We start from the raw sequence: 144,179 nt of genomic DNA, 5'->3' as shown, positions 1-144,179 counted from the left end.
AAAAAATACATCTAATATTAGAATGTTAGCTGTAGAGATGAAAGTTGAATTCTGACCCTTGTACCCGAAGTCTTGCAGGACCAGCCTGACTGTTGCACCACTTCCTTGAGTTAATCTTTAGTAGGGAGTTGACTTGTCATCATCAAAGTGGAGACGATGGAAACCAAAGCTGCCGGAGGGAGACAGAGCCTGATAAATCTGAGTCAAAGCTGTTAGGCACGGAGACTTGGTTTCAATCCAGTATGTAATAAATTAGAAATTCCTTCCAAAGGCCTACATGGCTCTAAATGATATGACACCTTGCTACTTTCCAAGTCAATTTTTGTCACTTTTGGCTAGCGCAGTCCTCTCCATCCACAGTCTCCACTGTCATTCTGTCTTAAGAGTTTTTGTGCTCTCTCCTCCCCGATTCCCTTCATATCTCTGTTCCAACATTGTCTTCCCATCAAAGCATCCAGAAGAAACCTCTCTAAAATAACACATCTTTTTATTGTTGTCCTGTTTCTTTGATAACTGTCACCACCTGACTTGCATTATGATTGGCTTACTACTTAATGTCTCCTCAGACTGGAACGTGTACCGCAGGGATTTGTCTCCCTGTTTCACAGTCACAATAGTGTCCAAATAATAAGCTCTTGTGGACTGAATGAATGAAATGTCACACTAGCAAAATGTGCATTGTCTGATCAAGTCCCCTTCCTGTGGGGTTTATGTCTTCTAAAGCCATTCCTCATAGGATAGAAAGCAGTATTGGAATGCTGAGGTCCTGGTTAGGAGCAAGCTCGTTTCACCTTAATGGAAACTCAGTAAATCTGAAAGCCTGGCTGCTTTCTTATCCTTATCTGTCAGGTCAGAAAGAACCTGACCTTTCATGTACCTGACCTTTCACGTACCTGACCTAAGCATTTCTCAATGGCAACGGTGTGCGCCTTCCATTTCCTAATATCCCATTGCCAGGGACTGAACCTGTTGATTGTACTTTCAGTTCTTTTACACAGTCATTGTTCCACCTCACCTAGTACTTTCATGCCTGGGCAGTTGTGGGAACTATAATTCAGCCTTGACTTCTTGGAAACTGATCAGCAGGGGAGGGGGTAGGGTGGGTGGACAAAGCCTTTCCCAAGATGATTTGATGTGCTAATCTGTCACTCCTCAACCCTTCCCAGAATCTTGGAGTAATAGATTGGGAAACAATTTTGGAAAACATTGACATTTAATCATTTAGGAAAACAAACAGTAATATCTTTCTTCAAACATACCCTTCTTGATGTTTGGAAGAAAGACAGAAACCAGGGTCTCTTTAGTTCCTGGGGGACTGAACTGGGAAATTTTGCAGAGCCAATAGTTTCTACAGGAAATTGTGGAAACCCCAGGTGTTGTGCAACACCATTGCTTTCTAGGTGAGAAAAACAAGTTTGAGAGAAGTGAACGGATTTCCTTAAGGAAATTCAGCAACAGTCATAGCTGGAATGAACTCCGGTTTTCTAATTCCCAATTTATACCCGTCTCACCACCATATATCGTGCTGTTAACTTCACTTTTCAAAACAGAGACTATGAAGAGGCACACTAGAAATGAACAGTGGGAGCATGGCTTTGAACCCATGTGTATCTCATTATAAAACCTATGTATTTCATTACATTAAATCTCATTTAAAACAAAACAAAAACAAGCTAAACGTTATTAGCAACCAATGTACTTAGTAATGCATGTGCCCAGACAAAAACTATTTTTTGTTCAGGTAAGATCGCGGGACAGGAAACTACACTGGCAAAATATCATCCTCATAATTATTTAGAGGCCTAGTTATCACAGACTCTGCCAATAATTTTCCAATATCACCTTAGAAGTTGCCCATTCTGGACAGCCAGAGAATAAAACAGTATGGAGGAGCACTGCGTGGAAAATTCTCATAAGACAAACCTGCAAGTGAGAATGAATTACTTTTGTATTCCATTATCTACAAACCAGTCACCTGGTTGCACTTCACTGGGAATAATGCAGAGAAATGAAACATGGTCTATCCCTTGAAAGACACTTTCCTTTGACAACGTATACTCTGAAAGAAAAAGAGCAAGATTTGTTGAACACAGGAACATCTAGATATGGTTGGGGTGCTTTCTCTAAAGGGGATCTGGGCACTCAGGAATGGCAGGCATTGCTGTGTGGCATCTCCCCTAAGATCATATGTTGAGTTCTCATATCCAGCATCTTTGAATATAACTCTATTCATATAATTTCATATTCATTTAAAGAGATGATTAAATTAAACTGAGTCTGTGATTCTGATCCAATCTGACTTGTGCCCCTTATGAGGAGAAACCATCTCAGCACTTAAAGATACCATGCATGTACATGCACAAAGAAAAGACCACATGAGGCCCAAGCAAGGAGGTGGCCATGCGCAAGTCAAAGGGAGAGATCTCACAAAGAAGCCAACCTTAACTAACCCTTACTCTTCGACTTCCAGCTTCTATCACAGTTGTTTAAGCCACACAGGCTACAGTATTCTGTAATAGTAGCTCTAGTATAGTCCCTGATTCTAACTGTGAATGCTGAGATCTTTCTGACGTTTTGACATTTAGAGCTTTAATTATCCTGGAGGAACCGGCCCTCCCAAGGCTGGCCAATTCCCAAAGCTAGTAAAGTGTTCATCAACAAAGATACCATTCAGAGACAGGTGTTGGGAACAGCATGTAAGACACCTCTTGAGGTGGTCACATCCCATATGAGAGTGCCTGGATGTGTGAGTCCCAGTTCCCGATTTCTGCCTCCTGTTAAGCTACATCTTGTGGGACAACATGTACAGGAGACCTAGAGTGGATTCTGGAATCCTGCCTTTAGCCTGGCACAGCTATCTGTGTCTATCTGCCTTTGAAATAAAATGAAAATAAATATTTTTAAAAAGTTGCAGAGAGGGAAACATGGGGAGAGGGAGATCTTCTAGTTACTGCTTCACTCCCCAGGTAGTACAGTAGCCAGGACTAGGCCAAACTGGGAGCTAGGAGCTTCTGGGCTCCCATGTGTGTGACAGGGGTGCACGACACCTGTGCCTTACGCCAGCTCTCTTACGCCAGCAGGGAGGTGAATGAAAACTGGAGCAGCCAGGATATGAACTGGAACCCATGTGAGAGGCTAGTGTCAGAGGGCACAGCTTTGCCCACTATGCCACAATGCCCACCCCAAAGATAAATATTTTGAAAAGATATTATTATTACAATATAAGAAAAATCGGTGGGGAGGAGGATGGGGAAATCCCTCGGCCTAAGGAAATGTGTCCTGAATAATACATTTTTTTAAATTAACAATCAAAATATATACATATGTACTATTCACACATAAACCAATCAACCCAGGGCACATAGGCCAGCCACCTCCATTAAGCCTCTTACCCTGCGTCTCAATGACCCAGGAGTAAGCACCAGGCAAGGAGACAGTCATAATCCACCAGAGTCAGCCAACATTGTTCAAAATAGCACAACTCCAAGCCTGCTTGTTCTGCCTCACCCACTGCTTCCTGGGGAAACCACAGCAAAGACTCTTACACATGTTCCTCCTTGTCCACTTCTGCCTCCAGATGGACCCTGCGGCTTGCCCAAGCAGCTCCATATGGCCCTGCACGCTTGACTTCCTCTGGGAACTGTGACATATGATCTTTCTGATGTGAATCTGATCTACTGCCCTCGTCACGCCTAAGTAATAAGAAGCCTGTGTTTTAAAGCTGACCACTGGGCTGTGATGCTGTCTACCACCTCTCCCAAGCCCTGAAAAGGTGGCAAAGCGATGCCATATACCTTCAGCCATCTCTATAATCATAGGACGTTCTTATGAACATGGAGAGAACTCAATGTCTATGCAGTCCATCACTGGGCTCCACAGCAGGTGCCAAGTACTCCGGAATCTGCTGCTGCTGCTGCTTTTGTAACAGCTGTAGCTGCAACCCCTCCCTGTCCTGCTCCCAACCTCCATCCCAGGTGAAGTCTCCAGACCCAACCTTCATGGAGATCATTTTGTCACCCTCTCAATCTGTCTTTGTTTTTAAAGTATCACGCATGTCTAAAGTCATCATTTGTGCTTTTCAATGTTTTTGTATATTTGAGAAATGACAGAAAGAGTGAATCCCATCTATGGAGTCACTACTCACAGGCCTCCAATGGCCTGGGTGGGGCCTAGCTGAAGCCAGAAATGGGAAACAGATCCCCAGTCTCCTGTGTTGGCGACAGGAACCCTATCATTTGAGGTATTCCCACTGCCTTTGGGAGGTCTGCTTTGAGCACAAAGCTGGAGTCAGGATCTATCTAGCCGCTGCGGTGCCTGGGAAAAACAGGAGAGGATAGCCCTGGTGAATAGATCCCTGCCCAACCATGATATAAAGCATTCATCAACCATTTTTCATTTAAGATCAGAAAACAAGCAATGTTGGCTTGCAGTCATGCGGTCTTGGCCATTGCTATCGTCAGAAGTCATTTACAAAAAAAGCAATTGTGGGCCAGACTCGGCCTTCAGGCTTCAGTTTGCAAATCCCTGGTCAGGGCTTCATTTTAAGGCGTTTGTTGTCCAGAGTCAGGAGTCCCTGCTTGGACCTCAGGGAGAAAAATACCTTCTGACAGGTGACTGCTCTAAAGACAAAATGTACCAGGGTGCATGAACAAACAATATCTAGAAAGCAGGAGCACCACCTCTTCAGAAGACAGACCTTCCTCATCAAATGCAAACTTTGAATTTCCCCAGGATGCTTAAACCCTGGAAAATACGAAAAGTAAACATAATCAACTGCCCTTAGCTGTGGAGTGTTTTTATGATCTGCAGGGAATAATCCCTCAGTTACCTCCAATCCCCTGCTCTCTTCCTCTTTGGAACCTACACATACTGAGGGCTTTCAATGCGCCAGGTGTTATGCTGATGTACTCCAAGGCCCTAAGCTCCTGTTCCCCCAGGCACACACATACACACTCTCATACCATGCTAGGTTCAGCTGTAAGGACTCAGACTGGCACAAAAGGAGATTTAGATCGTATTTCCAAGTTTCACCCCACTAATCATCCATTCTCATGTTAACCCTGTGAAGCCAGGACTACCACTATTAATTCCAATTTAATGTGTGAGAAATCCGAGGTTCAAAAAGGCTCAGTACTTGCTCACATATGTAGAGTAAGTTGATGAAGTCAATGGTAAACTGGAATTAGAATTTGGAAGCATTCAGTTTTAAAACTTCTGAACATAGGTCTCATCTGTTCTGTAGCTTGGAATTCCAACTCGGCAACCACTGCTTCCCTGGAATAAGACTGTTCATTGTCCATGGTTTGGTTTTGGTTTTTTGGTGATGTTTTTTGTTTTGTTTTTGTCAGGACCTGGGTAGGTACCAGGAACTTCAGCGAGTCAGGGAAAGAATCCAAATTCTCCACTCACAGACAAAATCCACAAGACAATATTGGTACCAAAGAAGAGATTACTGGTCACTTCCAGAGAAGCTATTCCAGTCAGATGGAAGAAGAAAAGTGCGTCTACACATGGAATGATTCACAATTTTCAGGGCCCTAGAAATCCAAAACAAGTTACACATGTAAGAAAAAAAAAGACAGAAAGAGGTAAAATTCTCCAAAAAAATAAAGGCCAGACAAGACTGGGGCACAGGAAGTTTGAATTGAATGCTGGCAATGAAGGAAGAAGTAGGGCAGCTTTCCATTGCAGGCTGTGGTTAGAGGGATGTAATTGGTATTGTCTTGGTGGAAGGGGTGATGACAGGGCTAAGGAATTGACAGGATTGGCTTAGAACAGCAAGTTATTTTGAGAGACTTGAGGAACAAGTCTACATCTGTGCTGGTCAGGGAATGGCAAACAGTATTGTGATTATCCAGAATTTAACAAGAGTTATTGCTTTGCGACTAACTATTCCATGAGTAATCTTAGCCTTTATTTCCTTGGGGGTTTAAAAATTAGCATCTGGTGATCACATCAAAGAATTCTACAGCTGACCAGAGGATCCAGAGCTTAAATATAGAGCAGGGCTTCTAAGGACGAATGCCATGACAGAAATATACTTGTAGAAATAATACCACACAGCTGGTTTTGCAGCGCAGAGGGTTAAGCTGCCACTTCGTGCACCCATATCGCAAGTCAGAGAATCAAATCTTGTGTCCATTTCTGATCGAGCTTCCTGCTAATGTGCCTTGGAAACAGCAGATAATGATGGAAGCAGTTGAGTTTCTGCCACTCATTTGAGAGCCCCAGACCTGTCCCTCTTGTGTGTGTGTGTGTGTGTCTTTCAAATACATAAATTAATAAAAATTTTAAAGAGAAAATTACTCCCAGTGTTTTACATCTTACAAATTTTGGAGGCTTTTTGACAGCCTATGTAGCATGGAATCCAGTTAGGAGATCTGTCACTGTTCACGATGTGTGAACATGTATGTGCTGCTCAAGATATGGAACTCTACTTAGTTTCTGTCTGAAGGAGCTTAGGCATTGGTAAATAACCCAATCTGGAAGCTCCTGAACCCTAAGAATGACATCAAGTGCCTCTCAACCTACCTACAGAAGTCGGTGCCTTAACTTGAAGTTTTGCCATTATTGCTTGGTTGAGTTTGGGAATATGCCTTGCTTTCAGAGTTCTACCAGCTAAGCTGAATTCTGAATAGAAACAACTGCTGTGATACTGGAAGATGACCATGTGACTGTAAATTGCAGATTTTGCAATCATCAGACAGGGTTCGGGACTAGAGCTAACTTGTCAGCCACAACGCTCCCTGACCCCTGCGGAGCCTGGACCAAGGAGTGGGCTCTGCACGGGGCAGTGCAGGACCTTGTAAGCAAGGCTCTTTAGTTGATAACAAGCCTGTCTCTTTCACAAGCCACTTGATCATGGGTCACTGGCAAGAGTTGCAATGGGAATCACCTAACTCCAGCAAGGCACGTCGTCCATGTGTGTATCCTGTGCCTTTTTGGGATCATTCAAAGAATGAATGAAAGGAACTTCAAAAAATAAACGAAGGCCGTTGAAGAACTAACACAGAAGTACTCTAAGTGGGTACTAAATCCTCATGAACGCATCAGTGTGTTGTCACTCTGCTAAGCTCCCCGAGTTCTAGAGAAGGCCGCAGCTGGAGGAGCACATGTGACCCCAGCACAGTTCCTGGACTTGGTGCCCACCCTAGGAGCTGGGGGAGGCAGGCCACTCGACTGCCCTCCCCCCAAACTGACTCAGAGCTGGTACAGGCACATCTCCTCCCGGTCACCTTGGCAGAGAAAATGCAGCCACACAGAGCTGGCTTTATTTTATTTTGTTTGAGAAGTGAAAAGCAAAGATGATTACAGCATATGACACTTTTGTTCTAAACAACAGTAGAACAGATGGGGTACAGGACAGCCACACAACCATTTATGACTCTTGGATTGCTTCCAATGTTTGCTCCTTCTCAGAACAGCAACACCAGAAAGTTCAATAACGTCAAGCAGGTGTGTGTGTGTGGGTGTGTGTGTGTGTGTGGGTGTGTGTGTGTGTGTGCATTCTCACTTGACCAGAATCTTTTTGACTAATGCCACATTTGCTTGGTAGTCCATGGTTATGAAAACTAGGTTGAGATCACCAAAATGCAAGCTTTGGATGGGTCTCCTTTAGGAACTAAAGTTGCCAGCTCTCTCATTTTGTTGATAAGAATTAAAGCCCAGAGAGGCCAATTTGCTTGGATGTTAACACAGCTTGCTGACCAAAGTGTGACAAACCTGGGAATCTAGCAACGGAAAGAATCAAGGCCTCAGATGGAGGTCTGGCCCCTGATTCCATGTCTGCCAAACTCCAACTAGCTGCGTGATTCTTGGAGAAGTTATTTAGCCTCCTGGAGTTCCAGCTTCCTGGCCCATGAAAACCACAATGGCACTTTAATTCTGGCTTCTCTCACTGCCTAGGGCGAGCCAAAGGGTCTGAAAGCACTGTACAAAAATCAATTATTTTGTAACTTTGTGTGTGTGTGAGTGCTAAATGCAGCATCATGGGAAGAGTTTGGAGGAGGAGTCCTTATTTTTAGGATCCATGGGATAGTTTTATTGCAAATAATAAAGCCCTACTCATACTCATTAAGAGCAAGGGGTGGGAAGGAAGGGATGGATGTTGACTTTTGGATCCAGTAACTGAGGGATCCAGAGATTGCAGGCTTCCGCTTCCGGTCAGTGATGCCTTTCAGGCTCACTGTCCTCTTCATCTCACTGGCCCCTTCAATGACCCCATGATCAAGTGACTGATAGACTCAGGTTCAAATTTTTCCTGCAACAGCCAATGAAAAGAGGAAGCTCCTACTTTGCTTCATTCAATGTGAGTACAGAACTGACTTGGGTCATATATTCATCTTTTTTTTTTCCCCCCAAGATTTATTTTTATTATAATGTCAGATTTACAGAGGGGAGGAGAGACACAGAGAAAGATCTTCCAGCAACTGATTCGCTCCTCAAATGACCACAACGGCCAGAGCTGAGCTGATCTGAAGCCAGGAGCCGGGAGTCTCTCCAGGTCTCCCACATGTTGCAGGGTCCCAAGGCTTCAAGCCATCCTTTGTTGCTTTCCCACGCCACAAGCAGGGACCTTGATCTGAATTGGAGCAGCTGGGACATGATCCCACATCTGTATGAGATGTTGGCACTGGCAGGTAGAGAATTAGCCATTTGAGCCATGTGCCATCCCCCCAGTATATTTATCTTTGAACCAAAGATGGCTTATTCACTGATTGACTTACGTACCAATAAAAGGGCCTTTTCTGAAACTGGGATCAGAGACATTTTCAGTCAAACAATACAGATTACTGGGAGAGAAATAGTTCACAAAAAATAAATATGCCAGGGTTGGCTTTGTGGCATATCCGAAACAGCCACCACCTGTGACAGAAACATCTCATAGTGTCATCTCACGGCCTGGGTGTTCCACTTCTGATTCATCTCCCTGCTAACGGCCTAGAAAAAGAAGCAAAAGACAGCCTGAGGACTTGGGCTCCTGCAGCCACATGGGAAGCTCAGCTGAAGCCCCTGCACCTGGCTATAGCTTGACCCAGCCCCAGCTGTTGCAGCCATCTAGAAAGTGAGCCAGAGAATGGAAGATCTCTTTTTCTCTGTCTTCCTTCTTCTCAGTGACTCTGACTTCTAAACAAATACATCTTGTTTTTAAAGATTTACTTATTTTTATTGGAAAGGCGGATATACAGAGAGGAGGAGAGACGGAGAGCAAGATCTTCCGTCCGATGAATCATTCCCCAAGCAGCTGCAACAGCTGGAGCTGAACCAATGCGAAGCCAGGAGCCTCTTTCGGCTCTCCACGTGGGTGCAGGGTCCCAAAGCTTTGGGCCGTCCTCGACTGCTTTCCCAGGCCACAAGCAGGGAGCTGGATGGGAAGTGGAACTGCCGGGATTAGAACCGGCGCCCATATGGGATCGCCTTGAACGGTGCGTTCAAGGCGAGGACTGTAGCTGCTAGGCCATGCCGCTGGGCCCAACCACAGAGATTTTTGTGGAGCTGTTAAAGGCCACCCTTGTCCTCCTGTGTACAGCAGGGTTGAAGAACTGAGACGTTACTAGACTCCCAGAAGAAACCCTTCACCAATGTCTCTCTGGATATGGAGTAAAAATATCCTAGCCACAGCCCCGTGGTGGGATAATTCTGAAGACGTGTTTTGCATCATTTCCAAGAGTTTCCCTGGGAGATTATACTACAGCTGCCCACAGAGAAAACTTGCTTAAAAATACACCCACAGAATTGGGCTCCTTCCTTCCCCATTCCCATCTCACTTTCTCTCTTATTGTGGTCCCTGGAATCACCTCCTCAACAAACTACTTGCACTAGAAACCTAGCCTCAGGTACATTTCTGTCACATTGCAAGTTAAGAGCAAGATCTTCTCAGCCCATTCATTTAGTCATCCAACAGTTGCTCCAAGCAGTGGATTCTCCGAGAGAAATTAAGGTAGCTAAGATTTTTTTTCATTCATTTATTTTGTGTTTGTTTGAAAGAGAAAGAGATCGAGACACAGAGTCTACCCATAGACTGATTTGTTTCTCAAATGTCTGTAACAGCTGGAGCCAGGCCAGGTGGACGCCAGGAACCAGGACTTCAATTCTGGCCTCCCGTGTGGATGGCAGGGAGCCAAGAGCTGGAGCCATTACCTGCTACCTCCCAGGGTGTACATTAGCAATAAGAAGAAATGGAGAACAAAGCTGAGACTCAAACCGGGCACTCTGAGAAAGGACTCGGATGTAACCTAGCAGGGTTTTAACTGAGGCAGCAGATGCCCACGTCAGGATATGTTTCTTGAATATGAGAACACTCAGTGCAGGTGGGGAAGCTGGAATGGACCTCTGTGTTTTCTGTATCCAAAAATGGTAGGAAATATTACAAGAGACAGCCCCAGCAGCAGTCACGATATCAGTCCCTGAGTCGGTTGGTAGGTATCTGATTTCCACAAGCAAAGAAAGTCTTTGGAAGGAGTCAAGAGGTCAGGCTTCCCTGCCTGTGTTGGCCAGGGTCTGCCAGGGACCCTGCCACATGCCCACCCATTCATGTTCTCAGGAAGCCCTATGGAATCATCAGCCTGTCCTTCCCTCACATGCTCCCCAGGCAGGAGCTGGGCAGATGGAAAATTCTTGGAATGTCTGGGTGGTCTTTTTCCAAGGTACCTTGAGCGGTTGAACAACCAAGGCAGTATCAGCAGCTGAGGTTGCTTCTTTAATTTAGAAATGGAAAGCATCCAGGCCAAGTCCTGCTAATCCCTACCCACTCTTTCTAGGAAACCTTTGCTGTTTCTGGAAGCACTTCCAGGTCACCATCTGCCTTGCCAAGGCTCCCTCCACCTCGAAGCATCTTGGCCATCCCTTAAAGGACCCTCCCCTTTTCCTGTTATGATTTATCCCAACCTTTTCTTACGCAAATAGATCTTCTTTGTGGAAGGAAATCGTATCTTTACTGTATTAGCTGTTCAAAAGCTAGGGAGTTTAGTAGAAGTGAAAGATGCAAACAACTGCTAAAAAAAAACTAACTCGACTATTAGGAAATAAAAGATAAAGAAATTGGATGAAAAAACTATGAAATACCTGTGCAGCCAGAGAAAAAGAAAAAAGGAAAAAAGGATATGGGAAAATATAGAAGACAATTTAAAAATGATCCCCATGGTGCTAACACTGAGGTGTCATGAGTTAAACCACCACCTTCAATGCTGACATTCCATATGGGCACCCATTTGTTCTACTTCTGACCCAGCTCCCCACTAACACCCCTGAGAAAGCAGCAGTGTATGGTCCAAATGCCTGGGTTCCAGGACCCATGTGGGAGACTCTGAGGAAGCTCCTGCCTCCTGGCTTCGGACTGGGCCAGTCCCAACCACTGTGCCCATTTAGGGAGTGAACCAGAGGATGGAGGCACTGTGTGTGTGTATGTGTGTGTGTGTTACTATCATTCTCGCTCTCTCTCCCTGTATTAGTAGCTCTGCTTTTCAAATAAGTAAAATAGTTGCTGAAAACAAAAAACATGATTTCCATGAAAGAAACAAAAGGGAAGGAGAATGTGAGGGAGACAGGGAGAGAGGGAGAGAAAAGGAGAAAGAAGGAATATAAACATCTCTTAGAATTGTTAACTATGAACTGTATTGAATCTATTAAAAACTAACTAGAAATCAAAATGAAAGAAAAATAGGATTTCTCTGAAAATACATGGAGAAGCTAACAGTGAAAGCAGCCCGTCTGGAAAGGCCACTTCCTAAGTGACTTCAACTACAGGATATTCTGGAAAAGGCCAAAGACAGCAACAGGAAAAAAAAAAAAAGATGAGTGGTTGCTAGAGTTTGAGGTGGGAAGGGGGATGAAGAGGCAAAGCACAGGGAATTTTTAGCATCGTGATGCTGTTGGATGTGCTGATGTAGTGGTAGTGCAGAGCAGGCAGAGCGAAATGTAACGGAAACCATGGGCTTCAGTTCATAGGGTAACAGTGTTAACTCACCAGCTATTACCGTTATACCCCACCAGGGCAAAATGTTAATGAGGGGAAACTGCTGGATTAAATGGGGACCTGGGTTTCCTGCTCAATATTCCTCCAAACTTCAAACAGTTCTAAAAGGCAAAGTCCATTCATTGGTGTATGTATATATACAGCAAGTACAACATGGCTCTGTTTGCACAAGATTAGTTACATGTGTATTTGGCTGTGGGTATATGTTTGGAAACATGACAAAAGATCTAAAAAAAAAATGAGTTCACAATAACTATTAGTGATTTCTCAGGAAAACAGGATGAGTGGTAAGGAAAGAGAAAGGCTGTTGCTTTTACATGAAGTGGTTCAGCTATAAAAACACCGTGGAATTGTATGATGCACGCTGGCACACCTCTCTCAGCCACCCACAGCCAAAGCACAGGTGAAGATGTTAGTACTTGCCACATTCTCTCGGGCTTCCCTTGTACGTCAGCCTTCAGTCACACTGTATGTTTTGAAAATAAAGGAAAACAATAACCATCAGGTACTGCCCAGAAACAAAAAGCAATGAATGACGCTTGCAGCTGGGCTTTGAGGGCGAGTGCAAGGCTGCTGGACAGCCTTGTGGAAGCTGGGCAGACAGAACAACACAAAAAGAAGTCGTCCAGAAGGATCCAGCTCCTCTAGGAAATAGGAAATGATTCCAAAACAGCAGTCAGGAAGGAGGGAGAAAAATGTCCTAAGAGCTCACAGTGAAATGTGGAGTGTCTGGTTGTGGTTTCATTGTGAAAGACAGTGGATACGCTGGGGAGAAAATCAAGCCTGATGTTATCAACCCCCAGCAACCAGATGCAGCCTCCCACACAGGCTGAACCCTGCAGACATCTGCAGGAGCGGAGAGCGGTACCAGGCACTGGAGGATGCTGGGTCCATCTTCCCTATGTCTCACACTTCCAGTGACATCAGGAAGCCATGTGTTTTACTTGGTAGTCTTTACATGTGTGTGTGTGTTTATCTATATAAGAAAAATAGACTCGAGAGGCCAGCATAGTAGCATAGTAGGCTAAGCCTCTGTCTGAGCCTGCAGCAACCCATATATGAGTGCCGGTTCATGTCCTGGCTGCTCCACTTTCCACCCAGATCCCTGCTTTTGGCCTGGGAAAGCAGTGGAAGATGGACTAAGGTCTTGGGCTCTTGTACCCATGAGAAAAACCTGGAAGAAACTCTTGGCTCCAGGCTCTGTGCTCTTGGTTTTGAAATGGCCCAGCTCTGGCCATTGTAACCATTTAGGGAATGAATCAGCAGATGGAAGATCTCCCTTCCTCTCTCTGTAAATCTGCCTTTCACATAAATAAATCTTTTGAGAGAGAGAGAAAGAAGCAGACTAAATATTTCTCCTGAAATGTAGAAACAACACAGTAAACATAAAAGGACTGACGGGGTGGGGAGGGGGAAGAAGAAGGCAAGGAATACTGTGTTGTTGTAGCAAGCTCAGCTTCTGCCTGCAGTGCTTGCATCCCATATGGAAGTCAGTCTGTGTTCTGGTTGCTCCAGCAGCAATCCAGCTCCCTGCTTATGGCCCAGGAATGCAGCTGAGGGTGGCTCTTGTCCTTGGGCCCCGACACCCATTTAGGGACAGGCTCTTGGCTCCTGTCTTCGGATGGGTCTGGTTCTTGCTCTCAGATGGGTCCAGTTCTGCCTGTTGCAGCCATTTCTGGGGTGAACCCGTGGGTGGATGATGTCTTTCTCTTTGTCTGTTTTCCCTGCAACTCGGCCTTTCAAACAAAAATAAATATTTTCTTTTAAGATATAAGTGGGTCTGATGTGTGGCATAGCAAATCAAACTGCTCCCTATCACACTTGTATCCTATGTTTGAGTCTGCCTGATCCACTTCTGATCCAGTGTGCTGCTAGCGCACCTGTGAAAGCAATGGAAGACATCCAAATACATGAACCCCTGCCACCCGCACTGGAAATCTGGATAGAGTTCCAGACCCCTGGATTAAGCCTGGCCCAGTCCTGGACATCGCCGACATTTGGAGAACGAGAAGAGGATGGAAGATCTCTCTGTGTCTTTCCTTTTTTCTCTGTCACTTTGTCCTTCAAACAGAGTTTTTTAATGTAGTATAGCCTCCCCAGTTCACTGCTTCCTACTCAAACCTTCCCCAAATTAGATTCCATTAACCCTGATTGTTTTGGGATACCAAGATCTGGAGAAGGGTACAGCTTTTCCAGCATTCTCAGAAAGGGTCATGAACTATCTTCTAGAGGCCCCAGTTAAAAGCATACACATTTCCTGGTCATGGCACTAAGATTCCCCAGGTCCCAGGGCTAGTAACCTTTGGCTTTAGAACTGCTCAGATACGCTCTCTATTTGCTTGATAATGGCATGCCATTGATCTTGAGTTCCAAGGGGATGGCCTTTTGCTCCTGATGAAGCCAATCTTTTTTTTTAGAAGAAGGTCCATCCTTTCCTGCTCTGAGAAAAGAGTCACTATTTGCATATCAGAACAGAAATGCATTTGATTTCTTGGATTGCTACAGGCTGAGTCCCTTACACAGCAGGCCCCGAGAGGGAGTGTGAACACCCTAAGTTTCACCAGGGAGTAAATCCTCTTTAATTCATGTCTGTGACTGTCCAGGAAATGAAGCCCAGTTGAGCAGAGCAAGAGGAGGAGCAGTCAGCCAGTCCCCAAGGGGACATCTGCCAACATGGGTGTTCTGAAGATGGGAGGATCCTGTATACTGTCCCTGATGGAGAACAAGAGGGAAGGGCCCCTGTATGCCACTTCAGCAGCCACTGGGCTTGTGCTGTCCCGGGAGAGAAGGGTGTATGTTGGACAAGGCAGCTGTCTTTATCCAAAATCATTCTCAAAAAGGACTGACAGCTGAGGAATAGGAGCTTCACCCCTAAAGGAAGCTACACATCAACATGTCCACCCCACATATAATTTATACCTTTTACTGTAATCTAGGTTGATATTCAGTGACCTGGCCTTCCAAGACCTTGTGTCCTGAGTTTAGGGAGCAGCCATGTGTCTTGCAAAACTAAAGTTCAAAGCAAAACATTCATTAACTGGGGCTGGTGCCGTGGCATGAGGAGTTAAGCTACTGCCTCCAAGGCCAGAAGCCCACATAGGCCTCTGTTTAAGTCCCTGCTGCTCCATTTGGGATCCAGCTCCTTGCTAATGTGCCTGGGAGGGTAGTGGGAAATGGCCTGGGTGCTTAGGCCCCTGTAACCACATGGGAGATCCAGAAAAAGCTTTGGCCACTTGACTTCAGCCTGGCACAACCCTAGCCATTGGGGATGGTGAGAGATAAAGATTTCTCCCACTGTCTCTTCTTCTTTCTCTCTGTAACTGCCTTTCAAATAAATATATAAATCTTTTTCTTTTATTTTTTTTTTTTGAAAAAGGGGGGGCTTTAGCTAGATTATTAATCACCACACAGCAGATTTGGTTTTGGGTGCAACTGTCAGAACAGTGAATGTCATAGGGCTTGCGTGAGCAGAGGGGTACAAGGATCATAAACAGAGCTAGCCACATTTGAAAGTGTTACAGGAGCAAGCATTGGGCTCAGTGGTTAAGACGCCCACACTCCAGCTACAAGGACTGAATTCAAATCTTGCCTTTGCTTATGCAGACCCTCGGAAGCAGCTGACAATGGCTCCAGTGTTTGGTCCCTACCAGCCACAAGGGTCATCTAGCTAGCTTTCCGCCTCCTGCCTTTAGCCTGGCCCCGTGCCAGCTGTTGCAGGCAACTGGGGAATAAACCACTAGATGACAACTCTCACTCTTTTTCCAAGACAAAATGATTTTTTTTTTTTACAAAATGCAAAAGAAAGTGAATGTTCTCATTCATGCGCATTGTTGCCCTGAAATCCCAACCCCCGAGGTGAGATGGGACTTGAGCAGCTAGGCTCTGTAGATGAGAGTAGAGCTCTCACAAACGGGACTCACGGGCCACAGGGGCATGCATGCCTCTCGATTATGTAAACAATATGAAAAATAAAATTAAAATTTTTAAAGATTTATTTATTCTTATTGGAAAGTCAGATATATAGAGTGAAGGAGAGACAGACAGGAAGATCCTCCAACCACTGACTCACTCCCCAAGTGGCCACAATGGCCAGAGCTAAGCTGATCCAAAGCCAGAAGCCAGGAGCCTCTTCCATGTCCCCCAGGTGATTCAGGGTCCAAAGACCATGGGCCATCCTTGACTGCTTTCCTAGGCCACAAGCAGGGAGCTGGATGGGAAGCAGGGCCACCAGGATTAGAACCAGCACTCATATGGGATCTCAGCAGTATAAGGCAAGGACTTCAGCCACCAGGCTATCGTGCCAGGCCCAAATTTTTTAAATTTCAAAAATGGGATTCATGTCCTTGAAAAGAAATTCCAGGAAGCCCTCTCACCCCTTGCACCATGGGAAGAGGCAGGAAAAAGACAATTGGATACGAAGTAGGAAGCGACCCATCACTAGATAGATAGTCTACCCAAGCAATGATCTGGGAATAATTTTTTTTCAAGTCTTGATCGCTAAGTCCTACATTTAGCCTTCTTTTATAGGGTTTATAAGACCTAAACCAAAAGTGTTTTCACTTTTCCCAGTAGTAACAAGCATAGCACCCTGTACATAAAAAGGTCCCATCAAGGTAGACGAGAATGAGTTCATCTGATGAAAGTGGAGATGTGCTGAAAGATGCCGGAAGGAATATGCCTCATGCTATTGCAACTCCCTGAAAGACTCATACTTCCCTTAACGACTTTTATTTCCCAACAAAGAAGAGAAATACACAGATAACTAAAGAAGGGAAGAAGACACTCTCACACAGCTCAGAACAGCTTCTGAGCAAAGATGAAACGTAAGGGAACGTGAAAGAAAGCTGGAGGGAATGGAAAACCAAGAGCTTCCAGAGATTGTTCCACATGGCATTCCCGGCAGATATGGCACTTCCTGGAGGCCTGCTACACCCGAGCACAGAGCTGCAAAGCTCTCACACCCACATTCCCCAGGCCAGGGAGAAAGCTGCTGAATGACGTCACAACCCCCTGCTGAGATGCTGTTAGGTCTCCTCCGGGCTTGGCCCCTAAAGATCACCACGGACTGTTTCTGCTCTCCACTCTCTAGTAACTTTGTGGACACATGGGGAAGATGTTGCTGTACAGCCGGCAGGACCCTGAATCCCGGTGTGATCACATGAACAGACTCCCCAGCTCCACAAACCCACACTGCTGTGACGCGAACAAGGAATACGTTTTTCAAGCCACACTCCTGACACATGAAGGCTTTTCTTTGCAAGAGTTTCCACACTTTCCTCCTACAGTATACAGTTAAAACTGAAGGCTGGATTGAGTTTTGTGTGTGTGCACGTCAGCCTCTTAGCTATGGGTACACCATAGAAAATCACTTCATCTGGAAACGGCTGTAAGGATTAAGCATGAAAAAAGGTCTGTAAACTGAACATATTACAAATGATACATGCCGTGAGCATTAGGCCATTCTTCCTAAATGGGCCAAAATGAAAATTTCCAAGGGTTAGTCATTCTTTCCGAGCTAACAATAAGAACGTGATCTTCAATCTCACAGACTGTGGCGTTGGAAAGGTCCTTGAGTGGGTCTACAGACAGCTGGTGGTTCAAGGCAGAACTCCTGGGGAGTTTACAGTTATGGGACTATATTTTTATACATATTTCATTGTTTGTAGGTAACTTTGGGATCTCCCAACGTTTTCTTCAGGCAGGACAGCAACATATAATAATAAGGGCTTTCAAGATGAATTTTACTAATCATTCTCTTTAGAGTACCATGCATTCAAGGCATTCTTTTCGGCTACTTCCTCTCTGACTTTTTTTTAAATTTGTCACAAATATTAATAACTTTCTGGAGCTGACATTGCTGCACAGAGAGTTAAGCCGCTGCTTGCAACGCTGGCAGCACATATGAGAGCACCAGTTTGAGTCCCAGCTTTTCTGCTTCCCATGCTGATCGCTGCCAGTGCACCCCAGGTACTTGAGTCACTCTTGCCCACATATGAGCCCTGGAGGGAGCTTCTGGCTCTTGGCTGCAAAACCTGGGTCTCCGCCAGCTGCTGGAGCCATTCATGAGTGAACTAAGGGATGCAGGAGCGATCTCTCTCCCTCTCTCCACACTCTGTTTTGCTGTCTCAAACAATAAATAAATACAAATAATTCTTTGCTTTATTGAGAACATTGACACAGTTCAGAAATCACATCCCGCCATGAGCTTCATTTGAATGAAGGATGTTGAAATGAAGGATGTTACTATACTTCCAATGTCTCAGGTTAGTCACTGTTTAACTCCAACATAGTGCTAAACATGGTACCAACCCAGAGTGCAGAAACAGCCTTCCTGGACTAAGAAACGGCGAGTGGCAGGGTAGCCAGGCTCAGTGAGAACCCTCCAAGGCACAGGTGGGAGCCCATGTGGTAGGCTACCCTCAAGATATGGCCCCTCAATTGTGGTTGTATCTGCTGGCCTCAGATGAAATGCATGAGACAGAGTATGGTTGCTGGTTTTTTTTTTTTTAAGATTTATTTCTTTTTATTGGAAAGTCAGATGTACAGAGAAGAGGAGAGACAGAGAGAAAGATCCTCCATCCGGTGATTTGCTCCCCAAGTGGCTGCAACAGCTGGAGCTGAGCTGATCCGAAGCCAGGAGCCAGGAGTCTCTTGCAGGTCTCTCAGAAAGTTGGGGGAAGGTTCCTAAGGCTTTGGGCCGTCCTTGACTGCTTTCCCAGACCACAAGCAGCAAGCTGGAGCAGCCGGGATACAATCCAACACCCATATGGGATCCTGAAACGTGCAAGGTGAGGACATTAGCCACTAGGTTACTGCACTGGGCCCAGATCTGTTTATTTTTACTTGAAAGATGCCCTGTCAGTGAATAAGAAGATCCTTAGAATTACCTTGCTAGGGCCCGGCTCAGTAGCCTAGCAGCTCAAGTCCTCGCCTTGAATGTGCCAGGATCCCATAAGGGAGCTAGTTCATATCCTGGCAGCCCTGCTTGTTAATGTCTAAGAACTACAGTGCAACACACGTTCCTTGTATTCGAAGAAACAAATTAAAATCATGGAACACAAATAAGTAAGAAGTCGTGAGACATGAAGCTAGAAAAGTCATATCAAACTTTCTGGGGAAGGATATTGAATTATATGTTAGGTTTGGGAGATTTTAGAATTAGGACTAGATTTGTGCTTTAGGAACCTTGTTCTGATGGTAAGACGAGTGCTTGCTTCGGCAGCACATATACTGATGGCAACATGAAAGGTAGTGAAAAAACAGACAATGCCATACAGTGAACACCAACAGCAATTGCTCAGGCAACACATGGGAGGATCTGAAGTAGGGACGTGGGATTTAGTTGGAAAAAAATAGGACGGGATCCATTTAATAGATTGGGATGGGACTTGTGGTTGACTGGCAAAGGCAGCCAAAAAGGGAGTCTATATCAGTCTCACTCACGTGAGCAGATGGGTTGCTTTTTTTTTTTTTTTTTAAGTTTTGCTTATTTTTATTTGAAAGGTAGGTTTCTACAAAAAGAGAAGGAAAGACACACACACACACGTCTTCCATAATGGCCAGAGGTAAGCTGATCTGAAGCCAGGAGCTTCCTCCCAATCTTCCACATGGTCGCAGGCTCTCTAGGACCTGGGCCTTCCTCTGCTGCTTTCCCAGGCCACAAGCAGAGAGCTGGATCAGAAGTGAAGCAGAACTTGAACCAGCACCCATGTGGATGCTGGCACTGAAGACCAGAAGGATTAGCCTGATGTAACACTGCACCAGCTCCTGAATATGGCTTTATATTATCATTAATATAGTGGATGCCACGGTATTGCCTAGCTAACATAAGCCTGTATTTGTCTACTGAAAAAAGAAATCAAACTTTCCCTTCTGGAAACTGCCCAATAATTTATTCAAGGGAGCTGTTTGTGTCATAGCTTTGACCCTGTGGTCCTAACTGATTTGTGTAAGAAGACATTTCTGACTAATCCACTGACTGCAGGTGATGGAGACTGGGGAAGGCAGCTGATTCAATTCAAGCTAATTAGAATCCTCCAACATACTGGAACCAAAGCAAGCTTTGACCAATCTCTTTGAGGATAGAAGTTGCACAATATAAAATAAGGGGGTTTGTAGCCTTCTTTTTTCCCTTCTGTAGAATCAATGAAAAGCAATGAAACCCTGGCTCCTATTGCTCCTGGGGGGCGGTCTGCATTCCTGACCCTCCTACAACTGGGTTGTACAACATTTTCTTGGATTTCTTGAGACAATACACTCCCTTTGTTGCCTAAGCTAGTCATGCTGAGTTCAGGCCTTGGTAGCTAAGAGTTTGGAAGAGGCATGTTTGAGAAAGAAGATAATGAGCTCAGTTTGGGTCTGGGTTATCTGTTTGAGACATGCTAGGTAAAGTAGCTTTGGGAATTTAGCTGAAGAATTTTCTAGCAATCATTTCATTATACATCTGAAGCTCAGAAAATACAGTATATTTTCCAAGTCTTCAGAAAGTGTATTTAAAAAAGACAAATTTAAACATGATGCCTTGGGGTCAGTACTGTGGAATAGTGCGTAAAGCCACTGCCGGAGTTGTTGCCATCCCATTTGGGCTCAGTTTTGTGTTCTGGATTCTCCACTTCTGACACAATTCCTTGCTAACAGCCTGGGAAAACAAGCAGAAAGTAGCCCCCAAGTCCTTGGGCCCTTCCATCTGAGAAACCCAAATAAATCCCCTTGTTTCTGGCTTTAGCCTGGCTGGTGCTGACTGTTGCAATCATCTAAAGAGTGTACCAGCAGATGAAAAAACGTGTGTGTGTGTGTGTGTGTGTGTGTGTGTGTGTGTATGTCTGTAATTCTTTCAAATAAATAAAATAAATCTTAAAAGAAAAACACATGAAGTTTTATAGGATATCACTGGAGGAGCCAATGCCATAGCATAATAGACTAATCCTCCACCCTGTGGCACCAGCAAGCTCTATGGAAGCTTGCTGTGTCCCAGTTGCTCTATTCCCAATCCAGTTCTCTGTTGATGACCTGGGAAAGCAATGGAGGCTGGTGCAAGACATTCTCTCTCTGTATTTCTTTCTCTCTATAAACTTACCTATCAAATCAAATTAAATCAGTATTTTTTTAAAAGCAAGAATATTACTACAGGTAGCCAAATAGATACTGATCCTTCCTGGACTTTATTGTTTAAGTCACTGTTGTTCTATTCGATTAAATTAGTATTCACCTTGCCACACTCATACTCATTCAATGACACTACCAAGCATTTTTTTTTTCTAAGAACTTCAATGAAACCAAATGGAGTATGCTTATGGCTTGCATGGATGAAAATGAGGTTAGTCCAACATGACTTGCTATTGGAAACATAACTCCTAGTACTGACTCCATGTGAATGCTGATGTTTGCTAAACAGCAATAAGGGTGGGCATGGATGTGGTAGCCAAGATGCCACAGTAACGGGACTGGAGTTCTGGCTCTGCTTCCCGTTCCATTCCCTGATAACATTTATCCTAGGAGGTGGCAGGTGATGGATTAAGTGTCCGGATCCCTGCCACTCATGTGAGACAAAGGTCTTCTATTCACCTTTACCAGACAGAGCACCATGCAAGCTAAGTGATCTCAAGAGGGTTAACATGCTGAGCCATCATCTCCCTCCTCTACAAAATAGGAGTAGTTGTTCATTCCTAAGTACATGCATGAGAATTAAATGAGACCAAGTAGATCCCTTACAAAACAGCATGGCACCTATTCAGTGTTCAACGAATAGCAGTTGTGACTGCATTTGCCTCTCCTTGTTGACGACACCCTGCACATCTTTCCCTTTCCCATCTGCCAATGTTTAGCACGGCCCTTGATTCCTTTGTATAGCATGGACTTCTCTTTCACAGCTGGGCAGAGTTCGTTTTCATGAAAAGCTAGGACATATTCCTTTTTCCACAAGAATTTCTCATGTAAAGTCCATGATCATTTCAATATACAGCCCTGATGAAGAACATATTTCCAGTTTGCTTTTCCAGCAGTTGCCAACCAAAACCTCACCCTGAGTATATTATGGATGCTTTATTCAACACATTCATACGAGGAATTGCACAGGTTTAATACAAAACATCTCTGGGGCCACGGCATATCTTTAGTTGGTTCTTTTTGCCACTTCCCCTTTGTAATCTATGATTCAACCATACTCTATTGAGTTCTCAATTACTCAACACTCCATGATATCCTTGTTTTCCAGGTTATTTCTTCACAGCAGATATTCTCTAGTTAGAATCTTCTATTTCAGGTCCAGCATGATCACTCAACTGGCTAAATCCTCCCCTTGCTAGTGTTAAGATCCTATATGTGTGCCAGTTCATATCCTGGCTGCTACACGTTTGATTCAGCTTCCTATTTGTGGCCTGGAAAAGCAATGGAAGATGGCTTGGGCTCCATTTGGGTGCCTGGCTCCAAACTACCTCAGTTCCAGCCATCTGGAGAGTGAACCAGTAGATGGAAGATTTTCTCTCTATCTCTCTGTAATTCTGCCTATCTAATAAAAAAAACAACAAATCTTAAGAAAAAAAAAAACCCATAGCGGAGTTACAAAGAAAAGAGACAGAAAGAAAGAGATAGAGTCATCCATTCACTGATTCACTCCCCAAATGTGCACAGTGGCCAAAACTGAACTGATCCAAAACCAGGAGCCTGGAACTTCTTCCAGGTATCCCACATGGATGCAGGGTTCCAAGCTCTTGTGCCATCTTCTCCTGCTTTCCCAAGCCGTAGGCAGGGAGATGGATAAGAAATGGAACAGCTGGGACTCAAATTGATGACCACATGGGATGCCCACATAGTATGTGGAACTTTAGCCTACTGTGCCACAGGACCTGCCCCAGGATACCTTCTTACAACCCAAGCATTGGGTTAACTACCCCTCTAATGAATAAAAATTGAATCATGGTATTTAGCACTCCATAGAGTTCTTGGCTTATTGTTTGTCTAGATCAGCCTCCTAAGCTATAAGGGCTATGGGAAAAGATCACGTCGATTTTGCTCAACACTTTGTGGTCAGTACTGCACAAGTAATGAATGAGTCATGGTATCAAAGGGTGGTCAAGAAATAGAAGCAGGTTAACAATTCATGAAATATTTGCTAGAAATGTATGTGTTGTCTGAGATCCAAATTCAACTGGAGGAGCAGGTGTGTGGCCCAGCAGTTGACACAGCTGTGGCCCACTGGAGTTCCTGACCAAGTTCCTACCACGAAAGACCCTGCAAAGTCACAGTGATGGCTGATATAACTGGATTCCTGTGGCATGTGGGAGTCCTGGATTGCATTCACGGTTCTTGGTTCTGGTCCTGGCAAATCCCCAGCCATTTTAGGCACTTGACAAATGAATCAGCAAATGGGAGCTCTCAATCTATTGATACTTGTGTGTGTGTGTGTGTGTGTGTGTGTGTGTGTGTGTTGTGTGTAAGTGTTTGTGTGTTTCTCCATCACAAATAAGTACAAAATGTTGAGTGCACATTGTGGCACAGTGGATCTAGCCCAGCCTCTGTTTCTGATCCAGCTTTCTGCGAATGCACATCCCGGAAGGCAGGTCATGTTGGCTCAAGTACTTGGAGTCCTGCCAGTCAAGTGAAGAACCTGCATTGAGTTCTTGGCTCCTGGTATTGGCCTGGCAAAGCCCGTGCTAAACTGTAGGCATTTGGGAAGTAAACTGGCTGACAGGAGCTTTTTTCTCCCTCTCTCTCTCGCTCTCATTCGCAGTCTCTCTGTATCTCTTTCACTGTCTCACTGTCTCTGTGTCTTCCTCCCCACGCCTTCCTTCTCTGCCCTTCAAAGTGAAGAAATAACATCTTTTTTAAAAGATTCATTATTTTATTTATTTATTTATTTATTTACTTATTTTTGCAAAGTCAGATATACAGAGAGGAGGAAAGACAGAGGGGAAGATCTTCCGTCCAATGATTCACTCCCCAAGTGACCGCAATGGCCGGATCTGCGCCAAGCCAAAGCCAGGAACCAGGAATTTCCTCCAGGTCTCCCGTGTGGGTGCAGGGTCCCAAGGCCTTGTGCAGTCCTTGACTGCTTTCCTAAGCCACAGGCAGGAAGCTGGAGTAGCTAGGATAAGAACTGGCGCTCATATGGGATCCCGGTGTGCTCAAGGCGAGGACTTTAGCTGCTAAGCCACCACACCAGGCCCAAGACATAATGTTTTTAAAAGACTTATCCTTTTTAAAAAGCAGGCAATACTTTTAATAAACACTGAAAAAAACCCCTGAGAATTCTGAATTTTAGCTGGTAAGTCTTCTTGCTTATTCAATACTTCTGAGAAAATTATTTCAACAAGCACAAACCTAAAATTAGTAGCCTCCTAAGCATTTCAATGTACCGAAGAATCATTTTACTGGACATGACTACATCGCCTCGCTCACTCTCCCTCTCGCTTTTTCTCTAACAACACAAAGTGTGAAGGTCCCATGCTTGAATTTCAGGGTTTCAGTGCCTTGGTTTCATGTATTTCAATCGAACAGGCATTTCTTCACATAGGCTATTGTCTTGAACACTGGTTTAGTAAGTTCCTAGGGACAGCTGTAACCTTTCAAACTGCTAAATTCTGCTCTTATACATGTTCCATTCATAGTCTAATTTGCTGACTACTTTAGGAGTTTCCTGCTTTAAAATTTCACTTTCATTATTACATAATTGGCAATGACTGTTGTTGAGTAATTAATGAGTAATCTGATTTGCCTTTTGAAAATATCACATATCTTTCATCAACAACTTATTGGAGAAACTTTTAAAGGTAAGCTTCATTTTCTCAGTGAATAAGGAAACAAATACTATAACAACAACAACAACAACAACAACAACAAAAAACCACCTTAGCTGATGTTCGTATCAATGAACTGTAATTATAACAAAATAATTAGTAACAAAAAATCTGTAGTGCACAAGTGGCTACGCAATCTACTATATATTTGTCCAGGATCTGCTAGAAAACATCAAATTATTAAGTCACTAAGAATTTTTAAACCATATTTCCACAAAGAAAATCAGTAAGCCCAAATATATCTATCTGCTCATTAAGAATGTTAGTGAATATCTATCTCTTTCTAAGGTTTTAGCCTGGGCAAAGTTACAGATGTAAAAATAAATTACTTCCCCAAAGAACAGTCCTATTTGGGGATACGACATGGTTGGGCAAGTCAGTGCCATGTCAGGGGCACAGAAAAACTCAGTGGACATAGGAGAGTACCCTGCCAACTGATGAATCAATTCGAATGTTGTTTCTGGCTTGTGCAGAGGAAGTGGCACAGGCTCTGGGCCTCTCACGATAGCAATGATTCCAGGTAGGTGAGCATGCGCCACCCTACAGAAGGATCCCTGTGGCACCCTGTCCTCCTTTACCCTTAATGGGAACCACCTTTAGGCACTCGAAAATCAAATCCCCTAAAGAGGACTACAAGCAGTAACTAGACAGTGGCCAGTGAGAATTCCCAGGACAGTGTCACAAAATGCCAACAAAGCCTTCAGCTATTTTAAAAGCAAAACTGAAGTTACACTTGAAAAATAGGGATCAAGAGTCACCAGCAGATGGGATAGTTACAAATTAAGTACATTGACACACGTACTTAAAAGATGAAGACCTCAGATTATTTTCTGTGTGATTGAATATTCTTTTTTTAAATTGTTTTGATGATTCTCCAGGATACATTTTGTAGATATAGGGATTTTCTACTCCCCCTTCTCATTTCTCCTTCCACCATTCTCCCATATATTATCACAAGAGTATCGTCCTTTAGTAACAGCTGTAAGTATTACATTCTGCTCTTTAAGCATATCGTGGCACTGCAGGTCTTGGCAAAGGCAGAACTAGCATCACAGGGTCAGGTATATTTAATTGTAACCAATCTCCTGCGGCTCTTTCCCTTAGGGTAATGACAACCAGCCCGGACAAGCAGGAGCATCCCTTAGAGTTCAAGAGCTTTCCCCAGTCCAGAGCCTAAAGTGATGGCAATTGTGGCCGGGTGACTTGGGAGGAAGTTTCTGTGGGTGTGCTGCAGTACATGAAGGAACAACTCTGGGAGATGGCTGCGGGAATTTCTGTCTCCTGCATATTCATTCTGATTCATGTTCTGGGCTCTCAGGGTTCTCAGTTGTCTGGGCCAAAGGGTGTGGGAGGCAATTCCAAGCTTAAACTCTAAACCTTCCTGCTGGCCCTTCCAGCATATTCTATCTCTATCCTAGGACTAAGTTCCTGTCACCCCCACCTGGGGGTCCTGCATGGGAGTTCAGGCTCTTGGCTTCAGCCTGGCCCAGGTCCTGCCATTGTGGCCATTTGAGGAGTGAACCAGCAGCAGATAAAGATTTCTCTCTCTGTTTCTTCCCCTATCTCTTTAAATCTCTTTAAAATGTATATATCCATTATCTGTCAGCAAGAGATTATTGATAGCTTTTAAAGCCAAATTAATTTGTTCTCTACTCTAACCTGTGTGTGTGTGTGTGTGTGTGTAAATAAAGATATTTCTTATGAGAGTGAGGAGTGGCTGATGTTGGATTAGCCAACTGCAGACCCCGGATGGTTGGTGCTGGTAGTCCACTGTAAAGGCCAGTGGACTCAAACCTGAGAGATGAGATTTCAGCTTGAATCTGAAATCAGGAGTGGACACCATCTTGTCCTTTGAAATACTCTCATCTTTTTTTATTCTTACAATCCAAGGGGACAGTAGAATAGGTTCTGCTGGATCCTTGGTGTCTTGGGTCACCTATGATCCCACCTCCCAACACCCCAATGCTCCCAGAGTCAGGTCTTAGTTACCTGTTCCTCCACCCCTACTGCCTCTTTCCAGCATGGGTATAGGACAAATCCAAGATGCACACATATGCCCTGTGGGCGAAGGTACAGGGCTATGCCCTGGGCACCTGGAGGGTTTGTGCTTGCCCTGTGAGCATCCCTTTACCAAAGTAGCACATCAGAAAACAAATTTTAGATTGCACCATGTCCAACCAAAAAATAGACCATGGAAGAAGTAAATCTGTCTGGCATTTAAGAATCAACACTCCCTTCCTTGAACCCATCCTGCAATCCCTTGGTGGCACCAGCTTAGCTTTTAGGATCATGTCTGTGGTCCAAAAGGTGCTAGATTATTCTCTTTTGCTTCAAGTGACTTCTTTCTGGAGCCAAGAAACCTAAAGTTGGCACCAAGGCAGTAATCTCCCTTCTGCGAACACTCAAAGCTTCCTCTCCGCTGTCATGCTGTTGCAACTTAGGACAGTCTTATTGGACATCTTTATAAGTTAAAATTGACCAATTACCATGATGTGCAGACAACAAAAATGATAACAGTAATTTGTGGTAGTATGTACGCCCCAGATAAATGACATAGATAACAATAATTATAGAGATTGAGAGTATTTATGGAGCACTTAATAATTGCTCATGCCTGTGCTAAGCACTGCCTGGGTGGAGTTTGAAAATATACATAAAGAGGACCCTTTCCTGCAGGCAAGTATCATCCTGCTGCAGAGACCAAACCCTCCAGAAATAGAGATTGCTGATGATGTACTGCAGGCTGCCGATTCTTGGGATCCTTGGACATTAGGGCACAGGTGTGTAGGAGCCAGGCCGTCAGTCCTCATGCGGTTTGGGAATCCACAACAGAGGCATGAATTCACAAGGACACATGCCGCACATGTGAATGAGAAAAACAGTGGTCTCCATCAAAGTTATCAAAACCTTCAGGGAGGAACTGACATTGTGGCTCAATCGGTTAGATATATCTAATATCAGAGTACCAGTTTGGGCCCCAGCTGCTACATTTCTAATCCAGTTGCCCACCGATATGCCTGGGAAAGTAGCCAAGATGGCTCAATGCATTGAACCCCTTCACCACAGATGCTCTGTCCCAATCCTTACTGTTGCAAATATCTAAGGAATAAGCCAAGGAATGGAGGATCTCTCCCCCTCTCTCTCCTCTTCCTTTAAAAAACCAAACCCTCGAGGGACATGAACATAATTGGACAAATTGGAGACAGGAAATGTCCCAGTAAAAATTGTGAATTTAGCTATCATACAAATAATCCAGAATAACTGTGTGTTAAGTAAGAAAGAAGGTAGCTTTGCTTCATGTCAACCATCTAAATGGGAACTATCCAGGATTAATGATCATATGGCATCTCCACTGTACTACCAAACTTGACTCTGATCTTATTCCATCTTTGGCATGCAGCTCCCAATTCACTGTCTAAGAGAGCCAACCCAAATTCTACCCGCATGTTTGCATTAGAGTTAATACCAAGAAAGAAAGAGGCACTGAGTCGGAGCAGTCTCATTTCCTTTAAAAGTGTGCTTCAAAGTGAAACAAACCACTTTTGCTAGTATCCTATTGGTCAACATTCAATCATGTCATCTTAGCTAGCTGCAAGGGCGGCTGAGCTGTCATTTTCTTAGCTAAAGTTGGAGGAGTGGTACTAACACAAAGGAAAGGAAAAAAACATGTGGTGAATTATAAGTGGCACCAGTAAAACAGAAAATACCAAGAGAAGCCCAGGCTGAAACCAGGAGTTTCTTTCAGGTCTCCACATGGGTGGCAGGACCCCAAGCACGTGAGCCAAATCTTCCACTGCTATCCCAGGCACAACCAAGAGTTAGATTGAAAATGGAGTAGTAGGTGTTTACCTTGTGGCAGATCAGGCTAATCCTCTGCCTGTAGCACCAGCATCCCACCAGTACAGCTTTTACTCCTGGCTGCTCCACTTCCGGTACCCTGTTAATAGTCTGGAAAAGCAGCTAAGATAGCCCAAGTCCTTGGGTTATGCACCCATGTGTGGGAAACCTAGAAGAAGCTCCTGGCTCTTAACTTCAGACCAACAAAACTCTGACCATTGCAACCATTTGGAAAGTGAATCAGTGAATGGAAGATATCTCTCTCTCCCACTCCCTCTTTCTGTAACTCTTTCAAGAAAACTAAATAAATCTTTTTCTAAAAAAGATTTATTTTATTTTTTATTACAAAGTCAGATATACAGAGAGGAAGAGAAACAGAGAGGAAGATCTTCCGTCCCATGATTCACTCCCAAAGTGACCGCCAATCTGAAGCCAAGAGCCAGGAATCAGGAGCCTCCTCCAGGTCTCCCACGTGGGTGCAGGGTCCCAAGGCTTTGGGCCATCCTCTAATACTTTCCCAGGCCACAAGCAGGGAGCTGGATGGGGAGTAGAGCTGCTGGGATTAGAACCGGCACCCATATGAGATCCCAGTGCATTCAAGGAGAGGACTTTAGCCCTTAGACCTCAGCGCCAGACCCAAGAAAAATAAATAAATTTTAAGAAAAAAAAAAAAAAGGAAAAGGAAAGAAAAGCAGTGGAACAGCCAGGCCTGGAACCAGTGCCCCTACAGGATGCTGGCACTGCAGATGATAACTTTAGTCACAGTGCCACAATGCTGGTCGCCTATTTAATCATTATTTTAGGACATGCTTTATGTGTTTCCTAAAAGAAAGCTAACTATAAAAACAGTCTTGGGGATTTCAGAAGGTATTATTGTCAAAAGAAACAGGTGTAGTGATGCCAGTTATCTTTAGTCAATGTATGGGGTTGTGTCCTCGTTTTTAACAAAAACCTTAGAAAGGAAAAGTGTATATGTATATGTATATATGTTAGAAAAATTTTTGAAGACTTTGTTTTATTTTTATTGAAAAGTCAATTTTATGGAGAAAGATCTTCCAGTTGCTGGTTTACTCCCCAAATGGCCACAGTGGCAGAGCTGAGCTGATCCAAAACCAGGAGCCTGGAGCCTCTTCCAGATCTCCCACCCAGGTGCAGTGTCCCAAGGATTTATGCCATCCATCCTCTACTGCTTTCTCAGATCACAATCAGTGACCTGGGTGGGAAGTGGAGCTGTCTAGACACTAGCCGGTGCCCATATGGGGTGCTGACACTTACAGGTGGAAGATTAACCTGGTGAGCCATGTTACCGGCCCTGAAATCATAAGAATCTTATAAATAATAAGGATGTGAGGAAAGAAAATAGTTGTGTAATGCTACATACTGTATTTCTGTTTTATTGTTATTAAAGATTCAAAACATTTAAAAATTAAATATATATAACGTAAAAACAAGTTAGAGTAAGTTAAATTGGCTGTATTATTAAAAAAGAAAAAAGTTGCTATAAACTTACTGTGTGGCCTCACGGTACAGTGCTCAAGAAGCCTAAGCTATGCACAGTAAGGATCCGGCCTTCACCTTCGTTCCCTCACTGATTCCTCCACCACAGCCTCCTGTCCTGCAAGCTCCATGCTCGCAAATGCCTTATACAACTGTGCCCTTCTTATCTTTCACACCCTATTTTTACTGTATTTGTTTTATGTTTAGATTCACAAACATTTACCATTGTGTTTAACTGCCAACAGTATTCAGTACAGTGACCTACTGTACAGTTTATAGCCGAGTAGCAGTAGGCTGTAATACATGGCATAGGTGTGTGGCAGGGGAGAGCATCTATGTATCATCGCACTCTGGGGAGTTCACACAACCACGACATTGCCTGATGTTACCTCTCACACTATATCCGTGTCATGTGGCAAGTCACAACTGTATTTTTGCTTCTGCTATTGATCAGTTACTGAAACCAAAGTGTTAGCAAGATTTCCCAGACTGTTAAATTTAGAGGTGCTCTACTTTTGACCCTTTGGGTTGCTTTCGTCTCGAGATCTTAGTGTCCATCTTCTTTTCTTTCAATTTTGTTGTTCCTCTTATCTGCACTTTAACATTCACACAAGGGCTAGCACAGCTCGCAGGAAGCCTACGCAGACTAATGTTCAGTCAACCACTTAGTATGGTTTTCCTATGGGCCTACTGCATGCAAAGCACTGTTCTGGAGGCTTGGATACATCAATGAGCAAGTCAATATCCTGTGTGGCTCACATTCCAGTGTCAGAGGGAATCACAGTGAACACAATGCATTAGTTCCCATGGAAACAAGGCTAATTATATCCCCAACCAAGATCTAAATCTCCTAGAAAACCAGGGACGACATTCCTTGGTCTTAGGACATTATGGTAACGCTTGATGATACAATGAGCGCTCCAGACATTTGTGCAAAGGTTGTAAATAAGTGTCTCTTCATAACCTGTTGGGTCACATGTTCTCTTTTAAGGAAATTATGAAACTTTGACATATTTGACTCACTATCAACAGTATTAGTGTGTTAAACCACTAAATCACTTTTTAAATTTGTTCCCGTGCAAGAGGAAGAAAACCTGAAGTAATTTAAGCAAACAAAAACTGGAGGGAGTTCAAGGTGGAGAATCCTGGATTATCTTCTGCATTATTGGGGCAAATGGAACAAAAGCCTTCACTTCCTCTGTCTTATCTCATTAGGAGTGAGTTTGTGCTTTTTCTCCCTAAGGATTGGTCTTCCCTACATGCAAAGGAATACCACACCTCCAAATCTTAACTTTCCTTGCTTTTGCACAGAGAATGGGAAATTCTTTGCCAAGCACTTCCTTGAAAAATTCCAAAGCAGCACCCTAGCTGGTCTGGCTTGTGTTAGGAGTCTTATCATTTCTTGATAATCTGTAGCTGAAGAAACAGTAAGAGCAAAGGCAGAATTCCTGGGAACCCAGCACTTCACTATCTCACTCTGGGCAAGGAAGCAACTTGATGGGCTTCCATAAGATTTGAGAGGGGCTGACACAGTGACACTACAAGCTAATTCTCCACTCTGTGGCATAGGCATCCCAAATGGGCTCCAGTTCATGTCCTGGATGCTCCATGGCCTGGAAAGCAGGGAAGGATGACCCAACTCCTTGAGTTAGTTTTGATTATTGCAACCATATGGGGAGTGAATCAGCAGATCTTCTCTATCTCTCTGAGTATAAAATCTGCCTTTCAAATAAAAATAAATAAATCTCTAATTAAAAAAAAAATAAGATCTGAGAGCATCTTGTCAACCTAAATATCAAAACCACCAACAGTCAGCCAACAGAACGAAATGCTCTCCAGAGTTCAGTGTCATTTATTTGATAGACTGAAGATACGCATGCTAGGCAGACTCCAGGAGGTTGAGGCAAGGGGAATTTTTTTTAAAAAAGCAAGAAAGGATTCTATCGATTATTTTGAAACAATCATGTGCTGTCACAATGAGTACTATTAAGGATGATGTTAGTCCCAGTTGCTAAGCAGATGTCCTTGGAGAAGTACATTTTTGCATACAGCTGCAGGGACCCTTGAGAAATGTATTGTGGCGGTCTTGTGATCACTACGGTGAGGCAATTAGGGTTCATGACTTGTTCTTTGTAACCTTCTGGCTTTACTTATTTTATCTTTTAGTTAGGCTTGACACAGGCAGCTCCATCTTGACTCTGACAACTTCCCTTACTTTTTACAATCTCATCAGCCCCTTTTCTGGGAAGACATGTCAAAGATTAAGTGAGCTAAGAGTGATATTACTCTCCAAAAGTGTACTGTTACAGTGTGTCAACACCTGATGGCAGGTTGTCATTTTTCTGAGAGAACTGTCTTCACAGTGGCATGAACAGCAGGTAAAGTGTGACGTCACAATCACCCCGGGGTATTACATTTGTTTCTTTTGGAAAGAAACAACATCTTTCACAACAAGAGCTCCAACATCTTTCACATGTACCTTCGTACAGGCAAATGCGTAGTCCAGGAAGGAAGTTCTCTTGTAATATTCACAGATAACAATCTTTAAAAGCAAGAAACTGAAACATTAATTTAAAAAAATTTAAAAGCCCACAAACGGTGGAGTCTTTTCTTTTAAAATGTTAAGGCCCCAGGAAGACAGAGCCAAGTTTATCATCGTTTTGTTCCCTTTAATGAAGGTGTGTATTGTAACTTCTCCACAAATGAGAGTCTTGAATTAAATGGCATTTCTTTCTTTGTCACCAGGCTGAGGGTGACAGCAGAGTCCGTTTTCATTATCTTAATATGACTGCCAAGGCTTGGCAGGGTTGCCTGGTATTTGAAATGCCAAACCCAGGATCTGTTTCTCTGAGCTTGATATGGTGATATGGTGACTCTGTGTGAGCACACAGACACCTTTTAATTATATACAGTAGAAATGATATCCAACAGCCTCTTGCAGACAGAAGATAAAGCTTGATTTCCAAAAGCAACTCTGTTCTGCTTGTTGGAACGTAGGTTGGAAGGCTTGTGGTCAGTGCCCTGCTAGGCCAATCTTGTATGAGTTCTTGGACCTTCCAGAACATCTCCCCATGTGGAATTTCAAGTAGTCCTGAGGTCCTTTGCCTGGAACAATCTGTGTCAGATGTGGCACTGACAAAGGGGCATCAGGAAGATGCCCTTTTGAAGCCAAGGCATTTTGGTACAGTGACAGTGAGAGCCCCAGGCTGCCCAGGACAAGTACTAGAGAACCACTTTAGACGAGCACTCACGCATAACAGTTGACCACCGCCATCAGCATCTTCTCTCTCTAGCTGACAAAGATTCTTATTTATTTTTGGTTTGACTCTACTTCCCTTTATTCAGTCACATCCTTTATACATGTAGTCTCTTTCTTCCCCCTCCTTCCTCTTTCCCACTGTTATTTATGAATGTTACATGCTTGTTTACAAAGAACAGAACATGTTTTAAAATGAACCACCAATGCAATTGCCAGCTGATACACTGCCAGGTGCCCACCTTCACACATCGCCGCCATTTCTGTGCCTTTCTTTTCAGTTGTTGCCCCTGGATGGAGAGGGCCAACAGCAGGAAGGGTGGTGACTCAAGCGCAGAACCCAAAAAAGCAGACACACACCAGTGACTCACACACTGGAGCAGGGAGATTCTGAGACTTTCCCTTGCTGAAAAAACACACATGCGAGCCTCACTCCCATCCACAGGAGTGCAGCCGACTCTGCCCGCCCTGGGCTCCGTGCAGGTGCCCGAGCCTCTGGGAATGTCACTAACTCAGAGAGAGAGTTTACTGGGTCAGTAGAAGGTAAGAGGCTGGGACTTGGATTTCTTTGCTTTTTCCCCAAGGTCTGTTGGAGAAAATCCGCCATGTCCTGTATGAGTCAGCCGTGAGTGTGTCTGCTTCTGGAGTAAGGGTATCTGAGTCACCACCGCCCTCCAACACACTAGGCTGGTTTTAATGAGCCAGCAGGTCATCTGAGCAGAGGCGTGGCCTTCACTGTGAACAGGAGTTTGCTAGTTGTGTGGTCCTTTCTTGGCCACATGATTCTTAAAATTATAAAAGCCTGTTTTATTTTTTCAGTAACTTTCTCAATCAGAGGTTTAAAGGACTTGGCTCAACATTGAACCGGTAGGGCCGGCTGTTTATATGAAGACAGAAAACAGGCAGTAATGGTGGGGATCTTGTGTGGCAAAGTGCTTTGAAACCTGAGATGAAAGGGAACCTGTGATGAGAAATTAGCCTCCTCTGTTTTTTAAGCAGCATTTTGCATGCATGTGTGGACAAATACAACATGAGGTGGCTTGAGTTTAGAGCCTCTGCTTCACTCTGCTCTAGACCCTCCCTGTCTCCAGCTGAATCAAAGGATCTTTTTTTTTTTTTTCTTTTCACTTCTCTTTTTCCCAAGCCACAGCTTGTCAGGTAGGAAAGACAGATTCAGTCTTGTCACCGCTACCCTCTGCCTCCCAACCCGGTCCCTCGGAATGGTTCTGCTCCCTGCTGGCCTCTCCCGAATGGATTCTGTCCAGTTTAGAGAGGGATCCGACATGCAACACAGAAAGGGGAATCAGAGTTCTTTGCCTCCATGCCATTTGAGTACTCTCATTACATCCTGTAGCCGTGAAAGAACACGGGCAAGGACTCCTTTGCTTTGAGCGAGGGCTGATATTTAGCGGGAACTGCTACCACTCCCATGCATGACACACACTGTGACCGTGGCTAGCCTTCTCCAATGCCACCTGCATTGTTCAGTCGCTTTAATGTCACCTCTCTCTTGTAAGTTAGCAGAGGGTCTTCCTTCTTAGCAGATCCTGCAACTATCAATAATGCATATTATACATAGCAGTGTGAAAGGCATTGGCAAGTACAAGTTGACGGCAGGGAGAGAATGGAAAACTCCAGTTGCTTTCTTAAGCTGTCAGAAGAGTGAGAAATCAGGTTGGGGTTTCCCTACCAATTGGGTTTGAATGCTTTTAGAAGAAAATTCAGAGCTCAGATGCTCCCATTTAGTTGCTTTGAGCCCCTGAGCCTCAGGATGACACATAGAAAATCCTGACTGGTGGAGAACAACATACCCTCCCATTTATAGAGCCAGGAAAGGCCTGACAGAAGGCTAGAGTGTGAGAAAAGGCCAATTCTACGCTTCTGCCAGAGTCTCCCCCTTGGAGTTCCCAGTCTCAGACCCAGAAGAGAAGGGTCAAGTGGTCTAGGAGAAGAAAATAGCCCACACTATTTTGCCCTTGAGTTCTGGCATTCAACTGGAGGAAGCTGGATTCTACTTTAGCTGTACACTTCCCAAACATGGCTACATCAATATCTCCTCTAATAATACAATTTAATCAATGCATTCACTAAATTCAAATAATCTAATTTTAAAATTAACCACTAGACTACATAGACATTTCTTGAAGGAAGACATACAAATGGCCAACAGATACATTAAAAAATTCTCATCATTAAGAACCTAGTAGTGAAGGTCCACATCCTTTACTGGAATACCTGGGTTCAAATCCTGCCTCCAGCTCCTGACGCCACCTTGCATAGAATCTAGAAAGCAGAAGTAATGGCTCATTGTGGTTGGCTTGCCACCACTCATACGAGAGGCCCGGTTCCCTACTTCAACTTCAAGTCTAGTCCTGGATGTTGTGGACATTTGAGAAGTAAAGCAAAGAGTAGGAGTTCTCTCTGCCCCTCAAATAAGTAAACAAACACAAATGCAGTTACACTGCTCAACATCCCTAATGGTCAGGGAATGTAAATCAAAACTACAATGAGATATCAGCTCAGTGCAGTTAGATTGGCTATGAATTTTCTTCAAAAGTAGTAAGTGTTGGACACTGTGGGTGAGATTGTAAATTAGCATAACCATTATGGGAAACAACGTAGACATTCCTCAAAATACTGCATATGGAACTACCACATGATTTAGCAATCTCACTAACAAAATAAAATCAGCCTATCAAAAGGCATGCTCAAGGGTAGGCGCTGGGGTGTAGATTTAGCTGCTACTCACAATACTTGCATCCGGGATCAGAATGTCATCTCTGCTTTCAATTCAGCTTCCTGTTAACTTACTGGGGTGGGAGGAGGAGACGACCCATACAGTTGGAGTCCTCTCACCTACGTGGGAGATCCTCATAGAGCTCCTGGGCCCTAGAGTCAACATGACCCATCCCTGGCTGTTGTAGGAATTTCAACAGTGTCAGAGGGTGGAAGCTCTCCATCTCTCTCTTCATTCCTCCCTCTCTGTCATCTTGTCTTAGGAATAAACAAATCATGTTTTCAAAGACATCTGTACTCTCATATTTATTGAAGCAGCATTTATAATAACTGACAAATGTAAATAGCCTAAGTTACAACCTACAGATGAATACTATGATACATGTATACAATGGAATATTATTTGGCCATACAAAAGGATGAAATCTTATTGTTTGAGACAAAATAGATTAAATTGGAGTCTTTAATCACTATAATCATTTTAATCACTATGGATTAAAGTGAAATAAGCCAGGCACAGGAAAATAAGTATTGCATTCCTCTATGGAACTAAAAAAAATTTGACCTTAGAGAAATTAACAATAAAATGGTGGTCCAAGAGAAGAGTGAGGGGTCGGGGTGAGATTGACTGGCAGGTACTAAGATAGCTTTGAAAATAGGAGTTCTGGTGTTTTGTTGCACAATGGACTAGCTATGAATAACTGTATTTTGTACAAACTGGAGGAAAGGATTTAAAATATTTTTATCATAAAAAAATGTTCTTTAAAAGATAGCTATGTTTGGCTTGATTTAAACATTATACAATGTATATTTAGTATTATGTGTCATAACATGATACTCCATAGATATGTACAATTTTTACACATTCATTAACCTTTTTTTCTTTAAAAAATAAAATTCCCTAACCAGCCTTGACTGACTGTAGGTCATGAGCCCATCATTCGTAAGGTGTTAGGGACTGCGTTCCCCATGGGTGGGATCTGTCATAGTGTCCGGGTAGAAGGTATCAGCACTGAGTTGGATTAGAGGAACAGCTGGCCTCTGTTGCAGAATGGCTTGTCTACTTTGTGTGTGGTAAGCTCCTCCCGCCAACATCACCTTCATCTAGTGTCAGAAAGCTGTATGTTATGACAGTGCAGTAAGAGAAACCAAAACGGAGTCTGTTTTTTCTTAAAATGATCAAAAGTGGACCTAGCGGGGTAGCCTAGCAGTTAAAGTCCTCGCCTTGCACGCACCGGGATCCCTGCTTTGCATCTAGCTCCCTGCTCATGGCCTGGGAAAGCAATCGAGGACAGCCCAAAGCCTTGGGACTCTGCACCTATATGGGAGACCAGGAAGAAGCTCCAGGCTCCTGGTTTCAGATCAGCACAGCTCTGGCAGTTGCGTCCACTTGGGGAGTGAATCAATGGACGGAAGATCTTCCTCTCTCTCTCTTCCTCCTCTCTGTATATCTGACTTTCCAATAAAAATAAAATAAATCTTTTTAAAAGTCTATCAAAAGCATATCCGTTGAAAGCCAGATTGTGATTTAATCGGCCTGTAATGTGGCCTGGACATTAGCCTTTATAAGGCTTCCTGCATGAATCTATAGTGGACTCGGTGCAAGAGTCTGATCTGTGCCCCCTGTACAATGCCGGCCTGTCTCCTCCACCCCTCCTGCAAGAGAGAACTATTTCTTTCATCTTTTCCCACAGTTCCAATTTGTTCTCATATTTCTCATCTTCCTCTTTGGGCCAAGTAAATATGATTGCAAAATTTGTGTTGCACATAAGGTCTGTGCTGACATTGTTCCACTGAGCTGTCTTGCCATGTGCTTGCTGGGCCAAGAAGGACAAACACATATGGCTCTTCTGCTATCCCTGTGTTACTACCCTAACGGTGCACAGAATTCCAACTGATGTGCTTCGGTACGCTCTCCTGGACAATGTCCTCTGAGGCTTCCCATTCCAGGTCATTGCTCTCCTCTCAAACAGAAAGGTCATAGCCTGGGTTGTTGTTTTTGTTGCTGTGGTTTTGCTTTGTTGTGTTTTGTTGCTATTCTTCTGTCAGATATAATCAAAAATAAAGTCCCCTGTTGGCTATCTGATACAACCAGGTATGCTTTGAAAAATTACTCCCATATTTCTTTACAAATCTTAATTTTCATAAGCATTGTAGATGCAGACGATTTTAAAAGTTAAGTAAGCTGGGCCCAGCCTAAGGACTATATTGGCTAATCTGCCACCTCCAAATGTCAGATCCCGTATGGGCACAAATTTGTGTCCTGGCTGCTCCACTTCCCATTCGGCTACCTGCTTATGACCTGGGAAAGCAGTAGAAGATGGACCAAAACCTTGGTACCCTGCACACATGTGGGAGACCCGGAAGAAGCTCCTGGATCCTGTGTTTGGGTTGGCTCTACTCTGGCCGTTGTGGCCACCTAGGAGGTGAACTAGTGGATGGAAGATCTTTCTGTCTCTCCTCTCCATGAATCTGTCTTTCCAATAAAAATAAGTAAATCTTTTTAAAAAGAGTTAAAGGAAGTATACTATAGAAAATAGCCATCCTCTGCATTTATTCTTCCTCTTTCCAACTTCTGTTCCCCAAGGCAACTGCATTTACCCTCTCAGCTCTTCTAGTGTTTCCCACTATGTGTCTAAGCAATAGACTTACTCGGCCATTTCTTGACTTTTTACTTTTAGGGACAATTTATTGAATTCCAAACTCGAAAGACAGAACTGGAATCCTTTACTTTACCTCTACAACATGCACAAATACTTCTCTGAAATCTTAACTAAGGCATACTTTTCATTAGAACAATATTTAGTCCATTATAATTCACATCTGGACCATGTAGTGTGTTCGTTGCATTTTGCTTCTTTTTTTAATAATAAATTTATTTTATTTCTGATGATGTTTGCAATTAAGATGGATGCATGTCTGTGTGGACCATTGGATAGGGTGGGGAGGGTCGGGGAATGGAAGAAAGTAAATGAGACAACTCTTTCCAGCCTCCTTTTTTCTACCTGTACCTGGGGACAGTGGGAAGAGAAGGAGAGAGAGTCACTCCCATCTTGGCTCCCACACATGCCAGTGTACTATGGTTTGGCCTAGCTCTGCCTGTTCCAGAATCAACCCACACCTGCCAACAAGTGAAGCAGCCCTTGTCTTGTCCAACACCCAGCCTTCTAACATGCTCAACAGCTGGAGCTACCACTCCCCAAGGGAGTTCTCCAAGTACCCCACCAGGCCCACTCCCAGACCCAGATCTCACATGTGCCAGGATGTATTAAGCTCTTACCCAACACAGTCTACCCTTCCTCAGTCTCAGTCTTTGTGTGTGCTGATGGATGTTGAGGCCTGTCCCGCCCCATGTCCATTTCTTGGATGACCCTGCGGGTGCTTCAGCCTGAACCAGCCTGATCTGTTAACAACCCCAGAACCCATGAGTGTTGGTGAGTTCAATGGTCATACCTAGCTCAGCCCATCACCGCTCATAGCCCTGGAGCAAACCAGCTGGTACGGTAGTCCCCCAAAGAATCTGCTCCCAAACCCCCACACAATCTGCTCCCAGACCCAGTCCTCTCACATGCTGATTAGTGTTATGGCTCAGCCGGATGTGGTCCAACCCCTACCCCAACACTCACTGGCTGGTACTGTGGTCGAGTCAGCAAGCCAGGCCACCAGGCTTGAACTGGCACCCATATGTGATGTTGATGATACAGGCTGGATTGTAGCTTGCTACACCATGGTACCAGCTCTGCACCGCCCTCCACACCCCCAAATTCTTCTAAAGATTGATTGTATTTTCAGAGAGCTTGGTTGGAAGTACAGCAACTGGGACTCAAACCAGAGCCTATATGGCAGGCAGCATCTCAAGTAGCCACTTAACACTCTATGGCATAACACTGGCCCCATGAGCATGTGTTTTTTAAATGGCATTCTTGATGACTTTATTTGTCTTCCTTAACAGTGATCTATGAGAGGCTTAGTGAGCATAATAACTATATGTCCTAAAGTTAGATTCTGGGCCAATGTTACAGTGTACCAGATTAAGCTGCTGCCCCTACACCAGCATTCTCATGTGGGAGCAGTTTGAGCACCAGCTGCAATACTTCTGATCCAGCTTCCTGCTGATGTACCTGGAAAAGCAATTGAAGCACAGTCCAAGTGTTGGGGCCCCTGCAAACATGTAGGAGACCTGGAGGAAGCTTCTGGCCCCTGGCTTTGGCCTGGTCCAGCTCTAGTTGTTGTGGCCATCTCAGCAGTGAGCCAGTGATAGAAGACCTTCTGTGTGTAATTCAGCCCTCAAGGTAAATAATTCCTGAAAAAAAATTAAAATAATTTAATATAAACAAAATATTTTAAAATAAAATTCTAATTCTAATCCATTTTCAGCAATAGCAGTTCCTTGATTGTTTAAACTTTGATGAGGGCAAATTCTGGGATTTACCATTTGGTTGTTTCTTGGATGGGTTTAATACAGACTGGTAAAGGCATATCAGTCATTATTGACTAGTATTCCACCCTTGTTGGTGAAGTTTTGATAGAGTAAACTTTTAAGCAGCCTAGAGTTGCTCTTTTGTTACGTCCATGGAGAATACTTTCAGTTGTTTTAAGGTCTGGTTTTCCTCTAGGCTTGGCATTTCCAATTCGATTCTAAGCAGCAAATGACTCTAGCCAAAGTAATGGGCTGCCTTGGAGCATCCTTTTGACCAAAAAGACAGAAACACTGCCATGGTGCAGATCACATGCTTTGATGCCGAAAAGTTTCCTAGAAACACCGTTGATCCATTTACGATTATGGAAGAGTTTGGGTGTCCTTAAGAATGATACAAATGGGGAAATGAACACTCCGAAGCGAGTGTTAAACTGATACTCCTGCAGTTTGTTCAAGGGACTTGCCTTCACAACAGAAGAGAAAGAGAAACAAAGAGAGCCCATCTTCTGGAATTAGGGAAACATTAGTTGGTGGTCTGTTAAGTTCAATATTAAATAGAAACTCTGGTCACAAAATTAAATGGCCCACGTTACCACGCCAAGGACAGTTAAAATTCATACATAATTTATAAAATCTCTCATCTGAGACATTTTTATGAGTAGGCACAGAGCTTCTGAACACATCATACAATTGGACTGAAGCCTGGAAAGTCACCCCAGAGTGTTTGAACAAACCGTAGCCCACGGATGCCATATATTTTATATTGGGACATTCTTTTCCCTTTTTTAAAGGGACCCAGCATGTATCTTCTGCATTGTTCACATTCTGGAGTGGTTGAAGTATCCGTCCCAAAGCCCTTTACAAGGCTACAAAGAAATACACCAAGATAAGTAAGAGGTCTACAATGAAAATTATTTTTTTCATTTCAGCTCAGAGAGTTTTCTTTTTCTCTCTCTCTCACACACACATAGTGTGTGTATTCTGTATTGTCCTTTCTGCAGTTCACACTGCCCACTGAGTGTGCTGCAGGCCACTAATCACAGAAACATGCTACACCTCGCTCATCTGCCGTAGTTATTCAGATAGTCAGGGGAGCTGTGTGGACAGGACAGGACAGGATCTGGTAAATGCAGTTAAACATTAGATGATTTTAAATGTTTTTGTAATGACGGCAAAACGCAAGCATCAAATATTTGATGTTCCAAGCCCTAAGAATGCAAGGATGAAAGGTACGGTTTACCTTTCTTGTGTGGGACATGGCACATGAGTTACAGTTCACGAGACAAAGGTTATAAGAAGTTTCTGAACAGTGTGCTGGGGGAGCAAAGAGTTTAGTGACTGTTCCGTACAGGTCAGGCCTCAGAAATGGAAATCATAGGTGGGACATTAACATGTTAATATGAATCGGCCTGGCTGAGACAAGAGGCGAGGGCATTCCTGGCACAGGTGCCACTGCACCTCAGCAGACATTGGCTCTATTTGATTTTCAAGATGGGCAAAACATTCATATAAATCAAATAAAAATGTGTAAGTTGGGCCTTTATATTTATGTAGCCATTTTTGGAGTTATCTTGGATGCCTCTTCCTCACATATGCTGTACCCACGCTTTTGGCAGAAGTTATTGGCAAAAGCTGTCAATTTTGTGTTCAAAACACATCCAAATCAGATCACTTCTCCCATCTCCATGACTACGGGGCTGATCCAAGTCACCATCCGTTCTTGCCAGGATGCCCACAAAAACATTTTAATTGGTTGTATTGGTTTTCTGTTGCTGTGTAACATATCACCACAAACTTCAGCCTTTAAAACCACTCAAATGATTATTTCACAGTTTCCATGGGTCAGAAGCCTGGAAATGGCTTAACCAGACACCCAGCTCAGAGTCTCACAGCCATAATGAAGGTGTTGGCAAGGCATTGTTCTCAGCTGGGCGTTATGATGGAGAAGGATGCACCTTCAGGAGCTTTCAGACTATGCTTGTATAACTGAGGACCTGGCTTCTTATGGCCTCTGGATGAAGGGTTGTCTGTAGACTGAGACGGCCTCATTGTCTTCTTACCAGTGGTCCTTTCCACAAACACTTCATCCCAAAGTGGTATGCTTCATCAACGGAACCAATAGACTCACACGCAAGGAGAGAGCCTTACATTATGTAACTGAACTGTGAAAATGACATTCTGTTATCTTTGCCACGTTCTGCTCATTAAAGGCAAGGTGCAGTTCCTACCTACACACCCGGGAAAGCAAAATATGACAGCATGTCTCCCTGAGTGTTGGGGGTAGAGTTGGGAGCGAGTCATCACAGCATATGTCTACCACATTCACACACACCCTTCTATAATTTATTCTCCATACAGTTTCCAGAATGATCCTTTAACGTTTAAATCTGGGGCTATCATTTATGGCATGGAAGGCTAAGCTGCTGCCGGCAGTACCAGCATCCCATATGGATGCCAGGTCATGTCCTGGCTGCTCCACTTCTAATCTTGCTCTCTGTTGGTGGCCTACCAAAAGCAACAGAAGATGACCCAACTGAGAGATTCAGATGAAGCTGCTGACTCCCAAATATAGCTCCTTGTACCTGATTTCAGCCTGGCCCAGACTGGCCCTCCAGAAGGGAGTGAACCAGCAGATGGAAGATCGCTTTCTTTCTATAACTGTTTCAAAATAAATAAATGAATCATTTTTTAAAAATATGTAAGCCTATGTTATTCATTTATTTATAGTCCTCTAATGCTTACCATGAAATTTATAAAGGCATAAAAGATCATATGTAGATAATCACTGGCTATTTGACCTGATTCACTTTTACTACCCTCCCCACTGGCCGGGGCCTATGCTTGCTGCTCTGTTGACATGCAGCGTCACTTTTGATTGAGGGGCATTTGCTATTTTCCCTGCCTCAAGCAACTCTACCCCAGTTACCCCTTCTGCTTTGACCCCTCTGTTTAAGTGTCTGTGCAAATATCACTTCTTCAGTGAGCACTTCTTTAAACTCTCCAATATAAATTGCTCTTCCAGTAGATTATGTACCTTTTCCCACCTTATTTGTACCTGAGCCCCTGTTTTTCTACATATTTCAGAATATAACTTTTAATTACTCATTGACTGTCTCTCCCATTACACCTCAAGCAGGTACCTGGACTGTCTTATTCAGTATTGCTTTCCCAGTGCCTGTATCATTTTCTGATGTATAGGAGATAACATAATAATGAGAGAATTTAAGATACAAATTTTTGGGCCCAGCATGGCAGTCTAGTGGTTAAAGTCGTTGCCTTGCATGCACCGGGATCCCATATGGGCACTGGTTCTAATCCTGGTTGCCCCAATTCCCATCCAGCTCCCTGCTTGTGAGTCTGGGAAAGCAGTCAAGGACAACCCAAAAGCCTGGGTCCCTGCACCCGCATAGGAGACCAGGAAGAGACTCTGGGCTCTGGCTTTGTATCGATGCAACTCCAGCCATTGTGGCTACTTGGGGAGTGAATCAGCAGATGGATCTTCCTCTCTCCTCCTCTTTGTATATCTGACTTTCCAATAAAAATAAAATAAATCTTAAGAAGAATATACTAATTTTTTTCAAACTATTTTTTATTATTACTGATGGTATGATTGATTTTTCTTATGAACAACAACTAAAACTAGACCCTTCGAAAATCTTTCTCATGATTTTTTACTAGAATAGTGAAACAGAATAAAAAATCTCAAATGAGATTTAAATTCATCTCGATAACCTCAGAGTGATTACTCATTCCTACTGTTACAATCGGTTGACCCCCAAAACTAGATTTGTCTGAATTTGCTGGACTTCATATTTGTGATTTATTTCTTATCATGAAAATGCTATACTTTGTTGATAAAGTGTTGTATTCATCTTGAAAATACTGAGTATCTATGTTTCATTGTTCTGTTCATTAAGAATCTTTACGTGGATTCGTTATACATCTGTAGAGTTTCTTATCATTCTGTTGGTTTGCTCTAGAGATTCTGCTTGATGCTGGGAACATGAGGATGCACAAAAGAAACTGTTTCTTGAACCTACTGTGCAGCCTGAGGGACAGTTTAAAACATAGAGAAATGAAGGGACCACTGTGCTGTATCGTGCTATTCCTCCTCTGGCACTGGCATTCCTTTTAGGCACCAGTTTGAATCCCAGCTGTTGCACTGGTAAAGGCAGCAGAGAACAGCCCACATTCTTAAGTGTCTACACCCACATGGGAGACCTGGAAGAACCTCCCGGTTCTAGGCTCAACACTGGCCCAGTCATTTCAGCTGTTTGGAGAGTGAGCTAGCAGATGGAATATCTCTCCTGGTCTCTTCCGCTCTTTCCCCATAATTCTGCCTTTGAAATAAATAACTCTTTAAAGAAGATTTAGAAGGATGGAAAATAGGCAAACTGCATCCTCTTGTTACAATGAAATAAAACTAAAAATCAACAATGAAAGGAATTTCCAGCAACTCACACACAGAAGAAGGTCAGCAGCACATTCCTAAATAATGAGTCAAAGAAGTCACGTGGGAAATTGGGACTGCTTTAAGATTAAAGAAAACGAAACACCACCTTCTGTAATTTGAAATGTAACTGAAATGAGGCTAAGTTTACAGCTCTAAATATCTATGTTTAAAGCAGAGTAAAGATTTCAATGACCTATCCACCCACCTCAGGAAAATAGAAAATGCAGCAACTAAAAGCAAGCAAGCAGAAGGCTAAAATTATGAATATGGGATAAATGAATGAAATAAAAATGTGAATAAAATGAAAAAAAGATCAACAAATCCAGAAGTTGATTCTTCGAGAAAAAAATCTTTCTTCTCCTTCTTTCCTTTGTGTATTTTCTGACTTTCCTTTGTTATTCTCACTTCCCTTTTCCTTTGCGTGTCTACTCACCTCATTCCGCGCCTGATTCTATTGCCCAACCTTCTTCCCATTTCTTCCTTCTTCCTTTTCTATGTATCCCTTTCTCTCTTCACCGGTCACAGTATGAAGATAAACTCCATTTTTTATTTATTTTTACTTGGAAGGCAGATTTTACAGAGATAGTAAGTAGGCTTTTCATCCACTGATCCACTCTCCAAATGCCAAAGTGGCCGGTACTGAGCTAATCCGAAGCTGAGAGCAAGGAGTTTCTTCCAGGATCCCAAGAACTTGAGCCATTCTCCATAGTCACAGAACTGGATGGGAAGTGAAACAGCCAGGACATGAACTAGAGCCTATATGGGATGCCGCCATCACAGGAAAGAGATTAGCCTACTGTGTCACTATGTTGGCCCCAGTCCATTTTTAAAGTACAATTGTTGGGCCTGGCATTGTGTCACAGCACCTTAAGTTTCCACTTGTGATGCTGACATGGCTGTTTTGGTGTTACCAGGAGACCCGAGCATGCCTCTATGATTAGGAGTCGGGAACACGGGGTCATGAGGGATTGGAAGATAGGACTGTCAAGGCTGTAGGGGATTGGTAGATGTGGCAGTAGGCGGGCACTAGGGGAAGGGGCCACAAGGGATTGAGAAGGCCATCAGGCATGATACCATGAGGTTAGGGTGGAATGTGGGAACAGGATTACAAAGTTACAGAGGGTTGGGTTTAAGATGGTGCCTAGTCTAAAATGGTGGATATTTTACTAACCTTTATGGTTCAAGTATTCCTCACTGCAACCTCAATTCTAACCTCACCCAAAAGAAGAATTTTCATGTGGACAAGTTCAGTGAGCAAAGGAAGATTTGTCAAAGGTAGAAAGTTCTTCCAGTAGCATCAGGATGGTGACACCATGAGAGGAGAGCCTGAGAAAGCGGTGAGTGATTCCTCTTAAGCTCAATTTGGGGAAGAGAATAACAGCTAACAATCAACAAGGAAGCACGTGGGGTATAAAACCCAACCAGAGGCCAGAATTATAGTGCTTTCTAGCTTGATCGGGGTCAAACAAAAAACCATCAGAAGGGTGTGACTTTTCCATTTTCATGAAAAGCTAAAAACTGAGAAGGGTGGAGTGACACTTTTTTCTTGCTAAAATGACCTTCTGGACAGAAGCAAGCAAGCTTGTAGACTATTCCCATTTCAAAAGAGACACTATTAGCCCATGGAACAATACTGCTTCTGATCAATTTCTGCTAATAGGCCTGAGAAAGTAGCAGAAAATGATCCAAGCCTCTCATGTGACAGACCCAGATGGAGCTAATTCTAACCCTTGCTGCTATCTGGGGAGTGAACCAACAGACGGAAGATTCTCTCTCACTCTCTTTCTGTCAATGACTTTTAAAATATAAATGTTTAAAAAACACAAGTATATCTATAAGAAGTAGTATATCTCCTTTTGCTTTTCTCGCTTAGGTGAAAAAAAACAAGTGATTCTGATGCTTAACGTTTCTGTCAGGAAAAACAACTCCAAATTAATTACATGGTTGGTTTTGCCTGAGGAGATGTAACCAACAATTTAAAAAAAAAATTATCCACCCACATCGTATGACTAGGTAGAAATAAATAATAGAGGCAAGATACTTTCATGAACATTATAAAGTGATTTGTAAATACGAGCAGACACGACTGGTAAACAGTGATAGTATCTGTGGTGGTGTTCACCGACAACTCTTCATTATAATTTGCTTGTTCTGTGAGCAGGCTCGCCCGAGTTGCCCATTTAGGCGTCAAAGCAAAAGCCTCCTACACAGACAGTTTTGTCTGACTCACACAAACCTGATCGTATTTTTCCCTCAGGAATTTCCTTTTTGAACTTAAAAAAAATAATAATAAAGTCTGGCTTGCAAGGTGTTCTCCTGTGAAGCCGTCTTCATAGCACCTAATTATTCTCTGTCACTGATCTGGAAGAGTAGGCAAGGACAAAAAAAGAGTATCATTAGCCACAAAGTTGCGATCTTCTTCAAATAAAATGTGGATCTCTGGCTTGAATGTTGGAAGAGTCACAGTGTGTGTGTGTGTGTGAAAACAGGTCAGATGGAAAAATGTTTTAACTGTTTCTAGTAAAAAAAAAAGTTTACCCCTTTTGTTCATAAAATGTGAAGAACATGAACTGGTTAATCTTCACTAATCTTCATGATTGAAATGCTAGCTCCCACAGTGCTAGGGTCAGAGGCATCCAGACAGCTTTCAGGAGCCTTCTCAACAACACGACTCTTTAACCGGAAGGGGGATGGCGGGAGGAGATGAATGTCCATGTGATTGCTCAGAGTCCGTTCCTGGGAGGCCATCTCTCCTGCCTCGGAGTGGACAAGTGCTTTCCTACGCACCCTGCTTTGGAGTATTTGTGCACAACTATCTTTAAAATATTAGAATTGCACTTAGATACTACATTTCACACATTGCAAATGTCTTTGCTGGTCACTGACTCTCCCAATGTTCCAGCCGGTGCCTTTCCCATCCCTCCCCGGTGTGGCTTGCCTATCTTCCTTATGCTGTGCAATGACTCTATGTCTGGGACTATTAACTGCTCAGAATCTTTCTTTTTCCTGGACACACAGCCAGACTGCTACTCCGCTTGCCTTGTAGATAGTTGGTTGTGCTCCTGTACCACCGGAATAAATGCAGAGTGATTTAGGACATTTCGGAGCCAAAGCTTTCAAGCAATAGGTATGGTTCCTCCTTGCTCTCTTTCTTCCTTTACTGGACATGGAGAGCTAGATGACAAACTTAGCATAACAAAAGGAAAAGAGGCCTTATATGGAGGACAGGCCCCACCACACAGAAACAACCACCTGCTACATGAAGACGAAGCTTCGTTAAGCTATGTTTTAGTATTGTTAGCAGGTTCTTCTTGTTCGCTTGGGGTGTCACCAAGCAACTGGGCTCAAGAATTACTCAGGGGAAAGCTTTGCTGACTTGGGGCAAGCAAAGCAGACATGGGTAAGTAGAGTTCCCTAGATCAAGGGTTGGGATAGTGTCCAGGATATAGAAAAAGGGGGTGCAGGGGAACCCCCTCCCTGCTCAAGCAATATGTATGTTCCCACACTGCATGTTCAAAAATTCGATTCAAACCATTCTTTGGCAGCCTCCCTTTCCTGTAGGTGTCTGGCCTCTTCTGTGCACAACACTGCAAGGACAGCTTTCCTGGGACATCCTCAGGAAAGCAGACTCAAGTGAGTAAGCCGTCTCACATTCTCTGCCTGGGTTACCATGCCTCATTTGACTTGCTTATATGTTATGCTCTTGGTTGCAGCATTATGTATTTTGAATTCTATTTAGGGCAACCACTAGTGCGATCCTATGTTTTCATCAACTTTGGCTGCTGTAGCAAATTGTTGCAGATGGGGTGGTTTATAAACAACAGCAGTTTATTGCTTACAGTCTCGAAGGTGCTAGAGAATTTCATGTGTCCTGGTCTATAGGGCTCGGTCATCTCATCAGAAATTTGCACAGAGGAATGTGCAAGACACACCTCTCCCTGACCCCATTCATAAGCACATTGACTTAAAACCACTACCCCTAATGCTCTGATGTGGACTTCATCAGAGGCCAGTCTGCTTCTCAGAGCTTGCAGCTCCTCGTCTTCACCCTGATAATGATAATCCAATTCCCTGCCGAAGGTTAGCTCCATAAATTAAGGGTGTGGTACAAGGGCCGGGAAGGCCCATAATACCTCAGGTCACAGAGATCTATGATCAGCATTGGAGTTGAGCTTTAGAAGACTAAATAGCCATCTGTAATGCCGGTGTCCCACATGGGCCCAGCAGCCCACTTCCAACCCAATTCCCTGCTAATATGCCTGGGAGATAAGACGGGGATAACTCAAACGCTGGAGTCCCTGCCCCCAACATGAGAGTCATGGTCATGGTTAGAGTACTAGACTTCTGGCTTCCAATTGGACTGGCTCCTGTAACTGTGGCCTGCCTCTCTGTAATTCTGCCTTCCAAATAAACAAATACATCTTGTAAAAAATTCGATTCTCATCACTATAGTTAGCATTCTAGGACTACATCCTATTCTGAAAAGCTTCACGAGAATTTCAAACACCGAGAAAACAAAGCAATCCAAGTCTATCAGAGCAATGGTAGCAAAAGCTACCCCTGAGCAGCTCTGAGTGCAGAGTCAGTTTCCATTCCTCTCAAACAACCCAAGTCATAGCCAGAGTAAAGTGTGCAGATGTACTCTGAGGGTCATATGAGTAGCACAGTTCAGCTGCTGCAGGTGATCCTGGCATGCCATACAAGAGCACCGATTTCAGTCCCATCTGCTCCATGCCCAATGCGACAGAGAAGGTGGAGGATGATGGCCCAGGTGCGTGGCTTCCTTCCACCCACATGGGAAACCTGGACGGAATTCCTGGTTCTGCCCACTGGATATGAATCAGTGGATAAAAGCTCTCTCTCACTCTCTCGCTCTCTGTCATTTTACCTCTCAAATAAATGAAAAAATCCTTAACAGAAAAGATGGCCAATGTTGTGATACTGCCTTTGACACCAGTAATTGCTGTGAGTCCTGGCTGCTCCACTGCCAATCAAGCTCTCTGCTAAGAAACCTGGGAAGACAGTGGAAGATGGCACCAGTGCTTGGGTCTCAACACCCCATGTAAGACCCAGATGGAGTTCCTGATTCCTGGCTTATACCTGGTCCAGCCTTGGCCACTGCGACCATATGGAAAGTAAGCCAGAGAATGAAAAATCTGTTTTTCCCTACCTCTCTGTCCCTCCCTCTCTTTGTGTGTGACTGTACTTCAATATGCAAATCTTAAAAAAAAAAAAAAGGAAACCATTCTGAGATTAAACACTTGGCCATGGAGTAAGCCCAAGGAGGAAATTCAGTCTAGACAGCAGCCTGGCCAGGGACTCAGCGCCGTAGGAAAAGTCCTGATGTGGGTACCCATGGGGATAGTTTCCTCCGTTCATTCATTTGGACCATCAGGCTGCTGAACCGCAGGGTAAGAGCAGAGTGGAAACTTTTCAGGTGGCAGTTACCCTGGTCCCGTGCCAGGTGTATTACTCACTACTCACAAAGCTCCAGCTGGTGTTTGCCACCCAACAAAAGGGAAAAGAATAAAACTCTTCTGCCGATTTCACGTCACACTGGACAGAAGGCATGAAAGATGAGACAATGCTATGAGGAAGAAAACAAAATTTCCCAGGGTCTGAGCTTATTTTTGCCAAGAGATGTCAATTAGAGTGTCATGTAAGAGCCCACAGCATTTTGATTCTTTGGCTAAATTTTGTTTATTAGGCTCATATCTGAGGAAATAACATTTTAATCGGCTCACTTCCTGAAGGGCTAGTTTCCTATCTTGAGTCGGATTACTGTTGTGCAGAGAACGGCGTCACTCTCCTCCCACAGGGCCAGCTGAACAACAAGTGTGTGGCACGCAGCATGGCAAATAAAGACGAATGTAAAAATGTCCTGACCCTGAACATTCTGTTTTTAACCAATAAAATCCCCCCTAAAAATGTGAATGTGTAATAAAACTATGTCATATTACCAAATAGGAAGACATTCAATTTTTTTTTTTATTTAACAAATGTTTGTGCTTTATGTACTGAATGCAGCGTGCTGGGAGGGATATAAAAATAAGCAGTCCATGCTTCTCACCCCTATGTAATTTATTGGTATTCAACACAGAGGATACAAAAGCAACCAACTCTAACCCATCCCCAAACCCATGATATGTGAGTACTGCAGGAATAAATGGAAGGGAAGTGCCCAAAAGCTCCAGACGTAAAGTTAGAGTAAGGAATAGGAAGTGATAAACACCCTGACTTGATCAGGGTACCTTGTATACTATATCCTCTGGATATATTTCCTGTCAGCAGGCCCCAAGACTCCTGAAGGGGTGCAGCAAAGGTATTCTTCGGCCTTAAGAGACACCAGAGACAGTTTGGTAGGGCATGTCTATTTATCATAAAGTGAGCACAACCTATATAGATTAGGAAAGGGGAAGGCAGGAGGTCCCCGGCAGTCCTCCCACCCAACAATGACACTGTAACCAGCTAGAAGGCATGTCTATCTTGCTGGACCCTCCAACCAAGTCACAGGTCATGCGTGTTGTGCACGCACGGCCGGAAACTGTGCCTCAGGTCACATGCAGTAGGCCCTGAGTCACATATAGCACAGAAGTTGGAAGCTATGCCTCAGGTCATAGTCGCCACATGTGGCTGGCAAATACTTTGTGGGTAGCATCTGATTTTGTAGAGTTGCTTATCAAAGAAGTCCCAGCACAGTTCGTCCAAGGGCAGGGAAGAGAGACCAGGCACAGCCCACCGCTCTCACTGCATGACCAGTGAACAGGCCAGGTTGAGGTTCGGCAGACTGAAACTATCATCTGGTATTGTCCTGGGACAAAGTGTGCCGTGTGCCTACAACCTCCCACAAAGGCCACACAGACAGAGATCCAGGAGCAATCTCCCACAGTACTCCCATCAATATGTAAATGAACAACTTCTAATCCAGGGAGGTTTAAATCTTTAAGGGGGTGGAGATGCTAACTAACCTGATTGGATTATCACATGGTAAGATGTTCCCATAATTTCAGGGTTATTCTATTTGCTTTGCAGAAGTCCTATGCTAAGAAAAGTGTGGAACTGAGTGTTCCATGAGCTCCAGACTGCAGCCATCAAGCCTCCATGCTAGATAGCAATCAACTCAGGAAATGGCTGGAGTCTGCTGCTCTGGCCTGGCTGTCCCCAAGCAGCACGCTCAGCCGGCTCTCAGTCTGCTTGTCTGAGACATCTGGTCCCCACCCAGCAGCTGGATATTAAAATGGATTCAATTGGCCTCAATAGCTGACATCCTAGGTCTTCCTAGTTTTAATTTTTTTCTTAAAGATTTATTTTTTTATTATTTATTTATTGGAAAGGCGGATATACAGAGAGGAGAGACAGAGAGGAAGATCTTCCGTCCGATGATTCACTCCCCAAGTGAGCACAACGGTCGATGCTATGCTGATCCGAAGCCAGGAGACTCTTCTGGGTCTCCCACGCGGATGCAGAGTCCCAAAGCTTAGGGCCGTCCTCAACTGCTTTCCCGGGCCACAGGCAGGGAGCTGGACGGGAAGCAGGGCTGCCAGGATAGAACCGGCGCCCATATGGGATCCCGGGTATGCAAGGCGAGGAACTAACCACTGTGCCACCACGCCGGGCACTAGTTTTAATTTTTTTTTTTTAATTTATTCGAAAGATGGAGACAGACAGGCGGCCAGCCAGAGAAATTCCATTTGCTGGTTCATTCCCCAAGTGGCAGGGACTAGCTTGGGCCTAAGCCAGGATCCAGAAACCGAGAATTCAATCCAGGTCTCTCTCTGTGGCCAGAATTCAATTACATGAGCCACCATCATCATTGCCTCCCAGGGTCTGCTGTGTTGGGAAGCTGGAGATCGGAGCCAGAGTGGAGCATCAAATCAGGACTTCTGGTATGAGACAAAGGAGCACTTTAAAAAAAAAAAGATTTCTTTTTTGAAAATCAGAGAGACAGAAGAAAAGAGATACAGGGTGATGGTGTGAGGGGGAATTTCCATTTGCTAGTTCACTCCTCAGTGACAGCCAGAGGTGGGGCAGGGGAAACCAGGAGACAGGAAATTCGTCGGTGTCTTCTACATGGGTGGCAAGACCTCACCTACTTAAACCAACGTTTGCCCCTTCCCAGGAACATTAGCAGGAAAATGGATGGGAAGCAGAGTAGTGGAACTCTGATAAAACATGTTGGCATCACAAGAGACAGTTTGGCCAGCTGTGCCCTGACACCTGCCCCACAGCAGACTCAACTGGCATCTAAACCACAAGATCAAATAAATGCCTACCCTTCTAAAAATATTTCTAGAACTTCTTTTTGAGGAAGGCACTCATGTGTTTGACAATTAAGCTTTGAACACCTACTACATGCCAGATTCAGGTGTACAATAGTGAATTACTGAATGAGATAACACTATGGAAAAAAATCTATGAGTACTTTGAGGTGGAATCACTTTTGGAAGGAAGCCAAGTCTCTAGAGATCATATCTGGTAAGTAAAGTGGACCACAAAGCTAAATTATATTGATAGTATCATATTTATTTATTTGTTATTTGAAAGGCAGGGTTACAGAAAAACAGAGATCTTCTTTCCACTGGTTCGTTCCCCAAATAGCAACAACAGTCAGAACTAGGCCAGGCAAAAGCTAGGAACCAGAGCTGGGTCTCTCAAATGCATGTGGGGGCTCAAGGACTTGGGCCGCCTTCCAGTGCATTCCAAGGTGCATTAGCAGGCAGCTGGTTCATACAGGGTCCCCACCCTGCAGGGAGCATCTTAACTCACTACACCAATCACAGATGTTTTAATTTGACACTAAAATAAACTATGATTATGGAACCATAAATTCTAAAAATTGTCTTCTTAGGTGAGTGCACTGATTCTAAAGACAATTTCCAAATATAAGTTTTAAAGATATTTTGAATTATATTCAATATATGAAGTTTTCCAAGGTGACTACTTTGATGGAGAGAAAAAAAAAACCTGTTTCTATTTTGACATTTCCATCTTCTTTCTTGATTTTCTTAAACATGATTCTTCCATTTAATCCCTCACACAGAAAAAGAATCCTCAGCTGACTGGAATGTGGTTTTTAATGACAACATTGTATCAAAAATCACATTATTTTCTGCATTTGCACTGTGATTTGCTTGCTGTTTTGCTGGGTCTTTCAGGCTCTGCATTTGTTTATCATTTTTGGCATCCTGTGATAATGTATTTTGCAATTCCTCTCCTAGATAGGCTACCCATTTAGTAGTTGTATCAGCTTAACTTTATAGGATTACAGTGAGGGCTAAAGAATCAAAATATGCAAAGACTGTACAATAATGCTTGGCATGGGACAAACATTATATATTAATTATTGTCTGGTCCTATACATCTAGATTAGAGCCAGGTAGCAGATATTTTAGACTTTGTGAATCAAAAGATCTCTGTCTCAACTAATCACCTGTGCTGCTATAATACCAATGAACAAGCATGAAGCGTTCTGATAAAACTTCATTTATAAAATCAGGCAGTTGATGAGGTCCTGTCCGTGGGCTGTCATTGGACTCCTAACCAGGCCTTTTTGACATGGGATTGAGCGCGCATGGCTGGTGAAGGCTTAGCCCGGAGTCTAGCGTGGGGTAGCAGAGCAGGCAAGGAAATGACTCCATGCGTTTCACTTTCCAGGATTCAATTCTCTCACTGAGCATTTTACAGTTAGCTTAGTATTTAGGTCTGCCAGATTCCCTACTAGGCCTATTGAACAGCATGTCCCTTATATGCAGGCTCTCTCTACACCAGCTAATACTTAATAGCCATTTTTATTTTAAACTTTTTTAAGAATGGAGAGAGTTTTTTTTCTACAGGGAAGGGGGATTTGCAGAGCCCAGACTGCAATCGCGTTTTTGCTCTCTTCATTCTTGGTGAGTCTAAATAACAGGAGAAGCAGGAATCCTGTTTAGTTACACTGGCTGCTGACCTACTTGGCCACCACTTCCCTCAGGCCTGGCCTCCAAGGAGTCGGGGCACTAAGCTTCGTATTTTGTTTGGTTTGGTTTCTGTATCAGATGAGCATGCAATATGCTTACCTACGTAAAAGACAGATAAGTAGATATAGAAGCAAGATAATTGCTTTCTGTATGAATTTGGAGTCGTAATATGCTTGGCAGTCCATAGGAGTTGCTCTTTTGTAATGTGCTTCCAGTTTAGTATGGCACTCTCCCTAGAGGAAGAGATCTGAGTACAAGGTCATCTACATTCACATTGTCCTTTCCAGGGATGCGAGGCTTTCCCTATAATTTTGAAATGGTCCAGACTTAAATTGAGCTTTCATTGTGACGTAGCAGGTTTGGTCATTGACTACAATGCTGGTATCCCATGTTGGAGCCAGTTCAGGTCCCAGCTGCTCCACTTTTGCTTCAGCTCCCTGCTGGTGCCTGGGAGGAGAGCAGAGCGGGTGACCCGGATATCAGACTTGTGTTGTACGAAGAGGACTGAATGGAGATCCTGGATTAGGTTTGGTCTGGCCCTGGTCATTACAATCATTTGGGGAATGAACTAGTAAACGGAAGATCTAGCTCTCTCTTTCTTTCTTTCTCTCTCTAACTCAAACTCTAATAAATAAACCTTGTAAAATTTTTTAAAATTACTTGGTCAGCCAACAGATCTTGGAAAGATTTTCTCAATCCTAGTGCAGTGAAGCCAACAACATCTTAGAACTATCAAAACCATGTAAGACGTGCCCTCAGAACACTCTTCCCCACAACAGGGTCTCTAAGACATCATCAAATGACTGTCCTCTATCCCCAGGTGCTAATATAGTTGACACAGGAGAAAAAAAAAATTGAAACATTTGTCCCAACCACTTTTCCCCAGATCTTGATTCTCTCCATCCCAATTAGAGATCCAACTGGGCAAGCATTCCTCTCAATTATGTAAACAACATTAAAAATAAAATTAAATTAAAAAATTAAAAATGAGGAGTTTTGATTCATTATTTTAGCAGATATATTAGTACTGTTTACTTTGTTGTTAATGGAATTTCCTGTCAATCATATTCTTGCTAACTTTTGTGTTCTCTTCAGTTGACTTGTGTATTGACAGATATAACTGATTGTATAAATAAAAACAAATAACTACCTTTTTCCTTCAATTCTTGCATGCTCCACTGAATCCAGTTGGGGCGCACCACCTTCCTGGCACAGGGATGTGTTTGCCAACACAGAAGCTCTCTGAAACACAAAGTGTTTGTGTGTTTTTACAGGCAGCACTGCATAAGTGTGATCCACATTTAACTCCATTTCTAGGCACTGCCCTCTCTTAAGAAATGAGGCCACAATAGAAGTTTCAAATTTCTAATCACGATGGCAAGCCCTTACCCAACAGCGCACCTCATAAGAACAAAAGCTGCTTCTTGTTCCTAGGAAATTTCAAGAGATTAGGTGCTCTGTGTCAGAAACGAAGGTCAACGAATAAAAGATGAACCCATCACCCCTACCACTCAGGAGAATATAATGTTTTGGAGCACCAGCAAAAACAAAACACATGGATTTTTAAAAAACTGTATCACAATATTCCATTCTGCATGTCAAGTATATAGCTAGATATGTTTTGGGTACAAGAGTGACTGTAGGAGTATGGCAATGATTAGATACCAGCTGCTTTCATGGCCATTACTGTCTGCTACTGCAGCAAACATCAAACATCATCAAAATTAGACAGATAAGGACTGCACATAATTATAAGTAACAAGAGTGTTAGATTGGAAATTAAAATGTTTTGAAGGTTTTTTTTATTTGAAAGGCAGCTATAGAGATAAAGAGAGCGAGAGAGAAACAAACTTCCATCCATCTGTTAGCTCATTGTTCATATATCTACAACAGCATTGGATGTCTGGACCAAGTTGAATCCAGGAATATGGAATTTCATCTGAGTCTTCCACATGGGTGGCAAGGGGCACAAATGTTTGGACTATTTTTTTGCTGCTTCCCCAGGAGTATTAGCAGGAAGCTGAATTGGAAATGAAATGACAAGAATTCAAATTGGTGTTCCAATATAAGATGCTGGATCACAAATGGTGGATTGTGCAGGATCTGGGAAAGCAAGATGTTTATATTAATGTTTCTCAAATGTGCCAGTCATTAGAATCATCTCAGTGGCAAGCATTATGGCACACCAAGTAAAACCACTGTGACGCCAGCATCCCATATGGGCCCAAGTTAGCTCCCTGTTTATGCCACTTGTGTTTGAGACTTAGGTGAAGTTCCTGGACCCTGGCTTCAGGTGGTCCAACCCTGGCCATTGCAGCCCTTAGGGGAGTGAACTGAGTATGGAAGATCTAATAAAGAATTATTTGGCAGTTTCTTTTTATTTGTTATAATGATCAGCAAAGAAGTTCTAATTAATTTGTTCTTGCTGCTGATAACCTATGGACTGAAATGCCACCTTTATGAAACTTCACTAGGTTGCTAGGCAATGGATGACTCTACAAAATAGGTTTCTGAAACTCCTACAGTTTTTTTTTTTTTCATATTTTGCTTTCCTTTATTCAGTAAAGATGCTATCCTGTTACTTACTCTATTTAACATTCTTCTCTTTTGGGATCTTTACAGTATACTCAGTAAACTCCCTAGAAAGTTCTACTTTGTGATATTCAGTTTTTGACTTGATCTAAATAGAGTAGTGATCCCTTAGGCCCAGTGCAGTGGCCCAATGAGCTAATAATATTCCCCTTGCAGGTGCTGGAGGTCCTATGTGGGCACTAGTTCATGACCCCGCTGTTCCACTTCCAAGCCAGATCCCTGCTTTTATAACCTGTGAGAGTGGTGGAGGATGGCCCAAAGCCTTAGGATCCTGCACCAGCGATACCAGAAGAGACTCCTGGCTTTGGATTAGCTCAGCTCTGGCCTTTGTAGCCACTTGGGGAGTGAACCAGTGGATGGAAGAGCTTTGAAAATTAATTAATTAATTAACTTTTTAAAATAAAGTAGTGATCCCTACTAACAGGTCATGGACACCATTTCACTGTTTAATGCTAGTGATTACTAATGTGTTTGGCTTTTTAAAATGATTACTTAATTTTGAAATACTATTACAAAATTTCCCATTACTATTTTAAAACACTAAGTCAGAAACCTATGGAGAATGAAATTCAAAAATTACCTGTAATCCTATTTAGCAATAACAACTAGTATTTCTATTTCCTTCCAATCATGTTACTCTCAGTATTTTAATGGTAATATTTAGTTGGTTATTTACAGAAAATTAAAAATGAGGTTATATTCAATGTCAAGTTTACACCAAGATCTCTTTAAAACAAAAAAAAATTTTGTTTTATTTTTTATTGCAAAGTCAGATATACAGAGAAGAAGAGAGACAAAGAAAGATCATCCATCCAATGATTCACACTCCAAGTGACTGCAATGGCCAGAGTGGAGTTGATCTGAAGCCAGGGGCCTGGAACTTAATCTGGGTCTCCTACATGGCTACAGGGTCCCAAGGCTTTGGACCATCCTCGACTGCTTTCCCAGGCCACAAGCAGGGAGCTGGATGGGAAGCAGGGCTGCCAGGATTAGAACCAGCACCCATATGGGATCCCGGTGTGTTCAGGGCGAGAACTTTAGCTGTTAGGCCACTGCGCCAGGCCCAAGATCTCTTTTCTAAGGGCCTGACATGGGAGCTAGAACAATGGTTCAATAGCTGAATCCTCACCTTGCAAGCACTGGGATCCCACATGGGCACAGATTATTTAAAATAAATAAACACCTGACAGTATGATGCTGGACTCTAACACTGTCCATGCCTACAATGTCAGGAAACACTTCAATAGTGGAATGGTAGACTATGACTGTTCAAGAAGGACTACGCATTCTAACACTAGAGGGGAGATCAGTAGGGTTGAGGGAACTTGGATGGGGGAGAGGAAACCCTAGAGCCTATGGAACTGTATCATAAAACAATAATAATCTGTTGAAAGCAGATTTTTGTAGAGAAAAACAGAAACAGAGAGGAAAATCTTTCATTACTTGTTCACTCCCTAAGTGGCTGCTATGGCCAGAGCTGAAGTGATTCGCAGCCAGGAGTCAAGAGCTTCTTCTTGGACTTCCATGCTGGTGCAGGGTCCCAAGGTTTTGGACCATCCTCGACTGCTTTCACAGCTTACAGGCAGGGAGTTGATGGGAAGTGGAGCAGCTGGGACACAAAGCAGCATCATATGGGATGGTGGTGCGTAGAGGTTGAGGATTAGTCAATTCAACTAATTGAGTGGTCCCAGGACCACTTTCCTAAAAGGAGTGTTTATGAAAATTCAACCGTCTATTGCCATAATGGCGCTCTGTAGATGCAAAAGCACCAGAAATTTAGTCGTTCCTTCCTTCATCAAAGGACCAGGAGGAGCAGTCTTCTGAAACTCTTCTGAAAGCCACTGTAATGGGAAACACACCCAAGTGTACCTAGGTATGACCAACCTGGACTCTGACTTTTAAAGAACACTGCCTAAATCTAAATATGTAACAACCATTAAAAGAAGTTTCCTGGCACATTGCAGAGTGCTAGTGGACACTTTTCTATACTCACCACCTGCCACTCAATGCTAGTTTACAACATTTGAGTTTGATGCCCAAGAAAACTATATAATGATTTTGAAGTGACTTGAATAAAAACCAGTAATAAAAAAAACAACAATCCAGGAGTTAGCCTGTCTAGTATTTTGTTCCAGGACCTTTCCTAATTTGTTACATCATTTGACTATGGTAGAATTTCCACTTTCCCATTCTAAATATTGATGCATATAAAGGACTTTGGATACATGCATGTAGAAATTGATTTGAAATGTAAAGAGGGAGAAGAGAGAGAGAGATCTTCCATCTGTTTGTTCATTCCCCAAATGCTTAAAAAAAAAAAAAAGCTGAAGCTATGGACTCAATCCAGGCTCCCATGGGGATGACAGGAAACTAAGTACTTCAACTATCACTGTTGCTTCCCAGGGCACACTTTGGAAGGAATTGGGAGTGAGGAATTGGAGGTAGGAATCCAATCCCAATACTCCGAAGTGGGATGTGGGTGTCTCAACCACTAGCCTATACACTTGGCACTGGCAAGGTAAATAAAAATGCATTGCAGGCGCAGTGACTCAGTGGTTAAATCCTCACCTTGGAACCGGCAGGATCCCCTATGCATGGGGGTTTGTGCCCTTGCTGCTCCACTTCCCAGCCAGCTTCCTATAATCTTATTCAAAATTTTACAAAACAGAATCAGTGTTACTGGCCTGGATTTTCCCATGTAACACTTCAAAAAAAAAGTTATTTTATTTTATATTGGAAAGGCAGATATACAGAGAAAAGGAAATACAGAAAGTTCTTGTCTACTGGTTCACTCCCCAAAAGGCCAAAACTGGAACTGAGGTAAGAGCTTCTGGGTCTCCCACATGGATGCAGGGTCCCTGGGCTATCCTCTACTGTTTTCCCAGGCCACAAGCAGGGAGCTGGATGGGAAGCGGGGAAGCCGGGACTAGTACCGGCGCCCATTTGGGATCCTTTTCCAGGATTCTCTGTAGACTCAGCAACGCAGAAGCTCATTGTGACTTTTTCTTGACAAGTTTTTATAGAGCTAACTCCCAGTCTTCTTCCTCTTCCTAGAGGTCAGTGCACAGCGTTGAAAAATCCCAGGCCTCTAATTTTCCAATCCTTTGGTCTTAGTGTTGACTATTCCTATCTCAGAACTACGTAAGGGCCTCACCCTAAGTAACGACTCTGGCACCAACTCAAAGAGTTTTACAGGGAGGTCATTTGGAATAACAAAATCACTCAACATTCTCAAGGTTTTAGGACTTCTAGGAGGGATAAAATCAAGATGTGTTCAGATCACATGACACATATCATTGTTAATCCTCTCTGCTTGACTTCCTACCTAGCTCCCTACTAATGGCCTGGAAAAGCAAAGGGGAATGGTGCTAGCATTTAAGCCTCTACACCTATGTAGAAGACCTGGAAGAAACTTCTGGCTCCTGGCTTCCGTCCAACCACAGCTGTTGTGGCTGTCTGGGGAGTTAAGCCAACAGATGAAAGACATTTCTCTTTAACTCTCTCTTTCTGTAACCCTTTCAATAAACAGATACTTGTGAAAAATATCAGTTCAAAGCTATTGTGTTTTTGGTAGCTTTTTCAAACACCTTCACATGTATCTTCTTTTCCTATTAGGCAGCCTCATTCCCTACTAGAACTCAATTCATTGTTCCTGCTGAGGTTCCCAGCACTGCATTATACAGATATTGCCTTGTTGACACATGTTCATATGTCAGCATTTCCTGCCACACAGCCCAAGAGATTAAAGACGGGGCCTGGTTTTTGGTTTGTTAATTTATTTTTTAATATGAATATGTCTGAGCCTAGCCTACAGAAATGAAAAAGAATGATGACTGAAATAACTTTCTTTTTGTCTTGTCTCTTTTGTGGCTGCCCTTGAAATCACTAATCCAAGGATTTAGCTTTCTTTGTTGGGGATAAAGTACACCAATACTGTGTCATCCCCCAACATGATATAGTATTGAATTTTACCATGCTGAATCCTTTGATTGCAAGATGACTGAACGATCTTAGAAGTCTCTATGACCTTCTCTGGCCCTTGCTTCTCCCAGAAAGGAAGGGAGGGGATGTCTCTAAAGTTCCTTTTTCTACACAAAGACAGGCCCTCCCCAAAGAAACTCAACTGCCATGAGTCACCTCACAGGAATCTTATCACCTAGGGAAGCTAAATGCATACAGAATAAACTGTAGGTACGGTGTACCCAGAAGGACTTTGGCAGGCCTTGTCCTGGTGGGCTCCCCCAAGGAAAATTTTATTACCTGAAGGACTTTTTTTATTTTATGGAGTGGACATTTAAATGCATTTGAGAGGGGCTTGCCTTTGGTATAGTGGTTTAGGCTACCCCCTACAATGATGGCAAGCTAAATGGGGGACGATTTGTGTCCTGGCTGTTCCATTTCCTCAAATATTTGCCACAGCTGGGGCTGGCCTGAGCTGAAGTTAAGCTAGGGGAGGGGAAGGGAGGGTCCCAGAATTCAATCCAGGTTTCCCACGAGGGTAGCAGGAACCCAGTCATTTAAGCCATCATGGGTGCCTCCCAGTGTCTGCATCCGCATCAGTAATTTGATTCAGGAACTTGGATCAATATGCATTCCAGGTGTTTTGTTGTGGCATGGGCTACCCTTTGCCTTTAGTCTTCACTGTTAGGGGAAAACTCCATCTCCTGAGAGGCTGTTTCACTGCTTCACAAGAAGCCTTTGACTTCTCTTTACACCTCTTCCCTTCACCCTTCCATCACTTGTTGCCACCTCCCCTACAGAAACCACTAGCCCCCATTTCTTTCTACAGCTCTTCATGCAGCTTATAAGTCTAACTCATCTGGCTCTTTAAGGTCCCATCATTAATTACGATGTTTTTCTTCTGTTAATCTGTTTACTGTTCATCTACACAGACTCAATTACTGAAACTTCGGTGGGTTCAGAGATGGGTTCGTTGATTTGGAATACTTAAATTTCAGCCATGACGCAGAAGAGGCAACGAGGATACAGTTCGTTGCCAAAGCATCCTGTGCCATAGGTGAAGGAGGCCTTCAGATTTTTCCAATGACAAAGCAGGTGCTATTTGTCGTTAACCAAATACTACTTCTCACAGAGAAGTGTTTGAGCAGCAGGAAGATATTGCCAAAGGGATGGCTTCAGGTCTCCACTAGGATTACCTAATGTTCCAGAAACCCAGGAAGTATCCTGAAATTAGGACACAGCTAAGACTCATTAAGTCAAGGTGCTATCATTTCACTGACAGTGATGAATCCAAGTTCACGTTTGCCTTTGTTTATCAAGCGTTTCCCTGTGCTACATTTCACATGAATATTTAAAATGCTTAAGAGAACAATTTACCACTCAGTACATTGGAATATTTTATAAGCAGCTCCACTTGCATGAAAACCATTTTAACACACCATCTTCTTTACTCACTATGTCATCACCTGAGGAAGAACTTGGGGCTGAACCTGAATTAGGAGGGCTCCTGAGATGGACTAACTCGGACCTGTACTCTGTTATTCTTCTAGCAGCGAGGACAGAAGCATATAGTAACATAGAAGTCATTCATAATGTATTTGTGGATGAAATATGCCAAAGGTTCCTTTTTACTTTTCTCTTTTTAAAAGACAGATGAAGAGAAACTAATTGTTTAGCAAGATCAATTTTTTTTAAGATCTCTCTCTTTTTTTATTGGAAAGTCAGATTTACAGAGAGGAAGATTTTCTGTTTGCTGGTTCACTTCCCAGGTGGCTAAAATGGCCAGAGTTAAGCTGATCTGAAACCAGGAGCTTCTTCCAGATCTCCCACATGGGTGCAGGGTCCCAAGGCTTTGGGCCATCCTCTACTGCTCTCCCAGGCCACAGGCAGAGAGCAAGAATGAAAGTGGAGCAGTCAGGGCATGAACCTGTGCTTATATGGGATCCCATTGGTTGCAAGATGAGGATTTAACTACTAGGCTATCGTGCTGACCTCTTTTAAGCTTTTCCTGAAGCTTTTTTAAATTTTTTTTTTTTTTTGTACTTTCAACTCTGACCAAGGTTCTTGATCTGTAATCTGCTTGATACTACTTTTGAAACATTTGCTTGTGTTTTTTTTTCTATTATGTTTATTTGAAAGACAGAGTTACACACACGTACACGCAAAGGCTGAAAGCAAGAGAATGTAATTCCATCAGGGTCTCCCACGTGGGCTGCAGCACCCCAAGCACTTGACCCTCCTCTGCTGCTTTCCCAGGTGCTTTAGCTGAGAGCTGGATCAGAAGTGGAGCAGCTGGAAGCTGATCATGGGATGCCCGAGTTACTGGTAGTAGATTGAGCTGCTGGTCATTTGGAGAGTGAGCCAACGGATGGAAGGTCTCTTTCTGTCTTTCCGCTTCTCGGTGTAACCCACTTTTCAAGAAAATTGCTGCTGCTGGCCTGTGCTGCCAACACCCGTACGGGTGTCCGTGTGTGTCCAACTGCCCCATTTCTAATCTAGGTCCTAAGAAAGCCTCAGCCCCTGCACCCACGTGGGAGACCAAAAAGAAGCATCTGGTCTCCCAGATTTAGGTCAGTGTGGCTCTGATCATCGTAGCCACGTGGGGCTGAACCCGCGGATGGAAGACCTCTGTCTCTGCTTTGCTGCAAAATCCTGCCTTCCAAATAAAAAGAACAATCCTTTTTAAGAAAGGAAGAAAATTGTTGCCACAGGTTGTTAAATGGGGCACACACTGGTCTGCGTGGACGGAGGCTAGTCACCACAAAGAACTAAATCCACTCGTAGGGCATATCCTAGGGGATAAAGTGCTATGTAGAAAATGAAGACCAAGAGAGCGCAATGGCAGGTGTTCTGTACACACCAACTACAGTGGATGAGAGGGCATCGCACTGCGATGTAGCCCAGCCAAATTCTTCAGGTTATAATCGCCTTAGAGAAAGCTGGCAGGGGCCCAAATGACCGACTCCTTGAACAGCTTTAGGAGATACATATATATACATATATACATATATATTTTTTTCATTCTGGCTTCATCTTTTCTTTTTCTCTCTCTTTTTAACTTCAGTAAGGATTTGAATTTCGTGATAGAAGTAGCAGCTGCGTTCAGACATCATTTCTGTGCACCGTGTCATTTGTAATACACCCGTATATAACACTGTCTCAATTGCCTTCCCATTGCTATGCCAGACAATCACAGCCTGGGGAACTGATAAATAAATCTTGTATTCTCTCTCGTCATCTGTATTAATCTGTTCATGAGGATGAAGTCTTCATGAACTAAACACACCACAATTGCACCAGAGCACACATTTGGAGAATATATTCAAGTCATGTCAGACAAACCTTTTGAAAAATATATGTTTCCATTGGAAAGACAGATAGATATACAGAGGAGGAGAGAAAGAGATCTTCCACCTGCTGGTTCACTTCCGAAATGGCTACAATAGCCAGAGCTGAGCCTCCTCCAGTTCTTCCACGGGAGTAGAGTCCCAAGGTTTTGGGTCGTTCCGCGTTGCTTTCCCAGGCCAAAAGCAGGGAGCTAGATGGGAAGTACAGCACTCGGGACACGAACCATCACTCATAAGGGATAATGGCGTTTAGAGGTGGAGGATTAGCCATTTGAACCATAGTGCCAGCCCACATGCTTTGTATGTGGGTTACAATGCAACGTTTGTAAGATGTCATGGGTCTCTAATTGTAGACATTTCGGCGAGAGTAGCTGTTATTAACAGAAGCACATCTGCTCTTGTACAAGAGAACAGTATGTGCCAGTGGGAAAACTAACTCTGGGATATTTAGAACAAAAGCGGATCAGGGACCCGGTGCGGTAGCCTAGGGGCTAAAGCCCTCACCTTGCAAGCACCGGGATCCCGTATGGACTCCATTTTATGTCCCAGTGGCCCCGCTTCCCATCCAGCCCCCTGTTTGTGGCCTGGGAAAGCAGTCGAGGATGACCCTGCACCTGCGAGGGAAGTCCATTAGACACTCGGGCTTTGGAATGGCTCAGCTCTAGCTGTTGCAGCCACTTGGGGAACGGAAGATCTTTCTTTCTGTCTCTCCTCCTCTCTGTATATCTGACTTTCTAATAAAAATAAAACCAAATCTTACCCCCTCCCGCCAAAGGATCCAAAGGAGGAACAGGGTAAGCCGGCATGCTTAGCTACTTGTGGAAATAACACAGGGCTCTACTTAACAGCTGCTTGGAGACCAGCAAGATGCGAGTGCCGGGACTGCTGCTGCGTGTGTCATGTGCCTTTCCTCGGTAAGGGCTCAGGTCTTTCCAGTATAAATCTTTACTCAACTCTGGAGAGAACCGTGTCAACAAAGCTGAAGACACAGATAGGCATGCGAGGTGCCAGCCGGGCTTATGGGTGGAGATCCACTTCATTCTTCCTGCGTGGCAAGTGCCACCCTCGTTTCTAGTGATCCCTACAGAAATCTGAGAGGGCCCTTCCAGGCTGCACCCCAAAGTGCGGGAGCTGCGGAGGTGCCCGGGGAGCAGGGCAAGCTCGCGCGGGAACCTGGCCAGGTGTACCCGCTGTTTCTCACGCCTATAGAGAAACTTGTAAGGGAAACCAAGACCCGTTAGTTAGTTAGTTCCTGGGAAGGGCGGCATCCTCCCGCCCACCCTCGGTCTGGTTAAAGCACGCGACCCGAAGCCGTCTCCTGGCCACCCCTACCTCCTCCGACTTCCGAACAGCAGAGAAACCGCCCACCCGAAAACAAAACAAAAAACAAAAAACAAAAACAAACAAAAAAAAACGAGTCAGACTGTCTCAGTGTCGGTCCATTAGGCTTCCACAAAGAGGGGCGGGACCTCCTGAGGAGGTGGCGAGGGGAAGGACACGCCCACCCCCCTCGCGAGTCGCCCATTGGCTGGCGCAAACGTCCGTCCAGGTCTCTCTCCCGCCCCGTCTCCGGGCGGCCTCGCGCTGAGGCGGCTTGGTGGTGCCAAACTGGCAGGGGGCGTGGCTCCGCGGCCGGGGGCGGGGCCGGGCCCGGGCGCCGCGCGCGTCAGCACAGGCGGCCCCGCCCCCGGGCCCTACGCGGCTCTCGCCACCTCGCGGCGCGCTGCTCCCGGCTCGCTCACTCCCGGTTGCACGCTCCACGCCGCGGCCTCGCTGCGCACTCGGCGCCGGCGCCCCGAGGCCCCCCCCGGCCGGGCGCACACGCGCGCCCCGCGTCCGTACCCCGTTCTCTCCGGAGCCTCGGCTCTCTTTCCCCCCAGACGCGCGCGCGTGGGGTGCGCGCCGCTCGAGCAGGGGCGCACGTTCGTCTGGTCCCGCGCGCCGGGGTCTCCAGCAGCAGCAGCAGCGGCGAGCGGCGGGGCGGAACGCGCCTCACTACCGTCAGCGGCCGCGCTGCCGGGCCGGCCGGCCACCATGGAGGCGGATGGGACCGGCGAGCAGATGAGACCGCTACTCACGCGGGTAACGAGCAGGGTGAGGGCGCCGCGGGCGGCGGGGGCTCCTGGTCCTCGGCCTGGGGGGAAGCTTCTTGGGGAGGTGGAGCAGGGCGCGGAGCAGGGCGCACAAAGGCGGGGCGCGGCGAGCGGCGCGGTTCGGCCCCCTCGGCCCGGCGCCCTCCACCTCCCCTTTGTGCGGCGGCGCCGGGAGGCCCGAGTTGGGGCGGCTGGCTGCGCGCCGGGGCATCTTGGCCGGGGGCATCCTCGGAGAGGCTCGGGCGGGACCCCCGTCCGCTTGGCAGGGACCTCCTGGAACACCCCCAGGCATCCTCCTCCTCCTCCCTCTCCCCGACGGTTCCTTCCTCTAGCCGCTGCGCTCGGCTCCGCTGGGGTCCCCGGCGTTCTAATTTGCAGGCGCCTGGGTGCCAGGCTTCAGATCTTCCTCCCGGCAAACCCCATCTCTCCCACATCCTTCTAAAGAGGACCGCGGCTCCACCTGTCTCTGGCCCGAGGCAGGGGAGAAGTCCCGGCGTGACCCCCTTTCCCCGTCTCCGAGGCTCCCCGGCCGGTGCGCGCGGCTGCTTTGTTCCGCGACTTGTGCGGCCGCGTGGACGAGCCGCTTGCCCGCCTGCGCGGCCGAGGCGCGTTTCGCCGTTGGCTGCCTCGTCCACCCCCTCTGGAGGCACTAAACGGGCTCTCCTGCTGCTCCCTGCAGGCCGAGCACACAGAGAGACCTGCCACCCCTCTCCAGCCTGCGGTGGGCTTCGGATTAGAAGGGCGGGGCCGGGTGGGTGGGCTCTGCAGAGCCTGCCCCCTGGGGTGATTGATGGACGGGTGGCCCTAGCCCAGGAAGTCAACTTCCTGCCTTCGTGTGGAGTCCATGTGGCCCGCGGTTGGGACTGTCTTTTTCCCTGCCCAGGTGGTGACTCAAAAAGGACGTGGAGGTGTTACACATTTTGCTTCTTAGAGTTTTCTAAGCTTTTTTTTTTTCTTCTCCGTGACCGGCAAAGGAGGGTGATTTTAGGCGGGATAATTTTTCAGCTTTCTTCGACTCGAAACAAAAAAATGTTTTTTTTCTTTTCATGCGTTTTGTTAACGAGTGTTCCTTAGCCAGCTCCCTACCTTTGCCTTGGAAATTGTTAAATACGCCCGAGAGGGATCAATCATTCTTATCCCAGGACGCTCATCAAGTTGTCTAAACGTAGGGAATGAAGTCTGTAGACAGTGAAGGCATTTAGCGGTTTTCCTGGGAAGGTCACTCAGTGGGAACTTGTCCCAAGGAATCTTCCATAGGTCACGCTGTGACTAATGAATAAACTGTGTTTTCACCTCTTTGTGTAATAGTGTGTGGCAAATAGAGTGTTGTGTGTTAGACTTCTCTGCGCATTCTCATTTGTACAGTCAATAACATGCAAAGTGTTGACAGCACTGCTTGGAAACTGAAGTTATCTCATCCCGGCTCCCCAACTGGCAGGAGAGGCCTGGAAGAGAAGGCTGTTGCTGTCCAGATCTGTCCCTCGTTTGCCTTAAGAAGATTCCTTTAATAATACCTTGGTGTGCCCTAGGGCAGGCCAGATCTGTGCTTACACAAGTGTCACTCAGGCTGGTGGCAGAGGAATTAGCCAGCACGGTGATAACTCGTGACAGTCAGTTCTGTGAAAGATCTTGCACCTGCTGGTTCCTTCCACCGACCATTGGCAGCATCCAGGGCTGGACCAGATAAAGACAGCGGCCAGGAGCTCTGCCTCGGGTGGGTGGCGGAGTGCACAAGCTCTGAGGATATCATAGTTGGCTCACTAGATGCATGAGCAGGGAGATGGTTTGGAGTGCAGCTTCCCTAAGGCTTGAGCCAGGCAGTCTGGCAGGGGATGTGTGCTTCTCAGTAGGGTTGGCTGCTGAGCCACAAGGCCTGCTCCCTGAGCACTGTTAGTCATGGAGTCGGGAATGTTCCCAGATGGAGATGCCACCTCAACCCTTAGCAAGATGAGATTTGACTGTAGTAGACCTGCAGATTGGTAAGCAATCAAATACAGTAAGTTTGTGAGAATTAAAATGGGAGAATAGTAAACCTGTAGGTTGAAGTAGCATTATGGTCTGAAAATGGAAACTTGGCATTGACAAAGTCGAATTTTCCTTAACACGTAGTTCTCTAGTAAGTGAAAGTTACCAAAGTCAGAGGCAGTGGTGTAGCAAGCTGAGCCTCCACCTGCACCACTGGCATTCCATTTGGGTGCCAATCAGAGTTCCTAGTTCCTCCACTTGTGATCCAGCTGTCTGCTAATGTGCCTGGGCAAAGCGGCAGAGGATGGCTCAAGTCCTTGGGCCCCTGCATCCATGTTGGGGATCCAGAAGAAGCTCCTGGCTGCAAATCGTCTAAATGTGGCTTGGCTCAGCTCAGCTTTAGCCATTGGGGCCATTGGGGCAGTGAATCAGCAGATGGAAGATCTTTCTCCTCTTTCTCTCAAAATCTGCCTTTCAAATAAAGTTTCTAAAATTCAAAGGTCGTACTTTTCAGTTATAGCTTCCTCTGTCTCATGTGGCCTGCTTAGAATAATCGAGAAATGAAATTAACACTCATAAAATGCCGTGGTTACTATAATTATGCAAAAATTTTGAACAGTTTGGTGGCAGTTTGCATTACTTTGAAAAGTCATGCCATCTAGTTTGTAATTTAGGCTCTGGGGCTTCTTCTAAAAGGCTTTGGTTTTCAGTGCTGTTATGCGATTTAGGATAAAGTCTCTTATCTTACAGTTTTGATGTCAAAACTCTTGTAGGCCTCTTAAAGAGATTTGTCCGTCTTCTGTTGTAGGTTAAATTGTTGAAACAAGTAACTAGAAGGTTCTCAAGTTTTAGCAAGTGATGTACTTTTCAGCACTTTTCTGAGTGCTGAAGTTTGGAGCCTGCACATGAGTTCTGTGGCAGGGTTTCATTGTTTCCCCATTGTTAAGTAGCTCCAGCTGCCAGGCACAGGGAGCGCAGGCAAACGGAGTCGACAGAATATTGCCTTGGCTGAATTTACTTTGGCTTGTGGAGTGAACAGTGATAGCGTTTACATTCCGTTTGTGAGGGCCAGTTAAAACAGTTCTCAAGTGTGTTAGAAATAATTATAGAAGGACGAAATGATAAAGTGAAGTAAAACAAGTCCTTAAAAGAAATGAAGGAGATTAAGGACCCAGTAGAGTTCTATTTTTAAAGATGTATTTATTTTCTTGAGACAGAGAAAGGTTTTCCATCCACTGGCTCACTCCCCACATGGTGGCAAGGGTGGCTGGGCTGAAGCTGTGAGCCAGGAGCCCCCTCCTGGTCTCCCAGGTGGAGTGCAGGGGCCCTTGGACTTGGTCCATCCTCTGCTGCCCTGCCCTCCCAGGCAGATTAGCAGGGAGCTGCATCAGAAGTGGAGCAGCTGTGATTCCAACTAGCACCCAAATGGGATGCCGGTACTGCAGGTGCAGCTTCATCTGGCCTTCCCCACTAGACCATGGTGCTTACCCCACAGTATGAGTTCTGTGAAAGACTTTTGTGGGCTTGGAAATGTCTGGTGAATTGTGGTCAGATATGAATAGCTCTAGAAATAAGGCACCCGAAGCATGTTACCAGAATTTCAGTTACCCCCTTACTCTATTCTTAGCTATCTTTGTGTCACAACTCATGGAAGCCCTCAAATCTGTTCAACGTGTGGATGAACCAGAAGGGCAACTGAATTGGCATTCATTGGGGCCGGAAAATGTGCATTGAGTTTTCTTCTAAGGTGGCTTGAGATGAGAAAAATTCTGTCTTATTACAGTGCACTCCTGACGGTTGAGAAGGTTAAAAGCGAAAGGCAGAGGAGGAACGTGGTATAGTTAGTGGTATCTGGTGTATGTGCTGACGGAGGTAGTCTGGAGACTTGAGTAGTCAGACTTGTCAACATCCTGTAATGGCTTGTTTTTCTTCCTCTTTCCTCTACGCCCACCTTTTTTTTCCCCCTTAACACTGTATCTTACCACAAATAACAGTCTTAATGGTGGATAGGATCTCCAAGGAACAAAATGGGGTGTTTAGATTCAAGGAACAAACAGGTGTGTTCCATAAGATTGATGATGTAAAGTCAGTCTGGATCGGTGGCGCTTTGGATTCATGTTGGAGTTTCCTCTTGGCTTACTACCTGTTATGTGCGCCGTGTTGCATGTTTTGTTAAGAAGTATGGATGAATGCTAAAGCTATTCCAGCATTCTGGTTCACAGTGAGATTTGCCTTTCTGTTGGCACAGCAGACAGCTTTTCGTATTTTGCAGTTTTTACAATTTGAAGGAAATTCAGGATTAGCTGCCCCTGGCTGGTTTAGCATTTTGGTGGTGGTGGTGGTGGTGGTGGTGGTTGGCAGAGCTGGTGCCAACCTGCCACTGTCTAGAGTGGTGTTGGGCTGCCTTAGTTTGTGCCTGCTTATTTCCTGCCATGCTTTAGACGTTTTCAGATGACTCCCGTGAGAAGAGTGGCCCAGCGCTGCTTTCTCCCGACTTGGCTTAGGAAGGTAATATAAGTGCAGGTAGGTTTTATCTTGGCAGTTGTAAGCAGGTTTTTTGAATTTCCCCTGAAGAGGATTTGAAATCTTTTTGGTTTTCTTAGGTGTTAGAGTTCAACAAATTCAAAGTCTTATTATTGGACGGGGCCAGAGTGAAGGGTACATGTGCAGTAGGAAAGCTGCCTTGCCTTATCGGCGGAATGTCCTCTGCTTTGCTGCTTTGTAGACTTCTGAGTGGACTGGTGTCGTTTGGCTGCCCGTCTCCTCACAGCTCAGCATCTCTCAGCCAGTGCAAAATCTGGCCGTCTCTTTGGGTTCTAGGGTTGGGTTGCATCCTTCCTGTCAGATTGCCCAGGTGGTAGAAGCTGTTGTATTGTGTATCATCAGCTGGTTAGGGACTTGAGAACTGGATACAATCTATGAAAGTAGAGTCAAATTTGGAAGACGCCTCTATTTTATTACCGAAGGGAACATGGGCTTCTCAAGAGCATGAAAGGTGAAAAGACACAATCTTTTCTCTCATAATTCGCCATAACATATAATTAATCTTGTGTTTTTCAGCACAATTTAACAAGAGTAGGAATAAAAAATATCTTAGGTGTAATAGACTCATCCCATTGAATTGCATGGTAGTCCTGGAGGTATTTCCAGATCAGAATAGTCTGGTAGAAATGAGGTTTTGATTAGGCTTGGTTTAAGCTAGCATTTGCATTCTAGTTTACTTGGGCCACCAGGATGTTTACCTGGACTGAAAAAAAACTTTTTAAAAAATTTTTTGATAGTTGGATAGTTGCTGAGAGTCGGTGGGACCTGGGCTGGGGGAGGAAGGCACTTGAAGTGCTGACTCCTTTACAGTGGATGGATTTGACTGGCTTTTGAAGAGCCGGTGCAGAGCACTGGCCCTGGCCGCCCTGCTCTGGACCTGCCCAAGGAGGGGACGCCTGAGATTGGCCATGGTGGCCGGATGCATTGCCTGTTAATTCAGTAGCTCCATGGTCCAACCCAGGGTTTCTTTGCTGTACATTGAAAACTCGCAGAATCTAGTAATGGTTGGCTGCTGTCAAATGTAAAATACGTTGCTTTGTGAAAAAAAAAATCCTCTCTGCTTCATCTCATTTTGTATACAGCAGATTAAAGACCCAGTCTCTTAATCTTGTAATAATCCATTTAAAGTAAGAGAAACCTGTGTGAAAAAACAGCTTACACTCTGTGAGTTCCCACGGTTTTAATAGGCATCTACTTTGCTTGATGGTTCACTGGTGAACACGATCTCTTTGGCCTGTTTGGTTTGCTTTGTGCCACAGTATATTGCACAGTGAAGCTGCTCTTTCCTCATTAGCTTTGCATGAAAAGGTCTGAGTTTTGTCCTTGTATTTTGGTGGAGTATGAGTGGTGTCGCAGATAATACGATACTGATTAAAATTGCTTTTGAAATAGAGGTGATAATGGCCCTGATAATGATGACTGAATGACCAGATCTTCACTGTTCAAGTGCTGGGATCCACATGGGCACTGGTTCGTATCCCAGCTGCTCCACTTGCCATCCATCTCCTGGCCTATGGCCTGGGAAAGCAGTGAGGCACAGTCCAAAGCAAAGCCTCGAGATCCTGCCCCCATGTGGAAGACCCAGAAGAAACTCCTGGCTCCTGGTTTCAGATAAGCTCAGCTCTGGCTGTTGGAGCCATTTGGGGAGGAAACCAGTGGATGCAGGATCTTTGTTCCCCTCTCTGTAGAGCTGATCTGCCTTCCCAATTTAAAAAAAAATATATATATATATATATATATGTGTATATATATATATTTAAAAATAGAGCTGCTGCTGATGGAGTTTCTGCCTTTGAAATACAAATAATTTTTTAAGGATGTGCACTGAGATGTACTCCTGGTGCCCTCTCTGATATGGGGAGTGAGGAGATGCATTTGGGTGGTTAAGTTGCTGTTAAGATGCTTGCATTTCGTGTTGGAGTGCGTAGCTGTAAGTCCTGGCTCTACTGCAGTGTCGTGCTCATGTTCATCGTGGGGCGGGTGGGGATACCCCAGGTGGTTGGATCCCTGATGCCCGTGTGGAATACCCGGATTGAGTCTGGCTGCCAGCTTAATCCAGGAGCAGTGCTGGTGCTGGAGGGCACTTGAGGGAGTGAACCAGTGGTTGGGAGCCGTCTCCCATGTATGTCATTGAATGAGTGTTAGTATTTGGATAGATGTAATGAGAAGACTAATAACAGAAGCCTAAGAAAAGCATTGTCATGGAGGGTGAGTGGGAGCGGGAACAAGCCTTCAGTAAGTACTTTGATGTAGTTTCCATTTTTGAACCTTGCAGATAATCCACTTATTCCGTAAGATGCATGATTTTTAAAAAATCGCTTTATGCCTTGGGTTGACGTTCCAGCTGTCTCCTGGGGGAAGGGGGAGAGATGCTTGTTTGTGTCTAACGTACATATGTAAGCTCCCTACTTCTACGAGTACCATGTAAATACTACTTTTGGCAGTACGTGTCATTAAATTCGCATCCACACGCCTCATTCTCCAGTTGTGCTGATTCTCTTCAACCCTTTCTTCTTGATTGAGATTGGTGATGTGTGGAGGAAAGGCAGGGTTGGGAAGACACTGGCTGCTCATGTTACCTCCCGAAGTGCCTTAGTTACAAGTCAAGAGCTGCTTGGTTGTGAACATATTATTGAACCCCAGATTTTTCCTTTATAATCTTTGAACGTGAAGAAACTCTTGTTGGAGGTTATAAGTACTTGAAAAAAAAATGTATCCAGACGTTACATTGGTTGAAGTTACTCTGGCCCAGCTGCCCGGGTCAGTGCTCAGTTGCTTGATTGCTTTGTCCCCAGTGGTTACTGTCACCTTGAGTGGCCCTGGAGTAGCTTCTGCTGGGCTTGGGCAGCAGGGCTGTGCTGTGTGTAGGAAGGCTTCCCAGAACTGCAGGTTCTTGTTCATGTCTTTACCTTCACCCAGTGTGTAATGTCTGCCATTTCATTTTAAAGAAGGTTTGGAAATAAGACTGAAAAAACACCTTTTTTTTTTTTTTCTATCTAGCCAGCATTGAGAAACTAACAGTTGTGAAAAACCAAATCAGAGTGTTTTTCCTCTAGAGGACATTTTTATTTTCCATTTGAGCATAATGTACCTTGGTGGTACTTTGAGAGTCTGTAGCAGCCATGATGGTCCCAGGAAGCCCCCGTAGGTCTGCTGTACTGTTCTCTAATCCCTGACCTGGGGTTGGCGGCTTTGCCCTTAGCTGTGGGGGACAGGTAACTCTGCTTGATGAGGTTGGTCTGAGGTGTGTGTGTGTGTGTGTGTGTGTCTTTGAGGTTTTTCACTTAAACGCTTCCCATCATATGTTAACGCATATGAGCTCAGGGCAGAGACATTTCCTGAAACGTCCAGGCTCTAGAGACAGGGCAGTTGAAGCCACTGTGATGCCCAACACCTGCCTGTCTCCTTGTCTTCCCTTTTCGTTCGTTTGGTGTTATCAAAGATCCTTCGTGCCCAGAAGCCCAGGAGATCATCATGATTGTATGACACTGCAAGGCAGCTTGTCAGTCCCAGTTAACTACAGATGCTTTTATTCGGGTAACTTTCGTGAGTTTAGTTGCTGATATTATAGAAAATAAATATCTGCATGAAGTTTGCTTCTCTCCTTCCAGAGGACTAGGGGTAGTTTTCCTGAGTTATTGGCAAATGTTCCATTGGATCCATTCTAGGATCTGACATACAGAAAGCATTCTGTATGTTCTGGGGTCTAACATATAGAAAGCAATCAATGATATTTTTTCTGTGAGCGAAAACTAGGATAATATTATGAGCTCAGAAAATTTGGAGTTGACTGTGCTCCTGTTTAGTTGTTCAGTCAAGTAATAAATTGTTGTGTTGACCAACAAAAAGAGTCCTGCTTTGCTTAATTTAGTATAACTGCCAGAATAAGAGAATGTTCTTTCGCTTTGGTTCTGTTGAGGGAGAATATTGAGTGAACACAGTAAATGGATTGATTGCAGATTTAAGAGTATAAACTTTTTTTAAGGCTGAAATGAGATCTTAGGTCACTGAGTATTAAGCACCTTTAAAATAATTTCATGAAAATTGACTCTACCAGCTTCAACTCTATTTAAATCGATCATAATAAACAGTAAAATACATATTACTTATCTATTGGGACTTGTATAGATTTTGCCATATAAGAGTAGTGATTCCTTTTAAACTTAATATACATGATCATAAAAGTACCAGTGATAAGATTGGAAATCTCTTATCGGATGTCCACTGTTGGATATGTTGGTTTGAGATAGTATTATTATTTCTGTTAATCCTTCAGAATAATGACTTACGGAATATCATGTATTTCCTGTTCAGATGCCTCTAATTTTGTGATTTGTGATTTGTGGGCCTTCTTCCTGGTCTCTGTGTCCACACTTCCCAGTCTGTGTGTGTACAGGTGATGTAGCTAGGTAGTTCACCAACTCCGTAGTCCCTTCAGTAGTATTCTGTAGCTAGTTTTGTCTTGCTCATAATTGTTCCCTCAGGACCTTGTGGCACGTCGAGGGGGAAGGGACTTCCTAACCCCTTGCTGCACGTGCTGTTTAGCCGCAGAGTCCCCAAGCAGGATGAGGTCCTGTTAGGAGCCTGTTTGTGCCTGGATGAGTTGGCCTCCCTTTTCTTGGGAATAAGGGATTCATTCAGACTAGCATCGGCCTTCATTTGGCCTTTCATTGTATTCATTAACAGGAAGTCCAGTAAATAACTACAAGCACAAGCTCTTATGTTCTTTTTTTTTTTTTTCCTGTTTGGCAATATTTTATTTGTTGATAATAGGTCATAAGCTAAGTGTACTTCTGACTTTGCATGGAAACACACTTTAAAGCTTTTCTGCCATTTTATACTTATACTAGCTGTTGGAACTTAAGTTGCTCTATGTTAATATCAGTGTAAATTCTAGATACATCTAGTAGGGTGTGAATTACTATGCTTCGATATATTTTATTTCTTTAATAATTATGTTTAGCAGTTTTCATGTGCTAATTGACTATTTTTAAAACATTTTATTTTTATTGGAAAGTCAGATATACAGAGAGGAAGAGAGACAGAGAGAGAGAGATCTTCCATTTGCTCGTTCACTCCCCAAGAGGCCATAATGGCAGGAGCTGAGCCGATCCGAAGCCAGGAGCCCGGAGCCTCGTTTGGGTCTCCCACGCAGGTGCAAGCCCTTATTCTCAACATGAGTTAGAGCTGGGAAGGAGGTGGCTTCGCCCAGATGTGGCAGGTACGTGTTTGGCTGTGAGAGCTACCGTGGTTCCCTCTCTCACCTGCTACCAGGTGACCTTGGGCACCTGGCTCTGAACCTCACTTTCCTCTACGCAATTGGAATTCTGCTTCTTCTCTTGTAGGAGTTTTTCTTGATAAAGGAAAGAAGAGGCTGTGTGTGAAATGCGCCCTTTGCCAACTTGCTAATAATTACCCGGTTAACAGATTTTAGTGTGTAGACTGAGCAAAAGGAAAGCAGTGTCTGCTCTCTTGACATTGGATCGTTTGTAGATACTGATATATTCCCTAAAGCATCAGATTTTAATGAGCATAATTAAAGAACTATTTTATAAGCTTAAAGTGTAAGTTAGTTTTGACTTTTATTGATTTTAAGATGTTTTAATTTCTTTGTAAGATTTATATTTGAAAGAGTTATCAAAAGAGGGGGAGAGAGAGAGGGAGAGTGAGGGGCGGGGAGAGAAAAAGAAAGATCTTCATCCACTGGTTCACTCCCCAAGGACCACAATGGCCAAGCGCTGAGCTGATCTGAAGCCAGGAGCCAGGAGCCTCATCCACGTCTCCCATATGGGTGCAGCAGCCCAGGGACTTGAGCCATCCTCTACTGCTCTCCCAGGTCGTAAGCAGGGAGCAGGATCAGGAGTGGAATAGCCAGGACATGAACCAGTGCCCCTGCGGGATGTCAGTGCTTGGAGGAGGAGGATTAGCCTGTTGAGCCACTGTACTGGCTCAACCATTTTAACAAATAATTTGAAAATGCTTGCTTCTCTTTTTGAAAATACAGAGTAGTTGCTCACTGGCTAGCTTTATGTATGAAATTTCAAAGCAGGTCTTTATTTTGCATCGAGTTTCTTATCTGCTCTAACTTTCCATTGCTTACAGGTGAATTTGCCTGTGTGTTAAATGGGCATGGGAAGGAATCCTGTGTTGTCTCGCCTGTAGAACATCTGGTGCACAAATAGTAATGCTGACTAGGTCCCAGCTTGCAGCAGATAACCAAGGATGCTGAAGAGCCTCGTCCTGTTGGATGGGATTTTTAGTGTTCCTTCCTGATACTTTCAAAAGTTAGTGTGTAGGATATTGTAGGGCAGAAGAACTTAATAGTATATGGGTTCCAAGCATTGGAGCCTAGGGGCTAAAGTCCTTGCCTGGCACATGCCAGGATCCCATATGGGCACCAGTTCATGTCCCAGTGGCCCCACTTCCCATCCAGCTCCCGGCTTCTGGCCTGGGAAAGCAGTCAAGGACGGCCCAAAGCCTTGAGTTCCTGCACCCTTGTGGGAGATTCGGAAGAGGCTCCTGGCTTCTAACTTCGGATCAGTTCCACCCTGCTCATTGCAGCTACTTAGGGAGTGAATCAGCGAATGGAAGATCTTCCTCTTTGTCTCTTCTCCTCTCTGTGTATCTGACTTTCCAATAATGAAAAAAAAAAAAAAAAAAGAAGTTAGTATAGTTCTTGGCAGAGTAAGCTAAGAATTTCTGGCTGTTAACTCTATGATTATAAATTATAAAGGACTCATTGTTCATGTTAACTTTGTGCATTTCTTGTGTATCTGAAATAAGAATTACTCATTTTGTTTCACAAAGTGATAATCTGCATTTTGTGTTTGTACACACGCATACTTATTATGTGGTTTAAGTATTGGAATCATTTGGATTGTCAAACACTTTAGAGATTCTTAGGTATTTTGAGCTGAACTATGTAGCACTGAGCACTTAACAGCTAAAATACTAAAGCTACCTGTTTATAGATGGTTTCTTAAAGAGATGTTGGGGTCGGAATTAAAGACTTATTTTTATTGCAAAATCAGATATACAAAGAGGAGGAGAGACAGGAAGATCTTCCGTCCAATGATTCGCTCCCCAAGTGACTGCAATGGCTGGAGCTGCGCTGATCCGAAGCCAGGAACCAGGAACTTCTTCCAGGTCTCCCACACGGGTGCAGGGTCACAAGGCTTTGGGCCGTCCTCAACTGATTTCCCAGGCCACAGGCAGGGAGCTGGACGGGAAGTGGAGCTGCCGGTATTAGAACCGGCATCTGTATGATAGCCCAGCATGTTCAAGGCGAGGACTTTAGCTTGCTAGGCCACCGCGCTGGGCCCTGCAGATTGTTTTAAAAAGGTCCTGTGTTTCTTTCTGATGGATGTTTTTTTTAACATACGTTTTCCAAGCCCTTTAAAAAAATAATATTGGTAGTAGTGACAGGAATAAAAATTGTTTCATTACTTAGAAATCAAAGCAGAATGGTTTAATTTGAGCTCATGGCAAAATCGGGACCTGCCATAATAGGATTTTGTGCTGAAGGTGTGATGGTGCGGAGTGCGAGATGAGGTCGGAGGAGTTGAGGAAAGGAATTTTAAATTAAGTCTCTATGGGGTTGGGGGAGGTTAGGGACCCATCCCCTTCTAAATCTGTGTCATGAAATCTATTCATTTTATGTAAACTAAGCATAAGAATAATAAAGAAATTGAGAAAGTTGGGAAGTCACTACTGTAAGTTAACATTTGATTGCATTCTTTTGGGAATAGTACATTTTTTCCGATTAAAATTTTAATGTCCATGTAAGTATTTAGATTTGATTTGGATGTATATTAATGCTATAGCAAAAAGTTATTGGAAATTTTATATTTCATGAACAGGGGCTAACTTGTTCTCTTTAGAACAAATGAGGTTATCCCTGTTCAAGTTCAAATGCTTCCATACACAAACCAAGTGAACTTGAAATGTCTACACTTAGACCTTGTTTAGTCCGTTTGACACAGCAATACCCGAAGGATTGCCTTGCTTTTAATGGGAAGATCATCTGGAAGGGACTTAGAAGGGAGACTGTAGGGAAACCTACCTTCAGTGCTGTAGCAATTAGTGTTTCTTTGGTGCATTGAGAGTTTACAAGAAGCAAGATGAGACACATGGAATGCTTAGTTACACTGGATAGTAATTCTTATGTTTTATGGGCATGCAAACACATGGTTGGAGCTTGCTTGGAAGCATGCAGGTGCTGCTTATTGTGTAGGATAATCCCTTAGACGCTTAGGATTTATTTTTTTTCTTGTTTAAGATTTGAGGGAGTTTAGCTTTGAAGAACTGCTTGATTGATCAATGATTGACATGTGAATATTAGCCCTGATTTATACCAAATGCAATGGATTCAGCACCCCACCTGTCTTTAGGTTTCCTTGATTGTCTCAGGTGAGGTCTCTATATTCTTTTGTCTGAAACAAAGTAGTAACTTTGTAGCTGGCTTGCAGCTCCCACACCCGCTCTTCTCCAGGGTTGCTCTGCAGAAGCGCCACACTGCTTATGGCTCCGTGTGGCTCCGACTCTCACACTGCTCACAGCCCCGACTCTCTGGCCGAGTGGGAATTCCAAGCCCTGGCAGGTCTGCCCGGCTCTCCTCCTCTACTTCTGTTGATGCTGCTCTCTTTCCTATGCCACGGATCAGTCATACTCGGCTTGTTCATTTGAGCATACCAGACCTTTGCCGTTCGGGGTCTCCGTGTGTTGTGTCCTCTCTCAGATCCTAACACAGTGGCTGGGATGTATTAGGCACTAGCTAAATATCTCTTGAATTGCTTGTTTTTAAATTTTATTTTCTAAAAGGCCTCACATTCAGTCTATTGGTCACGGACCCAAACATACCCGGTCGTTCCAGTGATGGTGACGTTTCCAGCTCAAAAGGATTAAGTAGTTGGTGATGTCGGTGCCGTATGAGTGTGCCATCCTTCACGCGTGGTTCTTCGTAGACCCAGCTTGGTTGTTCTCTAGCGTATCTTCTTACACTCACACCTGGGTATATTCGCTTTATTTATTTATTTTTAATGCAAATCCTTTGGGGGCAAGGGATGATTTCTGTTTTTTTCGGCCAGGAAGTTTTTGATTCTGAAGGTCTTTTGACAGGGTGAGAAGGAGTCAGGTACCCACACCGCGGCGGCAGAGTGAAGGCCAAAGGGAAGGAGCGGCCTTCCAGAGATCTCTGGGTTCAGTAAACGCGTAGTTGGTATTTATGTGACTCACATAGGAATAACTTAACATTTAACAAAATGTTACTCAGTTGCATTAGTTGATAACATGATGTCATTCCGACATCTAGAGTAATGCATAGCTTTCTGTGCTGTGAGAGTTGGTGCCAAATCTCCTTAGATTCGGGTTTGAATGGTTGTTTCGCAAAGCAGAGTTACAGAAGGGGACAAGGTGCGATGGCTTAGTGGCTAAGTCTTATCCTTGCACACGACAGGATCCCATATGGGTGGCGGTTCATGACCTGGAAGAAGCTTCTGGCTTCAGGTGGACTCAGTTCCAGATGTTTTGGCCACTTAGGGAGTGAACCAGTGGGTGGAAGGTCTTTTTATCTGTCCTCTGTGTAAGTCTGCCTTTTCTGAGTTGATCCGAAGCCAGGAACTCTTTGCGGGTCTTCCACGCAGGTGCAGGGTCCCAAGGCTTTGCTTTCTCAGGATGCCAGCAGGGAGCAGCTGGCTGGGAAGTGGAGCAGCTGGGAGTCCAACCCGCATCCGTGTGGGATCCTAGAGGATGCAAGGTGAGGGTTTAACCACCAGGGTATCATGCCAGGCCCACCCTTGAGATTCTTACAGGTAGTTTTTACTAAAATTAACTCAGGTGCAATTGAGAATGCACTCTTATTTGCTGGTTTGCTTCCGAATCCTTGTCTCAACGCTCAGAACTTGGCCAAGAGCTCTGTCCAAGTCTCCCGCAGTAGGTGACAGACCCCAGTAATCCGTCATCCCCTGCCCCTGTAAGGGTCCACTTTAAGAAGGTGAAGTTCGAAGTGGAGTTAGAACTTTATCTTAGCGGCTAGACCAAAGGCCTGTCCCCGCACTGACTTGAACAAGAACCTGGTAGGTTTAGCCTTTTCCTCACGGAACCTTCAGGGTGCTGGAAATGAATGATGCTTTGCAATCCCCGCTGGAGTGGTCATCCCCCAGGAGCGTGTGTTTGTAGGGAAAGGAAGGGGGTTGTTTTTGCCTCTTGCGGGGATGTTGGGTAACGTGTGCTAACTGTGCCGCAGTGCGTGGGGCTTACCACGAAGACGTGTCCGAAAGCCTCTAGTGAGAGATCAAGAGGTTCCAAGTGGAATACTGTGAACTGAATCCTGGAGATCTTGGAGTTAAATGCTTTAGGGAGCGTGTGTTTCTGCTGCAAATGTATGCTTTGAGTTTGGTAACTACGTGTTTAAGTTAGTGTCAATTGTATTATAGTTCTTAACGAATCAGATTGCTTTTTATTTTTAATTCTTTGGGAATTTTTCTAGCTGACTGCATCCCAAGAGGAGATCTGACTCTGAAACCATACTCATGAACCCTATGACTAAATTTGCATCTTCTTACTCCAAATATAAAAAGGACACTTTCTTTGTCCCTAGCGTATCTTAAGCATGAGTGCTATTCTGATGAAAAATAGGTAGACTTTGTGACAATCAGTTACTTGTTTTGCCATAAAGTATATAATTCTGGGCAGTTTTAACCTGTATGAGTTACACTCTTCAGTCATAATTCTCATAAAATTCTATTTCAAAATGATTAAAAATGAAACTCTTGAAATGCTGTAAGTATTTGAAGTAACTTCTTTTAAAAAGCGATTGTTGCTTTAACACTATTATTCAATATTACATATGAAGATATCATAAGAAATATTGTTACATTCTAAGAACTGTGGATATAAATGAAATTTTTATTGAATAGTTCTGTAACTTCTTAGTACTTAAGAGTTTCTGGATGAAATTGAAGTGTTGAGATTTCTCAAAGCAATTGCCAGGGAAGTTTTCTCAAAGTTTGGATTTCTTCTTCTGGGGTAGGCGTTTAAGAGACCTTTCTCTTCATAAAAGCACAACACAAGAAACATTGCATTTCTGACTGTAGCCACTAGATGGCGATCGTAAGCATTTGTGAGGACACATTTTATTGGTGGTGAAAGCTGCTCTAGTTGCCCTAAGGAAGCCTTGTGGATTCGGTGGTGAGAAATGGCGGTGCACACGGGAAGCTCAGGCTTTAGAAGGGGCAGGTGCCGTTTCTATTGATAGGACTTCCCTTCTTTGAACACATGGGCTTTGGAATGAGACAGGTTTCATTTGTATTAACGAAGGGTTTCCGTTCTTTCATTGGCCAGGTCGCTTCAGATTTACCTGTGGAAATAAAATTACTAAAGTCTCCATACGTTTATTAGGTATTTATTATGTTAACATTGTTTCTTATGGTAATAATTTTAGTTTTATTAGCAATTACTGCATTTCTAGTAGACTTAGACTATTTAAAACAGTATCTGAAAATAAGATTAATTCACTAGTTTGTAAATAAGATGTGTACACAAGTAATATTATATGTGGTTTAATTTGGGTGGATATTAACTGCTGCTGGAACACCATGGCCTGTGAGGTCAGGTAGGCCTTGGGTTTTTGCATACTAATCGCCTGTTGCTGTAGCGGGTTCTTGACAGTTAACACAACCTGAGAGCGGCTCAGTGGACAGTGACTGCCTGGAAGAGGACACGATTTCCTAAGACTGCTGCCAGTCGTACCTGTGGGCACCTGCAGAGAGAGATGGAGATCTCCAGTCATTGCTAGCTCACTCCTCCAATGTCTGCAAGAACCAGAGCTGGTTGAAAGCCAGAAGCTTCTCCTGGGTCCACCCTGCATGTGCAGGGTCCCAGAGGACTTGGTCCATCCTCTACTGCTGTTCTAGGACACAGGCAGGGAGCTGGATCAGACGTGGACAGCGGGATCTTGAACCGGTACTCAAATGGGATGCTGGGACTGAAGCGTGATGTCTACATCTTCAATTCTGTCCCCAAATTGTGTTCCTAACCAGAAAAAAAAAAATCACTTCCCATCTTAGTGGGTGCCAAGAAGTTTGTGGAGAGTGGAATTAAAGGATAATGGCCCAGCTCTGGAACTTAGTGGCTAAAGTTCTTGCCTTGCGTGTGCTGAAATCTCACATGGGTGCCAGTTTCTATCCTGGCTGCTCCGCTTCCCTTCCAGCTCCGTGCCTGTGGCCTGGGAAAGCAGTCGAGGACGGCCCAACTGCACCCGTGAGGGAGATCCAGAAGAAGCTCCTAGCTCCTGGCTCCGATTCTGCTCAGCTCATTTGGGGAGTGAACCAGTGGGTAAAAAAAAATCCTTCTGTCTCTCCTTCTCTCTTTGAATCTGACTTTCCAATAAAATAAATAAACCAAAAAAAAAAAGCTTCATCAAGTTTTTACAAATATCTGAAATCCGTGTTTCCTGATGACTCCTGTATTTACTTGAGAGGCAGAGAGGCTGATTGATACCCTGCTGATTTGTCTCCCAAAAGCTGAACTAGGTCAGGCCGAAGCCAGCAGCCCAGTCTAGGTTTCCCAGGTGGAGACAGCGACCCTCCTACTTGAGCCAGGATGATCGCTGGCAGCTGAATTGCAAGTGAAGTAGCCAGCGTTTGAACCGGGCACTCTGCTGTGCGTGCTCAGCAGCAGCTTAACCGACTACCCTGAGTGCTCCAGCTGTCTTCACTGGTTCCCTCTGTGTACACCTGTGAATGTATCTTAAGTTTCAAGGTTTCTAGACGCGCCCCCCCTCCGTCCTTGACAAATTTAAATTCAGTTAGAGCTTAAACTGTTGCAGAACTCTTCTTGAATTTGGAAAATTTACTTCATTTGATTGCATTATTTTATGTCTTTGAAGCTGAAGCGATTTTAGTGAGTGTTTTTTTTTTTTTTGTGCCTACTAACTCATTTTTTAGAAAGTGATAATGTGTTAGAATTCGGCAACATCTTCGCAAGGTTGCTGGCCAGGTGAGGTGCTTTCTTAGAAGTGTTACTTGCTGGGCCCGGCGCGGTGGCGCAAGTGGTTAAAGGTCCTCGCCTTGCACGCCCGGGATCCCATATGGGCGCCGGTTCTAATCCCGGCAGCCCCGCTTCCCTTCCAGCTCCCTGCCTGTGGCCTGGGAAAGCAGTCGAGGACGGCCCAAAGCTTTGGGACCCTGCACCCGCGTGGGAGACCCGGAAGAGGCTCCTGGCTTCGGATCGGCATAGCATCGGCCCGTTGCGCTCACTTGGGGAGTGAATCATCGGATGGAAGATCTTCCTCTCTGTCTCTCCTCTCTGTACATCTGCCTTTCCAATAACAAAATAATAAAAATAAATCTTTAAAAAAAAAAAAAAGTGTTACTTGTTTTGTTCCCAGAGTTGTATCTGATTGAAACAGTAAGTAGATTTTTGAAGGGCTGAGTAAAATTTTACTAATATTTAGCATCTGCTGACTTACTGCCTTAGATATTCATTAATAACCACTTGGCATTTTTAGAGAACATGTTCTTTGTTGAAACATTGAAGACCAACCTGTACAGTCTTGTATACCTATCTTCACAGGCACATTTATTCATGAAAAGGCTTTATTTGCGAAACGAAAACATTAATTATGTAACAAACTTTTCTTCACTGACATGTTTGGATGGGGCTTGTAATTTAATTTCATTGTTCCTAATACCTTCTGATTGCCCATAGTAATTAACTGTTCTCTGTTTTCATTTTTTGTGACTATAATAAATATTGTTTATATTTGAATGATTTTGTTTCTACGGAGTAACTACCCAACAAGATGTTGTTATACCAAAACAGACATGCTTAAAATGTGCGCCTGAGTTCCCTCCGACTCCCTCTGCAGGGAGTTTTAAGCAGCTTGCATTCCCATTTGCCAGCAGGAGATCTGTTAAGTTTTATTATTATTTTTTTTTTTTAATTATTTTTTTTAGCATGATAAGTCTTCAGAGCTGAATGCCTAACGAGTTACGGTTCTGCTTTGGTCATCAAGGAAATAAATGGGCCTCCTATTCATCATCTGCTTTTATAGTGTTGTTTTAGCCAAACTCCTTACCTGAGTCCTAGTCAAGCCACGGTGCTGCTGTGATGTTGCACCAGGAGTTGTTTTTTTTTTTTTTTTTTTTTAAAGATTTATTTTTTTTATTATTTTTCATTGGAAAGGCGGATATACAGAGAGGAGAGACAGAGAGGAAGATCTTCCATCCGATGATTCACTCCCCAAGTGAGCGCAACGGGCCGATACTATGCCGATCCGAAGCCAGGAGCCTCTTCCGGGTCTCCCACGCGGGTACAGGGTCCCAAAGCTTTGGGCCGTCCTCGACTGCCTTCCCGGGCCACAGGCAGGGAGCTGGAAGGGAAGCGGGGCTGCCGGGATTAGAACCGGCGCCCATATGGGATCCCGGGCGTGCAAGGCGAGGACTTAACCACTTGCGCCACCGCGCCGGGCCCGCACCAGGAGTTGTTAAAGAAATGGTGTGATGAGTTACATTTTGGTTTGCAGTTGGGGAAATGAAAAGCTTTTCTTGCGCCCCTCTTTGTTTTTCTCTTGGGAGTATCTCCCTTCCCGTGGTTTGATGAAGTGAAGGGTAGACACCTGCCTGACCAGGATGGTAAGCTCGTGTTGTCTCCAGGAGGTGGAACTGGAATTCTGCAAAGAAAAACCCCACATGGCACGCATTTCTCAGGGTCATGCGCATGTGGCCAAGTATTTAGTTGTATCACAGGAAGGGTGGACATTCTCAATATACGTTTGATTTTTGTGTTTATGTAATTTGGCATTGCGGAGGTTTCTAACTGGCATTAAGAATAATTATAGTTGCATAATTAGTAATACCGTATGTTTGATTTACAAAGGATAAAGCCAGTTTGTGAGTCCGCGTGGATATGAACATGGAATAAGCACGAAAGAATATACAGGTTGCTCTTCTAAATAAACTTTGGAAGGGGCAGTTATATTGGAAAGCTGTAACATTTTTGTCTTTGATAACCTAGATTGTCCTGTGAAAGATGAAAGTGTTTTCTTCTTTTTTTTTTTTTTTTTTTAGTATTTATTTATTTGAAAATCAGAGTAGGAGAGAGGGTGGGACAGAGATCTTCCTTCTTTTGATTCTGTCCCCAAACGATTGCAGTGTTTGTGACTGGACCAGGCTGAAAGCAGGAGCCCAGGACCTGACAGGGTTTTCCCATGGGGCGGCAGCAGCCCGGGCTATTGCAGCAGATCCCGCTGCTTTCCCAGGGCGTGTCAGCGTGGAGCTAATGGGAAGCAGAGCATCCGAGACTCTGTGCGCCCGTGAGATGTGGATGCTACAGCTGGGGGCGGGGGGCAGGTAGCTGGCTGTGCTTCAGTGCTGATTCCAGAATTTTAATAAATGCAGTTAGGAATTGTTAATACTTTCTAAATATTTCATTAAACATAGTTGGAGTAGAGGAAAGGCAAGGACTGAAAGGACTAGTTTTGAATCTTAAAGCCTCTGTCTGCTGACTGAAGGACTTGGAAATATTATTTCATGCTTGTCAGATATGGTCAGAGTTGAGACAATTAGAAGAAATGTTAGCTAAATACATATAATACACGTGGTGTTTAGCATAGTTTAGGCACATTGATGATCAATATACGCATTTGAAAATATTTTTATTGGAAAAGCAGATTTAAAGAGAGGGAGAGAAATAAAACATCTTCCATCCGCTGCTTCACTCCCCAAATGGGCACAGTGGCCGGAACTGAGCCGGTCCAAAGCCAGGAGCCTCTTCAGGTCTCCCATATGGGTGCAGAGTATCAAGACTTAGGGTCATTCTGTGCTGCTTTCCCACGCTATAAACAGGGAGCTGGGTGGGGAGTGGAGCAGCCAGAACATGAAATGGCACCAATATGGGATCCTGGCACTTGCCAATTGATCCATTGTGCTGGGCCCTCAATATATGCATTTTAAAATAATACGCTGGAGTAACAGTAGTCTGTTTCTGTTTTACTTTGTTTTTAGTCAGAGAAAGCAGCAACTTTAAAAAAGCAAGTGAGTGATCCCCCTCCTGATTTGCATCTCAGGATGCCGACAGCAGCGAGGGTTGGGCCGGCTGAGGCCCGTGAACGACTCAGTCCAGGTCTGCTGTGAGCGGCAGGTGCGTGGTCACTGTGCCGTTGCTGGTACCCTCCTGGACTACAGGAAGCTGGAGCCGGGGAAGCAGAGCAGGTCTGCTAGGCCAAATGCCTGCCCCTACAGATGTGGTTCTTAAGATTCAGTTGATTGTTAGAGACAGAGTGAAACAGATCTTCATCCACTGATGGACTCCTGCAGCTGGCCACCACGGCAGGGGCTGGGCCTCGGCCGGGTTGGAGCTGTGGTCTTCCACACGTGGCTAGGGCCCAGGCACTCGCGACATTTTCCACTGCTTTTCCGAGGCCCTTAGCAGGAAGCTGGATTGGAAGTCGAGCAGCTGGGACTCTGCCATTATGGCTTGATTTGGCTCTGTTCCAGTCTAGCCCTCAGCTTTACATTTTGTTTGTTTAACAAAGTAAGACTTTGGCGCAGTTAATAGTGAGCATACATATTCACAGAAGATGAGGGTTCGATTCAGAAGTCATAGATCAACGTATTTCATTGTAATGGTGTACAAACTTTTAACTTGAAATGATTTCAAATTTCACATTGTAGCTCATCTTTAAGAAGACTCCTTCAGGAGTTGAGGGAAGTGTCTAAGGGGGGTTTTCCACCTGACCTGAAAAGGAATTGAAACACTCTTCTCTTTTCCAACAGAATATCTATCAGCTTGAGTGTTTAATGTGCTTGAAACAAGTAACAAAATGGGATTCACCAGGAAAGTGGATGTGAAAGTCTAATTCAAATGAGACATTAAAAGAGACTGGCTAAAATATAGAAGAAAGCCATTTTCCCTAAACTTTCTTTTTTTAATATTATTTTTATTGCAAAGTCAGATACATATAGAGAGAGGAGGAGAGACAGAGAAGAAGATCTTCCGTCTGATGATTCACTTCCCATGTGACCACAACGATCAGAGCTGCGCCAATCCGAAGCCAGGAGCCAGGAACTTCTTCCAGGTCTCCCACACACATGCAGGGTCCCAAGGCTTTGGGCCGTCCTCGACTGCTTCCCAGGCCACAGGCAGGGAGTTGGATGGGCAGTGGAGCCGCCAGGATTAGAACCGGTGCCCATCTGGGATCCCAGCACATGCATGGTGAGGACTTTACTCACTAGGCTACAGTGCTGGGCCCTAAATTTTGTTCTTTTTTTTTTTTTTCACTAACCATGTGTTAGTGTGAATATTTTTACAGTCTTACTTCCAGTATGGTATAGACAACAACTTAGTTAAGCCTTTTCAGGTTTTCAGTGATTTTCATAAAATGTCAAGTAATCCGGAGCTCAGATTGAGGAGTACTGCTTCTTTCTGTCTCCCCTTCTTTTGGCTCTTGTCCATATAGATATCTTATTTTTGTCTGTTTAAATCATTACCGTAAAATGATTTGTTATGGTGGTTAGTACAGTTACAAGTGAACTGGCGTAAATATATTGATATAAAGCTGTCTACAGAAAACATATTTGTCTTTTCTGAAAATTAAGTGAGACGTTGTTGAGAACTGGTAAAGAGAAGTGGCCTTGTGTAGTCTCTCCCGCACAGGTCCCTAGAGAGAGTTGCCCTGCGCACTAAGGTTGTAGAGAGGTTTCGGTTGCATCTCTCTTTTACTGTTCTCTCTCCAGACTAGAGAGATGTGTGTGTGACTTTCCAAGTACGTCAGTGCGGTGGCCGTGTGTGAGTTGTAATTACTATCTTGGCAGATTAGGTAACTCGGAAGACAGTGATTGGCTGTGCCGTAGAAGTGACTTAGAAGCGGTCATCTGCACGAAGCACAGTGACCCAGATCAGACGTGCTCACTCGGGGTTCCCGAGTGTGTGAAGGCCCCGCCAGCAGGGCATCGGGGTGCCGCGATGGCGAGGCTTCGGCAGGAGCTGAAGTTACCTGTATGTACTCGGTTCAGAATCTTGTGTTTTGATTTGCCGGTGAATTTGAATTGTTCCAAGTGTGATCACGCAGCTGGAAGAACTGTCAGTCTTAATTAGCAGGCTTAGAATAGTATCATCCTGTGTGTCCTTGGCCGTGGAAGTCACTGGCTGAAGAGTAAATCCTTGCACAGTCAGACATGGTTTGTAGCATCTTTATTCTTTTACAAAATTAATTCTTCTGTTAGTTAATTTCAACTTGTATGGCTTATTTAAATACTGGGAAAGAAACACTTAATAATTCTGTTTTGAAACTAAACTTGTATTTGATACCTGGGTAATTAAGTAGTTAATATTGGATTATACCCGTGTGTCTTAATAGTGGAAAGTTAAATTTGTGATGGGGATCTATCTATAATGGGTATTGTAATAACGGATTTTGTAAACCTCAGGATTTCAAAATGGATAGAGATTGTGGTTTATAGTATATTTTAAAATAGTTGCTTAATGTTTTTCTTAATACTCTGGCTTTAACTTGCTGAAGTTTTTTTGGCTAATGTGACCATGAAAAGTATAAATCCAAGATTTTGCTTTTAGCCAGGATTTAAAAAAAAAGAGGAATTGGTACAATGTGTCACGTCATTATGAAAGATGTTTCTGGCAAAAACTGGCTGTAATTCACATGTATGATTAAATTTTGATTTTTATCTTGTGAATGCAAGCCTTTGTTCATAAGAGATAAAATTATATTGCTGCGAAAAACATTGTCCATGATTTTTTGAAGTACACTCATGTATCTAAAGTTGTGTGGGAATGTTTTGGTTTTAATTTTGTGTTTCAAAGATTTGTTTACTTATTTGTGGGGCTGACGTCATAGCATAGCACGCCAAGCCCCCTGCCGCAGTGCCGGCGTTTCTTACTTGAGCAGGTTCGTGTCCTGGCTGCTTCCTTTCCTACCCAGTTCTCTGCTTGCAGCCTGGGAAAGCAGTAGAGAATGGCCCAAGTCCTTCGGACCCTGCACCCGCGTAGGAGACCTGCAAGAAGCTCCTGGCTCCCAACCTCAGCCAGGCCTTCGCGGTCATCTCAGTGAATCAACAGATGGACGAGCCCTTTCTCTCTGTGTCTCCTTCTGTGTAACTCTACCTAGATAAAACAAATCCTAAAGAACGTAGAGACGTGAATAGGCAGTTGTAGGTTAATGAATCACATAAACGTGTGTTCTCAGTGACCTTGTTCTGTGGTCCGATAAATGAAGAACCGCCATAACTGGCACTCAAAATACTTGGTTTTTGAGTTTTGTTAGTAGTGTGAGCTTAAACTTTGTGCATCTTTTATGGGCACTGGTTTGTGTCCTGGCTGTAACGCTTCTGATCCAGGTCCCTGTGAATGGCCTAGGGGAAAGAGCAGCTGGCCAACAGGGAGGCCCTCTGATGCCCGTGTGGCAGCTCGAGAGGAAGCTTTGGGCTCCTGGCTTCGGTCTCACCTAGTCCTGACTGGAGGGGGCCGTTTGGGGAGTGAATCAGTAGATGTAAGATCTCCTGCCTGTGTTCCCTGTCTGTGACTCTGGCAAATGGGGTGTGTGTGTGTGTGTGTAAAAGAAATATTGCCTTAAGAATGCAGCTTCCAGAAAGTAGATTGACTTGCTCTAAGCTTTACAGGTAATGCTTGCTGGGGGCAGTCTGGGTAAAATATGAGAATATGCAGAGGGCGTCTTTCTACATGTTACTTTGTGCATATATGGCAATATTTTTATGCTATGTGTAAAGATCAAAGGGTGAGTGTATTTTAAGTAAATATAATAAGTATGGTAACAAATATAATGTATATTGTGGAATAAATCGTGATAAAATAGCGTCTAACCTAATTCAAGTTGGCTTTTAGTCTTAGCTGGTTAGTGTTACTAATACATCCGACTGTGTAAATACAGTTGCATGGAAATAAAGAGCTTTGTTTGAAGGTGGAAGTTAACATGTCTTGTTTTGCATCCCCTCCTGACCAGTGTGCAGGCTAAATGAAAGTTTGGAATGGGAGCAGTTAATCCCTTTTAGAACAGACACTAAGCGACCTCTCCAGGTGGGACTTCTTGTTCTGTGTAGACAGAGTTTGTCTTATCTATGTATGTGCCCAGGGGCTAAGTGATACAGCATCACTGAAGGATCCTCAATGAGCATGACTTGGTTAGTGCATGGTGATTCATAATTATTCATCCCCGTGTTTTGCTGATGTCTAATGAAATACAAAAGCTGTGAGGTAGCTGGGTTAATCCTACAGGTCATTGTCTAGCTTTTTAGTCCATTGTGTGAAACGATGTCCCAGTCTGCACAGCCTGTCCCACACCTCTCAGTATGCAGACTTAGCAGGTTGTGTAGTGTCTCTGACCTTGCGGTGTGTGGGTAAGCACCAGCCGTTTGGAGTCATCGATACAAACATGGCTAAGCCATGTGATCTTACAGTTGGACATCCGTGTTTCATTAACGTGCTGTGTCTGATTCTAAATTTTCCATAGCAAATATTATGAGTTGGATTGCAAGGAACTCACATGAGAATGTGATAAAATGCGTTCGGTTTCAAAGATCAGGTGGAGAGAATTTGGACTCCTTCAAGGGTTAGTTTAATGAGAAACAATTGTCTTTGAATTGACTTTGTGTGTAGCCTCAAGCTACAGGCTCAGGCCTGGCAAGGGCCAGCGAGGCCAGATGTTTCCTTGTGCCATTCCAGCAGCCCAGTGGGCAGTGGGCCAGAGGGGGCTGCAGCTGGGTCTGCTTCAACATGGGACTGTGTGCAGGACTTGTGGACGGATGGAGTTTGTTCATTTATGATAGTATCTGCTGGCACCACGTCTTCTTCTGCCTGCTAAGTTCATGGTTATTAATGATTATAGCTGCCTCTGAAACCTCGTCGTTTAGACCTAAAGGCTGAAATTTTACTTTTTCAGTAAATACATTTGTTCATTTTTGTTGTTGTTGGACCAAAAAAAAAAGAGGGGGGAAGAAAATACAAAGGTAATTTTCACAACTGAACTTTGGAATTTTCCTGTAGGTTAAATTTTTGTATGGATTTTTCTTTGTGGGGAAATGAAAAATTCTTGTAAGTTATGTAGGCTTTTGGTTAACATGGATGAAAGTAAGATCACAGACAACCATGAAAAATGTTTGCACTCATTCCTTTCCGCTGTGAGAGTTCTAAATGGCCTGTGGTACGCTGGAAAGCAACGTGGCTGGCTGTGGTAGGGGTTCTGTCTTCAGAGAGAACGCAGCCTGCTCTGCATCTTTTTGGGGGAGGGTGGAGAGCAAGAGGGGGCATTTCCAATGATCTGTCCGTATATATATATCCATGAGTAAATGAGACTTCTTTGTTCTTAGGGTCCTGATGAAGAGGTTGTTGTGGACCTCGGCAAAACCAGCTCTACCGTGAACACCAAGTTTGAAAAAGAAGAGCTAGAAAGTAAGTTTGTCTAAAATAGGTCATTAGGCTTATCAGATTAGATTACTAATTAGTGACTGTTGGTGTCCTTTAAGCTGTACCCTCGCACCCCCATTTGTTGAAGAACAAGGGAGAGCATCTATTTAGAAGAGTGTGCAACACTTGGGTTGAGGTGCAGCAGCCACCCGTGTCACTGTCACCTGCGACAGCATGTTTCCTTGATTAGAAGCTCTTTGCTGAAGGTATTGACATGAGAGAGATTGATGCTTGTGTTTACTTAACCTGGAAAGCGGAAAGGCCATGGTGAGGACGGACACCTTTCAGAAGGCTGTTCCATGTGTGCTCTGAACGCTTTAGAGTGCCAGGCTGGTCAGCTGGAGCACCAAACTCTGGAGCAGACAAGTCACTTCCCACTTAGCTTGCCACCGATTTCTGTTTCGGAATTCACTCTTCCCCCCCACCCCCCCATGGCCTTTTTCTGCGCTAGAAGTCACTTAGAGATCAGGATCCTGCTGTGCGTGTAGTAATTCAGACTCCTCTAAGCTATCCAGCAGTTTTGAGTTCTTTACTCTTCTCGCCTGACCTTGGCACTTGGGAAGAGTGGTGGATATACTTGAGCAGTGATCCTCGGGGGATCGGTGTGGTTATCACAGGAGTAGACGAGATGCTATATGTGTGGGTCCGGTAGCACAGGGGTTAGTTAGATGGATACTTCATTGGCGAGGATAGCTCTGAACACTTGATCAAAGTGAAGTTCTTAGCAACATTTTAAGAAATAAATTACAGGAGAGGCAGAGAGAGAGCAAGAAGGAGCAAGTGTGAACTCTCCCTTCACTCCACATGCTCGCATCGGCTCCCACTGAAGTGAGGAACTGGGAGCCAGGAACTCTGTCCCTGTCTTCATTCAGGGAGTAGGAGCTGGCTGTTGCCTGGAGGGTCTGCGGGGTGGGGGTGGGTTTCCTGACAGGCCCCTGTGACCACCGAGGTGGTGCAGTGATGGTGTTCAGCAACAAGAACCACCGGAGACAGCCTGATCGAGCATGTCCGTTTATTGTAATACGAGCATAAACCTATATATACTAAGAAAGGGGCGGGCAGAAGGGCGCCTCCTGACAGTTCTCCCACCTAACAAAGGCACTGTAATTAGCTGGAAGGCCTGTCTTACCTCTTTAGACCCTCTAGTCCTATCATATGTCACATAGAACACTAAGTGCTAGCAGACAGGCTGTGGGTCCCGAGTAGGCTGGCAGGTTACACGGACCGCACCTGACATAGCAGGGATCCAGGGTGATCTTCCACGTCAGGGTCCACGTTAACAGGAAGTTAGAGTCAGGAACTGGAGCAGAGTCCAGCCCCGGCATTCTGACGTGGAACTTGAACGTTCTAACTGGTGTTTTAACCTGCACTGTCGACGCTTTGATAGCTTTCATGTATTTATAGTCTCATACAGTCCCCTTAAAGTTAGAATTGTCTTTGAGAAATTTCTTTGCGTTGGGTCATTGATCCATTGCCATTTTGACTTTTTCTTTAAACTGACTTTTAAAACGGGCATTAAAAGTTGAGGATTATTAGAACTTTTAAAAAGGAACCTCCATTTGCCTAGGAGATTATGGTTAGGGCCTGGCAGTTACAACAGCTAGGATAAGTCAGGATTTTTAGCTAATTGATGCATTTAATCTGCTACTTGTCATTCAGTGGAAACTCTCACATATTTCTGTCTTAGTACATGAAGGAAGGAGGTCCTTGAACATGTTCTTGGTTTCCTCGGGTTAACCAGGGGCCTCAGCTCTGCAGACCTGACACACATCTACATTTTGCTGTCAAGTTTGAGGGAGAGAGAGTGATTAGGGGCTGGGTGGAAGTGTAAGTGAAAGAAACAGAGCAGAGGACTCCAAAGACAGCCATCAAGGACTTCCGGTCTATGAATTCCGTTGTGTTCCCTGCTTCATTTATCTAGCTGTTTCTCAACTGAAGACTCACAGAATTTATCTTTATCTTGGTTCACTGGGGCTTGTGTGCCAGGACTCATTAGTGCTAATTGGAGGGACAACTTTATAATTCCCAGAGCACAGTGATGGGAATCTGACTCTTTAATTTCCACTTGTCTTGGTGTTTGGAAGGAAATAGTTTCACTAAAATAAAGTGGTAAAACCACTAAGGTTTCTTCTTATTATTATTGTTTTTTCAAGGTTTATTTATTTGAAAGGCAAAGTTTTAGAGACAAAGAGGGTGGCCTTCCATCAGCTGGCTCACTTCCCAAATGGACACAACAGCCAGGGGTGCGACGCAGGAGTTTCTGTTGGGTGTCCCATGTGGGTGCAGGTGCTCAAACACTCTGGCTCTTCGCATTGCTTTCCCAGGTGCATTAGAAAGGAGCTGGATCAGAAGTGGAGCAGCTGGGCTTTGAACTGGTGCCCATATGGGATGCCAGTGCTTCAGCTACCAGCCTAACTGGCCATGTCACACCACTGTTCCCTCCTTTATTATAGGGTTTTTTTTAATTGAGCTTTAATTTACATAATATATAATGTGCCATTTTAAAGTGTACAGTTCACTGTTTTTAAATGTATTATACAACTATTACCAACTCTGTAATCCCAGAAGGTGATTCTGTTTTGGTCAAAATGCAGTCAGAGTGATATATCTGCATACAGTAACTCTTTATCCAGGCACACACTTTTCTATGATTTAATTGGAGCATTTGGATCACTTACATTTAAGATATCCCTTAGTAATTTGGGCTTTATTGATTTTGAGGTTTCCAAAACCTTAAAAAGTTGGTATTTGCAGGGAGTTGTGATGCGCTTCCTGTGATTGTTACTTTTCCCCCTTTGGGATATCAGTAATGTGTTTCTGAACCTTGTCCTAGGCCATCGAGCGGTGTATATTGGTGTTCACGTCCCGTTCAGTAAAGAGAGCCGGCGGCGTCACAGGCATCGTGGACACAAACACCACCACCGGAGGAGAAGAGATAAAGACTCAGACAAAGAGGATGGACGGGAATCTCCCTCTTATGGTGAGACCAAGAGCAGGTTCCCTGTCGGTCGGGCCTGGGTCATGGGAAAGCATCTAGTTTTATTAACTGAGTCTTTTCAGGTCACTCTGTCTTCAGTGCTTTAGACACACGTGTTGGGGAGTGCCATTCAGTGTTGGGATGCTTTTCAACAAGAAACATTTGATTCCTAGGTTAAGATCTCTTTGGTATAAGTGAAAAAAAAAAAGTTAGGGAATTGGTTTTTTGGATTTTTTTTCCATCTTATTCCAGACTTGGAACTGTGAAAGGTAGGTTTTGCTATTTGATTTCCAACATAGCAGGATTTTATTTCCTTTATATTTGTTGCTTACATACCCTGTGAACCAACGTCTGGAATCCTGAAGCCGGTGGCAGGGATTTTCCCCCTTTATAAACCATGTTTTGTGACTATGAGGTATTTCCATTAGCCTGAATTATAGTATCTGTGCCCAAAGGAGGACCGTGATTGGATAGAGCTATTGACAGAGGACAGAGCAGGTCTGTCTTTTTTTTTTTATTACTATTTAAAAAAAGAAAACTATGGAAGAGAGAAAAACAACATTTAATGAAGATTAATAGAAGTGATAATCCACTTGGCTGGCATAAAAGAATGGGCCAGTATAGTCCACTCTTGCCTCATGAGCCTTACTAGGTGTGTGTTTTGTAGTAAAGTTACTGTATGAACCAAAACCCCTGTAGGTCCTAGTGCGCTTTGCTGAAGGCAAGTTTCTGTGAAGAGGAAGAAGAACGAAAAATTACTGTCTTGATTACAGTTCTAACACGAATGTAAGAAAGAAAATATTAGTGTTGTAGTAAAATTGGGTAAGTTCTGTGCTAAGCATTCTACTTTATGCATTCTCAGCATTTTTGAAAGATTATTTTCAGTTTATGGCCCAGGAAATTTGAACTCAGAAGGCCTAGATTATGAAAATGTTTAAAAACCTCCTCTGAGAGAGCCTGCCGAGGTAGTACAGTGTTAAGCAATCACGTATTTCGCAAAGGTCGTGTAGCTAATCAAGGCAAAATGAGCGCTGGGTTTAGAATTGCTAAGTGAACTTTGATGATGCAAATAATTGAGCTATTTATTTTTCTGTTCCCTATGATGAAGTAGTCTGGTTGAGGATATTTTAGACTCTTCCATTAGTGAAGCAGGCCTCCTGCTGTAATTCATACCACATACCAAGTCGCACAATGTTTTATTGAGATTTGCTGAACTGTCATGCTTTTATGTTCAGGCAAATAGATAAGAAGATATTTGACATTTAAATGGAGCGACAATTCCTAGAAAAGATGTAGTCTGCTGAAGTGCGTTTATTTTGGTTTCGGCTACCATTTTGTATTCTAGAATGTACTATGAATGAAATTGACTTCTCCCCTTATTCTAAAAAACACACTACACAGGCCTTTTGCTTCTGGGCATGATGGAATAGTGTAGGATTTGAGGTGTTCATTTCTTGTTTTTATTTTTAAATTATTTTCCTACTGGTTTCTCTTCCCCCGCCCCTAGCTTGATTGAGATATTAATAGAAATTGTATATATTTAAAATCTATATACCATGGTGACTTGGTGATATATGTTAATTCTGTGACTACTTCACATAGCAGACTTCATTTACAATAGCGCATCACTAATCACAGTGAATTTCAGATTCCCATGATATAGAAATCTATAGTTTTTAGAACTAACAGGGGGTCTTTTCTGGGAAGTCATCTGATCGGACAGGAGTCATACTGGAAATAGATGTGATTTCCACTCCTGTCCCCCAGAACAAGCGATTATAGTGATTCCAGGAAGAGGGTCTTGACACAGGGCACTTGGACAGCCATCACAAGCTGGACAAGAGAAGGGGCTTCTATAAGGAAAACAGCCCTACCAACACCTTAATTTTCAGCCTTGAAAGTTGAGCATTGAAGAGCAAGCAAATTATGTTCAAACCATTAACTTGTGGTTTTTATAGCAAAATAGAAAACCTAAACGCTTGCCAACAGAAACAGGAGTTTAAAATGTAAATGTGGACATCAGGAAGAAAAGTCACATGGTCACCTCAGTAGATCCAGCAAGAACAGTTGATTAATGCAGTGAACTCTGCTTCTTGACTCAGTGCTTTGTATTTTTGAATTTCTGGCGTTCTCTTAGCCTTTTGTGTTTTCTGTCTTGTTACTTGTTGCCTTGGCGTTCTGTATTGCTTCTTCCTGTCTTCCTTTAAGAAGTTCCTTTATGCCCCTAACTTTGAGTTCCTCACCAGTTTTTCCTCCCACTGTTTAGCTTCGCTGTATTTTAAATTTTTCTTAAAGTCTAACATTTCCACGTGTTTTTAGTGAGGAGGAAGCCCTGTTGTTGAGAACGGTTGTTCATGTTTTGAAATGTTGCTGGTTTTGGCTTCTTTTTAAATCAGTTATAGACTTGGTTGGACTTGTTTACTCTTTGTATAACAGTTTGTTATTTTTCTGCAAAGAAAGAAATTTTTTTCTGTGATGTAGGTCTTTTTAAATTTTAATTTATTTCTGAGTGAAGTGGGAACAGTTTTGAGTGAATTTCAATGTTTGCTCTGTCAAGATACCCCATCCCAGCGGGTTCAGTTTATCCTTGGCACCGAGGACGACGACGAAGAACACATCCCCCATGACCTGTTCACGGAAATGGATGAGCTGTGTTACAGAGACGGGGAAGACTACGAATGGAAGGAGACGGCCAGGTAATGCTGTTGAGGCTCACTGCCAAGTTGGCTTATTCAGTTTCTTTTGGTAATGACACTGTTAAATTGGAATTATGAGATACCCAGTGCTGTCAGTCAACGAGTAGAGGATTTTCCCCCTGTCCACGTATGGAACTTGTACCTTGAGGTTTTTTTTCCTCATCTCCTATTTCTTTCTGAATAAGCTATTTTATTACTATACAAAAGGATTCATGTTATCAAAGTCTTGCATCAAAGAAGCAAGTTTGAGGAGTTGATGTTTAGCCTAGGGGTTAAGGTACCATTGAGACTCCAGCACCTCACATTGGAGTTTGTAGTTTTGGTGCCCAGTTCTTGCTCCTGCTTTCAACTTCCTGCTGCGCAGTTGCAAGTGGTGGCTCACGTGGCTGAGTTTCTGCCCTCTGTGTGGACGGGCAACTTAATCCAAGGTCCCAGCTTTGACCGTGGCCTGACCTGAGTCACCACAGATAGCAGTAATTCATCACGAGCAAGTTTGCTCTCTCTTCTCTGTCTCTGCCTCTAAAAAAGAATTTGTTATTTTAAAAAAGAAATTTGGGAAAATCTTACATATTTTTTCCTATAATCAATGCAGGATTAAAAGTGGAAGAAAAGTTGCAGTTGTGTTTATTGTTCTTACTGTTGTAATGACTGTGGCAGAGGGGGAGCATCAAGAGGGGAAACTTGTGACTATAGATATTACGGACCCTTAGCTTAACTTGTGAAAATGTGTTGAATGAAAGTTTCTGTTTATTACATTGCAAAGAAGCAAATGAAATCTGTGTTATTTATAAAACATTCTAATGTATTCATTTAGGTGGCTGAAATTTGAGGAGGATGTCGAAGATGGAGGGGACCGATGGAGTAAGCCTTACGTGGCAACCCTGTCTTTGCACAGTCTCTTTGAATTGAGGAGTTGCATTCTAAATGGAACGGTCATGCTGGATATGAGAGCAAGCACTTTGGATGAAATAGCAGGTTACATTATTGAATTTTCTTATGTTTAAGGTGCACTGGAATTAACGAGTTGATTAAAGGATATAGAATATGATCTTAGACACTATTTTAAAAACGGTTGCGCTTCTGTTGCACACGCAAGTTCGAGGAGTAGACCTGGAAGAGTTTTGAGAAGAGATAATTGCATTGGACAGATAACTATAGTATCAAGAAGTACGGAACTACAGCCAGGCGCTCACGTGGAGTCCTCGGGAAATTGAGGGGCTAGAGTGTTTGGGGAAGACCCGTTAACTGCACAACATGAGTAGTGCGTGTAGAGAAAAAGCTTTGAGGAGGAGGAAGAAGGGAATGGGAAGTTCAAACCTAAAAGCCTGGTCAGGCCTGAATCTCAAGAACGTAAACCCTCTGTGCAAATGCCCTTCTGTTGGATGGGGGCAGGAGATGAAGTTGAGTAGTGATGAATTTGAGTGTGCAGCTTTCTTAGTATTTGCACCTGTTGGGGGAAAAAAAAATTCTGTAGTGTTTATGTTTTCAGAAAATCATTTTCAGGCTAAAAAGAGTTCAGTTTTACCTGATTGTTAAATTTGATTATGTGGTACAAATCTTTACAGTGTGAGAATGCTGGCTTTCTTGCTTTACATGAGTGAATGAAAAATTGAATTAGGGCTAGAATTACTGAATTTAGGCATAAGGATCTGTCGTTGGCCCAGCAATTATCTTGTAAAGCAGTATAGTACTTTCAGTAAATATTGTTTAATCCATAGTCTAATGGCTTGATTTACCTTCAAGTTGGTCCTTCCAGTTCTCTTTGATTATTCTTATCATAGTTTTGAAGATTGGACATTTAAAAAGTCTCAAATTGGTACCACTATTCAAGAATATTTATACATGCTTCATAAATTAAAGTCAAAAAATTTCCACTGCAGTAACATTAGTGAAATGTTTCTATAATTTGTTCACTTTTGTTGAATGGATGATATTCGTAGTGTACACCTAATTCAATTTTAAAAGGCGAAAGTTTCCAGAGGTATTGAAGGATCTAATTTTTGTTCTTGAGTTTCACTTGGAATTTGTTTATTCCCATGATGTATGCCAATGTGTTTACTAACAGTCAGTTCTTTTCCCCTTTGACTAGATATGGTACTGGACAACATGATAGCCTCCGGTCAGTTAGACGAGTCCATCAGAGAGAATGTGAGAGAAGCCCTTCTGAAGAGGCACCATCACCAGAACGAGAAAAGATTTACCAGTCGGATTCCCCTGGTTCGATCATTTGCAGATATAGGCAAGAAACATTCTGACCCTCACTTGCTTGAAAGGAATGGTGAGATAAGTTGTGGCATCCAATTTTTGATAACAGTTCTACTCTAACAGCATTCCAGTATGTTGTAATTAATACCTTGGGAAAGCAAAAATGGTTTTGCCGAATAGTTGGCATCGACCATTTTACACTCTTTGGAAATTTTCCCTTAACACCAGCGTTACTTGTGCCTTTGAAAAATGCCAGTTCGGAAATACCTTTACAGCATGGCAGAATGCGGAAGAAATCCTGTGGATGCAAAAAATGAATCCCGCACTATGCTGTGGTGGTATAAACGGACTCTACCTCTGGAATATTGACATTTTCAAAAGCTTGTGGAAAATAGAATTACAAACAAGCTTGTGTTGGTTGGACACAGGTTTGAACTAGCTGCATATTTTTTCACGTATGCGTACATTTCAGAATTGCAGCAGAATAAGCTTGCCTGTTAATTCTGTTCCTCCGTGAATGTTTTGAAGTACCCTAGTTTTGAAATATTATCTTCATGCCTGATCCTCTTTTTTTTTTCTTTTTGTTTTTATTCATGATTTCTTTTTGAATAGTTGATTGAAGAGGCATAAATTATCATCTGTAATTTGTTGTAAACTTTTGAATTCTAAATGTTAGGTGAGCCTTTATATATATATATATATATATATATATATATATATATGTATGTATGTATGTATTAGATTTTCCCTGGTGATACTTTTTAAATCTTTAAGAATTTAAAATCTTTAAAAGAAAAGAAAAGGTTGAAAAATGCATTTGCTTCTGCACTCGCATACACACACACACACAGAAAGAGATACTTCACGTGCTGGTTTATTCCGTAAGTGTCTGCCACAGCCTGCTCTGGGCCAGGCTGAAGCTGAGAACCCAGAGCTCAGCTCGGGTCCCCCCCAGAGATGGCAGGAACCAAAGCACTCAAAGTGTACCTGCTGGGAAGCTCAGGCTGGGGGTGCAGCTGGGATTTGAACCCAGACACCGGTGTGAGATCCAGGCATCTCAAAGGTTTTGTTAACTGTTGTACTAGACTCCTGCCCCATCAGTGAGTCTTTGTTGTTGTTGCTTCCAAAATATATTTTATTTTCTTTCCATTGGTCTCATATACTTTATTACTGTTGTTGTTATTTTGGTGATTTTTGCTGTACTCTGAGAGCACCTCACTTGTTATCTTTGCAGTTGATGGTGGCTCAGACCCAGGTCAGCACGGTCCAGGTCTGCACTCTTCAAGTTCACTCATGTAGACTACAGGAAGAATGTTTTTGTATTGTTTGCCTCTGGCACTGTCCTAAGACTAGCACACTTGGAAATTTTGCCTTTTCTTATTTTCCTCTATGTTAGGCAGAGAAATGTTTCGCTAGGATACTGTTTTGTCTCTTAAGGACTACTTCTTTGATGGGAAAACCGAGTGCAAAAGCTCGCGATCGCTCAGGAGGAGCCCTGTAGCTTCTCGGGGCTGTTACCCAAAGCCTGCAGGAGGATTAAAGTGACGAGTGAAGGATGGGATACGGTGTCTTTGCCGTTTTTGAACTAATGACACAGCTGTTAAAAACTGACAGCCACAGCTAAAACTGACCACAATCATCTTTTGGAGCTCAGTGTAAGATACCTAATTCAACAACCATTAAAACTCGCTTTAGTCAGCTTAAGATTATGCCTTGGTATGTTCAAGGAACCAACCATTAGGACTAAGTGAATGTCTCCTCCTGTGGACCTGCGTTCATTTAAAGCAAACTGTAAAGTACCTTTTACTGTTTGTTTGTTTTTTACTTGCTTCATCTTTCACTTGTTATGTGTTCTGTGCTTTGGTGAAATGTCATTCACCCAGTAGGACTGCTCCGCCTTTGTTCCTCAAATGCAGTGAGTGGCTCCTGATATTTCCTCCCATCTTTTTTTGGTTACTTTTAGCAGTAAGATAATGGCTCCTTTTTTTCTTAATTGCTACTTTATAATTTTTTTAAACTTTATCATTAAAAAAAATTTTTTTTTGCATGTAGCTTTTCTTAACAAATTGGCATAAGCTGGTGATGGTTATGGGTGTGACATTCATTTTTTAAAAATGTTTTTTGAGTCTCTGGAGCATGCGGTTTTGATAACTTACACCGTGTGGGAGTTGACTGTTGTAAATTCTCATGCTTTTCCTAAAAGAGGAATGCCGCTGCATTAATCTGCACTTAATAGGAAATATCAAATGTTTTCATTTTCTGAGTGTGCATGACTTTTGGAAATATTCTGGAGTTAGCCTCACTGCTATTGGTGAGGAATATTTCTTACCCGGTTCAAATATTCTACAAAGGATCGTCAGATGGCTCCTGGAAGCTGTGTTTTATGAAAAAAATTAGGCATGGATTTTGACATTTCCTGTCTTCTAATTTCCACTTTTCCATGAACGATTTGAACCCTGTTCATGCATGTATGTGGTTAAATTGAGCTGCTATATTTAGAAATGAGAAGCATTTTTTTAGAGCATCTAAGAATATCTTAGAACAACACTATATTTCCTTTAATGTTGACTTTGTTTCTGTAATCAGAAACGTTTTTATATTTTGCCTTGTTTTTACTGTTGGCTTGAGAGAACCATCAAATAAATGTTGCCCTGGTGACCTTACAACAAATTGAAACCGTTTTTAGGTTAGGTATTGTTAGGTATCATTAATATGGACTTCAGTAATGAGAAAGAAGTTATCTGTAATCTTTTGACATGACGTAAGAAAAAAAATACATTATGCTGTTCTGATAAGTTTTGGTTTGGATTCTGTTAGATTTTTCCTCTTCATTTTTATTTGTACTTGTTTAAGCAGCAACTTTGTGCTGATTTTGGCCCTTTTAAATATGCCACATTGTTGAACATTCTAACTTGTCCTGTTATCCACTAGCAGCCAGCTTTAACATTATTTTGTTTTAATTTCTTATTTGATTTATCTTCAGGGAGCTAATTATAATGCAGATAACCTCCCATTGACTTTCTAACTGTAAGAAGCTGACTTGCTATCGCTGAGCGTGTGCATGTGCCACTGTAGGCCCTTGCTGGTAGGCCTTTACACCACGTGTGATGCTGCTGTCTCGTTGGCCTCCTGCGTTGAACTTCATGGTTTTTTTTTTCCTCCCTTTGTTTTTGTCTCAGGGGAAGGCCTCTCAGCCTCCCGCCACTCTTTGCGAACAGGTCTCTCCGCCTCAAACCTTTCACTGAGAGGAGAATCGCCCTTGTCTCTTCTTCTCAATCACCTTCTTCCTTCTTCGAGAGCTGGAACCCCGGCAGGCTCGAGGTGTACCACCCCAGGGCCCACCCCTCCTGGCAGTCCTCCTTCCAGCCCTGGCACCAGCCGCCCGGCCGCCGCAAGTTCCCAGCAGAGTCGGCCGCAGGCCCCACAACTGCTGGTCACACCTGCCCGTGATGGTATTCCCACAGTAGTAATCCATCCGCCCGAGGAAGACTTAGAAGTGTCGCCAGGCCAGGAGCAAGACGAGAATGTTGGCTTAACTCCAGGCAACTATCCCAAATCTGCCATGTGTGGCGCTTCTGCCTCTGGGTCACTTGCACTGGGAATGCCTTTCAGCACATAACTTCAGCAGCCTACGCAGATCATGCTTTTCATTCATTTTGACTTTTGCATGTATTCTCTTTTTTTTCCCCCCCCCTTATATTGTAGAAAAGAATAGAGTTACTAAAAATTTAGAAGGCTCCATAGATTAGAAGTCCTTTCAGAAATAGTCACTGAGATTTTAGAGGTCAAGACATTTGGTTCAGAAAAATGTGCTTTGTTAAAATGGACATTTTAATTGGCCATGATTTAGTATTAATTTTTGGAACAGTGGCTTTTCTTGCATTTCACTCAGGTGAATGAGTATTACCTTGAACTTAGGTGTAATGAGGTTATTTGCATTTTATCCATTTGAGACTTTTTCTTGGAGGATTGTATTACATTTTAGCCTTTCTAAGAAAAATAGAATCTCATTTTTATCTCTGAGAACATTAAGATTCTGTAATGACTGTGCAGAATCATTATTTCAAGAGTAATGTTATATTTTGGAATGTACTTTAGTCACCTATTATGCAATATCTAGTCTTTATCCAGATTTTCCTTAGTTTGGAAGCAGAGGCCCTGTTCTTCATTTCTTTCTTTGTAAAGGTGTTTTTTTCTGTTTTGTTTTTTGTTTTTTTAATTTGAAAGACAGTTACAGAGAAAAGGAGGGAAGAGAGGTAGAGAGCTTCTCCAGTTGTACGTGTCTGCCCCATGTGCTCTCAAATGCGCTCAAACTTTCAGCAACAGAAAAGTCAGTTATTGCTGTTGGAGAGCAAAATTAAAAATGAAAGTACTATAGATAAGTTGTTTTTTAAAATTTGATTCGAGCGGCAGAGTTACAGAGAAATCTTCTGTCCACTGGCTTACTCCCTAAATGCACACTGGCCAGAGCTGGGCTGATCCAGAAGCTAGGAGCCAGGGGATTCTCCTGGGTCTTTCTCAATGGTGCAAGGGCCAAAAGACTTGACCCTGCTGCCTTTAGCAGGGAGCTAGATGGGGAGCAGAGCAGCTGGGGCACAAGCAAGTGCCCACATGGGATGCCACAGCCACAGCTGGAGCTTAGGCAACTATGCCACGGTGTAAGCCTCTCTGAGTATGGTTTTTTTAAATCTGATTTTTTTTAATTATATAGTTTTTTTTTTCTTAAAGAAATACCATGTCTGTGTACTCTGTGCTAATGGTGGTGAGCTTTGTGATCTTCAGTTTTGAGTCTAAGGGATTTGATGTAGAAGCAGAGGCTCATGGGAGAATTGGTATCAAATATCTGACATGCTAATTTTGAAAAAGGGGCGGATCCAAGTGACCAAGTCAGCCAGGTAACTTCAGGATACGTCTTCTGGCTTTATCAATATCGAGTTCTGCTTCCTCTTCACACATTCCTGCCATATTCCTACTTTCCCATAAAGCCCTTTCATTCCACTGTTCTCTCACAGTTCTGGCAACTGGGAAATGGTATTGCAGGTGCTTGGCTGACACATCCAGAGGTTATTAAGCATTTGAAAGCATGTAATGCTCAGGTATGGTTGCTACCACAGTCTCCTTAATATGTCTCTCCTGGTTTTCTTGTGTAGATTTGGTAGAAGTCTCTGGAAAACTTTTATATCCCTTGGGCAAGAAAAGGACTCTTATTTTAGAAGTTTAGGGACAAAGGTCAAAGAAGAAAAATCTTCATAACTTTTCCATGCTGGGAAATGAGTTGTCTTAGGAAATCTTTTTTTTTTTTTCCAGACTTGATTACCTTTCCCAGAAATTGAGCTCCTGGCTATAAGAGATTGCAAGTGCTTGTTTGCTTTTGAGAGTGAGATTTGGGGTGGAAGGGGCGTGGAACAGCGGATGTTACAGAGCTGTTTGTCACTGGGTTTGAGCAGTAAACGCAAAGGACTTGGTTTGAATTATTCATTAGTTTCAATATGCTATGTTCCACAGAAATAATGCTCTTGGAATTTTGAAGTGTTTCTGATATGCTTGAAATTCTGGATTTGAATACCCATTTTTAAACAAAAGTTTGTTTTTACTTATCCCTATGACATTCAGTGTAGGCTGTAATTTGTTTATGTTCTTGGACTTAATGGTAGAGATCTGTGTGGTGTACTTGAATGATAAATAGTTGAAGTATGAATTTTTTGTAAAGGAATATGCTAATTGGTGTTTTGGATTATTTTGTTGTATGTATCTCTACTGAATATCCCTTGAGATGAACATATTAATGCCTGAACCATGCATACATATCATGTTAGTCCAAAGAACAATCTGTGTAAACCCAGGCAAGCTAATCACAGGCGCTGCTGGGGTCTGTTCCATACCTTCCAGGCGACAGTGTATGTTCCGGTTAGCACAGCTCTTTGATGGTAACGTCCTTACTCCATGCAGTTATGCTGTAATTTTATTATATTCCAAAGTCATATTTCATAGGCATAATGACAGCAGACTTTAATGCTACTAAACAAAGCAAATGAAACTTCTTAAGCAAACATTTGTGAAGATTGTGAGAAACTCAGCTTATACCCTGGCTGGTGCAGCTTTGAGGTTTTCTGAACCGTCCTTGGGTGTCCTAGGAGGTGTGCAGGGGAGTGTGGTCGGGCACCCGAGGACGCTGGGGGTCACACGCATGCCTGATGTGCTCAAGTGCATGCCGGAAGCGTTTGTGGTAGCGCTCAGTCGGCCTCTCCTCCTGTCTTTTCTGGTCCCGCACCAACACACTTTTTTTTTCTTTTTTTGCAAAAGGCCACCAGATTTCATAAATCCTAGATGTGTGACTTTAAATATTTAAAATATAGCTTCAATTATTGCTTACCTATTTTAGTTTTGCTAGTGTGGTACTAACACTTGGCACGGCACCTATGCTTAAATCCTAAACCATCACTTTCAGGATGTCAGCAGAGTCAGGCTACAAAAAGTGAATTTTGTCCTTACTAATTTGGACTTGTTTGTTCTTAAACACAGGTATTTTGGCCTCTCCCCAGTCTGCCCCTGGTAACTTGGATAGCAATAAGAGTGGAGAAATGAAAGGTAACGGAGGTGGAGGAAGCAGAGAAAATAGTACTGTTGACTTCAGCAAGGTAATTCTGTCATTAAATAATGATTTTCAACACAGCTCTTGTTAAAGGAAGCACTAGCGATTCGTGGCTTTGTTAACATATATATAAACGATCTTCCAGCAGACCATGCTTCCTAAGCTGTACGTGTTGCTTGTGATATGTATGTTAAGATCAGACACTGTGAGAAAGGTTAGTTAGCCTCTGAGTTACCTGAAGAATTTCGCACATTTACCAGTTGTAGAGACAAACAATAACAAGAGGATGTGTGAGCAGCATGTTATGTCCACGTGTATCTAGACAGCTGGCCTGGAAGGTCAGTGCCTCCTGAGCTGCAATCGCATGTTCTGGGCTTCCCGCCGTTAGAGAAGTCAAGTCCGACAACGACGCAGCAGCGCTAGTCGCAGCCTTGCTGGGACCGTGATGGTGTCCCGTGCCCTCTGGTGCACAGCTCTAAGGAAATGTCTGCTTTCCCTTTGGTGGGTAGAAGCATGGAATTAGAAAATCCGTCTGTATTTTGTTGTTGTTGGGTGACTAGTTGGAATAGGCCAAAAGCAAGCAAACAAACAAAAAACAACTGTCCACCTGCTTGGAAAGAAAGGAGGAGGCAGAACCAAAAAAAAGCTAAGTTTAAAATGTGGCTGAATTTAAACTGTACTTGAAGAGAGCTCCTTGTGAAAAATCGGTTCTGTGAAGCTGTGGAAATGTTTGAGTATGTGTTGGCCACAGAACACTCAATACTTTTTTTTAGATCTAGTGTTAGATTTTTTATTAAGTAGGATTATGTCAGATGAGGTTGGACTTTCTTAGGCCTAGTGTTCTACAAAGCTGCGTCTACGAGTCGTGTAAATAATTGGCTCAGCGTGGCCGAGCTCCGTGTTGTTGCTTTGGGGGCATGGGCTGTGCAGGAAGGCTGTTGCACCCTTTGGTCTTGTATTTCTAAGCTGACATTCTTGTGAAATGACTCGATGAGTGTGATTTGCATTGTAGATGTCGTCTAGAGACGGCAGTTGCCCTTGATTTTTTTGTTCCTCTGTCACAGTTTTACTTTTTTCCACTTGGCCTATCCCTGTGTACACCTCGTTGTTTCCTGCGGGCAGGAGACTGCCTCCTGGCACTGTAGTTGTGGCACACTGGGTGTGGGACTCAAGAGGCCTGCCGTAAGTGCTGGTTTTATTTTTAATAGCTAGCCCTGTCAGTGGTTGTTGAGTGATTTGTGTGGAACTGCATATTAAGAAGTTCACATACTTGGATAATTATGTTTGTAACCTTCTTGGAATTATACACAAGCAAACTAAATTTCATTAACAGAACATTATCAAATATCTATACCATTAAGGATTGCTTACCTTCATTTCAAATATAAGTTTTTCTCCCTACTTAACGAAAATACTCAGAAATGCCCAGTTTTTCTTTTTTGGAACAGGGACTTCACAGAATCTATAAAATACAAAGACATTAATTTATTTCTCTTATTTAAAAATCTGTGAAATGAAGATTTTTAGCACTGTGTATAATTTCATGAGCCATTGTTAGCTTGTGAATTACGTATCTGTCCTTTTAGTTTCTGATGAATAGTGCTGTTGTATTAAAAAAGTATTCTCCAATTTACGTCTGAAGATTTACACCTGAAGTAGTGAAGACTCGTGGTTAAATGGTAGTTTTGATGAATGCGTTCTGCTTGCCTTCCTGTATCTGTCTACTTTCTTTGTGAAAATGTTAGCATTTATATCTATTACACCTGTTAAGTTGTCTTGCTGAACAAATACCCCATTTCCCTGTAGTCTTTACACATCATACGGATTTTAATAATGACATATTTATCAATAGGTTGACATGAATTTCATGAGGAAAATTCCTTCGGGAGCCGAGGCATCCAATGTGCTGGTGGGAGAGGTGGACTTCTTGGAAAGACCCATCATTGCATTCGTGAGGCTGGCTCCCGCCGTCCTGCTCTCCGGGCTGACCGAGGTCCCTGTTCCCACCAGGTGAAGAGCTCCTTTCTCAGCGTGTTTCTGACCCAACACTTTCAGTCCATTAAATGTGCAAGCACGAGCACGTAGCTTTATGTCATAAAACCTCGCTTTCATAGCTGATATTCAGTCATCATGTCAAAGGTTTGAAGCAGTAAAGCATGAAGGAGTTGTCTTTTTTCCCCTCAGCAGTAAAATTACCATGCTTTTGCAAAATGCTTCCTGACTTTGAGAAATTTTGTATTTTAAAGTTTAAGAATCAGTTAATTGCTTAAGACTTAATATTCTGTGCAGGTGCTGCGCCAGAATGGAATTAAATCCTTCCTCGACCATTTAGTTTTTATGGGGACTCAGGTTTTCTAAATTTCATTTGTAATCTGAAGGCGATATCCCACTGGGTTCATGAAATCAAATACTGCTTTTGAATTAGGCAAAATGCTGCGTTGTGACCTGACAGCATATGTTGAGTGTGACATTGTAAGTAAAAGCTAAATCAAGGATAGCATCTATGATGGTAAGAGTAATCCGTATATTAGGTGTTAACTAAAGGAGCTGAATTGCAAATGAAACTTATTGTTTATACTATTTTTATGATATGAGAAAACAAAGAGTTAATAGGAACTTGATGGAAATGTACTTTCTGGTTCTAGTTTATTCAGTTGCAGTAATGCTGCAGTGTTGTAAAAAGCGTGAATTCATTTGTAAATTCTCAAGCTCAGGTTAAGCAGCTCCAATTTGTAGAAGTATGAATGTTAATTTTTACTGTAATGCTAAACGTTACGCAGGAAGAATTCCACATCGTCATTAGAATAACAGGAATTTTGTTGTTAGATCTGCTGTAGCAAATGGAATCTCCTTGCTTTTTCCAAAGGAATTAATTGAGTCAGTAGGCTGAAACCTTTTTATTGACAGCCTTGGATTTTTGTTCAGAACTTACATCCGAGGCATTGTGGCTCTTTTTGCGTCAACCATTAAGCTGTTCTATTTGGCGGACCTTGCTTTCCGTGCTTACTGACAGTACTTTCTTACTAATTTCCTGTAGTCCAGATTTGTTTCCTTACTCTAATCCAAAAGGATGCAGAAGAACGTTTGATTTCGTAGTTACTCTTTTCTTCCAAGGAAGATGTGAAATGCTAACTCGGTGGAGAGCTAGTCTTCATTCAGTGTAGTCATTGGCTCGGAGTGGGTAAGGGGTGGAAGAAAGGCCCAGGTGCTGGCTTGTTTGACATCTGAATGGGAATTTTTCTATATCAGCCTGGACTTGTGTGCGGTGGTGTGTTTTTAAATGCGTCTGTTTTCCTGTTTCCTTAGGTTTCTGTTTTTGTTGTTGGGTCCAGCAGGCAAAGCCCCACAGTACCATGAAATTGGAAGGTCGATAGCAACGCTCATGACGGATGAGGTAAGCACACACCGAGATCCCACTGCGGTGGACTGATTGTGAAACGTGTAACGAATTGAACCGTAGTTCTCCTGTCTCTCATAGGGACTGTAACATAATCGTGCTTGCTGTCTGTACTGTTTAATCTCATACACCCTTCAACTATTTGGTAAGGTTTCCGAGACATTTTTCGTCAGGGTCATTGGATACTTTCTAATATTCTTTGTGTACTTACTTGGGGGGCTGACAGTGAAGTGGAGATATCTCCCGTTGGCTTCTCTTTGGGGAGGAAGTTGAGCCCGTTGCTTGTCAGACGTGTCTGTCGTGTGTATGCAGCCACACATCTGGACCAGCTTGAACATCTCTGTGCTGTCTCAGCCAGCCAGTCGTGACTGTGCTGCTTTGAGCTCTCAGTGTGTTCCTCGTCGTGCCTGTTCTCATGTTTACTGCATCTCCTCTTTCTAAGTGACTACCCCAGTGACCCTTTTTGGTTTTTTGTCTTATTCTTAGTCTTAGTCTTCCACCCTCACATTGCCGATAGCATGCAGATTTGAATATATGGATTCTTGACTTCCCATTGTATATTTTATCGCAGGAGGTCCCCCCTGAGCTGGCCTCTGCCAGTGTCTTGGCTTACACACCCTGTGCCACTCATCTTCCTCCTGTAGCTTGCCCTAGCCAGCTGTTCTTGCACGTCCGTTTCTTTTCCATTCTTTGTGTTCATTTTCTCAGAGGGTTGATCATCACCTACAATTACATATTTATTTAATTGATTGTTTCGTTATCCTAGAAATAATGGATAGAAGCAAGTAGGCATTATTCTAGGGGAACCGAAGGTGGGTAAGAACCTCACCTGTCTGTTGTACTATCCATAATGACCACATTTATGCCTAGCAAGGAGTAGCTGACCGGAAGATATCTGTGATGAACTTATATAAGTAAAATTGTTTCACTGTTTATGATGTCATAGAAGTAAAACGTTATTTTATATCTTAATGAATTTATTAAGTACTTCCCATACCAAATTAAAAATAAAAATGTTTTGGATCTAATGTGATAGTGTCTAAAGTCCTCGCCTTGCATGTGCTGGGATCCCATGTGGGTGCCTGTTCGTGTCCTGGTTGCTCCACTTCCCATCCACCTCCATGTTTGTGACCTGGGGAGACAGGGAAGGATGACCTCAGGCCCTTGGGGTCCTGCACCCAGTGTGAGGGACCCAGAGGACATTGCTGACTCCTGGCTTTAGTTTAGCTTGCCCTGGCCAGTGTGGCCACTTGGAAGGTGCACTGGCCAATGGAGGATCTTTCTCTTTGTCTCTTTCCCTGTGTGTCTGCCTTTCCCATAGAACAGAATACATTTTTTCAAGATTTTTTTTTTTGTATTAAACAGTCACATTTACAAAGAGGAGAGACAGGAAGATTTTCCATCTGCTAATTCACTCCCCAAGTGGCTGCAGCAGCCAGAACTGACCTGATTTGGAGCCAGGAGCAGGAGCTTCTTCTGGGTCTTCCACGTGCGTGCAGGAACCCAAGGCATTGGGCTGTCCTTGACTGCTTTCCCAGGCCACCAACAGGGAGCTAGAGGGGAAGTGGGGCCGCTGGTTCTGGAACCTGTGCCAAAATTGGATCCCGACTCTTGCAAGGCGAGGCCTTTTAGCCACTAGGCTACTGTACCAGACCCAGCAAAGAAATCTTTTAAAAAAGAATAAGTTTGTCTTAAAGCATAATTGTTGCTAGCAATTCATCTGATAATACTAAATGGGTTATACAGATCTTTTCCAAGGTAGGTGAAATACCCTGCCTTAGCTAAGAGCTTTGTTAATAAATTATGAATTTTATTCGCTTCATGTAAGGTGGATTTGCTTTGTGTTTCAGTTTTAACATCCTTGCTTTTTTTTTTTCCTTGTAGATTTTCCATGATGTAGCTTATAAAGCAAAAGATAGAAATGACCTGTTATCTGGAATTGATGAGTTTTTAGATCAAGTCACTGTCCTGCCCCCAGGAGAGTGGGACCCTTCCATTCGCATAGAGCCACCCAAAAGTGTTCCTTCTCAGGTAAGAGCCCCGACCTGTCCTTTCTTTAACTCAGAAATCAAAACAGTGAAAAAGTATACTCAGAAGTTTTCCACTCATCCCCTCCCCTCACTTTGTTATGTCTACCTTCTGTTGATAACCATTTGCTATCAGTTTATGTATGTTAGATTTTGTTCAGTATCTGGAAATGCAACTGCTATTTCTTCCCTTTCTTTATTAGAGTTCTTCCTCCTCTGCCTCCCTTCCTTCTTTTTAAAGTTTATTTCATTTTGTTTGAAATGCTGGAGTTACAGAGGGAGAAGGAGAGACAGAAAACTTTGATCTGCTGGTTCACTTCCCAAATGCCTGGGATGGCTTGAGCTGGGGCAGTGCAAAGCCAGGGACCCACGGCCACGGAGCTGTCTCTTGCTGCTTTCACAGACACTTAAGCAGGGACTTGGATCAGAAGTAGAGCAGCTGAGACTAGAACTGCCACCCATGTGGGATGCTGGTGCTGCGGGCAGAGGCTTAATTTGCTATGCCATGGCACCGACCCCAATTTTCTTTATGGAAATGGGTTGGGTGACCGTTTGATTTTTTAGTTTGCATCTGTAGTCTTGCTGCTGCATACACATTGGTGCTGTTAATCTGTCTCTGTAGGAGCCTTGAGCCCAGGGCCCTCCTGGGATAGCACATCTCTTCTGGCCTCTCTTCCCCTTCTGTCTCCTTCCCGCTCCCTTTTCCCCCCGTAGCTCCAGCAACTTCTTAGACAAATGAAAGGCTTGTATCTTTGTCTTCAGGTGAGGGGCAAAAGCGGCTGTATCTTGGGAATAGCTCCTGCTGACTTTGTAACAGAAATATAATACCCCAACAATAATTTTAAAGATTTTGGTGAGGGAAATTTTTTTCTGAGGGAGATGTTTTATTTGAACACATTTATGCTCATATATATTTTGAAATGGTGTGTATTTATATGTTGATATCAAGTTGAATTGGAAGAGTTAATCAGAAGCTTAAAATATTAGCAGAAACGGGGGGGAGAGCATTAATCTAAGTGCTTAAGATGCCATTTGGGATATCAGCATGCCGTGCGAGAATGCCTGGGCCTGAGTCCTCCTGTTCCAGGTTCATTTCCAGCTTCCTGCAAATGGATGCCTTCCGAATCAGAGTCCCTGCGCCCTCATGGGAGGTCTGGATTGAGCTCCTGGCTCCTGGCTTCTGCCTGCCCCAGTGCTGTGGGCATGTGGGGAGTAGAACAACAGACAGAGCTTTGCCTCTCAGATAAATAAAATTTTAAAAATGGTTTGTTTAGTTTTATTGGAAAGGCAGATTTACAGAGAGAAAGGTTTTCGCTCTGCTGGGTCACTTCCTAAATGGACAGAACTGAACTGATCTGAAGCTAGAAGCCAGGAACTTCTGGATCTTCCATGTGGGTGCAGGGTCCCAAAGCTTTGGGCCATCTTCTGTTGCTTTCCTAGGTCACAAGAAGAGAGATAAATGGGAAGTGGAGCAGTTGGAACACAAACCTGCACCTTTATGGATGCCAGTGCTTGCAGATGTAGGATTAGTCAATTGAACCACTGTATAAACCTCAAGTCAATCAAAATTAAAATAGATGCATATTGATAGAAACAAATGCTAGATTCTATTCTGAAGTACCTTTTATTTAAAAGGAAGTTAACGTTAAGAAGCATTTTGCCTAAGCACCCATGTAGTACCTGTTTCGCTAAACACAATTTTGGTTTTGTGATATTCAGGAAAAGAGAAAGATTCCCGTGTTTCCCAATGGATCTGCGCCCACGTCGGGTGAGATTCCTAAGGAGGCCGCCCACCACGCCGGCCCCGAGCTGCAGAGGACCGGACGGTGGGTACAAAACCTGTCAACCTTTGGAGATTAGGGATGGATCTGATGAAAAAGACATGAAAGTTACATGCATTCAACAACAATTTTAATAACATAGACTGAGCTTTAATTGGAAATTAAAATAGGGTAGTGTAGTATATCCATTGCCTGGATGACAGGTTCTTGAGGAAAGGCGTATTTGAGCCAATGCCAAAGTAGGTGTATATATCTGATTACACCATGCTGATGATCTCCAGAAAAGAACCTGAGTATTGCGAGCTGCAAGCACTGCTATGCAAAGCAATATTTTGTAAAAGCAGAAAAGTGTTAATGGATGTTTCCATGCTAGAAAAAAAAAGCACGTGACAACTGATCCTGTAGTCTTTGTTTTTCTAAAATCAGGGTATTTTGTGTAGGCACGCTGTTGGCAATTTGGATGCCCTGGCTAAAGGTTGTTGTTTTGTAAAGGAGAAATTAGTCACTGCTATGCTAAATGCAGATTTTAAAGTGGTGAAATTCACAATCAATTGCTTAATGATATGTATCCTCTCTTTGTAGGATACATAGTAGGATGTCCCCAGGCAACAGGGCTAATTCCCTATTCCCTGTAGAGTTAACATCTACGAATCAGTAACTGTGAAGTCAAGTACTCATTGATCAGTTACCTGGTAACTTCCATAAGTCATCTGCCAAGTAATCAATTCTTGATTTGATAGTTTAGTTTCAATTTCTAAATAATGATTTTTTTATTATTTATTAGTATTATATTTTTTTACTGTAAGCAATTTTTTGATGGGGTAACTGCTTCACATGTCAGTGTATGTTTAGGACTTATTTCACCAGTTCAGAATGGTAAAGTTTCCAACACCTGAATCCTTTTGAAAGTTTGAGATTGATGCATTTTTGGTTTGTTTATTCTTAGAGTTGGCTTAAGTATTGAGTCAGTATTTTCGTTACTATTCTAAAATTGTTGTAGACACCAAACATAGTAAGTTAGGAAAAGGTCCAGTCTCTCATGGAGTTTGTATTTTATTGAAATGTTTCCAAGTGAGGTGTGTCCAAAAGTCTGATTTGAAAGTGACAGTTGAATTGGTATGGTTTTGATGTGTAATTTTGAATTTGCTAATTAAAGCCCTAATCTTAGTACTGTAATACTAGTTTAACTGCATATATAGTAAATTAAACATAGCGAAAGAATCTTTAAGGACATCTATATGATTAAATTAGTATTTCTGGTGCGTGCTGGGATTATTATTTGATCCACTTCTTAAGCATCCAATCATAGCACTGTATATTTATGTTAAAGAGCATTGAAATTAGAATTGCCAGTGTAGGATTTGTGACAGTTGCCTGTTAGCTTTTATGGTATAGGCAGTGATTAATAGAATTGCCTATGCATATTTTCATGAATGATTACATTTTACTCATTTTTATCATACATTTCTTTGCAAAAATGTGTCCAAAATTAAACTTACTGATACAAATTATTTCCTTGTAATCTTTTCAGTTTCTAGTCAGTTAAAAAACAGATATTTATGTTTCTTTTTAAGTTAATGAGATGAGCCTTTCCTGTAGCATGAATAGATTAGAATGCATGAGTTTGTTTACTATGATGTAAGTTGTGATTGGACCTGATGCTAGGCACCAGCAGTGTTATGTAGCCCATAGTTTTAGTTTGAACTAGCCAGTGTCCTCTAGTGTACAGTTTGACGAGTTTCATCTCACCTATTTAGGCTTTTTGGTGGTTTGATACTTGACATCAAAAGGAAAGCACCTTTTTTCTTGAGTGACTTCAAGGATGCATTAAGCCTGCAGTGCCTGGCCTCGATTCTTTTCCTATACTGTGCCTGTATGTCTCCTGTAATCACTTTTGGAGGGCTGCTTGGAGAAGCTACAGAAGGCAGAATAGTGAGTACAAAGAATGCTAGTGGCCAGGCTCTCAGCTCTTCAGAGGCAAGTGTCTGTACACATTTGTCTCACCATTCGTACTTGCACCGGAAGAGTCTACCCGCACCATGGTTAACGTGTCCCCAATCAGACTCCCCCCCCAAAGGTAATTGCTATGGAAAACATGGGGAAGCCATTTGAACAGGAGAAGATGCACAGTTGAGGTAAAATAAATAAATAAATAAATAAGTTGGAATTAAAAGAAAAAAAAATTATCCTGACTTGTTGGATGAATGGTTTTTATAAATTGAGTAAAAAAAGAAAAAGGGCTTGTATTGTCTTGAAGAGGGTGGGTTGCTGGGGAAACTGATTCTGGGTGGGTCGTGGGTGGGAGAGTTTATCTTTGGTGATGCTTCATCCTGAAAGATGCCATAGGATTAGTTAGAGCTGCGTGATGAATGACACATCTGCCCCGGTGGGTAGACCCCGAGTGGACTGCGGCAGAATAGAACATAATGATGGAGAGAATGGATTTTTAAGTGCATTTATTGTTGCTGTTACTAAATCCCTGTGAAAGTATCCAGAAGGTTTGTTTTAGAAATGTACCTAGAAGTTACAATTCTTGTTAATACTGTGTCAGGAGAAGTGTGATACTCTGTAAAATCTTGAAAGGCATTGTTTTTGTTACTTTTACCTTTCAAGATCATGTAAATGACTGTTTGTATTCCCTAAGTTTATGTTTTTAATTATTTACTCTTGGGGGAAGAAAATGTGTTATTTTATGAATAAGAGGTTAAAAAGCTAACTCTAATAATTATTCAGTGTTTCACGAGTCGAAATTATCTTTGAATTTTGAGTTCATTTAGATGTGCATTTTCCTTGATTCGTTTATGCTTTTGCTATATTACTTCTATACTGTCCCGAAATTGTACTTGTTAGCCTGGTGGTCCTTGTAGAAGTATGTTGTGTTACCATCACGGAAAATGCTGCTGCTTTGCTGTGGACTGTCACTCACTCAACTTTGCCTGCCCTTCTTGTCTTGTTTGACGCCACGTGCCTGTGACTGCGCTGAGGCACTGGAAGAACAGTGCAAGCGTTCATGCACTTCGTCTGAGCTCAAGGCCTCTATCCTGTGTGGGAGAAATACGATGGCTTATCCGTAGTCACTGTGCGCCCGTGGGCAGTGGCTCCCAGGGGGAGGTGATGTTGTAGGTGTAGTGTTTTCAGGTGCTTTAGAAGAAACGGAGATGATGGGAGCTGCAGTACAGGTAGCGGAGAGGATTGAAAGGTAAAGATTGGGAACATTCTTCTGCAAATGAGGGCTGAGACTGAGGGTGGATGAGGCTAATAGAGGGAGGAAAGCCCAGGAAAAGGATGAGAAGCTCCCTGGATTTATGGAGTGAAGAAGGGAAGACCGGGATGGAGGAGGAAAGGGAACAGCAGATTACATCCCTGGTACACGCAGGGCTCTGGAAAAGGAATTAGGAGGACGTAACATTTTAAATGCTAAAGTAAGAAGTTTTGAGAAGGAGGGACGGTCAGGAAAGAATGTTGGCCCACTCTGTAGGAGAGTAGAGAGGTGCACGCGTGCCTGTGTTTAAAAAGGCAGGGCCCTTGTCAACGCGTAAACTGGAAACTTCTAATATAGGAAGAAAGAAGGAAAGGCAGGGGATAACTTAGCTGTGATTTTGTTGTTTAGGGAGAGGCAAGTTTGAATTTGGGAATGAATATAAAAACAGGTCAAACATCATTAAATAAAAATAGGTCGGGGTAAAGAAAATTTTTGTTTCTCATTAGTGTGGAGATTGGGATGCAATTGTGATGTGAAATGTCCCCGCTACCTGCTGGACAACCCGGGCTAGACGAGAGCCATCTGGCCCCTGCTTTCTCTCCCCTTGTTCATTAGTATTATTACTTCTTTTGTTGTTGCTTTCCGCCCTGTATACATCATTTATACATTTTTCCCCCCCAATTTAAATTGCTTAAATTTAAATGAAGGATTTTATGATGACTTCGTGGTATCTTGTAGGATAAACTTGCTTTCCCGTGGGCAGGAAAACAAGTTTATGTGACACAGTTAAGCAGTACGGACACTTCTTATTGCCGTGAGACAAACTTGTATGTGAGCTCTACCCGTGTGATTTCTTTTTTTTTTTTTTTTGTAATTTGAATGTTTAAGTACCGATTTGCGTACTACCTTTTTGTGCAAGATGCGGTTAGAGCTGACCCCATGAATCGTTGCATTTCATGAGTACACTTTGTGTACGGACACCGTGGCTGCTAGGTGACAGGTGTTGTCACCAACGCTACTTAAATTCTCATTCTCATTACCTTTTGAAAAAAATGAGATCCGCCTGACCTCAGAAGAACTAAAATGACCTTGCTCACTACCCAGCAGTCCCCAGCCTTCCTCTTAGAGTCTGATTCTGAAGCCTAGCTGTTGCACTGTCTCTTCAGGACTGTTACCCTCCACAAGCTTCTCTTTTTTTACTTTGACGAGTTGGGGACTTTTTCTTTCTGGAGAGTGCATTCCAGTTGTCCCTGCTGTTTGTGAATGGTAAACTGTTCTTGCCTTTTCCTTCTCTCCCTTTGTGTGGTGCGTAGTATTATCATCACTCCTCACCATCTTTAATCTGTTGTGCTATGACATTGGTGTACTAGCTTTCATTTAAAATTTCTCTTGAAGCTTGTCACATTATTACTGTTACTTGGTAAACTTTAATGTGGTAATTTTCTCATTTCTGGCTGTCTTTAGTTATTTTAAAAAGGTTATTCTCGGTTTCATTTGTGCTAAATACATCAGTTTTGGTGTCATATTCTTTTAAAGTAAACAAAATTGCTGTTTAGTCCATTTGAGGGAGGATCATGTTAATTTATCATTATCCTTTTGTGAAGTACCATTTTATTTTGTGTATTTTAAAATTTTCAGAAATTAACGAACTATTGAAATAATGCATATGTTTTTGTACTTACGGTAGACTTGAGAAACAAAGCCTCTGTACCTAAAACTGTCTGGATGTTTTTGTTTTTCAGATTCCTTGCATATGTTAGAGCACGTAAGAGATGTATTTATGATGTGTTGCTTTTATTCATTTCTTTTTTTCCTTGAACAGAGTGCAATAGAATCTCTTTTTGGAGCCTCATTAACTGGGATTGCCTATTCATTGTTTGCTGGGCAACCTCTAACAATACTGGGCAGCACAGGGCCTGTTCTCGTGTTTGAAAAAATCTTATTTAAATTCTGCAGGTAAGAGCGCTCTCCCTGTCACGTGTGTTTGCATATGTGTGAAATGGTGTGTTATAATGTTGACTAACTTAGGTAAAAGGATGTCATGTTTGGTAGCTGGAAAGTAACCTTCTCTGTGGTCAGTCCTACCTTGGCCTTCACCTCCCTCCTTTCCCCTCCTCCGGAAACTGTAAATGAGGACAATAAAATTGCCTTTGAGTGTAAAAATCAACTGTTTTGGATAGCCACATATTTGAGAAGCAATAACCATGTTTTTGGGCCATCAACTTGAAAGCATTAAGAAAAAAATTTTAATCTAAATTGTTAGAAGTTAGAAAGACAGATTCTTGAAGTTCCCAGGTTGACCCTATCATTCAGTTCTGCTTCCCAGCCAGAGATTTGGGACAAAGCTGTTCACAGTATAGAAGTGAACACAGGACCCGGCGCAATAGCGCAGTGGTGAAAGTCCTCACCTTGCACGCGCCAGGATCTCATATGGGCGCCAGTTTTAATCCCGGCAGCCCCGCTTCCCATCCAGCTCCCTGCTTGTTGCCTGGGAAAGCAGTCAAAGACGGCCCAAAGCTTTGGGACCCTTCATGTGTGTGCGAGACCCGGAGGAGGTGCCTGGCTCCTGGCTTCGGATTGGCTCAGCTCTAGTCGTTGCAGCTGCTTGGGGAGGAACCATCAGACAGAATATCTTCCTCTCTGTATATATCAGCCTTTCCAATAAAAATAAATCTTTAAAAAAAATAAAGAAGTTAACATAGAATACTGTAATGAATACACCCTGGATTTGACTGGCTACCATTGTTCTTCTCATGGCATAATTGCAGTTGAGTAATTTCAGTCTGAAACAACGTGGTATTATTAAATATGGGATTTTTCTAACACTCTGATTTCAGTCTTGTGCTCACTAAACCTGATTCCACTTTCCATCTTTTGTGCAACATAGACTAGTAGAGAAGGGGATGAAGTGATGTGAACTCTAGATGCTCATAGTCATTTCTTATTTGAATATAAATATATGGTCCACAGCCATACCAGCCTGAACGCGCCCGATCTCATCTGATCTCAGAAGCTAAGCAGGGTCGGGCCTGGTTAGTACCTGGATGGGAGAATATAGATATAAGGAAAATGACATGAAATCACCACGGGGGAGGTGACGGAGGCAGTTTCCTCGTGGTTGTGTGTCAGGTTGCTGGCCGGCTCGTGTGGCTCCAGGATCTCAGGGGCAGCCCGATCTGGCTGTTCTCTCCCTCTGGTCTGTACCTGTCCATCCTTGTGAACACTTTCTAAGTGACATCTAATGGGTTTGAAATTTTTTTTTTTTTTTTTTTGCTTGGTACATCATGACTATCAATCTTCTAGGTGAGTGTAATTTAATAAGAAGCTGGCCTTCAGTTGAAGTGGAAAAACATACAGGGCATTTGATAGTCATTGTCATTATGTAATTCACTCTTCAGGAATTTTACGTCGCTTTGCTATTTTTATTGCTTTCTCTGAAAATGTGTAGGTACAAATGCTACTGTTCCACCCAGCTCTGTTGATCATGTCTACTTTTTTTGTTTCTAAACAGAGATTATCACCTTTCCTATCTGTCTTTAAGAACCAGTATTGGTCTTTGGACTTCTTTCTTGTGCATTGTCTTGGTTGCAACAGATGCAAGCAGCCTTGTGTGTTACATTACTCGGTTTACGGAGGAGGCCTTTGCCGCTCTCATTTGCATCATATTCATCTATGAAGCTTTGGAGAAGCTCTTCCACTTGGGGGAAATCTATGCGTTCAATATGCACAACGACTTAGATAAACTGACAAGCTACTCGTAAGTATTTCTGTTTCCCCACTAATCTTAAAAATGTGTTTATGCAGAAATTTCCAGAGCCCAAGGAAATGGCTGTTTTTGCAATGTGGTTCGCATTGCGTGTAGTGAGCGCCGACTGCTTGGTACCGTGTGCTGGCTACCGTGTTTTAGATTAGATTTTGCCGGTGCATGAGCACAGCTGACCCAATTGTAGCACGCTTTGTTCGGTAGAACAGCTTATGCAAGGCTGTCTGCTTGGTTTTCCGTTTGAACTAGATGGGCCAATTTTAGGGATACGTTTGTGTGTGTGTGTGTCCGTCCGTGTGTGCCCTCAAGTGTGCACTTCCCTCACATTCATTAGTACTTTTAGAAACTTGATTGTTTCTACTCAATTTTTCAGTAGAATTTCAGTATATTCTCAATGCTATTGTAATGATTTATTAGTGATAAGAAAAGCATGAAATAAAAATATTCTTAAACTACAGAATAAAACTTTGAAATAAAAATAATTTTCAATAATAAGCATAATGAATAAAATAAACATTTAGAAAATTTTGTGTAGTAGTTTTAAAGCTTTGCAACAGATATTCAATGAAAAGGAAGGCAGGTTGTGAGTCTGAATTCGGGTTCCGATCCACAGATACACACGAGAGAGCGCGAATTGTTGTTTTTTACAGCCGTGCTTGTTGTTACCCTTGGATGGACAGTGGAGCAATGTGATTAACGGAAGATAAGGATATAATTTTTCCTCCCACCCACCTAAGCCTCAAGTCCTGTACTGCCCCCTTCCTTCCATACCTTGGCCTGTTCCTTCTCTCCCTGCTGCATCCCCTTCCTTGCTTGCCTGAGCTTCTCAGCTTTGCTGAGCCGAGCTAAGGGACATGAGAATTCCTCTGAGGTGGTGACTTATTTGAAAATATTACTGATGGCTTTTGTTTTAGCATTTTGATGCATGATATATCAATGCTATTTCTTGCTCTTAAACATTTGGCTTTTGAATGTCTTTTTGGAGGGATTGGGGCCTTCCCCCTCCCTTTCCTTCCTTGACGTTTATGACGCGGGACGGCTGTGGATAGTGTGGGAGCACTGTCTTCTTCCGAGAAGCTCAGTAATAACGTGTAACGGACATTCATTCTCAAACCGTCTGAACATCAGCAGGAACTACTTTAGAAATTCATGTCATCACACTAAACAATATTGTAGTCCTTTTTTTTTCTTAAGATGAAAGTGAGGCTCTTGGAAGACTGGCCTTCAGTAAGCAGTTATGTAAATGATTAGAACCTAGGTTGACTTCACAAGCCGTCTTTTCCTTTTCTCTGATAGTTTATAATCCAGTTGGAAATACTCATGTCTGTTTCTTATTTTTAAAACCACTTTTAGAAGTTTATTTGCTCATGAGTTTCTGGTTTTAGAAATAGTTCTAGACTGAGTGGGAGTAGGTTGGGCTTGTAAAAGTACAAAGAGTGAATAGTAGGGTGACTCTTGTTGAAAAAATATCCCTGTTTTGGGGTACGTGCAGGTGGCAGTAACGAAGGGGGTTGCAGAGAAAAGATTGGGTAGAGAATAGTCTTGTCTAACGTGCTGGTGTATTTTCAGATTTTTGAAGAAAGTGGGAGGTGATATCCCAGTCCCAGGGATGTGTTTAAATTGTTTCATTAAGTAAACATTTTCTTGGTATTCACACTACTTAGAGTTTATTTATATAACCCAAACCTTGTTCCATTCTGTTACTTTTTCATGCATTTCCATCCTGCTGTCTCTAGGTTTTATAATTGGGAAACAAGTTAAAAGCTACCACATTACCACATTGTATAACTGATCTAATCATATGTGAACATGAAATGCAGAATCCTTAAAACTTTTTCCTATTCTAAATTCTTAGGTGTGTGTGTGATGAACCTGCCAACCCTAGCAATGAAACTCTAGAGTTTTGGCAGAAAGAGAATATAACAGCACACAGCATTTCCTGGGGAAACCTCACTGTTTCTGTGAGTATGATGGAATAAGGGATTTTTGCAAATACATGTTCATCAAGTTCTTTAGCTTTTGTTGATTATACCTACATTTTCTTTTTGATCTGGGTTCTATCATATGCCTTCAGTAGATAGTGTTATTTTGATTAATTAGCACTTACTGTTTTTCTACACATTCTGCACCAGAAAGTATAGGCTGAAAAAAATAGGAAGCTGGTAGGTAGGTGAGATTAAGCTATATTATACCTGACTTCCAAAGTAGAATTTTTTAAAAGCTTTGAGCCTCTGATTTCTTGGTTGCTGCCTTTATTTTACATGATAAAGTCAAGGAAATGCTTCTTGGGGTTGCGGCTGCATACCTGGGGTTTGTAATGATGGCAGCCTGTTCCCTGTGTCCTGGCTTCTCCAGAAGGCTCTTCTGCTTGCTGGACAGTTGACTCGGACACTGTCTAACGCTGTGCAGTGAAAACCCGGCCTTCCTGTTAGGAACTGCTCTTCTTCCAGTGGGTAGACACATGTAGTGGGCACCTGCTGGATCCTGAATATTCTCGCAGGAGGTTGGTTAGATCTATGTTGCGGTACTTCCAGGGTTGGGAGTTGGGGCTAAAGATGCAAAGCATTAATAATCCCCATTAAAACAAGATTCCCTTGAACTCCCTGGTGCTTTTTATCACACATAAGCAGCTATAAGCCATTTCTCTTTCATAAAAGGTGATAGTTTCTAAGTATTTCATTGAAGGATGTCATCTAAATTTTTATCCCACTGACAGTTATGTCCATGCTATCCTGTACAATATTCATCTGCTATTTAAGGTAAAATGAACTCAAAGCAGATGTCCCAGTTTTTCAGTTGACTGATCAGGTTTTATATATTTATATATGTTTTTAAATTCTTTTCCATAGTTGAGAGGTTTGCATACCCATGTGGGGAGGGTCTAAACTGGAGGAAGGTGGATTTCAGTTCCTTTTTTTTCCCCCTCCAGTGTCAGTAGGGCACTGTTCCTGGCTGTCAAACTAAGTTAGCACCTGGGGATGGTGGACCCTAGATAGCCTGACATGGGGCAGAAAGTTCTGAGGGTTTTAGTTGAGTGATTCTTAATTGTTTTGAAATGTTGTCACCTTCATTTCACCAGGGTTGAGAAAATCTTTCCAAGGTCTGTTGGCTGAGCATGTCTTTCTCAGTGGTGAAAAAATTTTGGCTTTCCATTCTCTGTGAGGCACTGGACTCTGCTGGCTAGACGAGCTGGTTGCATGTCCTCTTGTGTGTATTGTGGGTATGCTGCTCACTGTAGGAGTAATAGCAACTTAGGAGGCCCAGTGCTGATGCCTGCACTCCAAGGTTGGACCACAAATCTTATGGTTTTCCCTGAGTTACTTCAGGGTTTTGAGTTCTATGGTCTAGATGGGAAGTTCCTCAAGAAAGCCTTCCTAGAAGGTCCTCAGACTTGACTCTTGTATGTGCCAGTTAACTCAGGATCAGGTTTGGTCCATCTCTTGCACTAGCCATTTTAAGTACCAATGGGTGAAGCTGCCCGGTCTGTCCCACCCCACCCCTATCATGCACAGCAGCAGGTGCTGCAGCCTCGTTGAGCCAACCCCCAGTAACCTCCACCAGGCCTGCCTCCAGCCCCAGCTTTGATGTGGACAGTTGGTGCGGTGGCCCTGACCAGTCCAGCTTATATGCCATCCTGGCTCTCGCACAGGGCAGCAGATGGTATGGCCTGGCCCAATCAAGCCTGGACTGCTCTTGCCCAGCTGCCAAGCATGTCGGTGGATGTTGCAGCTTTGTCCAGCTCACCCCCAGCTCCGGCTCTTGGGCTTACCAGCAGGAGCTGCGGCTTAGCAGGGGAGCTCCCTTACCAGACCCATTTCCAACCCTGGATGTTGTATGTATCGGCAGGTGCTGTGGGCCAGCCGTGTATAATCCACCTCTAGTCTTGGTATTCACTGGTGGGCACTGTGGCTTGACCTGGCCTGCCCCCAATCCCAGCTATTACTGGCAGGAGCTGCAGCCTAGCCCAGTTTGGGCAGCCCCCAGCCCCAGCTGTCATGTGAACCAGTGGGTGCTGCAGTCTTGTCCAGGCCAGCAAACCCTCAGTCCTGAGGCTCATGCATGCTGACTGGTTTTACAGCCCAGCTTGGCATGACCCAGCCCCAGCCTTGGCACTCGCCAATCGGTAAACATAGCCTGCTGTGCCTGTCTGTCACTAGTGAGTGCTGCAGCCTAGCCCAGCCTTGCCTGTCTATAACCCCAACACTAGTGTGAACCGGTGATGCTGCGGCCTAGCCCAGCCCACACCCAGTTCAACCAGCCGCATTTCAACTACTCTGTCACTGTCTTCTGTATTAGCATGGATAAATAGCATCTCTAGTACAGAAAAGGTTACTGGATATACGGATTTAAATAGTAAAAGTCATCAACTCAGTTTATTTAACATTTTATATTTAAGAACATTTTTTTTTTTCTGGAAGGTGAGTGCTTATTTAAGGCTCAGATGTAAGTGATTTTTGTTAAAAAGAATTCATTTCATGCCACATGTATTAGGATGTTTTCTTATTGTAGATGTATGTATTTCCCAGAAGTCCAAAAGGGACTATGTCAAGAATTTGGTTTGGTTTTGTTGCTTCTTTTGGTAATTTGAGCCTTTATTTCTGTGATCCATTGAGTGGATTAGGATTATTAATCCTGGCACATGGATCTTGAATATAATGGAACCTTGAACTGTTTGTTTTATGTGTGTGTATGTGAACTTTAATCAGTTTTAAATTGAGCCCCAAGAAAGTTTAAGTAAGAGTAGGGGTTTTGGTGATGTGTGCCTTTATTAATCTCTAGTTCACTTTTGATTATTTTCTCCCCTAAAGGAAAATCAGAGTCAACTCTGTGTAATTGAATTGGACTACATAATGTGTTAGAGGCATTACCTAATTGACTTTTCTGGTAGAGGAATTGTAGTAAATTTTTACGGTCCTTATTAGTAATTTGAATTTAGTCATCTTTTTTTTTTTTTTTTTAAACACAGCATCATAAAAGGGCTCAGCAGGACTGCTTTTATTTTAAATTGCTTGCTTAGGAAAAAGACGGCAGATTTGTGGGCTAGCAAACACACACAAAAGGAAGAATTTTAAAAATAATACTCAGCCTTCTATTAAGGGGAATATGTAATTAAAAAATAATTTACAAAATAGCATGTTTGGGGGATTTAATACATGAGCATTAATATTTGAACTTCATATGAGTGTTGGAAGTAATTGCTGGTATGTTGCAGTTGACCTATCAGTGTCATACCTTGGAGCATCATCCTGTGTCCTACCGTTAGTTGTGTTTTAAAGCCGGTAAAGTTCCTTAGTATTTGATTGGACATCTGAGAAGCCTTTCCCTCTTTGTAGGAGTGTAAAGGCCTCCGCGGGGTCTTCGTGGGACCGGCGTGCGGGCCCCACGGCCCTTATATTCCCGATGTGCTCTTCTGGTGTGTCATCTTGTTTTTTACAACATTCTTCCTGTCTTCATTCCTCAAGCAGTTTAAGACCAAGCGTTATTTTCCCACCAAGGTAACAGGAATGTAAACTGGGAAACCTGGTATAAAGTGGTTTTGTCTTGGTTTTCTTGTTGTTGTTGTCTTGTTTTTTTGTTTTCGTTTCCTTGGCTTGCTTCTGGGAGGTCAGTTTGAGGTTAATACTTTACACCACATAGTTATAAAGAAATTACTCACAATGAAAAAAAAAATGTACATTGCATATCCTAGCTCAGATGTGAAGGTAAGGAATGGTACTATGAGAGATGGGCAGGGTTATTTGTGAAACCTATTTCTTTGAGACAAGAATTAGGTATTTCAGTGATAAAATGCCATACTTTCTCGTGATGTGTTTCATCTGTCAAAGATGCGGATTATTTAGAAAGTAGACAAGGCGCCTCTGTGTCTATATTAACGTGATCCCTTCAATGTAGGTGCGGTCGACCATCAGCGACTTTGCCGTCTTTCTTACGATCGTCATCATGGTTACGATTGACTACCTTGTAGGAGTGCCATCTCCTAAACTTCATGTTCCTGAAAAATTTGAGGTAAGGATGAAGGCAGGCAGCGTTTGGGAGGTATTGCCTCCTAAATCGTCATTTTAAAAATACATGTCGTTCCTCTGAAGAACTGTTTGAAAGGAAAAAATTTTATGCATATTTTTCACATAATAATAAAGAAAAAAATGACCACTTGAAAAGGAACAAGTAAGCTCTTTCAGCTGAGGAAGGGATCAGGAAGCTGGGGAGAGGGAGTGTTTTCTTTGTGGAGACACCGAGGGCCCTGGAGCCGAAATTCTTGATGGACATCTGAGAAATAAAGAAAACCCTGGATTCCTTTGCAAAGAGGTTTACTTAAAGCAGAATTTGGAAAAGTAGCAGTGAAGCCCTAATTAAGTTCTTGAAAGGCTCATGTTTCTAACAGTAATTGATGGAAAAGGTCCGTGGAACATTTCCCAACAAAAGAAGTCAGGTGTATTCTGCAAGGAAAACTTAATGCAAGCATTCACTTGAATTATTTGCAAATGTTAATATCTAGATAAATGTAAATGTATTCATTTTCATATAATCATTGTTAGGGTCCACAAGTGAAGGTTTAAAGTGATTAGTCTGGAAGCCAGTGCTCTCCAAAATCAGCTGTGTGAGTAGAAAATGACCATCAGAAATAGCTAGAACGTCTGTTGATGTTTCTAAATTTAAAAATAATAAAAATTGAAGTTTATGATATTTATAATCCGAGTTTTACCATATGGATAAGTAGTGATAGAACTATAGTACATAATAGATGTATCTGCTCAGTTATTTTTATTTTACTGGAGGCCTTTATTTGGCAGCGTGGATACTGAATCAGTGAAGAATTTTATGTCATTAGGAAATGACTAGGATGTAAAAGTCATTGCATTTTTACCAAATCTTACTGGAATACACAGATTTACTGAACAGGAACTAGATAATCAGTATTACTTCCAAATATTGACATGATATCTTGTAACCCTGGCCTTCCGGCCTGGTGAAGTGCCAGATTTTCCTCAGCAGCTGTGTAGGGGACGTCCTGTGCTGGCCACCAGATCTGACGGAGTAGGGACTTCTGAGGTTGTTAAAGCAGCTTGGTTTAGGGGTTGATCCACTGGATGGTTTGATTTCACATTATATGATTCAGTATGTGGGAACATGTTGAAAGGAACGTCAGTCTCTCTCTTCTTGCCTAACCTCTTCAAAATGGAAAGCCTTTAAACCACAACCCTCCCTCGTGTCTGACTCCAGAGCCTGGTGGTCTCCGCAGTGAAACAGCTGGGATGGTTGTGCTTCCCTGGCCCTCCCTCGTCCTGTGGTGTTTTATCCTCAAGAAAGCTTATCTGGACTCATGTAACAGCATAATCATCTCAGAATGTTCCAAGAGGGTTTAGGAAGAAGCTTCAAGATCCCTTGAGATGAACACCTAGAAATTGTAAAAATAAGTTACTGTGGCTATATTTTATAATATATAATATATTATGTAATATACTGTGGATATATTTTGTAAGTCTTAAGATCAGTCCAGTTTGAAGGCGGAGAGAGTGGCTAAGTCGCATGACTTGGGGCATACCAGTGGGAATGGGAGGAATCCCCAGATTGACTTTACAAGTAATTCACCATACGTCCCGGGATTTAATGCAGTTCTTTTCTACCCAGTTGCCATTTCTTGTTAAACATTGTCTGTTGTGTAAAGAAGTTGTGGGTAATAGGAGGAAGAGTCTTTTTATTACTATTACTTTCTTTAACAGCCTACAGATCCAAACAGGGGCTGGATCATAAGCCCATTGGGAGACAATCCTTGGTGGACCTTACTTATCGCTGCTATTCCAGCTCTGCTTTGTACCATTCTCATCTTTATGGATCAACAGATTACGGCTGTGATCATAAACAGAAAGGAGCACAAGCTGAAGGTAACCCAAGCTTTACCTCGAGAATTACCAGCCTGTATTTTCGTAAGGATCAGAACTTGAGAGAAGATGTAAAAATCTTATTTCTTTCCACAAATCATTTAGCATTTTATCCTGAAAGATCAGTCGAGACTCGCAAGTAATGGTGTTCATTTCACTTTTCAGAAAGGAGCTGGCTATCACCTGGATTTGCTGATGGTCGGCGTCATGTTGGGAGTCTGCTCTGTCATGGGCCTGCCGTGGTTTGTGGCTGCAACCGTGCTGTCGATCAGTCACGTCAACAGCTTAAAAGTTGAATCTGAATGTTCTGCTCCAGGGGAACAACCCAAGTTTCTGGGAATTCGTGAACAGCGGGTTACAGGGCTGATGATTTTCATTCTAATGGGCCTGTCTGTGTTCATGACTTCGGTTCTAAAGGTAAAAATCTCTTTCTTGAAATATTTCTAAATTTTACTTGTCATGACATTTATTCTTGGTTGTGTGAAAATGAACTATTAAAAACTACTTGAAACACCTAAAATTAGTTTCGTTTCATCCAGCCGACACAGAAAAATATTTGGTAAGGTTTTTAGTGTAGAAAACCTGTCAGTTGTAGGTCAATCACCATGTAAACGAATGTTAGCAAAGATGAACCAATTCTGGAAGGAGGTAATTAGTGGCTTGTTTAAAGGAGAATATGTCTAGAAGATTTTGTAGGCTTGAAGGAAGAACAACTGAAAAATGAACAGAAATTATTTGACCAATATGAAAATAGTATTTCCATCTAGTTTTGCATTTTGCCTGCCATATTGAATCTTATAAGTTTCTAGAAAGTAACTAATAAACATAGGTAAGTATTTCATGTGGAATTTTCTGCTCGTCATGGCCTATATGCTGTTTAATAAATGAGTGTATAAACTGGATAGGTGTAATGCATGTGTATTGCCTTGGCCTCCTTTCACGAACCTAGAAGCAGCCCATAATTTATTAAATATTTGTTGAGTGCTTGGGTCGTTACATATTGAAAACAGGAATGAGTAGAATTGTAGCCTACTAACTTGACAGTCTGGTAAAACAGGAAAATGGATAGTTGTAGAGGTGCTTGGGAACCAGAAAGGAAATATTTATTGCAATTTTAAAGGATGCAGTCACTCAGTTATGAAGGTTGCCTTTTAATCTTAAATTTTTGCAAGTTATTTTCTAGAAAACAGTTTATTTGAAGGGCAGACAGGCAGACCCAGACAGAGAGCTTCCCTTCACAGTTTGCCTCCCCTGAGTGCTCACAGCAGTTTTAATCTGGATGCAGGTCTGGTATAGAAACTAAAGCACAGAGAGGTTGAGTTTCAATTAAAAAAAAAAAGGAATTGAAGCCAAGTACTTTAGTGTAGTGCAGTGGTTCTTCCGCACTGAGAAGAATGTAGAAGTTGTGAGGGACTTTATGGAAATATTAGATTAATGCATTATTCGTTCCTAAAGGATCTGTCTTATTTTATTCCCATAGTTACTAATGGGTTACATTCTGTATACTTATTAATATGAAATTATTTCAGCAACCTGAGTTCTAATGGTGACCATTGCTCCTGCAGTTTATTCCAATGCCTGTTCTGTATGGTGTTTTCCTGTATATGGGAGTTTCCTCACTAAAAGGAATCCAGGCAAGTCTTACCTATTTTGTGATTCTGTTGGAAAGCTTTAATGTTTACAATTTGTAAAGATTGTCTAAGTGATGGTTGTGAAGTATTCTCAGGTGTTTGGGTGCAAGTTATTTTTCTAAGTGGTGACTTCGAATACGTGCTTGCCAATTGACTGTTGCTTGCTGTACATATTTCTTTCTGGAGAATGAGATCATGCACCTGGCGTGGCTCTGACGAACTTGTAATTAAAGCCAAGGAAAGCTTATTATTATACTGTTATTACAGGAGGAAGGATTAAAAGAATTGAAATGGGGGAAAAAAGTGCTGTTTCTAACCTACAGAATAATAGTTTCAGAAGACAAAAAGAATACGTTGAGACATTCATTTCCTATAAAAATGGTTGTACCTGCAGTGGTGTGATCCAGTGAAGTTTATAAAGCCTGGACCATAAATTGTTGTCTGTGGTTCTCAAAACAGTCTTTGGAAAAGAATAGAGGAAGTTGTTGTTTGTTTGGCAAATAATCCTTGGAACCACGGCTAGAACTCAGTAATTTCACCACTCTGTCCTTTTTGTGGAGAAACCTGGCAAAACATGCGTAATAGTCATGTGTTAATGTCAGACATTTTGATCAGTCCAGTTAGCACCGCGTGCACACCTCTCCCTGTGAGCTAAGCATGTTAGCTAAACTTGCCAGCTAGTGGGCAGGCGGTCGGCAGGATCCTCCTCTCGGGAAGCTTCTCTGTTTTTCTTTCAGTCTGTTTCCATTGTTGAGAAATCTCATTATGTCATGGCTGATTTTTTTTTTTAAATAGTTTTGTGAGATAAGTAGGATAGATGCTCTCTTTTTTTTGTTTTTAATATTTTGTTTATTTGAAAGAATTATGGAGAGAGAGGAGGTAGTTTTTTTTTTTTTTTTACCAAGAAGTTACTTTTGTGGAACTGGTGGTATTAAGCTTGGAAAGAACCCTAAAGGAAGTACAAACTGTTACTCTGTGGGATTAAATGATTTATAGATTTGGTTATAGTAGATAAATTCATCCTAATTATTTTGATATACTCCAGATTAAATGGTAATAAGTTGACTGTTGTAATTGCTTTGCTTTTCTCCCTTCTTGAATGCAGAGAATTCTAGCTGAATCTTTTTTTTTTTTAAGGTTTATTTATTTTTATTGGAAAGGCAGATTGACAGAGAGAGATCTTGCATCTTGTGGTTCATTTCCTAGGTGCCCACAATGACTAGAGCTGAGCCAATTCAAAGTCAGGAGCCAGGAGTTTCTTCCTGATCTCCCACATGGGTGCAGGGTCCTAAGGCCATAAGTGGGGAGTTGGATGGGTTTTGGAGCAGCCAGGACACCAGCTGGCATCTGTATGGGATACCAGCATTTGCAGATGATTAGCCAGGTTAGCCTTCGTACGGATCTCCTGAACCATTCCCTTACACTCTGAGAACATGCCAAGGAAATTCCGGTTTAAATTTAGTACATAAAACCCTAAGGCTGTGTGTATAATTTCTCATCCCAGATGGCAGAAACTATTTTGTTGAGATTTTTTTTTTCCCTGTTTTTTCATCCTGTGCATAGTTCTTTGACCGTATAAAGCTGTTTGGAATGCCTGCTAAGCATCAGCCCGACCTGATATACCTGCGCTACGTGCCTCTCTGGAAAGTGCACATCTTCACGGTTGTACAGCTCACCTGCCTGATTCTCCTGTGGGTGATAAAGGCTTCGGCTGCCGCGGTTGTTTTCCCCATGATGGTAAGCCTTTTTTTTCTACCCCCCATTTGGTTTTCGCTAATTCATTATATGTTTGTTGTGATGATTCTTTTGTTTGAGAAAATGCTCATGAGAATCCATTGCGTCCCATCGTCCGAAATCAGACAAGAAATACCTCATTTACAGTAACTTGGAGATAAAAATGACAAGTTAACGACAGTATTTTCGGAATTGAAAATGTGGATCCTGCTCAGAGAAAGTTTCATCTTTTGGTTTTCTCCAGAAATGGCTGCCACTGCCAGGCCAAGCAGAAGGTGGAAGCTTGGAGCTTCCTTTTCCAGGTCTTGTATGTAGGAGGCTAAGTCCCTGGGTTAGCTTCTGCTGACTCGCAAGGGAGCTGGGCCAGAAGTAGAGCAGTCCAAACCCAAAGCAGCTTCTTGGGCTGGATGCCAGCCCTGGCACCAAGGACAATGTTCTGTAACTTTTTCAGATATAGACCAATCCCCAGTCAACAAGGTACGAAGAGTGTAGATGCCTTCGAGGGAGTTAATCTGCCTGATTAAATCAGTGCATGAAAGTTGGTTAGGTACATGACCGCAAAGAAAAATTAAAAATTCTCAGGTAATATCAAAACAATCACAGGTGAATTATAAATAATAGAAAGTCACTAAATTAAGTATTTGAAATTAAACTCTGTTCTAAATAAATCTAGGATAGAAACCTGAGTTTTAAAAGTTATGAAAAGGCAACTTATAATGATGTCTATCTGAAACTTTGAGCACATCTAAAGTTGTGTTCTGAGGAATACTAGTGTTCGTGTGTGAAAAGCATTGTAGCTCAGAGGCTAAGAATAGGGGGCATGTATTGAGAACAAAGACATGAGAATACCAAAGATAAGGCTGTAGTAGTACAAACCTAGGTTATTTGTATAATCCAGTGAGTAAGAGTAATTTTTCAGTGAAGACAGGGAATCCCAAGGGTAAAAGAAGGATAAATATGTGAAGCTACTTCAGGAAGTTCATGGACATATACATTATAAAAAAAATGATACATGGGATGTCAATGTTTTTCGCACCAGAATTGATTGTTTTCATGTTCTGTGAACTTTTCTTTGAAGTGCCCTTGTCTTTGACCATAGATAATGAAATGTGATTACGGGTTTAGAAAGTGTCATAAACAGAGTAAAAAATCACGTTGTAAACAGGGAGAAAAATACTTGTAAGAGCATAAGCACATAGAACATTTTTATCCAGGCCTCCCAGGCGTATGAATTAATAAACAGAATCAAAACCAGTGGAAGAATTGGAAGATGGCAAGGAACACAGAGGGGTATCCGCCTAGCTATTCAGTACTGGAAGCCACACTCCCACGGCTAGAGGCAGACAGATGCCTCACTGTCTAACTTAGGATGGCAGAGATAAAACTGAATGCTCCAAGCAGGCCTCATAATGTTGTTTCTGCCAGGTTTGTCAAACATGTACTTAACATTTGTACATCGTTTCACTCTCATGCTTGACTTACCTCCTGCTTTTCTGCAGGATGCCAGAGGGCTTGCTTGAGGAGAGGTCAAGAAAGCCACCTCCTGTTTTCTAACTTTATCACATTCCGCCCCCCCCTTTTTGGGGGTGCATTTTATAAAGATAAAAAAGATGGCTCAGTTGCTTTTTGAGATGAGATGGTGTATGAAGTAATTTTTCTTCAACACATGACATGTTTTTTTCATTATTTATAATAGTTTATTAAAAATTAGCTTCTTGAAGTGTTGTAGCTTATGTCGCATGTTCCTTCGTATCCCCTCCTCCACTCTTCTAAGGTTCTGGCATTAGTCTTCGTGCGCAAGCTCATGGACCTGTGCTTCACAAAGCGAGAGCTCAGCTGGCTGGACGATCTGATGCCAGAGAGTAAGAAAAAGAAAGAAGATGATAAGAAAAAAGAGAAAGAGGTAAAAGAGAATCTGAGATTTATAATATCTCTTTCTATAATTTGTATAATAAGCAGGCACTATTAATAATCACTTTGCTTGAATCAGCTCCTTTCTTTCACCCTCGTAAGCACGCTGTACAATGTGGAAGCATATATTCCCTTTTCAGATGTAAAGAAACTGTGACGGTTTAGGTAACTTGTGGCAAGCAGGGTTTTATTTTATTTATTTGAAAGGTAGAATTACAGAGAGGGGAAGACAAAGCGGAAAAATCTCTTCGCTGGCCCACTCCCCAAATGGCCACAGCCGGAGCCAGGAGCTTAACCTTGGGAAGCATCCTATTACTTTCTCAGCCACATTAGTAGGGAGCTGGATAGGAAGTAGAGTAACCTGGACTTGAACTGGCACTCTTGGCAGTCTTACAAGGTGCCAGTGCTGCCAGCAGCCGACTTAACGCTCTGTACCATAGTGCCAGATCCTGAAACTTCATGTGCTACTATTAGTTGATCTGTATACTGAGATTTAAGCATGAAAACTGTGTTCTAAATTGATCATTTTAAAATTTTTAAAAATTTTTTTTTATTGGGAAGAAATATGCAGAAAGCTCTTCCATTCGCTGTTTGATTTCCCAAATGGCCAATATGGGCAGAGCTTCTGATCCAAAGCCAGGAGCCAGGAGCATCTTGTGGTCTCCCAGTTGGGTGTAGGGTTTCAAGGATTTGGGGTATCTTCCAAGCGTGTGTTCATAATTGCTAAGAGGATTTTCAGCCATGCAGATATGTTGAGACAACACAGGTGTCAACAGTGTGGGTTTCTTAAGTCCTTTCCGTTGTCTATTTTAACTTTTTCTCTTGGAAAATAATTTCTTTGTGTGTGTCCTCTGCAGGAAGCTGAACGAATGCTCCAAGAGGAGGAGGATACTGTGCACCTTCCTTTTGAAGGGGGAAGTCTCCTGCAGATCCCAGTGAAGGCCCTAAAATACAGGTGAGATAGTGTTCGCCTGTAAAATTTGCCTGTTGTACATGCTAGGTGCATGAGTAAACCATATGATATGTGCCTCTTTGAAATATTGACTTCTATTTTTAGAAAGGCAATAAAATCAAAAGTCTGGAGTATCAGCTGAAGAATATGCCCTTCGAAAAGGAGCTTCTTTTACTCCTCTCCCACCTGGGTTGTAGGCAGGAATGAAGACATGGCTCAACCTCGGACCAAAACCTTAAGCTAATCTGCTTGCACAGTTGACAACATTTCTTATCTTGCAACATCTCATATGTCTTAGGGAAGTTTCACGAACCTAATGCCTTGTAGTTTCTAAGCTTTTAATTATTCTTCATGGGTCTTAATGGAAGCCGTGTATGTGTATGTGTTGGTGTTAGGATATAATCTATTTGAAAGGGTTACAGAGAGAGAGAGGAAGGGACCAAGAGCCATCTTCTAGTTCAGTTCCCAAGTGACCACAACAAGCAGGCTGAGCCGGGAGCTTCAACTGGGTCTCCCGTGTGAGTGGCAAGGCACAAGCACTAGGGTCGTCTCCCGTTGCTTCCCTGTGTCGTTAGCAGGTGGCACACTGATCAGCACCCATATGGGATGCCAGCGTCACAGAGGGGAGCTCTCCTGTGCCAACTCTAGCCCCCTGAACGGGTAGATGCTGACGAATGAGCTCCCATAATCTTCTCTGCTGTTAATTTTTGTCAGTGATATTGTTGTGTCTGTGCATGATTGTCCCTCAATTCTTGATGGACTTTGAACTAAATGCCTGGTGTAGAGCTCTTCATGTTTCCAGCTATGGCTTTGTTAATGTTTATGTTTCTTAAATGAATCAATAGATTAACCTCATCAATTGTACTTCTAAGCAGAGTCTGGGGACTGACTTTCATGTCTTACATTCATTGTTATACATGAGTACTTTTAAGTGGAGTCTGATAACTATAAAAATAAAGGATATGGTTTTTTTAAATTTATTTAATGAAATAATGATGTGAGCTATGATTCATAATGTTTTCCTCAAGAGTTAAACATCATGAATGCCAGGGTATGGTTCCTCTAGTTACTTGCTGGAATTCTACATTTTAAGTGTTTTTGGGTTACTTGCTTTGCAGAACAAATGAGACAGTACATGCCAGCATTTGGAAACCATAGGATCCTGTAAAATACGAAAACAATTTGCATAATATGGGCAAGGTTTTACTTCTCACATTTTATCTGAGAGGATGAGGAGGAGTAAAATACATCTTTTCTTCAAAAAGAAAAAAAAAGGCTAGTTAATTTCTCTAATGGATATTTAATTATCTAATTGATACGAGGCTATTCGGAAGGTAGGAACTTTGTTAGGAGTTGCTCCCTTGAGTTCCGTGCGGTTGACTGCCGAGTAGCAGGCTCCCAGGGTGAGCGGTTCTGAGCTTTGAACCTGCTAGATTCCCAGGGACGGTTGAATGACCATGTCCTTGCGCCTCGAAACAAGGATCAGACTCAGGGCACGAACAAGGATAATACTTTAAAAATGATTCTTAGTCATTCGTAACCTGTCTATTTATTTAAGCATTTTATTGAAGCATTTCAATGAAATACAGCGCTCATATGAAAATATTATTTAGCACGTCATTGTTAATTTTGTAACTTGATAATTGAATTTGTAGCTTGTTTGGGTGAACAAGGCTTATAAATGTATTTCTGTTCATTTCATAATTTTGACATTTCTTGTGACTGACAACTTTGAGCCCAAATGAATTGTTTATGGTTAGCATCATTATTGGATTTTGGGGTCTTCAATTTTGCAGTACATTTGCTTCTTTTGTAATATATTATGTAATATTCTGCTCTTTGAATTTTGAAAATGGCCCCATGACGCTAAAAATATGGATACCAGTCAAACACATTTATTGGGTGTTTTTTATCTTACCTGTTAGATTATTTTCAGAGCTTTGTTTTCCAATTTTGTAGTGTTACCTTAAAGTATGTAAGACAAGGGCAGTAAAAATTGTGGCTTTGTTTCTTTTTTTTTTTTCTTTTGATGAAACAAACTTGAGTCAGCATCACTTCCTAACTGATGTGAATGCTTTGTAAGCACATTAGTGTATTCTCATGTTGTTTTGATCCTATACTGTCTGCCTGCAGCCAAGATGATCGGGAGGCACCATAGTTATACCAACTGCTAAAATAGTACTAGCCAAGCCCCGAATTGAATTCTGAGGTTAAACCCAATCCTAATTGAATTGGTCTCACGATTGGTTTTGATTGCAAAGTCGTGTACTTCTCTGAGGCCTCTGTAACACACTCTAAAATTCTCATCTCTTGCTTGACTTTGATTTCAGTGCATGGCAAGGATTTTCTGAGTTTTAAGTTGATGGAAGCAAATAAACGCTAAGACAGTAAAAATGACGGTATGGATGCTTTTGCCAGTGCTGAATACTAACCAGCAAGTGTGTTTGTTTCTCAGTCTTGATCCCTCAGTTGTTAACATATCAGATGAAATGGCCAAAACCGCACAGTGGAAGGCACTTTCCATGAATACTGAGAATGCCAAAGTAACCAGAGCTAACACGAGGTAGTTACAACCATTTATGCGTTTTCTAACTGTAGCTGGTGTTCATTCACTTACAGAGAGCTCTGCAGTAAACTGTTACAATTAACTTACCTAATTCGTGTTCTCCTTCACCAGCTTTCCCTTTTCTTTTACTGTGTTCTAGAATCAGGTACATGATGGTTATTTGTTCTTCAGTTTACAGTTGCCTGTTTTTATTATAAATATATATAATATACACATGCATATTATACATAAAATGTGTATATATACACATGTGTATATGTATATGTGTGTGTGTATTATATATAAAAGTGAATTTCCTAATGCTATTGAATGAATCAAAACCATAAAAATGCCTTTTTAGAGATTGTATGAATAGTGTAATTGAAGAGTACCTCAATAATACTGTCTAATCCAATGAAATAGAAAAACACTATTTTCCCATTTACGTTGTTCTGATTCAGGCACATCTTTTCCTTAGATGAGACAAATGTTTTGTCCAGGAGACTTTAGGGAGAGGTTTAAGCCTTTGACATCCATTCAGAAATCCTACAATGGATATATCATATTTTGCTGTTGCTGTGAAGTCCTAAACCTCAGGAATTCTGTCCTAACAATAAGTAGCACCTTAGGTCTCCGAGGTCCGGCGCCAGGGCCTCGCTACTTCACATTCAGCAGACACTTCTTTGTGCCAAACCCTGGTTTGAATGTTACTGTATTCTGGGCTTTTCCAGCTCAGGCAGTCACATAGCCATTTCTTTGTGATTTGCCATCCAGTTTGAGCAAAATAATTGAGAATTTTTTTTTTTTTTTTCATTCTTCCACTGCCCCCCCACTCTTTTTTACATCATTTTGCTGCCTAGCCTCCGTCATTGTATGGTTTTGTTTTCTGTAATCATTCTGTAAGTTCCGGTTTTCCGAGTGAGGCTACTTCCTCTCTTCGCTCCTACCTTTAGCCTGGAACAGTTTTTTAGTTAATTTTTTTCATTTTCCCATCACTCTGTGCAGGCACTATTTCACTATGAATCTTCTTGCTCTTGTCAGTATCCTTGGCCCAAGATGGTAGTGTATTTGTGATAAAAATGCCCATCTGAAGGGAATGTTAACATGTTTTAGGCTATTGCCTTTTATATTTGTCTCTGTGTTCAAGACCACACAGGAAGAATATTTTGCTATAGCTTATAGCAGAAAATTTTGGGGAGAACTTCACCTTCATTATTTGTGGAGAAAGCAACAAGCCATAGTACATTTTTTACACCTTTTTTTTTTTATTAGACCTTGGGCATTCATGTGCTGAAATTAAGTCCATGTGCATGGAATCACTGTTATTGATATTAACTTGACAAAGTAGTATGAGTTTGTTGATCTTGTGTTTTTACATCAGAGTTGGTAAGAGAAATCTTGTAAAACAAAAAAACAAGAAAAAGAAATGTTGTGAATTTGGTGAGTTTTAGAAAAAATTGCTTGATATTTATATTAACAAAGCGTGTGTGTTAATGGATTTATCAGTCAAATGTTAGTGACTATAAATATTTTCATATGTGAAATAAAGCTAATAAGCATATTGATACTGACAAATTTTGAGGAGCCTGTTTTCAGCTTCAGAAAAACATGAATTTCAATCACAGTTGGTTTTTAAAAACTAAGGATGTCTAGTTATTTTCCAATTTATTTAACTGATTGGACAAAAAGGCAATAGAATGTTAACATAGTAAGTTTTTGGTATTAGTAGTTATCTTAAAAGGCTTGATGTTGACCATTATTAAAATCTAGCCTTTGCTCATTTAAAAATGACCCATTCTCATTCTTTTGTTTTAAATAGCCCTGAAAAACCCATGAGTGTGAAAATAAATTTGGAAGATGAACCGACAAAGAAATACATGGATGCTGAAACTTCATTATAGAACTGAACTCAGAGGAATTATATAGAGACATTCATATATATATATATATAAAAAATGTGTGCGTGTCATGTCACTATATATAACGATGTTGTATGTCATGCTGTTGGTGCATGACTGCTGGGTTCTTTGAAGTAGTGTCTGCAGTTTGTTATGAGCACCATGGAGACTGTGTATATAATGGAATAGTCTCCTAGAAGTGAGGTACATGGTTCTTATCATTCAAATATTTATTCTGTTGGAAGAAAATGCTTTTTTTGTTGTTCTGCTATACAAAGACGGGGGAGATGCATTCAGTCCGTTTTCCTGAAGTCTCCGTTCATCAATGGTAATTCAAAGCGCCCTTGAGTGACATATGCTTTGTCCGTGTATTTATAATTTGTTTCCTATATACTCACAATGATGAAATAGTTTATGGCAGCGCTTTATGGGAATAGCAGGGGGTCTTTATGTGGGGAAAATGGCAACAAGGCTTCCGTGTGTGTGTGTGTATGTGTGTGTGTGTGTGAGAGAGAGAGAGAGAGACAGAGAACGAGAGCACGTTCCTGTTGGTGCAGCTGTCCACCATGCTTCACAGCCAATGGCAGGTTCTTGACCATAGGAGTGACCGTGGAACAATGCAGACTTTCTAGATAGGAGCCATCGTTTTCAGCCTTTATGTTGTGGGAAAATGTTCTGAATCTTTAAGCTTCCATATCCACATTTCCATTTTGACAGGCGAATAAAATTACAGTTGATTTTTTAGTTTAGCATCCATGCCAGGCATAATTTTAGGAGCCACAAAAATACCAGTTTGTAAGTTTTGTTACTTTTGGAGAAAACCCCTTTTTTGAGTCCCTAAGCTGTTTTTAGAGCCCCTGTTCCCACTCAGTTTTCTGCGTTAACTCTCTTTAACTTAAAATGGGTTAGTTGGATCAGGTTCAAGTGTTCTGTTATTTCCTAACATAAATAGTGTAATTAAAAGAATGAGGCCTCAGAATTCTCTCATGGGTTTATAATCAGTATTACTTTTTATTCAGAAATGCCTTTTCCCTGTTTGTTATTTCTATTGTATAGGTTATTTAATAAGTTGTTACTTGCAACTTCATTTTAAACTACTATTTATTTCAATTGATATGCTTATATGACATAAATATTTGAAAGGGTAACAAATTTATAATGAGTTCTCAGTGTACCTATTTGGTGCTCACTTGCGTTTGTTATCTAAAAGCAGTTGATAGATTTTGCATCTTTGATATAAAGTACTGCCATATTTGTATTCACAAAGGAAATTGGACTTTTTATGTATAGCACAAATTGATGGGGTTTTTTCTGTTTTGTGGTAGGATTTGTAATTTTTAGTTTTCCTGAGCTGTTTTTATCTTCTGACAAATATTTTTAGCCATCTTTGATGTAAACCTAGCTCCTCATGAAGTAAGTCATAAGCCTGTAGGATTGGATGAATGGGGTTGTGAAACTGATTTGGCAAGAGAATAATTCAGAAAATCAAGACAAGGATTGAGAAGCCTCAGAAATACTGAAAATGGTGACACGAATATCAGTATCCACATTTCAGTGAGATTCCAAATATCCCCTTTAATTATTTCTAATATAAATGAAAAACCATGAAGAATTGATCATGAGGCATGCCAAAAGCTGGTATTTTAGCAGTTCCTAACTAGCATTAAGTAATGTAGTTTCCCCATCTGAGACCATGTGGTTCAGTTCTGGTTAGAACGGACTGCGCTTCTTGCTCAGGTGAGCTGTTGGCAGTGTAGCTGCTTTTCTCTGGACAGCATGGCCGGGATTACTTGGTACCACCTGAAAAGGGAGTTAGGCTCTGGGCAGCTGATGGAGAATTTCCCATGGTGCTTCTTGGTGATGAGCTTCCACTGAAGTGATTGCTTTTTATTCATAGCAGCAGAATGATTTTCCGAGTTCCCAGTATTTGCTGCTATTTTTTAAGTCCCCTTCCCCTCTGAAGTTTCTGAACAAGAGGATTTCCTCACCTCATTTCCTTGTGCTTGGACTTTAACAGGTTAACCATTGTACTTGTTTTACAAGGAAGTGATTTTAAAGTATAAAACTGAAAACTACCTGGGATTGTAAGTGTTCTCTCTGATTTTATTTAATCATGTATCACAATTATAAGTGCCAGAAAAACCATGACTTGCAAACTACTTTGCACTCAAAACATTTTTCTGTGTTCCCTGATTGTTAAGCATTTCTGCTTCCTTTTGACTACTTGACTTGGAAAGTGATCTGTCAATGACTACTCCATTGAAGAGCGAAGTAGTAAACTGCTTGATTTAGATATTTCTTCCACTATTTTCCAAGAAACATCAGTCATGGAGAGCATTCATTGCAAGACAGTGAAAGGTTTTTAAATGTTGCCTTAACTAGGGTGTGTAATGAGCACTAGTAATCGCTACGTACTGATTTACCTCATGGTGCAAAATAATTAAACCTGCACAGATTCCATTTGCAAAAATAAATTCCCATAAACAGCCCTGCACTTTCTTAGCTGCCTTGATTTCCAGAATGGAGCTTAGTGCTACTGAATCCCCTGGCCACCGGGCCGCCTCAGGATAGTCTCCACCCTGTTTTATTTATTTATAGATGTCTGTTTACAAAGACTATAATAAATCCTGGTGTAGATCATCTGAAATTTACTTTCTTCTCAGTGCTGTTTCAATCTAACGTAGTAGCTTTTGAGAAACAACCAACTTTCTTACAGAAAGGGATAACTCCGTATATTCTGTAATTATCTGACATACTCTATAAGTGACGCACACAATCTTTCTAAGCCGTGTGGGTGTGTGGGTGTGTGCGCGCGCGAGAATGCTTCCAATGTTAAAAATCTGTTAGCATTGTTTTAAAAAAGCTGTAGTGTCCTAAGGTTCATATTTGCCAAGTCTTCTGTAAACTTTTAGACAAAAAATTTTATGTGCTAATGGATGCATTTTATAAAGCAGATTTGTCATTTTCTCTATCCCAGAAACACGAGTTTCCACATGAAATATAAAAAGCTTTTTATTTTTTTTTTCCTTTCACAAAGGCAGGTTCGAAATTCTGTGAAAAGCGAAATGGTGTCTGAGCCTGCGGTGTAACACGTGCATCCGGTCATGCCAGTGCTCAGACTGCGGATGTGTGAGCCTTTGGTCACTCAACAATGTCTGTGTTATGCGGCTTCAGTCTTTTATGTAGGTCACATCCTGGTTATGCTGTACTGTGCAGATACGTGAATCGTCTTCTGGTTTATTGCAACAGCTATTTATTTCTTAGAAAGTAAATTATAAAGACTTTAAGAACACTTAAGATTTAGTGTTCAAATTGCAAAATTTGGGGAATTTTAATGTAAAGTCCATTTTCTGACTTGAAAAAGAGTTGATTGTAAGTAAATAGTTAGAATCATCTACACATCATTTTAAGAAGTTAATTAGCACATATTAAGTTCCATGTTTGACTTGATTTTAAACCCCAGTTTTGTTTTTAATCATATTTTTGCACATGGTTGATTTTTGTGTTGTGGCTTTTATTTGTTTTTATTACTCAAGGCTTTTGTTCTTGGGTTTTTTTCTCTCTTTTTTTTTGGCTGGGGGGAGATTATTTTCCAATGTTTACTGTGTTTAAATAAACAAATGAATTTTACTGTTCATTTATATGATATTTGATACCTTGGTGTAATTTCACAGTACAATTCCAATTTTTATGGCTTTTATAATATTTTCTTTTATAGTAAAATCCAAAGTAAATTAAACATTTAAATTGTAAAACCGATGTTTTCATTTTTATGAAATACAGGTCTCTACCAAGTCTATAATGTGAATGATCCTGCCTTTCAAATTTGTTTCATATGTGTTAAAAGAAAACTATTTTTTTGGAGATGTTATCGAAGTTGAAAGAGCAATAAAAGTCTACGTAATTATTTGTTGGCTGTTGTCCTTTTTTAATCTTCCTCAGCTGGTTGTGGGTAGAGGAGGAGGGACAGTGATTTCTGCTTCCTGCTTTCTAAAAATCCATGAACTTCAGAGTCAGAAAAAGAGGGAATAGTGAAGATGAGGCAAATGTGTACCAGGTCGAGATCTACAGGTGAAAGCTACATATTATGGAGGCTGATCCATTTTTTTTCCTAGAATCTTCTGATCCG

At 42.7% G+C, this 144,179-nt stretch overlaps 1 protein-coding gene across 3 annotated transcripts; it reads left to right on the top strand.

Annotated features, from left to right (window-relative positions):
• Positions 1-66,646: 66,646 nt before the first annotated feature.
• Positions 66,647-143,954, top strand: SLC4A7 (solute carrier family 4 member 7). Of its 3 annotated transcripts, XM_040963749.1 has the most exons (26): positions 66,647-66,904; positions 92,763-92,844; positions 95,693-95,839; positions 98,394-98,532; positions 99,347-99,507; positions 100,622-100,810; positions 103,917-104,279; positions 107,260-107,375; positions 109,182-109,339; positions 110,636-110,723; positions 112,611-112,757; positions 114,473-114,579; positions 116,292-116,466; positions 119,559-119,692; positions 121,248-121,493; positions 123,355-123,460; positions 126,833-126,994; positions 127,392-127,505; positions 129,221-129,382; positions 129,545-129,796; positions 130,945-131,013; positions 132,574-132,747; positions 134,519-134,647; positions 135,513-135,610; positions 138,063-138,170; positions 139,972-143,954. In XM_040963749.1, the coding sequence occupies exons 1-26, from the start codon at positions 66,857-66,859 to the stop codon at positions 140,051-140,053; spliced, it is 3,756 nt and encodes a 1,251-aa protein (XP_040819683.1). In that variant the 5' UTR covers positions 66,647-66,856; the 3' UTR covers positions 140,054-143,954. The 3 variants fall into 3 exon arrangements, with proteins under 3 accessions (XP_040819683.1, XP_040819701.1, XP_040819691.1); XM_040963767.1 differs by lacking the exon at positions 103,917-104,279 and having other exon boundaries at positions 66,650-66,904; XM_040963757.1 differs by lacking the exon at positions 103,917-104,279 and having other exon boundaries at positions 66,650-66,916.
• The last annotated feature ends 225 nt before the right edge of the window (positions 143,955-144,179 follow it).

The sequence above is a fragment of the Ochotona curzoniae genome, unplaced genomic scaffold, assembly GCF_017591425.1.
Source record: "Ochotona curzoniae isolate NIBS_2020 unplaced genomic scaffold, NIBS_Ocur_1.0 contig_1302, whole genome shotgun sequence".
Taxonomy (NCBI): Eukaryota; Metazoa; Chordata; class Mammalia; order Lagomorpha; family Ochotonidae; genus Ochotona; species Ochotona curzoniae.
Note: the sequence above shows the minus strand (reverse complement) of the source record. Positions and strands in the feature narration are given on the sequence as shown.

Bases quoted from the DNA above. Each gene is read 5' to 3' on its own strand.
- SLC4A7 (XM_040963749.1), top strand. From the start codon at position 66,857: ATGGAGGCGGATGGGACCGGCGAGCAGATGAGACCGCTACTCACGCGG. The intron at 98,533-99,346 runs GTAATGCTGTTG...GTATTCATTTAG, and splicing joins GAATGGAAGGAGACGGCCAG to GTGGCTGAAATTTGAGGAGG. The intron at 138,171-139,971 runs GTAGTTACAACC...TGTTTTAAATAG, and splicing joins GTAACCAGAGCTAACACGAG to CCCTGAAAAACCCATGAGTG.